The 113,783-nt window shown below is 40.4% G+C and overlaps 8 protein-coding genes across 13 annotated transcripts; 2 read left to right on the plus strand and 6 right to left on the minus strand.

Annotated features, from left to right (window-relative positions):
• Positions 1 to 3,757: 3,757 nt before the first annotated feature.
• LOC148327751 (vesicle-associated membrane protein-associated protein B/C-like) lies at positions 3,758 to 24,100 on the minus strand. Of its 2 annotated transcripts, none has more exons than XM_088309425.1 (6): positions 23,762 to 24,095; positions 17,079 to 17,231; positions 8,359 to 8,462; positions 8,128 to 8,208; positions 7,864 to 8,037; positions 3,758 to 5,893 (listed from the first exon to the last, which is right to left on the minus strand). In XM_088309425.1, the coding sequence occupies exons 1-6, from the start codon at positions 23,817 to 23,819 to the stop codon at positions 5,738 to 5,740; spliced, it is 726 nt and encodes a 241-aa protein (XP_088165551.1). In that variant the 5' UTR covers positions 23,820 to 24,095; the 3' UTR covers positions 3,758 to 5,737. The 2 variants fall into 2 exon arrangements, with proteins under 2 accessions (XP_088165551.1, XP_088165552.1); XM_088309426.1 differs by lacking the exon at positions 3,758 to 5,893 and adding an exon at positions 7,554 to 7,658 and having other exon boundaries at positions 23,762 to 24,100.
• A 6,168-nt stretch (positions 24,101 to 30,268) lies between these two features.
• On the minus strand, positions 30,269 to 41,950 carry rab22a (RAB22A, member RAS oncogene family). The gene is made up of 7 exons (XM_088308125.1): positions 41,495 to 41,950; positions 40,170 to 40,249; positions 35,907 to 35,988; positions 33,413 to 33,484; positions 32,768 to 32,874; positions 32,068 to 32,177; positions 30,269 to 31,628 (listed from the first exon to the last, which is right to left on the minus strand). The coding sequence occupies exons 1-7, from the start codon at positions 41,528 to 41,530 to the stop codon at positions 31,531 to 31,533; spliced, it is 585 nt and encodes a 194-aa protein (XP_088164251.1). The 5' UTR covers positions 41,531 to 41,950; the 3' UTR covers positions 30,269 to 31,530.
• On the plus strand, positions 40,973 to 58,654 carry ppp4r1l (protein phosphatase 4, regulatory subunit 1-like). 2 transcript variants are annotated; one of them, XM_088308123.1, is made up of 21 exons: positions 40,973 to 41,060; positions 41,833 to 42,060; positions 44,510 to 44,554; positions 45,715 to 45,844; positions 47,545 to 47,651; positions 47,769 to 47,911; positions 47,990 to 48,136; positions 48,834 to 48,941; positions 49,175 to 49,240; positions 49,894 to 50,052; positions 50,309 to 50,433; positions 51,329 to 51,825; positions 52,377 to 52,678; positions 52,779 to 52,853; positions 52,936 to 53,121; positions 54,356 to 54,517; positions 55,424 to 55,524; positions 55,610 to 55,730; positions 55,854 to 55,988; positions 56,077 to 56,218; positions 57,413 to 58,654. In XM_088308123.1, the coding sequence occupies exons 2-21, from the start codon at positions 42,054 to 42,056 to the stop codon at positions 57,559 to 57,561; spliced, it is 2,907 nt and encodes a 968-aa protein (XP_088164249.1). In that variant the 5' UTR covers positions 40,973 to 41,060; positions 41,833 to 42,053; the 3' UTR covers positions 57,562 to 58,654. The 2 variants fall into 2 exon arrangements, with proteins under 2 accessions (XP_088164249.1, XP_088164248.1); XM_088308122.1 differs by lacking the exon at positions 40,973 to 41,060 and having other exon boundaries at positions 41,522 to 42,060.
• A 595-nt stretch (positions 58,655 to 59,249) lies between these two features.
• bcdin3d (BCDIN3 domain containing) lies at positions 59,250 to 60,445 on the minus strand. The gene is made up of 2 exons (XM_088308124.1): positions 60,223 to 60,445; positions 59,250 to 59,956 (listed from the first exon to the last, which is right to left on the minus strand). Exons 1-2 carry the CDS (start codon positions 60,424 to 60,426, stop codon positions 59,411 to 59,413), a joined length of 750 nt encoding a protein of 249 aa, XP_088164250.1. The 5' UTR covers positions 60,427 to 60,445; the 3' UTR covers positions 59,250 to 59,410.
• Positions 60,446 to 60,849: 404 nt separating this feature from the next.
• On the plus strand, positions 60,850 to 62,388 carry cox14 (cytochrome c oxidase assembly factor COX14). Its single transcript, XM_088309534.1, has 2 exons — positions 60,850 to 60,985; positions 61,934 to 62,388. The coding sequence occupies exon 2, from the start codon at positions 61,945 to 61,947 to the stop codon at positions 62,119 to 62,121; it is 177 nt and encodes a 58-aa protein (XP_088165660.1). The 5' UTR covers positions 60,850 to 60,985; positions 61,934 to 61,944; the 3' UTR covers positions 62,122 to 62,388.
• Positions 62,153 to 83,158, minus strand: cers5 (ceramide synthase 5). Of its 3 annotated transcripts, XR_015845835.1 has the most exons (11): positions 82,891 to 83,158; positions 69,714 to 69,819; positions 69,507 to 69,637; positions 69,243 to 69,300; positions 69,007 to 69,057; positions 68,618 to 68,710; positions 66,830 to 66,958; positions 66,644 to 66,750; positions 64,040 to 64,196; positions 63,625 to 63,762; positions 62,965 to 63,113 (listed from the first exon to the last, which is right to left on the minus strand). XR_015845835.1 is itself a non-coding variant. In XM_088309532.1 (10 exons), exons 1-10 carry the CDS (start codon positions 83,061 to 83,063, stop codon positions 62,946 to 62,948), a joined length of 1,173 nt encoding a protein of 390 aa, XP_088165658.1. In that variant the 5' UTR covers positions 83,064 to 83,158; the 3' UTR covers positions 62,153 to 62,945. The 3 variants fall into 3 exon arrangements, 2 of the variants coding, with proteins under 2 accessions (XP_088165658.1, XP_088165659.1); XM_088309532.1 differs by lacking the exon at positions 63,625 to 63,762 and having other exon boundaries at positions 62,153 to 63,113; XM_088309533.1 differs by lacking the exons at positions 63,625 to 63,762; positions 66,830 to 66,958 and having other exon boundaries at positions 62,153 to 63,113.
• Positions 83,159 to 84,845: 1,687 nt separating this feature from the next.
• On the minus strand, positions 84,846 to 92,583 carry LOC148327757 (glycerol-3-phosphate dehydrogenase [NAD(+)], cytoplasmic-like). Its single transcript, XM_088308705.1, has 8 exons — positions 92,372 to 92,583; positions 90,143 to 90,320; positions 89,354 to 89,494; positions 89,148 to 89,286; positions 88,546 to 88,658; positions 88,096 to 88,332; positions 87,909 to 88,015; positions 84,846 to 85,320 (listed from the first exon to the last, which is right to left on the minus strand). Exons 1-8 carry the CDS (start codon positions 92,413 to 92,415, stop codon positions 85,224 to 85,226), a joined length of 1,056 nt encoding a protein of 351 aa, XP_088164831.1. The 5' UTR covers positions 92,416 to 92,583; the 3' UTR covers positions 84,846 to 85,223.
• Positions 92,584 to 94,478: 1,895 nt separating this feature from the next.
• On the minus strand, positions 94,479 to 110,842 carry smarcd1 (SWI/SNF related BAF chromatin remodeling complex subunit D1). Of its 2 annotated transcripts, none has more exons than XM_088308706.1 (13): positions 110,621 to 110,842; positions 106,761 to 106,936; positions 106,441 to 106,483; positions 105,400 to 105,522; positions 105,149 to 105,271; positions 104,878 to 104,994; positions 100,872 to 100,973; positions 100,628 to 100,789; positions 98,546 to 98,643; positions 98,334 to 98,469; positions 96,090 to 96,212; positions 94,845 to 94,946; positions 94,479 to 94,772 (listed from the first exon to the last, which is right to left on the minus strand). In XM_088308706.1, the coding sequence occupies exons 1-13, from the start codon at positions 110,804 to 110,806 to the stop codon at positions 94,719 to 94,721; spliced, it is 1,545 nt and encodes a 514-aa protein (XP_088164832.1). In that variant the 5' UTR covers positions 110,807 to 110,842; the 3' UTR covers positions 94,479 to 94,718. The 2 variants fall into 2 exon arrangements, with proteins under 2 accessions (XP_088164832.1, XP_088164833.1); XM_088308707.1 differs by lacking the exon at positions 110,621 to 110,842 and adding an exon at positions 109,053 to 109,217.
• Between the last annotated feature and the right edge of the window lie 2,941 nt (positions 110,843 to 113,783).

The raw sequence follows: 113,783 nt of genomic DNA on the forward strand, positions 1-113,783 counted from the left end.
GCTGAATCAAGTTTCCAAACCTCAAACAGTTTGGTGGTTGAAGCTAACAAATGTTCTGGCAAGCAAAAAGAAATCAAATAAAACACGAGTAGCGTGTTTGGACGGCATATATATAGCAGATGTACGCTGTTTTTGTTTTTTTTTCTTTCGCTGACATTTTACCTCCAATCTGCCACCATCCCATAAAAAGCACATAATTGACATGGCATCACTTGAGCCATGCGGTTAATGTCCAAACTCTCTTGCTCAAGTCAAATCTCAGACTCTGTTAAAAATAAAATCAAAAAATAAAATCATCACAGATATGAGCTACAGCTGCACCGTGAAAGACATCGGCCTAGAGATTAATACATGCATTTCTTTTGCATTTCTCTGCTTAATATCACATCAAAAATGTATTTCATAAACACGGCTTGATGCATTCATTTTTGCTGCCAGGGACCATCTCGGGGTAAATGAACTTTTTGAGCTTTTAGCCAAGTTAAAATACTAATTCCTCACCAAAATCATCCACAAAGTGGTGTTCCCCTCCAGCATTTTTTGACATCAAAAAGTGAGGAGCCAGCCCGTACCGCCCCTTCAGACTGAACACATGGCCACCTTCTCTGAGCAGCCAGCGGGACGCCCGATAAGCAAATCCATCAAAGAGGCGCTATGAGCAATCACCATGGGGCTGACGGACCATTCAGCAGGTATTTGTCTGATCAACATTTCTCAGAAGACTGCCTGATGAACTTTGGCCAGTACAAAGGTGGATTGCCCAGGACATTAAACCTTAAAACTGCCGCAATAACCACAATCAAAAACCTGCTGGAGAGGTAGGAGCTTCAAGTAGAGCAAACAGCGCACTAAATGACATCATATTAGCATTAATGCAACATAGCTTTGTTGTGAAGCACGATACATCAGGTGTATTTTGTGGTACGAAAAATAAACTTATTTGTTACACACGTTACTATGTGCATGGATGAATAGTATGTGACTCTGTATCAAGGACATAAGGCCGAGCAGCAGCCGCCATGAAAGCGGCACGAAAGCCACACGGGGAGATGCGGGGTTTAACAAAAAAAAAAAAATAAAATAAAAATCCAAGGATGGAAGCACTTTAAAAGGACAAAGACGGATGGCAACGGAGGGCAGTTATTTTAATGAATACGGACGAAAGTAAAGTATTAAAGGGTGCCCAAGTGGCGGACGGAAGACGGTCCAGCAAAATAGGGTAAAGTGCCCATCTATGATAATTACTTTTATTAAGTATATCCATCCATTCTCTGTACCGCTTCTCCGCACAAGGGTCATGAGGGGTGCTGGAGCCTATCCCAGATGTCTCCGGGCAGTAGGCGGGGGACACCCTGAACTGGTTGCCAGCCAATCGTAGGGTACACATAGACAAACAACCATTCGCGCTCACACTCATACCTCGGGGCAATTTAGAGTGTCCAATCAACCTGCCATGAATATTCTAAGAGAGGAAACGGGAGTACCCGGAGGAAACCCACACAGGCACGGGGAGAACATGCAAACTCCACACAGGAAGGCCAGAGCAGGAATCAAACCCACAACCTCTGCTGTGTCTCACTGTGAGGCCATCGTGCTAACCAGTTGTCCACCGGGCCGCCCTTTTATTATATATAATATAATAATAATTATAAGTCGCATTAGTTTTGCTGGGCCATCATTCGCCAGCAGCCGGGCCACCTGTCCGTCGACGTCAGTCCATCATTCTTTTCCCAGTCTATCATTGTCCGTCTGTCACTTTTAACCATGTTGCTGTCATCATTATATTACAGTTCACCACTGGTATTTTAAAACCATCAGCAAAGAAATGTTCACAATGGTAACAGCAGTGGTGGGCCTGTCCGTCATTCATCATTCACCAGAAGTCGGACCGCCACGCCGTCATTTCAGGCTGGCTGAGTCCGTCACTCGTCACACACAGGGACAGCACAAGCAGACACACAGCATTAGTAGAAATAATTCTAATTTAGAATAAAACAAGATTCCAGTTTGGTGATGTTAGACACTGTGTACCGTATAAGGCACCGGTAAAAAAAAAAAAGTTGAAATATGTAGAAATGAAAGTGATAACATCATTGGTGGTGGTCTAGCTGCTTAGTACAATATACAATGAATTAAATACCAATGACACACAGCATATCAACAAGTAATCTAACTGCAATATAAAAAAACCCAAGATGGACATTAAAAACATTTGTGATGGACAACCTCTTAAACACAATTGTTGGATTTAGGTATTAATATGACAAGTACATGGCGTCATGTTTCTCTTCTAAGGACTGGACTGACATAAATGATTGAAAAGGTTTATTGTTGCAAAAGCTTCCAGACGGCACCACTCTTTGCCAGTTTTCCGGGCTGCAAGCTTTCTTAAAGCCACGGGTCCGTTTAAAAACCATTGTTTCTGTCATTTCAACTGGAAAATGTAGAAATAACACAATCCAAAAGTGTGAGATCCATTCCTGTGATTTATGTGGACCACACCTGAAGGGTGCTCGCAAATAAATCTGCTTGTATCATGTTTGACAGTTTGACTTTCCCGTTGTTGGAAAATAAATGCTTAATACTTCTTGAAGAACTTTCATGCCAGATACAAAGTACACAATCATAGTAAACTGGAAGCCAGCTGGTGGGATACTTAGTGGCAGTGTACAACAGTAATTTATTGTTAATCAACTCTCAGCTATTTAAAACTTCTGCTATGCTAATTTTCCTGTCATCATTACACCAAAAATCGTCACCAGTAGATAAGATTTAGACTAATTAAGGCATATAGAACACGCTGCAAAGAAATTTTGGGGGGTTGACTTACGCCTTAAAGGGACACTTGAGTGGGCTGAACATTGGCACTCACGTATATAAAAGGTCTGCATGTAAAAATGTCATCACTAAAATTCACCCTCCGAAAAACCAACGAGATTTAGAGCAGTTTTTATTACTTCATTCAGCACAATCTTAATGACGCCCATTTCCTATGGGCTGTGGCCTGCTTTTTTTTTTTTTTTTTGCATCTGAGCCCAACTAAGTCAATGATGAAACGTGGCACGCATAGCAACTTTGGTTCCTAGCTTGCTTTGTCACATTCTGTTGTCACCTAGTGTCGGAAAATAATGACCAATAGTTACCAAACTTCTATTAACTATTCGTCATTCAACCTTGAGCCACTAAGAAAAAGACATTACTTCCACAAAATGAAAATATTGTGCCCATCATTTTTATATTTGAAAAGGGAAAACATTAAGACACACAAGTTTTGGTAACGATTGGTAAGATTGAAGTGCGGGAAAAAAAACTGACTGCAATTTTGGAATCAGGGTGCCAATTTTAGTATTAAGCATAAAAATTAACTCAACAGATTTCCCCCCCTCAAATTTGTTCCCCAGTGTTATTTTCTGCACTTAAATGTATAGATAAAAGTGTATATCATGAACTAAAAACATTTTGCTGTGTGAACCAACCATTCTGCCTCTCACACGCAACAACAGTTGGCGGAGGGAGCATTTTTGCGTTCCGTTTTTTGTGTGATCTTGAGTACAACAACACACACAAGATGAGCATTTAGGACAGTCTTGCCATTTTTTTTTTCCTTATGTGATCTCTTAAAAAAAAAGTTGAGATGTAAAAAGTTAAAAATAACTATGCGTGTACCCCACCTAACAGCTGATCACAGGAAATTGGCGCAAATAATTCACCCCAGTAGCTCATACACAAACACAGGAAATGACTTCACACAACCAGGCCGGGACTTTAATTTCTTTAATTCATTAAGATGCTACATAGTCCAACCAGGTGGGATTTTGCTTTTATACACCAGAGAGACTACTTGACTAGGAATATTCATCTTTTTCTTCTCAGATAGACTTATTTGTTTACATACATACAAAACAGTTGCTCGACTGCTTCAGGTGATGGTTACTGTAGTGTCTTGCCTGGATCAACAGTATTTACAAGTAAAATCGCCATTGTGTGGCTCAGCCTATTTGCAAAATGGTGGTGTGTCATGGCAGGATAGTAGTGGTACAATTTGATGATAATTATTACTATTTCGTTCTATTCACATTCTGGTTAACTTGTGGTATTTTTCTGGTGTCAGCTCTTTCCATGCTTCAGTGAAAAACACATTTGTCTGCAAATACTATATGGTGCAGGTCCAACATTTCAATTATTGAGTTGATTTCAGGTCTGCAAGTCATCCTCAAACTAACCACTAAGCACAGATACAGTTTTAGGAACGAACGCCTTTCAAATTCCTCATAGGGAAAATTATTATTTTCAATTCTTTATTTGTATGATGCAAATTTGGCAGATCATCATTTCAAATGTGATTTATTAATTTTATGAAGTCAAAGATAATGACTGATGCCAGAACAGTACGTTGTCATTATGTGGTCCCTCGAGGCCTTGGCTATATATGTATATATGAATGCATAAATATATAGCGATACAAGATCACACTCTTCAACTTAGTGCATTAAACTTCAAACGTTGACAAGCAAAACTGACAAATGTGTGAACCAACGGCCACGATGGAACTCATGTGAAGATACTGTGGTGATCCAAAAAAAAAAAAAATCTGGTGAAAGCATCTCACAACATGACACCATTTGCTAACATACATTTGCCTGGACAAAATACTAAACAAATGTACGGCTGAGTAGGAAAAGATGAGGAAAAAGCAGCACAGATTTTGTTGTCAATGTTGCCACGGAAACAAAATGACCATTGTTTCTGCATGCACCTTTCATGTGCGCGTATATTTCCAGATGTGAGTTATGTGCAAACAAATACGTTTCCTGTAGAATCGGCCTGAGGAAAAACAAAGCCGCCCAAACAGAACACAAGGCAAAGTGTTGGCCTGGTGAATACCAGCAGACACTCTTGAAAACGCGACAAAATCGGAAGATGGATTTTCCAGCCAAGGGCATTAAATCATAAATGCGCTTTTACAACAATAAGAAAGGAACAAAAAAAATCATGAAAATAAAAAGATCAGAAAACAGAATTGTGCAAACCTACAAATGATGACAAACACACAATTAACACCATTATAAAAGCAATTAAATTAGATTCCAAAAAGTCCAGATGCAACATTCGGCAGTGAAAACATGCAATGAAAATGGCCTCCACGTGGGGCTGTAGTGAAGGTGAAAATAAAAGGGACAAACATACAATTTGTAGCGCAGCGATCGAGGTTGTTCTTCAATCAATGTGGATTTTAGTGAGTCACGTCTGTCTGGATGATTATCAGCTAAATCTCTCCCATTAGGGTTTTTTTTGTGGTGGAAGGCTCCCCTTTGGATATATTGTACAGTGGCGGTGAGAGGGAGGTTACTCTTGTCATTGAGAAAAAAATAAAATAAAAATAATAAACAAACATACATTTGCAGCTATGCCCCTCATGAACTTTGCTGAAAAGGGCCAAGAATGATTTGAATGCGGTGATTAGGCAAGACCTGCAACAACTTGTTCAGAAGACGGCTAATCATTTTTAGTTTTTTGTTCCCCTCATACATTGCTGTTTTTTTGTATTTATTTATTTATTTTTTTACTATAAATGAGGCTCAATCTGAACGCCACGTTCCCAACAACATCCCTACTTCCCAACAGATATGGCATCTCTGACCTAAATCCTGCAAGACCCCTGCATTTGATTTCATCCCCCGAGGAAAAAAAAGCATGCTGCCGCCCCGCCCGCCCCAAATCCGATGACGACAGCGCTCTACAAGACCAACTTGCCCACGATGATGCCCACCAAAAAGAAGAGGATGATGAGGGCGGCTGAGCGAGCGCTTAGGCCCTCGTCCTTCTTCAGGCCAGCCGAGGAGTGCTGGGAGGACATGACGTTGCTCTTCCTCATCCGCAGACCGTCATCCTCCTGAGAACGGCAGATGAGGGAGGGAGAGTGGACGCAGTTGTAGCGTGATGAAAGGGTTGTATTCCAGAGGACATGAGATGGCAGACATGGAGAAAAGAGATGATCGTTTAGTCATCCCGGGGTTTTTCCTGCATATAAACTTTGGAGATGGCCACCTGTGCCAAATTTCAGCTACCTCCGGCTTTAAAACTTATGACATAATGGAAACTATATTAAAATTATAGTGACAGGCCAGCACTGTATCAGAAACGTTCCCAAACTGTCAAAGAAGAGCTGCGAATGAAGGAGTTTCATTCCTACTGCTAATGAGTCAGACGATTTTGCAGATTTTCAAACAGGTAAATGTGTCGTTCTGTAACCAACCATATCTGATTAGTCAGGAGAATATGAAGCCGATGTGAGTAAAAGTCACTTGAAAAAATATCTTTTCCCTTAACTTTCTAGATTTAAAAAAAAAAAACACAGAGCCAGCGGTTTTGAACCACGGTGGATAGACATTTGTATTGGCTCACACATTCTAAAGAAGGCATGCTTTGGAAAATATGCCACATGCATAGTGGCGCTCCACCAACCATCGGACCGATATCTTAATGACGGCTTTCCATAAGTTCGCAATAGAAAAAGAATAACGCTCACCTCTAAAAGTTTTAGTCTTTTTTTATATTTTAATTTTAATTTTTGCATTTTTACTTTTAAGGGAGAATACTGCACTGAACAAGAAGGTATAAAGGTCCATGATTGCATTTTACCAAAATAACAGGAGGCTTGAAAGTAGGGATGAGCTGGGAACCCCAGTACTAAACTAGCTAAACTAAACTACATTTGTTAAAAACTGCATTATCAATAAGCTTCACCCTTAAACAGCTAGGAGTAATTACTCAAATGAATTATTTTTAATTGATGTAAGATATACAAACATTATTTCACATCTTCAATCCCTCTGATGTGATTTTTAAACCACAATACAATTAATATGTTCATCTAAGATGCATGTTCACAATCACAGGAGAGCCGTCAAGCCTTCCTGTGCCAATGTGGTGCCGTGCGATCATGTTACGGCATGATTGTTATTTTTTTTTTATGTTATTTTTATATTACTTTGATGAGTGGGATCGATATTTGTGCCATAGTGTGTCAATTTTACATTAATGTTGTTGAAGTTCCAAAAGACGCACATTTATTATTTAAAAAAAAAAAAAAGGGAAGTTCTAACATTTTTGTTTTGGTGTTTCAAAAAAAGTACCGATATGAATACCGTTAAGGGACGGATCGATAATGCAGTATGGTTAAGAGTAGTGATTATGATAAACTCTTATGCATATCTATTCCGACTAATCTTTGGCTGTGAAATGAGTCAATGAAATGGGCCACATTTAACCAAGTGAAACTCGATTACTTTTGTAGTTTAGCTGTCCACACATGCATTTTTGTTTTTCTTGGATAAATATTTAAATTTTATTATTTTATTAGGAGTCAAAACTAACTAACAAAAAATCAAATACAAATAATGTACACACTTCACAAAAGTGTTTGAGTCGGCGGGGAGGTTGAGTGTGGGGGTGGGGAGATGGTTCGGTCAGCACACATGTGGCAATGATCAAATTGGTAGCAAATCTGCTTCAATTGGAGCCAGGAAAAACCCTGCATCCTGTCCATGATATAAGCCTATACGTATTTATTAGCTCAAATAAAAAGGATCTGCTTTAGTCTGGTGCTCAAAAATCTTCGCGGCAGGAAAAGCCAACAGTTGTCTTCTGGCAAGAGGCTGTGGGGCGATGGTGTCTTAGTTTAGGGGTGAAATGAGACATTCATGACGTGCAGTATGACTCATTTCAAACTCAATGGTTACCTCACTTGATAAGTCATAACAGTTAATTGAGGTTAAAGAAAAATAAGAAAAAGTTTGAATTTCATACAGTAGATACCTGTCAGACAGTGGCCCTTCATGTTTTTGCAGGCGCACCACTCACCCTGATCTGTTTGTTCTCTTCCCGTAGCCTTTGAGCCTCCATCTGGAGCCTCTTGCACTCCTCCATGATCTTCTTGACCTCGCCGTCATCCAGGGTGGAGCTCATTGACTTGGGCGGCAGTGAGGAGGACTCGGACTTCAGTAAACTGGACATCTTGTTGGACTCAATGTCGTGCTGGTTACACAAAGATAAGATAAACAGTGAGTCGACTGTTGCTGATAGATATCGGTATAAGAGGGTGAAGCAAAAAAAAAAAATGCTTACTGTCTTTTCGTTCTCCACTGGCATCTCAAAAACACACCTCAGCTTTGAGTCCATCAGCTCCTCTGGCTTTGCCTCCTTCCACTAAGAACATGGACAGGAACACGTACACACGCACGCACGTACACACACACACACACACACAGGACAGAAGACAAGGATCATTTCAAACATGACGTAAACTGTCAAATATGCCATTTATGTCACTAAGGGGAGAACAGTAAACACACTTACCACTCCTTCCATGTCAGTCATGTCTGGGGGCGCTAGCAGGGATTGAACCATGAACTTGTGTTTGCTCTTCTCATTGGGGTCGTAATCAAAAGGCTGCAGCATGACTGAAAGATGCAACAGACAGAAATTGGAACACTGTAACGGGGTAACAAACGGCCTAATCTGAAGGAAGGGAATGTTGTTTTTTTTTGTCAGAGTTTGTTCAATCTTACAAACAGCTGCAAACAGTCGCAGCAACGTTCACCAGACATTCCCAAACTGTTTTAATGGTTGTTAACAGTTTTTTGTATCGCCATCAAATTTTGAACATGTTACAAATTTCTTTGTGAGAAGTACAACAATTAATGATGAAAAAACTTTTTGGTCTGCACACACTTGCAAACCTTTGCAGCTTAGTGAGAAACGGTCGTTAAGGATTTTTACTAATGAGATTCATGCCGCCAATACATTTACCAATCAAGAGACTTGTCACATCTGACCAATGAAATGGCTGCACACGTTACAGGGATCCAACGAAACTGTATGACACAGTGAGTAGTATATAGACACAATGACACACATGTGAATGTATATAAGCCCAAAATTCTGGCGCGCAACTCACCGGACATGCACAAGGAGTGGTCAACAAACATGGCGATAGATACAGCCCACCGCAGTTTTGAGAGTGAGGAAACTGACCGTTTTACTCCTGTGGTGAGTGATATGAATATCATGAGCCCTATTTTTGTTCCTGGCGCAAAGCACAGTCAAGCTGTGCGCATGGGTGGAGTTGTCGTTCTTTTGGTATTTTGCTAGACTTAACGCCGGTAGAACTGGGTGAAATGGGGCGTTTGTATGCCATTGTGGGATGGAACGTGAGACTCTGACTCTCGTTGGCACAAGAGTCAAATTCACAGTTAAGTTAAGAAGACTCCTCCCGCAGTGGTAAACCATGTTCCAACAACAAATAGCTGATGAGTAGTTTTTTAGTTAAAGGTAATTAGAGTAGAGTTGCTTGATATAGATTGCAAACACTAGAAAAGATTCAATTGTGTCACTTTTCTAATATTGTGTCGATCATAATCGTAGCAAACTGCGTGTAATAAGAACATCAGAGGAAGCTTGATATACTGGGCAAAAGCTTTTCACTTATTAATCTTATGATATACATAGTTGATGACAAAAAATATGGGGCAAAATTAAATCTACTACTATTTTTGGAAAGAATAAACGAACAAACCCAGAAATATTAATTACTATTTACCAAAAAAAAAAGAGAAAAAACTCTTGGAGGCATGCTGGATACTGTTTCTAACCACACAAGCATTGCAGTTTGCATTCTGAGCTTCATCAAAATACAAAGAATGACAAAACTAACAATGACAGGTTTTTACGTTTTTCCAATAGCTGAATGACCGAGACCATCCCAAAAAGTTTTGCCGTCACCTGCAGCCGGGTAGCGGGCAGGTTGAGGCTGCCTGCTAAACACATTTAGTTTCACTCTTTAGGTGGCAATGACAGCCTCCATGGTGGCAAAAAAGCTTTATCTTCTTATAAGGGTAGCTCTCACGAAGGGATAAGGAGAAGTAATTAACAGGGGGAAAGGCAGAGAAGCCCCGCTAATTGCTAAGATACCCTAATATTATCGTGAATGACCAGAATCAAGTGCTTGGGTGACTGAGTACACTTGAGAGGTCTTGCTGGAACTGTGTTAAAGCGGAGCGAAGTCAACTTTGAACATCAAAATTGCAGACAATTCAAGAACTGCATTGAAAAGTATACAAAATAATGCTACACACAATTGACAAAATGTCACAACGCTCTGTACATCAGCAGGGAGGAGTGGCTTAGAATATTAATGGATGGATATAGCATATTCATATATTCCATATGTGATTTCTGTTCACAATACAGTCCTGAGTTTTGATTTTGTCTTTTGAGAGCTGCACAATAAATGGTTTAAAAATTACATTACAGCAGAGCTCATCTTTTTATTTTATTTTTAATCAATTATTCTCGGAAATATTTGTCGTGCCTCATATTTAAATTCATATCTACTTTGTGTACAAATATGTCGGCTACTTTACTTTGCATCAAATGTAAAGTGCTTATACAGCAAAGACTGAAGGTACAAGGTCACTAAAGATTTCTGATCTTTAGTGACCTTGTACCTTCCAGAGTTAATTTATATAGGACTACTGGATGTATTTCTCATTTGATACAGGGCTGATTAATGTCACTTCTAAATAAAGTGAGAAAAGTTGGTTTGTGCGTATATATGTATCCATTCATCCATCCATTATCCGCCGCTTATCGGAGGTCGGGTCGCGGAGGCAGCAGCTTCAGTAGGGAAGCCCAGGCTTCCATCTCCCCAGCCATGTCTTCTCGCTCTTCCGGGAGGATCCCCAGGCGTTCTTAGGCCAGCCGGGAAACATAGTCTCTCCAGCGTATCCCAAATCACTTTAAGTCTTAACTTGTGAAACTTTCAAACTAATTCACGTAACAACTGAAGGGTCTCTTTCCTCTCAAGGTTTGCAGGGGTGCTGGAGCCTATCCCAGCTGTCTTCGGGCAGTAAGCAGGCGGGGTACATGCTGAAATGGTTGCCAGCCAATCGCAGGACAACAGTAAATACCAGTAGTATTTAATTAAATAAAATACAGGAGGAGGGATTGCATTGTAAGTATTGTACTGTAGCAAACCTGCACTTATGTGACATTGATTTTTGCAAGACCCGACTGTCCTACCATTAAGGTGTCTCGAGTGTGGTTCGTGATTGAGTGAAAAATTGCAATTGTGTCTCCTGAGCCGTGCAGCGTTTCTTGAATGCTGTCTGCATTCTCGATTTGGTTATCCAGTATCAAAACACGACAGTCAAATGGGAGGAGATTACTTGGGCCCCCCAAATAACTGGTGCCTTTAATCTAATTCCACGTTAATGTTACCATGACGGCGAAATAGTGACAGATCTACAAATGCCCCGAGGGGTTAATCGTTCTAACAGCTTCCAAGCCCGTTCCCTCCCCTCTTTCTTAGCATTACATATCCCTCTAACAAAAAGCAGGTGCTGCACTGGTATAACACTTCCACCGATGGCCACATCAGTCGGTGGTGCGTTATTTCATGTTGTTCCAACGTCTGAGAAGGTATTTTGAAGCTGTAACAATGATTTACAATGATCACTTTCTTAAGCCAGGTCTGGCAGCGCGTGGAGGATGGCTCAAATGCTTGCTAATGGTGGGATCACTTCTCCTTTGACCATGTTTTTTTCTTTTTTAAAAAATGTGGTTGCAATTTAGAGATGCATTGTGACATTGGCGCCATCTAAGTCCAAAAATCTTGTTCCGCGGTTTTCTTTCAAATCAAATGACCGACCAATGTCACAGCTGGCGTAGACGTCAAAGTTTTCACTTGTGGCACATACCATTTCTCCCTCAATCGGAGATGTAGCGCACCGTTACAGCCATCAAGGCGGCTCAGTATCACAAAGCAGAAACAGACGGCATGAACAGATTGGGAACGTCCTGTTTCAATCAGGCCCAATTTACAAAGCAATCCAACTTGGGTCCGAGGGGACGCCACTGAAGAAGGGAGGCAGGAAAGCGTGTAAATTCTTTGGGCAACACAGTATCGCATTAAAAGGTCCTTAGCCAAAACCTCAAGGGAGGAAAACATTCCCATAGTATGGGGATTTGGAGAGGTTTTTGATGCAGAGCTTTTGAACACAGGCTAACAAAACATATTTCTGCTAAGTGCCTGATTAATCGCATGATTTGGTGCTTTTCACCCTACTATGGTCCATCATTTATAAAGCGCAGAGGTTAATTGTAGGTAACAAGGGGAAGCAAGATGGTCAATAGACTGCACGTTCATGATGAATGGAACCATTAGAAGGATAAAGAAGGGGGGATGAAAGCTTCCTTTCCTCTGACTAAAAAGGACAAAGAGTCAATAAGTCTATCTCCAATCAGGAAAGTAGAGACGGATCTGTTTTCTCTTTCAAATTCAAATATCTTCACTGACTGACGTCAACCTCATTCCACGACTATTTCAAATCTAAAGTAAACATTTGTATCAATGCACCAACAACAAAACAGATCAAGATTTACATAAATTTACAACAAGAATATGCAAACTCCACACGGTGAGGCTGGAGCCGGAATCGAATCCTGCACCACTGTACTGTGAGGCGGACGTGCTAACCAGTCGTACACCGGTGCACCCCCATTGTATTTTAGTTTTAGCAAAAAAAAGAAAAAGAAAAAAAGGCCGGGAAAATAAGTTTTGTAATCGAGTTGTTAGAGTTATCATTTCAGCTCAGTTTCAGCTGTGTTCTCGCAAGAATTTACAGGAAATACAGCAAAAATTGAAGCAGTGACCTGCAGCTAGTGTACCACATTGAGCACAGACACGCCATTAGAAGGCAATCCAGCACTCCTATTAATGTGATTTCTGTCCAGCTGCATAATAATTACTCTTAACTCATAAAAAGTTATGAATGAGCTATACATAGTTTAGTAGAAATAAATGTAGAGTTTTCGACAACTTGTCAATTGACAGCCACTAGCGTCACAACTTGAGTAAAAATTAGGGTTGCCCCAATCAGATCACGTGATGGGAAATCAGTCCTGATGTCGTGATTTTCAGGTGATCAGGGGGAAAAATACATCAGTTTTCTTGCAAAATGTTCTGTACTGCGTTTTTTTTTAATTTGGTGCCATTTGCGTCCACAGGAAATAAAATGTATAAGTGCAGTACGCAAAACATTTTTAGTCTTCTGCATATTGATATGGATTCTTCTTAATGTTAACAATGATTCTTATTTTCATTGTCATTCATGAATTTGCTAATTTTATGATAAAAAGAAGAGAAGACTTACAATAGAAAAAACAATGACCTAAAATTAAAATTGCGAGATATACCAATTTTCATTTATGAGCATCCACAAATTTAGAGCAAAATAAATAAATAAAAGTTTAACTTTTAATTTTGCGAGTGTTGCAAAAATTAACTAATTTGGCCCACTCCACATAATATAAATGAAAATATACATAACTTAACATGTACACATTTATTCAGTGTACTGTTGGATGAAGCTTTAAATCAATGTTAGAATTTAATTTTAAAGTACATACATGTCTATATGTATATTTCTATATTAATTTGAGACCATTTGTATGCACGCTATTGACTGCATCGGCAGATCCTTAAACCATAAGACTCGGATGCCAAAAAAGTGTGATCAGGGACATCCCTAGTTAATTTATTAAACTTACAAATATTGTTACGTAATAGGTGACTTTCTGTCACGGAGGGCAAAAGACCAGTCCAATGCGGAACTAAACTACAGTGAGCAAACAAAGAGATGTGAAGTGAAGCAGACTCGTTGGGCCGTAGGGAAACCCTGCCATGATACAAGCGCTAATGCATACAATATGTATTCATATTTGGGCCTTTCAGCTGTGCAGGATCTCTTTCTCCTGATTGTGCTCTCATGGGTACACCACGTCCAAATGTAAATCAAAAGTTAAAGAAAACAGTATTGCAGGGATTTAATGCAGCCCACAGCACTTAAACCCGCCTCCCTGCGGAGGGCTTGGGATACAGGTCGGTGGGTCTCGATTTGTCCCGTTTGTTGTACAAATGACAAGCTAATGAGGCTTATTCAGCAATAAAATAACTGTTATTTTATAGCGTCGCATGTTATTTCGATCTCGGCCTCCCTCGCGTCGGAATGTTATCCCGTCTCTAAATGTCAGACAAGAACGTTCCTGAAGGAAACCCAGGGTTTGCGGACAGAAACTTTTCAAACATTCATGGCACACATTTTACCACTGAATGCTACATAACAACGATTGCAGAACAGCAACATTCCTGCGGTCAAGGCTACATTTGGCATATTCACTCACAGCCGGGTCAACCGTGTTGAGAATGATTTGCTTTATTGGAATTGTGCTACAGTAAGCGAAGCACAATATTGTCCTAGAAGTAGTACACAGCAGGGGTCTCCAACCACTGGGCCGAGGATGAATTCCAACAACATTCTACTGGACAGTTAAGTTGTATTTCATTTTAATCAGTAGTTTCAATTATGTTCTATGCCGTTCCATCAAAATACATTTTGCATTCACATGAAACCTGTCCGTGAAGCAAAAAAGATTGGGGATGGTTTGTATACAGTGGTGAACTTCCACCTAGTCTTGGTTCAGGAATTCACCGGCGCCCTTAGATGCCACAACAAAGCCCAGGCTCATAGTAAAATAGTAATTGGTGCCAAGGAAGTAAGGTCAAGTGATTGATATCAACTGTTAAAATATCTTCTCGAGGAGGAGCTACGTTTAGCCTGGGTTGTTAGCACAATTTACGGAGACTCTTACTGGTGGATTTTCCAGAAACTGTAAGATATTTATTTTTAAAGGTAATTTAAGATGATTGAAATTAAATTAAACTGATTTGGGATTGGTTAGTTGTGTATTTATAGTCTTAAACATTATTAATAGCAATTGCAAGCATTTTGTTGCTGGACTTTGAAAAGCATTTCTGACCATTTTAATTTACCGTATTTTTACGGCCATAAGACGCGCTGCATCAAAGGGCGCAACACCAGTTGAGGGTGCTATTTCTGTATTTTATGCATATACTAGGCGCGCCGCACTACAAGGCGCTAGCTCAGCTGCTCGCGCTAGCTGCTCGTGCTAGCTGATGCCAGCTCACCAGAACTCAATCCCCTAAGGGATCGCTGCCAGAGGTATCACCCCATTTCAATGACAGATGTCCTGTAACTATAAGGAACCACTGTCAATAACACTGACTCTAACCAATAAAAGGTGTCGTGGCAATAGTCTACTAGACAACGTCAGGGGAGGGACTTCACTGGTCACCACACTCCTTAGAGTCACGGTTTCAAATCAAAACCAAAAAAAACCCTCAGCATACAAGCAAACAATGAAACAAAGAAATAAGATTAACACAAAACATGTATCTCTCATGCCATCTATATACCCAAAAGAAATAAAAATAACACAAAAAGATTATAGCAATGGCTTCTTGGGAGCCACTCAGACTCAGCCAATCACATGGCTGTTTAGAGAGATGTGCTGTTGTGCTTTGGGCTTTTTGCAGTCTGTTGTCTAAACCTGGGACGTTTCTTGCTTGCAATAACATAAATGATAAGACAGACTACAACATTGTGGACAGCTCCCCTTTAGTCCAGCTTTCTCCTACAAAAAAAACACCATCACCCAAACACCATAGTCACATAATGTATAAGTCACGGTCAATTTGAAGCATAGATGACTCAGACTTGGACCAGCAGGGTGTGCTAACATGCACTCCGTACAGCCCAATGAGTAAAAGGGTTGATGGTCGAGAGTGATGCTCATTCCATATAATGGGCGCGTCGCTTTACAAGGCGCTTTGTTTGTTTTGGGGAAGATTAGGGACTTTAAAGAGCGCCCTATGGCCCAGAAAATACGGTCCTTTTTTTTTTTTTTTTAAATGTTTGAGTTAATGGTGTTTCTGCGTTACAGACATTGTCTTTACATGAAATTTAAAAATACATGACAAAATTTGACAGCGGCGATTTGTAGGTGTGGCATCAATACTGTACTACCTTTGACTCCTTAGGGACAGCTTGTGTAATGCTGTTTTAGAAACTGCTCATTTTCACAATCTTTGCAAAAAGGTAATCATTTTCAATTATGTCCCCTTGGCAACCATGCTGCTCGGACAGACAGAGCTCGTTTCAACCGGGCAACACATGCTGGATGAGGGAAACCCTGCTTGAGGCTAACTGTCTGTAAAAAGATGTCTGTTACTATGGAAACCTGACCTAATTAAGGCAACTCAAAAAGGGACCTCATCTATTTCTATCTCACATGAATATTCTCAAAATAAACATACAAATCCTTCAGTTTTTTGAAAAGTAACACTATGGGTTAGAAAAGGGCTGACAAATTATAACAGCGGTACCCAAATCTCTGGCAACTGGGCAAGTACAGGAGCAGAGTGGATCATGTAATTTTGTTGCCCACTGCTGACCGATGTTTGCAATTACACTGTTTGAGGTTGAGGAAACTATTGGTTAAGTATACAAAAAACAATCATCTACAAGGGAGAGCTGATGAGCAATGTTTGCAAATATAGTTCTTGTAGGGTGTAGAATTACAAATTCTATTTTCTTTACAAACTTTTCCCCCTTGGATTTATCCGAAGTTTACCTATCGGCAGGCGAAAAGCTCAATAAATCTTGTTGGCAGGTGCCGCATAACGGCAACTCTGACGTTTGTGGAATATGAATTAAGCAGCAAAATCCAAATACTTTAATCTATGTCACTTGCTTTCAACAGAAAATGACATCACAGTTGTTATTATAAAGATAAAATTGTGGTTGACTTCCCCTTTAGATAATAAGTGCTGACAGCAGCCAGTGGAGAAATGTAGAGGTTAGCCTTATTTAATTAAATGCAGGTGAAGAGACAGCCCAAGTCAACTAAATGCTATGTAACAATTCATTTTTGTATTATTGGTTACTTCTGCGTTGTTGCTCGGCGTTGTTGCTTGTGGAGACATGCACGTTGTTTCTTGTGCTTTATGAACATAAACAGCCATTGTAGGATTTGTGTCAATTGAAACGTGCATGGAAATAGAATTGGATATAGTCATTAAGATGGAATTGGACACTAAGGCCCACAGTGTAAATCCAGCTATACACACACACACACACACAACAGGACGTAATTACCCGAGACGTTGATGGAGGTGCCTGCATCGATGATTCCGCTATTTGGCCGCACGCAGTACCTGCGTGGTGCAGTCGTCTTCACCTTGAAACACACATTCCGGTCCGTAGGGTTGGCGAGTTTAAGATTGGTGGTGACCACGTCAGAGAATGGACCTACAAGAGAGGGGAACACTTGAAGCAGCAGTTGCTAAAATTTGATTATATACTCATACTCATAACACAGGATTCAACAGTCAAGGAAATAAACGCGTTGCTTGTTCAAATATGGGCGAACTATTGTTAGTATTCTTATCCATATCACTCATTGGTGCCTTGAAAATATACAACTTAACAAAGCACACTGTAAACATTCAGAATTCCATTGCAGTTTTATAATATGCGGGTAAATATTTGAACAATACATGTACATGTTCCACCATTTTGGTGCAAGTTCTTCTCCTAGCAGTATTCCAGACGTCTTAAAGGCTTGTGACAAGACTGCGCAGTCTTTCCTAAATTGACCGAAACCATGGGATCAGGGTGCTCTCACACAACTAATTATGTTTTTAATACGTGTTTTTGACAGCCACCACAAGAACTAGAAGCGCCTTAACCAACTAATTTATCCTAAAATGATCAATTAATTTGAACTTTGATCTGAGCGTTTCTTGTCATGCTCCTGGTTAAGACATTAAGGCGTCACCATCTGTTGGAATTCAGCCCGATAGTGCTCTATCCTGCCATCATCACTGTTTCTGCCAGACCGGTTCCCCTGAACCTGAGAAAAGACTGCAGGATTTCCATAAACTGTCCGGTGAAATGTATATGCTGATGGCTAAAACTGCTGACTATGTTAGGCGATTTCCGTCAAGCGAGGGGCCATGAGGAATGAAGGTTGGGGCCGACTTCACAGACCTAACAAGCACTGCGGCAGTACGACAATTCCCATCAGTCAGGACAAAGGAAAAATAAATGAAATCTCACAAATCACAGCCAAAACCATATTGAGTACTCCTTACATTACATTTGATGTCCTTGACTGATGATTGTGTACGCACATTTTGTAAAATACAATAGATTGCTTAATTGTATCATCATTTACCTACAAGTTGTAATAACAGAGTTGCCAAGCTCAGACATGCTTTTTTTTTCGCCATACACAATTGTCGCTATAGCACGTTAATACACATGATGCCATTAAATTTGTTCAGTGTTTTCGACCGGCGCAGGAGTCACACGACAAGTTTATCATTGAATCAGACCGCGCCCGATCATCGCATGCTGCCACCAAGAATATGGCTCGAAAGCATTGGTCTCCGGGGAGGCGGGGCAAAAAGAAGAGAGTCCAGGCAGCAGGAAAACAGTTTGTGCGCATGCAGATTTGCGGGACAAAAATCCAGTCTGTGAGATTAACTGGATCTTAATCTGCAAACTGTTATGAAATCATTTCTTCACTTCCCCTCGGAACAAAACGACTATTTTCGTGAGATGACAACTTCTATAGTGTCATTATTTTTTCATTGGGACTCTAATGTTTCCTAATTTTTGTGAACTTCTGCTGACTCTGTCTTGATTTCTATATCTGCTTGTTTTGGCAGCAATTCATTTGGAGCTAAATTAATTGAATCTTATGCTGGTTGCTGTAGGGCTCCAGACTACCTTTTTTTTACTACAATGGCAGAAACTAACCTGAAATTTTATAGGGCGCACACTGTAAATCAACCTGCAAAGTCAATATTTACTCCGCTCATTTTCACTGTATTACTCATAAATGAGGTGATGTGTGGAGTAGAAGTTTTGACTTCAACAAAAGCTATTCAAGAATAGGAATTACAAAAAAAAACATCAGCAAATATACTGGTTGCACCATTACCTTCAAGACACAGCATTGCTATGTTTGATTTGACATGGTCGACCACTATAATTAATAAACATTTCATGCAACAATTTAGTTGATATTGCAATTTGGTGAAGTGCTTTCCCACGTTGTTAACCCGGCTAACCTTTTTCCCACACATTTCCTTTTTATCTCAATGTCACTACAGGGTCTTCTATGAAAGCCAATCTCTAAAACACATTTGAACGCCACATGTACAGTGTTAACACATGGCTCTACTTCTAAATTAGCATCAGCTCTCAGATAAAGTTTCATTTAGCTCAGCAAACAGAGTGACAGATATTTCCCTCTCCTGAGTGATACGCAACAGACTACTGCTGCACTAATCTGCTACTTTCTTCATGTTACATGTTGTGGAAAATGCAATGTTGCCTCCAAGGGTTTATCTTGTTAAAAATATACAGTTTAATAAGTGATCCAGGTGCAGGGCTCTACACTAACTTTTGTGCTGGTTCAACCAACATTTTCAGTTTTTCCACATGATTTGGTCATACCCTTACTTGCGGGTGGTACCGCATGAACATATTTGCTGATTTGGCATATATATTTGGCATATATATATATATATATATATATATATATATATATATATATATATATATATATATATATATATATATATATATATATATATACATACATACACACACATTCATATGTATGGAGTGTATGTGCAAAATGTTTAGCTGTGACAAGAACTTTGTTTGAATCGAGAAATTTTGTTTAAATTGTTCAATCTGCGAGAGACCGTTTCATTTTGTAATTAGCAAAATGTTTGTTGTCATTCCAATCTGTGACGCGCATAAGTGGTATGCGTGTATACCACTGTACATGACCTATGCAGAAGCAGCCGCCAACCAATCAAATGCAGCGGGTAGTTAACTCAAATGCAAAGAGTGCGTTAGGAGAGCCAGAGTGCGCTCCCCTCTGATTATTGCAGAACGCATCCTATATTATAACTAATCTACAGCTCGTGCTTGAAATACTTCCATTTATCCTGCCTAATGCACTGGGCCCCCCCTTGTAGATAGTGCTCCGGGATGCTCGGAAAACCAAACGGCAAATTTGAAAAACGTGCTGACTTCCCCAACTGTTGGCATGGAACAGAACACACTCACAGAATGTTTATGACCATATCCATAAATAAACAGACGGTGCGCTCTCATTGCAACAGGACAACGTGAAGGAGCAAGAGACTGGCTTAAGCAGTGTAAAAAGACTGTGACTTTCAACCACATCTTAAAAAGTGAGACTGCAGAAGGAACATGAAACCATGCACTCACATTGTGCGACCGGATGAAATTTTTACGCATGCGCACTGAACAACTGGATGGGTTTGCGAGCATTTTGGCTGCAATCTTTAGGCCTGATTGTTTTTATTTCACCACACTGTGTTTGTTTGCTGCTGCATGTGACATGCAGATGTACAATATTGGGATATTAAAATTGCCACGATATCGTCGTCATCATGTTACGATGGGATATTAAAATAGCCACGATATCGTCGTTATCATGTTACGATATTAAAAGCTGCTCACCTCCATCAAAAAACATTACTTAAGCGGAACACAGCATGGTGAACCACGGTACAAAGACCGTGATATTTTGAGCTGCTGAATGACTATAACAATATTGATATAATTCCAATATTTAACATGTACCAAAAGAAATTAAATTTTGATTATGTCATGAAAGAAGTAAGTATTTTTCCAGCGAAAAAATACGCAAGCTCAGTTTGTGTTCTTAGCCTATTAATTGTAATTCCCCAAGATAATGTTCAGCCATTGGGTGGTGATGCAAAATTAAGTTTGCATCTGACTGGTCAAATTCAGATAAAAGCAAACAATTCCATAAGAAACTTATTGCATACCTTTGCGATATGCATATTGCATGGGCCAATATCGCAATATCAATATTTTTTCGGTATATTGTGCAACCCTATTGCTGAGCCGATAGGAACACATGACAATAAAATGACTGGCTAAACCTATTTCTTTATCACTACTACTATGTACGAAAACGCAATATTGTTATTTGAGATTTTTTTTTTCAATATTGTGAATATTTATACAGTGATCCCTCGCTATATCGCGCTTCATCTTTCGCGGCTTCACGGATTTTTTGGCCCCTTGGATTTAGAATAAGGACGCAGAGAGTTTCAAACGGGTGTCGATAATCTTTTGTCTCTGAAAAAGCATGTTCAGCACTCTGCACCGAGAAAACTACAGAACAGAAAAACACAAATTCAATAGTAGGTTCACAAATAATTCACATATCAATCATGCATACACAACGCCCCAATCAACTCAATACAAAGGAATGATGAAATACAAATGAATCAAATGACACCATTTCTATTTGCCATCCCACTAATAATTTACATTTTTAATATAGTTAACATTTTATACACTACCGTACCTCATTCTGCTCTCCAAGGGCCTAGTTAACAGTTCCGACAGTCAGCTATCTTGCCTTAGCTAGGGAAACACATCGAGATTCTGAGCTACGGACAATGTAAGATAACGAAAAATCACAATGCCAATTTTTTCACAAAACAATCAAATTAATGCTCCATACGTAGTGTGTGTTAATATAGGTGGATTTTTTTTACCGCTCCTCTGTCAACATATGAGCACACGTCTCAAAGTGAAGCAACCCGGAAGTTGTCATGTCATGATCCACACCGCTTATCCTATACAGGGTCGCGGGATGGTGCTGGAGCCTATCCCAGCTGACTACGGGCGAAAGGCGCACTACACCCTGAACTGGTTACCAGCCAGTCACAGGGCAGATATAGACACCGTCACTGAGTGGGAACTGAACCCACGCTGCCCGCACACAACTCAGGCGAGTGTACCGCTACACCATCAGTGACCTACCCGGAAGTTGAATAACAAAAAAAAAAAGCTTGAAGAAGAAATAACACGCTTAAAACAAATGCAGCAATGCCACAAGGTGGCACTACAGGACCACAACTTCCCATCTACATGCACAAACAAACCACAACAATGCATCGTATCAAATGCATTGTAAAATAATAAATAAATAAATAAAGCTGACTACTTTGCGGATTTCACGTATCGCGGGTTATTGTTGGAACGTATCCCCTGCGATAAATGAGGGTTCACTTATGAGCATTTATATATCGCCAAAATCCTCACGGCAGTGGGATAATTATTTGGAATAATATCTAATTGTGATGTTTGGATATCATTACATCCGTATTGTAACGCAAGTACATTTTCGACTGGCGATCAGCGATGCAGCGCCAACAAAAGTTCCCATTTGAAAACCACAGCAATATGCTAAAAAAAAAAGAATTTTCACTTCAAACGCTTCATCCTGCATTGACAATATACAGTAAGTAAGCATGCCACCAGAAATGTTCAGCTCACGTTCATTCTGACTGCATTCAGAGGGGGATACTTGGACACAAACAATGTGGCAATAAATGTTGACACTGATTATAACAATACTTAAAGGCATATATTCTTTATCCTGTCCAAAAATGACTAATATTACAGCATCTTACTGAGTAAGAACTTAACTTTACATTTTCACCAGCAAACATGCACCTGGTTGTCATGTCCCTGTAATTAAACAGGGCTTACCATTGGTCCAGCACTGTATGGAGTGGCATGAGGGCTGAACCACTTGCAAGAATCACTATCAACTTACACTAACCAGCCCCCTTATTCTTTGTGGGTCGACGAGTGGAGAAAAGAGGATGGATTGTTTCAGAATATAAGAGGATTTTCATTCGAATTTCATTTCCCTATCAGCGGTGGACTTGTGTACCCGTTGGTATTTTTACTCTTGCGCTGGACACCCAACTTGCTCGACCCCAGCTGGAAGCCCTTTCACCATACACATTAATCTATCATTGACCCACCGATCAACCTAATATTGCACATTCACTTTGACATGGGCGCTTGTTGGGTGATGGGACGAATGCTGTGAACGAAAACATATATGAACAGTTCCAAATACCAGTTGGTGTTAGCAAAGAAGCTTCATGCTTCAGCTTGAAGGAAAATATATTGTCCAGCCACTTGGATGAAAATATCTTAAATATATTTGGTGTTACGCAGATGAACTTTAAACGGGGGCAGATATTTAGAGACTCCGATTTTACATTAGTTTACAATAGATGTGACTGGTTAATCTTGAACACAGCCACACCATAGTTGTAAGAGGATGTCCACACGTGTAACCTACATTCTTTAAATTTCATCTTTGCCGTTCGTGGATTTCGGCAGGTTTATAGGTTACATAAATGGTGTTATTTATTTTATTTTTTTAGGTTAGTAATCTTATATGACAAAAACCTGTAATTAGAACATGGGTGTGTAGACTTCTTACATAGACTGTAGGCGTCAACTTGTCAAGTGTCAAGCCGACTAGGACAAGCTAGCCAATCAGAGGGCGAGCGAATGTTAGCCTGCTACACCTGCTCGAAAAATCGAAATTAACAAACGCAATGCGATTTTAGACATATTTCTCTCAGTCTACATTTTGGTGGGGAATTCACAAAAAAAATGCGACTGTCTTTTGCTTCAAAAATGAAGCTTCTGCGGGTCAAATGTGCGACAGGGCCTTGTGTATATTAGCCGTCGGATGCTAATCCGGCTAGCTTCCCGGCTAGCCGCTGTCACCTGATCCGCAGGTACTCGCGAAGCAACCAGATTTTCTCCGTGGTCTCCTCAATAGCAAACAAATAATATAACGCACAGAAGAATCTTGCTCCAATGTTTGGCGTTCTAACCCTCCCTTCCGAAGCACACGGCCTTCCTCCCCGCCTCCTCACCTCGGAATTTCAGTTCGTGTTGAGGCTCCAAGAGCAGAACCTGTTCTGGCCTGGCCATGACCCAACGAGCTGGAGCTGGAGCTGGACCTGGAGCGGGGGCGATTGGGACTGGGGACGCAAGGTTCTTGGATGTCACGCACTCGGCGACAAAACTAGCCGGCCCCCCGGTCACCAGGAGCTCGCGATGGCTGTTGGGATGCAGCAACAGCGGGCAGGAAGGGAGTGAGAGGCTGGTCGGTGACGTCACTGCCTCTGCATTGCCACCCAGCGGGGAGGGCGACAGGGTGACGAAGGGTGACGGACGGGGTGCTGCTGGTTGACACCCAAGCAACGACAGGCTCTGTGGGGGCTGCTATGATGTGATGACAATGTACACATAGTCTAAAAAGTCTACGGGTCCAAATCAACAGTTTTACTGTACAGTACATATAATTTATTTTTATACACTTTTATTTCAGTTGAATTTACCTTAATTTTGGCTTGGTGTTTGGTTGGTCCACTATCAAAAACAATTAACTTTGTTTTGTTTAAATTAAGGGATAATTTATTTATGTCAAACCATGTTTTAAATATGTTCAATTCATTTCCCACAATAGTCAGAGGCTGTTTCTAATTTTCTCCTGAGCAATAGAATGTTGTGTCGTCGGCAAATAAGACACTTTTTAGTGTTTATAAGACTCAACAAATATAATTTATATACAATATAAATAATGCGGGGCCTTGCGCAGACCCCTGAGCAACCCCATGAGTATTCTTTAGTTGATTGGGTTTAGTGTTGTTGAACTGTACATACTAATATCTTTTTTCTAAATAACTTTTCATCCATACATATGCTACACCTCTTATACAATATCTCATTAATTTATTTCATAACATACTATGATCTATAGTTTCAAATCCTTTTTAGATCAATAAAAATCCCAACAGCAATCTCTTTGCTATAGTGGCTCTTTCTTCTACAAGTTTTCATTACTGCCATTGAGGTGGTCCTTTTTCCATATTGATTCTCATTTAAAAGCATGTGACTGTGTTCTGAATAAAGTTACCAAGTCTATATGACAATAGATTTTCTAAAATATTTGAGAACTGGGGTAATAGTGATATTGGTCTATAATTGGTGAATAGGTGCCCCTCTGCATTTTTTATAAATTGGAATGACTTTTGCTGTTTTCATTTTTGATGGGAAGATGCCAGATTCGAGTGACAAATTACATATATATAAGGCTGTTCAATAATAGTTTTTACTAACTCTGACCCTCAAAGACCTCTTAGTCCACTGTTGAGAGTCCACCTCCACTCCATGTATTATCCTGAATCAGAAGCACCTGTGTGAAGTCGTTTGCTGCATGTAAGACACCTGTCCACTCCAAACAATCAGTAAGACTTGAACTTGTAACATGTCCAAGACCCAATCCATGTCCAAAGACAACAGAGACAAAATTGTACAAATCCACAAGGCCCAAAAGGGCCACAGAGTAGTTTCTGAGCAGCTTGGTGAAAAAAGGTCCTCTGTTGGAGCAAGCATTAGAAAATCAAAGAAGCTATAAACGTGCCGGTCAATCTAAATCGGAGTGGATCACCATAGTTAGTGGTAGTGATTTTAGTGATTGTCCTTGTCGTAAGAAAGTACTGGTGAACATGTGGCAAACTTTTGCAACCTTGAACAAACCCTGAAGTGAACGCACAATTTTCTACCTTCGCTAACAGGCTGAAATGTTTGCCCCCTCAGTGTCATAGCGGCTTTATGTGTCTATCAGGCATTTTCAAAAGGAGAGTAGATTAACTTAAGTTTTATGACGCAGTGGTTTTCCATACATGCCCTAATAGGACAGATCCTCATCAGCGTTGCATGCGAGCCGGAGTCAATTAGTATGGTGTGCGTTTGCATCAAACGCCTTTTGTAGTTTGTACTGAGCTTTTTTTTGGAAATGACAAAGTTGGAGAGGGGACACGTGGAGAGAACAGATCACAAGGAACAAAAACAATGACAATGTCATTTGTCAACCACAAAGCCATATTTCAATGTTTTTTATATACAAGAACACAATTGATAGAACACACATTTTTATTGATACTGTAACAAAAAAAAACATCAACCAGATGTGTTAAGTAAGCAAAAGGAAAAAAAAGACCAAATAAAAAAAAAACACCAATTTGCGCAATAATTTATTTTTCTTGTTTTCCCAAAGAAGTTTAAATCTCAGGGAATATTTCTATGTAACAATGCACAGGAGTTAAAAAATCAAAACACTTTCACCTGTTGGCTTTCCGCTCCCATATTAGACTTTGTCCTGCTGAAAATAGTTTTAATAACCTAAATACTGGAACCACTTCTAATTAAATCAATTTCCAAGTTGATAAGAGTGTTGTCTCCTTACCCTCCAGTTTTACGCCTGACATTTAAAAAAAAAAAAAAAGAATTAAACAACGATGCACAATTGTCAATCTTTTATTAATAAAGAAACAAACAATTCCCTTTGTACACATTCAGAAATACACTGCAAACATGCTTTTTTACAGGCATTGAGTCGCAGTCAATATGAAACTTCATAAAAAGGCAAATATAGTTACCTAACTTACCACAGTGACAGTGCTGATATTATCCAAAGTATATATGCTTAATAACAATGCCACTAAACTGTTTCAATACAGAATTTTGTGCAATGCAATGTCATATGACGTAAAATATACCGTACTGTACATAACATTGAACAATTGAGTTCCTAGGGCCAGCCCAAGATAATTGGTTTTGTATTTAATGCAACAACGGCACACCCAGCTTCTCCACATTCCACAGAATTAAGCAGCATTTGCAATCCCAATTACACAATCAGACTTGCAACATCTGAGCACACTTATGCTATTTCACTTCAAATTATTATAGTACATCCACAATTAAGTGTTACATATACGTGGCTTGTTTAAAAAAAAAAAAAAAAACTTAAAAATGGCAATTTAACAGTTCATATCAAGTAGAAGCGGACAACGAAAACATTGACATTGTTGTTTGATTTCCAAGAGGCAGCGGCAGAACTATGAGATGGAGAAAATTTTGACACCTGTGACTTTCCTGACATTTTCACAAGAATGCAGTATTCTTAGATCCCTTGATAATGTGCAATTAATTTTTATTAAGTGTATTAAGAACACATTTTCAATTAATCTGAATGCAAACTCAACAGTGGTCATCATCCTTGGCGAGAGTAAAACCTACTAGTGAGAAGGGATATTCATTTGAAGTCTGAATTAAAATAAATTGCTGTAATTACCTTTAAAACTATCAGTACGTTATTAACTATTTTTATTCATTTTGAGACACTGATCATAGTAATGATGTCTCACAATAATTAGGGAACATATAAATCTATGCAACATTTTTTTTCATGAATCTCTGTGAGTTTCTGCATTTTTAAATGATCATTTCTACAACAGTCCTAGAAAATCACAATGTCCGATCACTGGTAAGCTATTTTTTAGAATAGCCACGTGGGCTACTCATGAGGACCATGTTGGTGACCGCTCTTTCAAAGAATTCGTCTTTAGTAAAGAACCTTTGATTTTTAGAGTCAATGTCAATCTTAACTTTCACATCATAGCAAGCAAGCAACACAACAGAGAAGTCATTGTTTATCATCCATCCGCAGTCAGTTGTGTTTTCATGAAATAAAAGACACACATATTCCAATCTTGCAGAACACATTCATAATACAACCAGCGACAAACCTAAGTAAAAAGCGACATTTAGACTGGTGAAAAATTTAGAGCTGTTTGTGTCATTGTGTTTTTTAGATAGATTTGAATCAATGTGCCATCAATGCATTTGAGTCCAGCTACCGCATTTTTTAAAAATAAATCAACGGCAGGCACACATTATACACACAAACAGCAAAATATGCAAGTTTGTTGACAAAGTAACCAATGACAGAGTGGAAATATTGGGCTGAAGTTAGCATTTAAAGGAGCATATGGTGGACCTTCAATTAGCAACAAGATTCAGTAAGCAAATGGACTCTGTACTGTTTAATAAATATATTTAGAATTTCTGCTACAATTTTACATCAATTGCTTGTTCATGATGACAGCGCGTACATGTGAAGCTTAACAACATCCGACTACACATATGATGAAAAATGCAGAGCACAAGTGTAAATATTTAGTCTGCTCCTATTCAGTATTTCAGCTTCCATTGAAGAAAGACAAAATGCTGATAGTAATGTAACTTCTTAAAGGGGCAGCTACCTCATTTTGACAGGGTGGACAACAACTTCTGGTACACATGCAAAATGTTTGATATGATCATGAAAGCAGAAAATAGATGATCAATATGACTTATTTTATAAACCAACTTATGGACAATAGAATCATAGGAAATTATTCTTATTTATTATCATTTAACTTATTACACACACTGTAGTTAGCAGGACAGTGTATGTGATATGCCAAAGTCATATACAGCCATTGAATACAATGGTATCAAATGGAAGGGAAAACACAAGAGCCATATCATTGTACTAGTTATATGTGCAAATGTTAGGTCAATCTGATTACAATGGTTTGGATGTGGACACCAAAAGGGACTTTATAGTGATATAGACTCACATATGGACAAAAAAACATTCACACCTACAGGATGGGCAATTCTGGGGCAGGGGTGTCCCGGGCCTATTTTCCATGTTTACATTTTTTAAATCAGGCGTGGACAAACTATGGCGTTAAACGTTTTAATCCGGCCCGCCTAACTTGGATGAAAATTAAATTAATAAACCTTGTTAATTAAATTAATAAACCTTGTTAATGTTTTAGTTTCTAAATACCGTGGTTTTTCAAAGACATATATTGTTGTAATACTTTTGTTCCCGTTCATTTAAAATTAAATGTATTCATTTTCTCTGATGAGGTGAGGTTACCAAAACACTCCATCCATCTGCTACTGGTCCGGCCCCTCTGTCAAATTTTAGAACCCATTGTGGCCCGCCAACAAAAAAGTTTACCCACCCCTGATTTAAATGATAAGCTCATCAGCAAGCTTTGCAGAAGCCTGATAACGATCCAAATCATTTGAATCAGGTGTGTTGGAGGAGGGAAACACGTAAAACAGGCTGCATAGGGGCTCTTGAGGAGAAACTCGAGCATTCCTAATTTAGAGTTTTCAACTGGCATTGCGTGTTTTTGGAAATAGAGTAATTTGGAAGAGGCACATGAGTTTGCAAACGAAAAACAGTACCATTTTATTGTCCCTCATGCATAATTATAGGCATCTTCAAAGGAAGAGGAGATTTACATTTTTAAGTTTTATCTTAGTTTGTGGTTAGTTTGGTTAACTTTCTATACTCTTTAGATTTTTTGGGAATGTTAAACTGTTATTCTTAAAAACTACCTGTAGAGATTAATAAAGGTTTAATAATGGCCGGCAGTTTGCGCTTGAAACAAACAATATTTCCAACCAACATCACGCAATAGACTAATTTCAATTTTGGGAGTTTCACTGTATCACATTATGAAATTAAGCAGCTAAGTTGTGTTGGGGTTACATGCCACCGATAAGTTAAAAAAAATACAAATTCTCCATTGTGTGAGATGAGACATCCCTTCAGTACAGTATCTGAAGTTACAATCAGGAAAAACAGCTAGAGAAAACTAACTAATGCATGACCGGTAAGTGAAAACAGATCGGAGGCGGCGGTTCATCCAGAGGTCAAAGCGTGTTTTGACGTAGCATCAGCTTCTTGAGCTCATTATTTTTTTTCTTTTAATGTAGGTCAGACATTACAGAGTTTTCAGTGCACCGCCTCACAAAAAAAGAAAGCTGAAACGCAAGCTGTGGATAAACAATAGTGCAAACATCAATGACATCTGATGCTCTAAAAAAAAAAAGGATCAAAATAATGACACTATGCAGCGCCATCTTGACCAGTTTTGAGCAGTTCACGTAATCACTGTGAAGGCGTGCTGTCACATGGCACTGTTAAGTTTTAACTTGTTTCTTGGTCTGTTTTGCTATAAAATGCCATATGGCGTTGAGTATTTTCATAATTTAGATAGCACTCTCAACCACTTCTGGTTTTATTCGTTTATCTTATGAGAAAGAGAAAAAAAAAAAGACATTGGCAGTGACAGTAGCCGGTGAATGCGGATGACTGCAAGTCTCCAATGAACTTACAATGAAAAGATCTACATCCGAAAAGCATGATGGATCAAAACCAAAATATATGTGCACATGTGTATGTATGATGAAGTCATACATAAAATATTAAAACGAAAGTCATAATTTTTTTTTTTTTCATAGCTTCCAGTGTTGCCTTCTTCATACGCAGCGAGTTATGACGTCTATAAAATCCAAAAGTTCAATCATTCAAACCTTTTTGAAATGTGAAGCAAGCATGTACCACCATGTGCACTTAGATTTTGGTGACAATCAAGCACGCTTTTTTTGTACATTAATCGACAATGTTTGTTCTCTAGGAGGCATTTGAAAAAGCTTAAGACATTAATAAAATAAAATGAAAACATGGTCACCTTTGTTTTAATATTTTCAGATTGAAGATTTTCATGATTTGGGCACACATATGCATGAGCACATACATTTTGGTGATGATCTATCAGACTTTTTGAAAATAGAGCTTTTCATAGAAGGATCATTGTAGGCTCGCAGGCCGGCTGCATTCCCCAGCCACTGCTGCAGTAAATGTCCTTAATTTTTATTTTTCTTGAAGAAAGAACGTATGAAACAGGAGATGGTTCGGTGTGCTATGTAAATTTTGGCAATGCTTGATGATTCCATATGGCATTGATACAGCAAAATAGACCAGGAAACTAGTCACAAATGAACAGGCGATGTTACAGTACGCATTACGCCACAGTGATTACATGAACAGTTCAAAATTACACCACAATATACACAAATCATTAAAATTTGTGATATTGAGCTTTTGAGTGAAATTTCAAGATGGGCCTAACATGCACAGTAACATTAAGATCTGAACTGAATTTGTATTTAAAAGTTGTATCTAAAGTTTTGAACTGTTCAAAGTACTTATTGCACAAGTTGCTGATTTCAAACTAAAATCCTGCTTGAAGCCTTGCCATTGCGAGTTTCTGTTTTTTCAGTGGTCAGATGGGATCTTGGTCTCATGTCAAAATGTGAACAGCATGACGACAAGGACTGCTTAAAAGAAATTGTAATTGAACCAACAAATGAATTGGTCAAACACCTTGTAAGACAACAGCAAGATGTGTAAAAAAATTGAAACATCCAATTGGCTGTGTATTTTAAAGTTAAGAGGTCAAATTCAGTTGACATGTCAAGGTAATTGCTCATTTTAGGTTTATCCGGAAATTTCAGCCAGAAGCCCAACATCCCATTTTTTTGGGTGAGTACTGACAAAAAGAACACAATATCATATGAAAAAGGCCATTGTCTGCCCCACATTTTTAATCAATTTCTATATTTGCTGTTGACATGGACCTTTTCCATCATGAGGATTTAATAATAAGAAATTACAGATTGCTCAGATGGCAGAAGTTTCTATTTCAATGATGTTGAGAAATAATTAAAAACAATAACTTAAGGACTATCAAAAATAATCACTCTCATATGCCTAAAGGGTGGGAGATAACAGACTTTCATCACTAGCCCAATTATTTGTAGTCTTTCATCCGTCACTTCCAAAATCCAGATTGCGAGCATTGTTTTTGTCGCTCCTCATGCTTGTGTTGGTCGCAGTACAATGGAAGAATTAGGAAAATGTCACAAATAGTCACCAGCATCATCAGCAGCATGTCCTGCGGGACTCTGACTCTTGTCGCCCTAGTTTGAAACCTTTTCCTGACGTCCCCCCGGAAGCGTCTGCGACTGGGATGCGCTTACCTGCGTGGAGAAACAACATGTACAGTCTATAACCGCAATCGTAGACATGGCCTACGCTGGGCTTCTTCAGCAGGGCTATACACATACCAATTTAACCTCTCAATGAGAAGGGGAAAAAAACTTGCTTTGTGCTCACTGCTATTAACGTGTGCTCCAGATTACCAACACAGAAGATCGCACCACACACATTACAATATCTTCAAACACAATTTTAAGACACTTCCCCAAAACATGGTCAGTCGTAGTGTCAAGAAGGACCTGTGAGAGGCAGCAAGATACCACACGACATCAAGACTGCAGGAAAATAAAAAATAAAATTCAAGAAAAAAGAAGCTACCAGTTCACAACCGGTATTATCGGATTACCGCTAATTGGATTATTTGAATGTGTGTAACCCGCTTCATTCTTTTTTTCTCTACAAGTCTTAAGGTACACTCACTTATCTCTATAAAGACCTCATTGATGTTAATGGCGTTCTTGGCACTGGTCTCAACGAATATGGCATGGATGGAGTCGGCGTAGTCCTTGGCGTCCTTCTCCAAGACTTCCCTGCAATGAACAAGATCTCACAAAAACTCATTCCTGCAAAAGATTGAAAAAAAATATCCCCCTGAAACCAGTTGTAATAATAAATACTTCATTGGGTGGGCATGTCAGGACACATGTACATTTTATTTTCATCCATCATCTGTACCGCTTCTCCTCACTCGGGTCGCGGGGGGTGCTGGAGCCTATCCCAGCTCGCTTTGGGCAGTAGGCGGGGGACACCCTGAACTGGTTGCCAGCCAATTGCAGGGCACACAGAGACGAACAACCATCCGCACTCACACTCATACCTAGGGGCAATTTACAGTGTTCAATCGGCCTGCCATGCATGCAAACTCCACACAGGATGGCCGGAGCTGGGATTGAACCCACGCCCGATGCTGTCTCTCACTGTGAGGCCATCGTGCTAACCAGTCGTCCACCGTGCCGCCTTTGTGAATAGTAACACACAAATCGGCATAGGTTCACTGTTCTCCAAATATAATTTATCTCAGTAGGAACGTTTTTTTTTGTTAAAATTCAAACAAATTGGAGGGAAACCAGCATTTGGATGTATACCAGCATCTAGATTGGCACATTTCTGAGAGGCTCACCTGGCATCTGTCAGATCACATTTGTTGCCAGCGACGGCCACCACGATATTGGGAGGGCCGTGTTGACGTAGCTCCTTCACCCAGTTCTTCAACGTTTGAAAGGACTCCTGATGGCACAAGAAGGCGGCATGTACTGCACATCAACAAGCTTCAACTAACTGATCATTGCTCCCAGTGTTTAAAAAAAAAAAAAAAAAAACAAGCAAAAGACTCTCACTACTCAAGTAAAAGGTTGTTTTTACACACATGTTGTGTAGTTGCCAGCAGGGTGCTATTTGGTGTCTCTAGAGAACGCTAAGCCAGCAGTTTCCCTCATGTTTCCAGACTTCTTTGCTAAGCTAGGATAATTAGCTGCTGGCTGAAACTTTATAGTTGACAGACCGAGAAAATGAGGCATTAGGATCCATGTTCCAAAATCGTTCAACCTTTCCCTCCACAGAAATATGAACTAAAGCTGCGGGAAGGATGTGCCACTCAGTGGAGACAGCTCCGACATTTAGCCAAGGAGATCTTTATAATGATCAGAACAAACAGTACACCCCCACTGCAGAATTTTGTTTTTAAATCCAGGAGTTATTCATATACAAATAAGCAAGAAGCTACATTCGGTGCACAAGTACTGGTATATTGGAATACAAACAATACCTCTTTAGTGATGTCATATACGATGATGGCCGCTGTAGAGCCTCTGTAGTACATTGGCGCCAGAGCTCGGAACTATGGGAGGACAACGAAAGCAATAGACATGAAAAAGCAATAAAAGAAAAAAAAATTGTAATTATTGAGGCAGTTAAAATCACTATCATTTATCATTACTGTCATTCATTTTTCTCTTACTACCTATGCTTTGTATGGGTTTTAACTAATTCCTTACAGACTTAACATTACAGTGTGTTTTCATTCAACTCAATAAAGCAATTATACCAAACAAAGAAATTCGGACAGAAATGCCACAACAGCCTTTTTATAAAAGCACAGATTATTCCGGCCTCATATCCAAGGGAGCCATTTTAATTCAAAAGAACCTCAAACATGTGGAAGTTATCAAGAGAAAGATGAGCAGAATGTCAGGAGAGCTGCCACAAATGTGACTTGAATGGAAAAGAGCCTGCGTTTGATCCTTAATTCATCACAACCCACCGCTCAATCCAAAAAGATCTCAGGAGAGGCAGAAACTTTTGACTTGTTCTCACGTCTAGATTATTTGAATTTCAGTGCACAGAGCCTTCAACCACTAACAACCAAACCAAAACTATATACAAGTGTGTCTTAATAAATTAGAATATGGGCACAAGGAAAAAAAGGTCCATTTGGTTCAGTAGTTCAATACAAAAAGGGAAATTAACATCCACATTTTTTATCCAGTGGTGACTTGAGAAACGAATGTCCCGACTAATGATGAATTATGTTTTTTGAGATGCATGTCATTATGGGCTGTTTTTTCTTTTTCCAACTCCCAGTTGAAGTTTACACAGAGTGAATTACAGATTATATACATAATCACGAAGCACAATATGGAGTGTGATTCTTATTAAAAACCACATTGCAAACATTTTGTTTGTTTTTTTTGGATGGCAAGCGGGAGCCAGACGATTTGAGAAATGAGAGTTATGAATTAGCAGCGTGATCGCAGAATTAATTAAATTTTTGTTTTATGAAATAGTGATAGTGAATTTGTTTTTTGTTGTAAGCCATCATCAAACTATTTCATTTACTTTTAGACTGACTATATAGAAATGTATCTGGCTGCTCACTTTGATATTAACAGTACAATTAATCCAACATCATTGCATTACTTGAAAAGCTAATGTTGGCATGTCTATTACTGTGCACCCTTTTGTCATGACTACTGATTTACAATGCACTGAAAACTGAGTATTAAGTACACAAAGTACAATAAATATACAGAAATATTCATACCATACATTTTGACTAGCATAAACTTCAAAGGAGCTCCAGAAAAGGTTTCAAAACCACTTGGAAGAGTACCAAAGATCACACAGTAATGAGGAAAGAACACGGGGAGCGAGCGCTCAGTGAAAATCGAGTGGGACCTAACTTTGGGAAACCTAACTTTGCTGCTATAAAAAGTAAACATGTATTGCACAATACAATGAGCATTAATCAAAGAGAAGGACAAGTAAGTGGCAATGACTTTGGCATGTGACAGCAAAAGAGACAGGTTGGGTTTCATCCTTCTCTCTTATCTTAACCGCGGCCGTGTTTATGTCCACTGCAGACTGCAAAAGAAACAAGTGCCTCTCGGAAGAGAAGGAAGATAAAAAGACAAGCTTCCTCTTATCTCACCTCTTTGGAGGGAACGACATGGGGTCCAAAGCTGGACAAGAAAAGGAAAGGCATGTGCAGAAATGGGAAGTATTGTACGGTGCAAAAACAAAATAGGAATGGGAAATAGGAAAGAGTCTCTTTTACACCTTACTTCTTGGTTCTCTTTGATGAGACATTTAATACACCAATATTGCATCGTGTCAATCAATTTTGTCTCCGGTATGTTGCGAGTCATATTTGTTACGTCTTTCTGGTGGGCCATTCAAGAGATCCAATTTGAATGTTTGACTCACAGAAAAGGAAATGTTGCCCCCTGTTAGAAAGAAGGCAGAGGTGCACTTTCCCAAGCCACGGCCCTTCAAACTCAGACTAAATACTAAAGCAGGGGTACACACAAACACACACCACTTTTAACACCTCAACTGACTTTAACAAACAGGAGAAGCCACAAATAAGGGAAAAGAAATCAGCAAGTGTGCCCTTTCTAATTTCATAATGCAGCACTTGAGACGGCCAACACAACAGACACAAACTCTTTGCAATTTTTTCTTCATCTAGAACTGAGGCTTTAGTCAAGTAATTATGAACAATTCCAAATGTCACTTCCGCTAGAAAGCAAAAAAACAAAAAACTAAAAAAATCAGGAAAAGCCTACTAGAACAGCCAAACTGTATTAGAGGTTAAATGTGTTCTGACTTCCAATTAGCACAAGTTCAAATGTGATTGGTAGATTGCACACCTGTGTTGATTTAACGTAATATTCTCTGTGCGGGTGCAACCTGCCTAAGCGTAAAATATGCACCAATTTAGTTAAATAAAATAGACAAGGCTGCAAGCGAAAGACACTAACCCGCTCCTGTCCAGCCGTGTCCCATATGAGGAACTTGTGCAGCTCGTTTTGGTATTGCACCGTCTTGGTCATAAAGGATGCCCTGGTGATAAATGATAAAACACAGTGAAGAAAACACACATCATAATATGTATTACAATGATTTTTTTTTAATTGCAGGAGTAATTTCATCAGGAAAGAAACAAAGACTCCTTTCACACTGATGCGCATGATGTCCAAATTGGATTTTTTTTATTAATTGCAATCTTTTTATAAACTTCTTCACAAAACAAAAACGAGTGCGTACAAAGCATTTCGTTGAGTGACATGCACCAAAAATACAATGTTACGTGGCATATTGTTTACTGAAGTAAATACGGGTGTGTGTGCTCATTTTATCACCTCATATCACCAGAGTAGCGAGGTGGGAGGTGGTAGAAATGTTTTGGGGATATGAGGCAACACGCTTTTATCTCATTTAATGGAGACGTCTACTGAAGATGCTGTGACCTCATTGTCGCACATCATAAATATTGATTTTGTGTTGACTTGTTTTTCAAATTTTGTTTTAATTAGATTTCAGGATGGATTTATTAGTTTTTATGAGTGTAATTAAAAAATTGTTTTTATTAGTTTTGTTTTTTTAAGAAATTTGGGGTTTTGCTTGTGCGCAAAATTTAAAAAACATCACAGTATGTATTGTGTAGTTAAAACTAAAATAAAATTGTTCAAAAACAGCAATCCACAAATCAAGTATAAATACTGTATAAGAGTACACTGATTTTGAACTACAATAAGTTGAGTGACCGATTTTATAGTAAGATACATCTCAACTTATTTTCCATTGCACTCTCTTATTTATCTAATTTATATATTTGTCTGTATTATTTTTGTATTGCACTGGAGAGGGGAGCTCTCTAATCTCATTGCACTCTTGAGTACAATGACAATAAAGGGATTTCTAATTCTAATTTAAGCGTCTTAATTTAAATAAAGCGAGCCACTTGCCCACTTGCTTTTACATGGCTCTAGGATGCACCCAATTTGGGCACACAGGCGCCCTAATTTTACAACGGTACATCTGAGAAAAATCTAAGGTTGCACATGCTGATGGAGAATGGAATAAAGTTTGCTCAACTCACAAGCCTCACTCAACGGACACGCATATCATGGTCTCACCCAGTCAGAGATAGCGAAGTGCGGGACCCTCCTCTGATATGTTCAAGATATTTTTGCATACATTTTTTTTTTTTTACTTTACTGAACACAACATGGCTGGCTACCACTCGCGTGGGTAAACATGTAGAGTTGCTACTCTATAGGTCATGCAGCAACCAGCACAAGCACAGACATACAGTATACAGCGTGGTGAATTAAAATGTGCCAATGTGGGAGAATATCATTTTGGTCTGACCAAGAGGTATACAACACTGCCAGATTCCAATGGCAGCCAAAAAGGAGCAGTGAAGAAGTATTTGTGTGCATGTGCTAAGTGTATTGACCATATTGACCGCTCTGAAAACCATAATCATTGCCTTTGTGGTGGAGAATAAGCAACAAGCAATGGTAATTGCTATACTAACCTGAGACTGACATGGCTAGTGTGTTTAATACCGCAATTAAGTACTTGGGTGATCTGAGTACACTTTTCAAAGACGTCTGCGTTAAATCAGAGTGCATCCAACTTTGCAGTTTATACAGTAAAATCGCAGGCAAATTAATAACTCTCTGGATTATGGAGAGAAATTTAATTCACTAAACTGAATTGGAAAACAATTACGGTACGCTTCACATATTTATTGTTTGTAATGTTCTTCATTTGTTGTCAGAATAAAATTGATTTTGACTTTTGAGGTCTGCACAATAGATGTTCTCAAAATTATATTCGTTAATGTATTTTTTTTAAACATTTTTCAAATAAATGTAGCTTTGGTCACAAAATAGTTGGTAAATAAAGAGAATCTAAGCAATGAACTGTTGACTATATCCCATTGCTCATTTCTTGTATCGTACTTTAAAAAACGTCCTTGAAAAAACCCCCCACAAAATTAGCAAGTTGCTAATTGCTGATTTGCAAAAATGCTCAGCAAAAAAAAATTAAAAAACTTGCGTCATGTTCGTGAAACAGTGTTTTCAATCATATCGCCCAGCCCTACCTGTGTCCATCACTACTTTTTCATTACTGCATTGAAAGTAGCACTTTATTCCAAGTGCAAAAAGGCTTGTCGGACCCCATCAACCATTAAACTAATTAAAAAAAGACCACAACGGAGGACATTTTCGCTATTTTGTTGTCAAAATTGTATTTTCAAATTTATTTTTCTCTAACTCTGCACCAGCTGAATACCAAGTGTCATTGTGAAGGCAATCATGGGGTATTTTGATTGGAGCTTGATTGGTTATTTTTGATCGCATTATTACTTCATGTTTGTGCACAGCGCTTTGTTACAGCTCCGCCTCCTGTGAAAGCCTGTATAAATAAAGTAGAGTTGAGTTGAACATTCTTTTTTTAAGTAGTATTTTGATTAAACAATTTTGAAAGAAATACTTTTATAAATGCTCAAAAATTACATTTTTACTTTACAATATTCATAAAAGTTCCATCATTGGAGTGGTAATCGCATCTGTGACAGAAGAGGAGATTATAAAACAGTAACTAATTTAGTTATTTATAAACAGTAAAAAAAATATTCATACTAATAACTAATTCCTCAAGAAAATGACAATCTTATCTGGCAAATACTGTGATGTTTTAGCAAAGCACAACATGGCCAATTGGATTCAGAGATTAGCGGTAGTTAAAAGCGTTTGCCTCTGAAAAGTGGCACAAAGTGGGGGGATATATTTTAGTTATTTTTGTGATGATGCGTGATCCATGTTCAATATACACGGAGTGTAGTGCATGGGTCATGCCAACATGATTTTTTTTTCAAATTTATTAAAAAAAAAAATAAAAGAAAGAAAGAAATCACATGTATATAAGTATTTAAAGCCTTTGCCACAATGCTCAAAATTCAGCTCAGGTGCATGATGTTTCCATTGATCCTCATTGATAGGTTTCTACATCTTAAATGGAGACCACCAATGGTAGATTCAACTGATTGGACACGATTTAGAAAAGCACACACCTGTCTGTCTATATAAGGTCCTTCAGTTGACAGTGCACAAATCGAGCATGAATCAAAGGAATTTATCGTAGACTTCAGCGACAACTGGCAGAGCTCCAGCGGACCTCTGTGGAGAGAGGAGAACCTTCCAGAAAGACTACCACCACTGCAGCACTCCACCAATCAGGCCTGTCCGCTAGAGTGGACAGACAGAAGCCATTCCTTACTAAAAGGCGCATGAGAGCCCACCTGGAGTTTGCCATAAGGCACTTGAATGACTGACCATGAGAATAAAAAGTCTTTGATCTGATGGGGCAAAGATTGAACTCTTTGGTGTGAATGTTTGGTGACATCCAGGTACGGCTTATCACCAGACCAATACCATCTCTATAGTAAAGCAAGAAGTGGGAGATGATTTTCAGCGGTGGGAAATGGGAGACTAGTCAGAATTGAGGAAGTAATGAATGTAGCAATATACTGAGGATGGAACATGTTCAAGAGTGCTAATGACGTCAGACTGGGGCAAAGGTTTACCTTCCAACAGGACAACAACCCTAAGCACAAAGCCAAGACAACGAAGAAGAGGCCTCAGGACATCTCTGTGAATGTCTTTGAGTGGCCCAACCAGAGTCCTGACTTGAATCTGATCAAACATCTGTGGGGAAATCTGAAACTGGCTGTGCATCAACGTTCCCCATCCAACCTGATGGTGCTTGAGACGTCCTGCAAAGAGGAATGGGCAAAACTGCCCAAAGACAGGTGTGGCAAGGTGGCATCATATTCAAAAAGGCTTGAGACTGTAATTACGGCCAAAAGGTGCATCAACAAAATATTGAGCAAAGGCTGAGAATACTTGTGTACATGTGAGTCAGTTTATTTGTAATGCATTTGCATTCAGTAAAAATCTTTTCTCATAATATCATGATGGGGTGTTATGTCTAGAATTTTGAGGGGGAACATACTTTATTCCACTTTGAGATTAAGCAGTAGCATAACAAAATGTGTACTAAGTGAAATATTTCGATACACTCCAAATGCACTGTAAATCTTGATGTTCGGGTATTGTGATAAACATGGTGGATGCAATTTCTACAGGAAAACAGTTTCTACTCTGTAGTAACTTGTCAAATCAAAACAGGCACTATAGATCTTCCTCTCCCCGTAATGTAAAACTTACCCAATAGTTGGGTTAATGTTTGGATCAAAGCTGTCCTCCACAAATCTCCACACAATACTTGACTTGCCAACACCAGTGTCCTACAGAGAAACCACACACAAAAGGTGCAACAAAGTTTACATACAATGCACGTTGCTGTTTTTAACTCTATTTTCCTGGTCTCTCTTATCTGAGGCATTTGGAGATTTTTTTCTCCTGTTAGGTCACTGCAGCCTGCTCACCTTTTAAATACTGTCACTCCCACAAGATTAGAAAAAAAGAAACAAATGGTGATACAGGCTGGCAGTCAGTTGGGTCCAAATTGTGGAATGCACTTCCATTTGAGCAAAGAGCTACCTCTTCTGTTTTTTTTTTTTTTACAAAGCAGTTAAAGGCACATTTGTTTAGGTCGGCATTCCAGTGAGTAATGCGCATAGGTGCAGAGTTAAGTACTGCCTGTACTCAAAGAGCAAGTTTCCTTGTGGAAAGAGCAAGAGCATGGGCAGAACACAAACACATTTCCTTTCAATGGAAGTAATCCAAGACGGGTTTTTGTGACTATATTTTCAGATTAGAAAATAATTAACCCAAGTGTCTTAATCAGGTATATAATACGTGTATATTCAAGATTTTGTGGGTGTTTAGAATGCATTGCGCATGTATATTACAAACATTCCGGTTTGGAAAGGGTTACTGATTGCAGGAAGCACCTGTGAGATGTATAAAGACAATTACTTCAGAGTAGTGGGAAGCAAAAACTATAAATACATTTACCATAGTTGACTATTTTTTCAGGTTTCTGTGCTATACTTGATGACTTTTCATTTTTACTCCTGCGACAGAATTTGGATAATTTTTTTCCCTCGCTTAATGCTTGCCGAGGATAACTGCTCAGGACATGCTACAAATTAGGTTACTTTGTTACTTTTGTTAGTATTTTCTTGGATATATTTTAAAATCGCTACTTTATTAAGAGTTGAATCAGAACTTCTACTCACTCAAGTACTTGTACTTTTACATAAGTACAGAGTGCGAGTACTCTGGTTGCTTACCTTTTAAAAATGCAAACAGATGTTAAGGCGAGCTAAATTGGGAAGATTATTGTAGCAAAGTTTTAATGGAAGATAAGTATCCACAAACAAATAGCATAAGAGGTAAACAGCTATCTCCTGTGCTTTGCCAATTTTTTTAAACTTTAAAATATGAACAATTAAAACAGATTCCTCCAGTTTGATCGCGCTAATAAGACTTGCATAACCCGATGAAGGCGATTTAATGATGTAACACGTACATCAACACCTGGAAATAGTGGAGAGCTGATTAAAGTCAAACAGCTGCTAACTTACCCCTAGAAGACAAACTTTTAATTCTCTTAACGCCATGGCTGCTTCCTGTTTTACATTGACTTGATCTTCATTTGCACTGTAGTTTTCTCCCCACCGCTCCTCGTTTAGCGAATATTTGTTCAAAGGTGACACCTGTTCACTTCGTCAGGGGGGTTGGGTGGTGTCAAATAATAAAGTAACTGTTAGTTAATGGTCCTAATTCGCCATGATGTAATCATAATTTTGATAAGCAGGCAAGCTGAGTAGCGAAAGTAGCACATCGCAAGAGAGTCTCCATCTTGGAACTACGGAGCGCAGTCACGTGACTCCCCCTGCTATTTTTTTTTCTTCCTTTTTAGTACGGCTGAGATCCCCAGTAACACAAAAGCCCCAGTTCCGCTGCGAGTTATGTCGACTTTGCTCCCAAGCTGATTACCCCAATCTGCGTTCAAACGACCAACATCGATCGGCCGCAGGAAGTACATTCAGGAAGTGCTTTTGCATTTTTTTGAGTGACAGCTGAGCGCCTGGTGACAGCCCACACGGGACGGCAGCCCGCAGAGCCGAGCCGATACTCAACATGGCAGGTAATGGACCTCTGTGGAACTTCATGCTTTGTGTGTTCTTGCGTTTAGCACTACAATTTGGTGTTTAAAATAGCAGAATTCTGGTTGTTCGCGGTGGGCTTCCCGGAGGGTGAAAAAAAAGTGTTGAGAGAAAGGGCTGGACCGAATGGTGTTAGCAAACTTAGCAACAATACTAGCCAGTTGGCTAACAAAAGCTCACCGGGTTTGTCGAAATGTGTCACTTTATGGAGGCGTACATCACCAAAAGTAGTTTCTACGCCCAGATATCACTTTATAACAACAATGACTTATACATTCGCTTGTCTACATTGCGTTTATCAGGCATCTGTTGCCATAATACTCGCTAGCGTGTTGACCTAGCTAACGTTAGCCTGAATGCTAAAGTCATTTTAGCCGACCAAATACACTAATTTTCCCGTACCAAGGCGACATATTTTATTTTGTTTATTTTATAGACATTCTTTGTGTGTTTAACAAACAACACACGCCGAGTGTCACGACCCCGCCGGGAACTCCGCATTTATTGTGTGTTTAATCTTGTACGAGTTGTTTTTCCATTCGAAGCACATTCCCTGCGACGACCAGCTGTAAACAGTGGCAGTAGCACGTTTCTTGACACCTACTGCACTCTTCCATCAGAAATCGTGTCTTTGTCCAATCAGGCACTACATCAACAAACATTTGTTCTTGATTAAGATATAAATTTACTTTAATTCCACCTTAAATTTGCATTTGTTGGTTGTTTTAATACAGACGTATTTTAAAATGGGGAAAAAGGAGTTTTATCGTAGACGCAAAAAAAGGTCTTAACGTCCAAGATAGTGCTGGTGGTCCTGGCCACTGTAAAATTTTGTGCAATTTGAACATTAAACTGTGCTTAAATATGGGACAAAAAAATTCAGCATAATGATTCAGTTAAAATGCATTGGACCCCAAGTTAAATAAAAACTGTGCCTATATGAATGCTTGAAAACAAATGATTAAATGTGGCTGATATTGTTCTTAAAAGTCAAATACAACTGAACTGAACTGTACAGAACAAATTTAGTGTACTGAATTAAAGAAACACCATAATATGCACAGTGTGAACATTTATTTCTGTGATTCTTTACAACCTGCCCGCTACTAGCAAGCCTATAACACACTTTGAGAATCAATATCTAATATCAATTGAATCTATCTATCAAAAGCTCATCTCAACGAGTCAAGTCCATTGCTATTGTTTTGTGGGTCTGCAAGTTTGATAGCTTACACAGCAAATGAATATTTCAGCAGGCTTCAGCGCCATGTGTCATGATGACATGAGACTCGCTGACAGTGTTATTTTAAACCGGTTAATTAGGTAGAATTAGAGGCTATCGAGTAGTGTGACTAGCATTCCTAGTCATGTACCTCACACACTCATATATTATGTTAAGACTTCTGCTCTGATAACATCAACATAAGTTCTATTTATGTACAGCACTACATGTTTTTATTTTGACGCCATGTCACGGCTCATATTGACCCAGTAATGCCATTGTTGTTACAGTGAAACGGGTGTTATACGAGGTTTAACTCACCATTTACCGTCATAGATGAATAATATGGTGAAAATACTACTTTAATATGTCAATGTAATTTTTTTCTCTCTCTTGGGCTGGATCAAATGAAAAACGTATTTCTCTCCAAATAGATTGGTTTAATTTGTGCTTTTTTATTGTGTGAATTGTAAATGTAAATTGTTGTGCCTGTATTTTATGTTTATGACTGTATTCTTTAACTATATCTGATTCCCACCACTAAATTCGTGTTTTGAAAAGAATAAAACAAGGCAGGGTCTTCTTTTAGTAAATATTCCACTTTCCGAAACTAGAGCACTTTACAGAATATCAACTATTACAAGTAATCAAGGGAACAAATCAGTGCTGTACATGTGGACAAAATCAGCTTGTGTGAGTGTTAGAGATTCCCCTGCAGGAGCGGAATTCTTGCTTGGACTCTAACCAGCAAGGCAAATACCCACAACATGATCTTGATCAGATTATTATTTTTTTACCCCCAGCTGCCAACACCTTCTTTCTGTCTGCAAGTCTTTGTGGATGTGCTGGAAGTCATGCTTCCCTTACGTCGTGTTGCTGCTGCACTTGGCAGCCGGTCTACAGTGCCTGATTTCAATTAAACGCTGCCCTAAAAATTCTAAAGCCCTTTAGTTCAATTTCGGACGTTTGGGGAAATGCAATTTTGTTTCGAAATTATTTACTCTCTGGTACGCTGACAATGTCCCTTGTATTCACAAAGCAATGCTTCTGCATGCTGATTCACCCTGGCCTTCTCTCACTGAGGGAGACTTTGTGCCTATGTTGTTCATGTGATCGACTGAGAAGTCATTTTTTGTGCGATGCATCGGGTGCTGGTGTGATGATGACTTGACCACTGATTTCCCCCTCCACATGTTTCATCTTTGCAGGTCTATCTTTATACTTTGAAGATGGCCATGACGATCTGGACGATTGTGAGTAGTTGACATTAGAAAAGAAGTTGTGATAGATGTGAAGTAAGAACAAAGTTGCTGTTTTTTATTTATTTATTTTCTTTCATTTTTTGGGGGGAAAACTATTAATTCACACTGTAAATTGATTCATTTTCATAACATGACAATTCCTTGACAAACTAGCTGTTTATTCTCGCAGTTTTAGTCAGATTTTCTTTGTGGCCTTAATACTCCTTTGTGCAGTTAGCCACGTATAGTCGTGGCTATTCTCATATTTTTTTCATACAAAATTTAAATTCTATTATTGCAATATTTCAGCTTTAATTTACATTCTGGCAATCCTTATGTTTATTCTTGTTGTATTATGTTGTTGTTTTTTAAGGGGCCCTCATATTCCCTTCTATAATTTCTTGTGATGGAGGTTATTCTTGAAATAAATGGTGACTTAATTTGTATAAAAACTGATCTTTTCCCCCCAAAATTATGATTTTATTCTCATATTAAAAATTTGTTACAATATTTTTACTTCATTTTTCTTGTATGATTTAATCTCTTAATTTTCTTATAGGCCATAATACTCCATTGTAACTACTAATTAACTTAAGGTGGGGGTTAGCTGGTTAATATAGTGTGCTTTTATTTGTTAATTCTCAACTGTTTTTCTTTTAAAAATTAAAATTGTATATTTTATTTTACCTGTAAACTTTTTAAAATACCAAAAAATAAATTTAAATATTTACATTTTAACCTGGTGCTTGCTTATCATCACGAGGGTCGCAGGCATGCTGTAGCTTGTCCCAGCTGTCTTCGGATGAAGGCGTTGTTCAGTCTCTTTTTTTGTGTGACTTCATTCTTGAAGTGTTGTTCACATTTATTCAGGGCCTCTTATTACAAATATGTGAAGTGGCAGAGAATCATCTAAAATCACATCGATATTTTCTTAAATTTTCATCTTCCTTCTCATTTTTCCGGGGGGGTATTGTTGCTGTATTCTTGAGATTTTCTCACCTGATTGTTATGGTTATACGTGGTTAACAATTTTAGTGTGTTACGAGCTGCTCTCCAGACTGTTGTCTGAAATATATCAAAACAAAATGAAATCCATTTTGACTGTAAATTGAACTTGCGATTGATTGTCATGCTCATTAGCGCTAAAGTAAAGTCTTGTGTCCATCTTGCAGTTGGATTTGATGACTATGGTTCAGAGTGTGATAGCATCCGCATCACGGCCTTTCTCGACGCAGGCCACGATAACTTGACACCACTTGGGAGGCTAGAGAAGTACGCCTTCAGTGAAAATGTCTTTAACAGGTAAGAGTTTGGAGAAGAGAAAAAACATTCCCATCATCAGCAAATACTGCAATTAAGCATTGTTGTGTAAAACATCATCATCACATCTTGAGCCCAAGTCCTGCCACGATTAGTAAAGATCCACGAGAAAGTGGCACCACCCCGAAAGGTTTATAATTAAAAATCTGTATTTGACTCACGAATCGCGAAAATGCAACGGAACACTGTCATTTCACCCTAGATGGGAGCTCCAACTAAATTATACACAATTGCTAAATGACACACTTTTAACTATTACACTATACTTGTACAAAATAAAGCATTCTATTTTTAATGGCACTATGTGAAGCGCTGTTCACACACACTACAAATCCCATAATGCAGCGCAAGAGCTGCCTTACCAAACAAAAGGTGACCTGTAATCAATCTGTACCTCTGTCTACATGCTGCTCTAACACGTGTATCTTTGTCGCGCACATCTATGTGAGCCGCTGTTCTCTGAGATGAATACTAAAGCACTCGAGGGAGTTGCAATGGACTTTCCAACACGCCTGGTGGTGTTGTTTAGATTCATGTGTTTATAGTTAACATAAGTTGTTCTGTCATCATCTCCTTGTATTAATGTTTTGAGTGAGGTTAATGTTCTGTTTACTGAGCACCTGTCCGCTTCAATTTCAATTTAGTTGTTGGCCTTGCTTGCCCAAATAAGGAGCCCTATATGGAGCAACATATTTGATTATTGTATGTTATTGTTGATTTATTTTTGGAATATTATAGTATGCTGTTGTTTTTAAGTCACATTTTATGTTCAAGAGGATTTAGTTTTGTACAAAAACGTTTATCCTGTTTGGCTCGTGACCTAATGTGTGCTTCGAGTTTTGACACCACTGGTGTAGGAAATGGCATCATCATCAGTGTGCTGATTGCCAAGTGATGCCGCATCTGGCAGGAAATATGATAAAACATTGTAGCTTTCATGCGAACTTGTCAGCTCACTCTGTACCACAGTTGTTAGCCTTTTTTTTTTTTTTTTTTTTTGGAATTGATAGTTATGGAACATATTTTGTCTATGCTTAATACGTAGAGAAAATTTTCAACCGACTGACATTTTCCCATAAGATAGTTATTTTGTCGATAGTGCAATTGAGAGGGACATAATGGTTTTTACTACTCGGCAGCAACAAGCTGTTTGCAATCAATCACTCAAAATAAATACAATTCAGCTCGCGAATATGTTCATTCTCCCAATTATTGCCCTAGTGAAGTTTCCTAGTTTTGTAACTCACGACGTGCAAGTCTGCTCTGCGTAAGTGAATTTCTGCATTCCAGAGTGAGCGCTCATCACATACCTGTACAAGCTTCACACAATAAGCAGAGTATTGACAGAAGACTCCAACTATACGCCAGTTGTAGGTTTGTTCCGGTTGAAATGTGGGTTTACTGCTACAACAATAGCCACCATTTATTATTTATTCATTCATATCCTGCAGGTCAGAAAACAAAAGTACACACAAAGAATGCTCTTTTGTTCTTTGCATAAACTTTTAGTTGTTGTAAACCAGCTTTTCAATGCTTGGCTATTTGATTTCGCAATGTGTGGGTGTGGGTGGGGGGGGGGGGTGTGTGTGTGCAATGTGCCTGCCAGTGTGAACACTGCCTGCACTCACAGGTTGTTGGCAGTTCGGTAAGCGAACTAACCTGACGCTCCTGTTGCATTTTAGGCAGATCGTGGCCCGAGGGCTGCTTGATGTACTTCGTGAGTTCAGCGATAACGAGAATGACTTCATCAGTGTCATGGAGACAGTTGCCAGAATGTCAGAAGATGGAGGTAGATACCTTTTCCCTCTAATGTAGGAGCTGGTTTCAGCATATAACAGTATTTGCCATTTGCATTTTAAAGTGAGAGTCTCCTACATGACAGTAATGCAAGTGTGCGTCTTCTTAGAGCCAACCGTGCGAGCCGAGCTAATGGAGCAGGTCCCAAACATTGCCATGTTCCTACACGAGAGTCGGCCCATCTTCCCTGCCGCTTTCTCCAGATACTTAGTACCCATCGTAGTCCGGTATCTCACCGATCCCAACAACCAGGTAAGATTTCAACCCATTGTGTTGCCTGGTGTCTCAATGAACTTTTCAAATGTTAATGTTGCGTGTTTTATCTTCCAGGTGCGAAAGACCAGCCAGGCAGCACTACTGGTGCTGCTGGAGCAGGGCCTCATCTCAAAGGCCGACATGGAGACCAAAGTTTGTCCGGTTCTGCTGGACCTGACAGAACCCAGCAGCGACGACGATTACAAGATTGAGGCGGTTGCTGTGAGTAATTTGAACACAATTGTTTCCCACTGAGGCTTTTATGCCTCACAGTGTATCACTACACGGTTGACTACAGTTGGTTTGTGGATGCTCCATGATCACATTTTTCCAACTTCAAGTGTGATTGAAGTCAGGATTCAGCCCTCCTGTAGTCCAATCAATGTGATGATGATTGGATTCATTTTATAGAAGCTGCTCTGCCTCTTTTCACCCTGCACTTTTTACATGGTGTGTTCTGTAAAAACGGGAAACTATCACCATTATCACGTTCCACACAAATAATCTATCTGTGACTTTGAGTGTGTGTGGCTTTAAAAGGTGGGACCTGACTGGTGAGTAATGTGGGAGTCAGCTAATGCGTGTATAGAGTTGGCGCTTGAGCTCAGCTCACATCAGCAGCTGGCTTTTAACTGTCTCAGACAGTCTGCTCTTTGAGTGGTTTTTCTTGCAACTGTATATAAGACTAACTTTTGATCGCAACTGTTCGTCTCGCCTACAGACACACAAAATCAAGCCTTGTTTTTCATTTGGGTTATGACCACTTTCTTCTTCTGGGTCACTCAAAACCCTGAGGTCTAATTTATTGTGCTTTTAGAGGATGCGCTCTTCGCTCATCCCCCCAAAATTTGGCAACATTTCTTGCTGACAAAGCCTCGGCTCGACTTGAGCAGTGTTGTGACTTTGCGTCTGTGTTCAGATCATGTGTAAAGTGGTGACCATGCTGAGCAAAGACACAGTGGAGCATCTCTTACTGCCACGTTTCTGCGATTTGTGTAGCGACGCCAGACTATTTCAAATACGCAAGGTAATGCATTTTGCGTTTTCCATTTCACTCTGGGGTTATATATATGCAGCTATTTACTAGGAATTATCGTCATAAATATCCAAGTCAGGCTTAATTTGGTTTTACGCATCAACCTGACACACAAATCCCTGTCTCTTCCCTGTGGAGTGTTAATTCCCTGGTTGTTGACGGGTACCAATTTTGAAAGGAGACGGATGCAAATGTGCAAATTTTTTCAACCTTTTGTATTCTAGGTTTGCGCAGCCAATTTTGGAGAGTTCTGCTCAATTGTGGGTCAGGAAGCCACAGAAAAACTACTGGTAAGGCCTTTTGAAACAACTTTTTGACCTTGATGTTACTCTTCTGATTTGGACCATTTGTCTTAGGCTATAGGATGTTGAGTGGTCTTTTCAAAAAGAGACATTTGCATTTTTTCCCCTCACAAATTCAACAATTACAAGATCTTTTAAGAACTTGTCTGTGACTTGCTTTTGTCAAAATACCATAAGTATCTCTCTTGCTGAAATTAGCAAGTCGTCTCATGTATGTGAGCATACATTGCTGTACATTCGCTACTTTGATAAACCTTTGCATTTGGTTTGGCTTAGACTCGCGAAAGCAGAATAAAAGAGAAAAAGCAAGTGCCCATATAAAAAAATAAATAAATAAAAGTATTCTCACACTGCAGTTCCCACACTTTTCTGTCCATCACATCAACAACTTTATCAAACAAAAATGATGCTGCCACTTGAAAGTGCCTCTGGATCTTCACCCACTCTGACTGGTCAAGTCAGTTTATGTAATAGTTGAGCAGAACAGCTTGGTCCCAGACTATTTTCATAAACAGGCAGATAAAATATTTACCTTGCTGTTTTTTGTTTCACACTTGCTGAATTGGCAGAAATACACGGGAGACCAAATTATTTCTATAAAAGCCCTTAAAAATCAAATTTCTCTTTACTGCATTTAACAGATTCCCAAGTTCTTCGACCTGTGCTCAGACAGCCTGTGGGGCATCAGGAAAGCCTGTGCAGAGTGCTTCATGATGGTCTCCAATTCTACCTCACCTGAGGTGCGACGTGCAAAGTTGTCCCCGCTCTTCATCAGCCTCATCAGCGACCAGTCCCGCTGGGTAAGACGCTCGCTCACACACCAACATATACTAATTTTCCCACAAGTGCTTGAAGTTAGCCTGTAGTTATTTTAAGGCACTTCACACATCGAGCTGGTCAGAAACCACACTCTAAATCTATTTATGTAAGAAAAGAAACCATTTCATGTGATAAAGTAGATTTAATTGCATTAATGTCACCCATTTTAGGTTGTAAAAAAAAATCTGCATTCAAGCAAAATAGCAAATAAAATGTTCTTCAAACATTTGTATTTAGGTGCGGCAGGCTGCTTTTCAGTCTCTGGGCCGTTTCATCTCCACCTTCGCCAACCCAACAAGCGCAGGCCTTCACTTCAGAGAGGACGGCGGGCTACTTGATGTTACCAGGTGCCCGTCAGACAGGTAAGGCGGGGAACACGCATCCCAATTTGTTACCACTTAACCTGACACATGACAAGAAGCCAGTCACCATATGCATCCCTACTGCTCTTAAAGTGGGTGGTGTAATCAAGGAGACCAACATAGCTCATCATATATTCACTGTAGTGCCAAAACTGACTTGTGAGAGGAGGCACCATGCCACAGGGTAGTCAGGCTGTTGGAAAATACAAAGGAGGAGGAAGTAGTACGTTAGCTACATTTAACGTTAACTTATTTGGTAGTTATATTGTGGTTGCCAACCCACAACTAATTTTAGTGTGGTGAAAGACTTGCGAGACATGTTAAACAACACAACACAGCCACCATTTGTATCCAGCAATGGCACAAGTTTTTGGGTTTTTGGTCACTTTCTTATTGGCCAATTATACGTTTCAGCACAGTCACGGAGCTCTGTTGTCCACAGACATTTGGATTTGTGATTGTAAATATTGAACAGGTTTATCAATTCTGATTTTCAAGCCTCACAGTTTTGCGAACAGATTGGACGAGGAAAAAATATTCCTTAACAATGCGCACATCACAGGATAATTGGTCAGGATAATCTTTTAGAGACAACTCATAACTGAGCCTTTGTTGACTTAAGAAGCAATAGAGGGTAATTGCTCAAATTTGGCCAGATTGTCAACATGCACATACCTCACACAAGACAGCGTGGTACACTTATGTCGGGTGAAAATAAAAATAAGTTAAAACATTTCATAAATTATGGAGGAAATTAGATGTGCTGGTAACAGATCCTTGAATGCATCCTTCGCTTTGGAACATTAACAATCAGATAAATAATTTCCACCCATTTCCTGCATTAGACAGGTTGATGTTGGGAAGCTTTTAGCGTGGAGTGTGTTTGTCATTCTAGCGACTGCTCCTTGAACTCCCTCAATTGCGCTGACATCGGCAGCCGCCACACGGAACGAGCGATCGCTCACACGCCTCCCAACCAAGATGGCCGTGCCACGCCGTCGCCGGAGCACGTGCCGGCGGCCGAGGAGATGAACTACGACGATAACAGCCACAGCTTCGCCCACGGAGAGGCGCTCGACAGCTTGTCGCATGCCGGCCACAACGCCAGGAATGCCAAAGACACGACGCAGGCGGATGAGAACTTTAACTCCTTCCATTTTTGGAGGCCTCCTCTACCAGACATCAGCAGTGAACTGGAGCTGCTTAGCTGTCAAATGGGGGACATGATTGATAAGAAGAAAAAGAAGGAGGAGAGAAAAGAGGAGCCGAAAGAAGCAGAAGATTTCGGAAGTCTTCCCGATTCCAAGGCCAGTCCCGGTAAGACGACCAGCGACCAGATCCAGATGGTCTTAGACTGTTTGCAACCGCACATGGATGACCCAGATGTCCAAGGTGAGTGGACTCGCCACATGCAGTGCAGTGTTTCCCACCATTTATATAACCAAGACACGTATTTGAAACGAGGAAAATGTCACAGAGTATATGTAGTGATTTTTTTTTTTTTTAAGTTAAACACAAAGCAATTATTCTGTTATATGAAAAGCAACAGGTGGGTACACTATACACAGGTTAATTCTACCTTTATAATGTGATAAAGTTCAGTGATTTCAGATTTAGTGTCTTAATACTGTTTACGACTTTTTGAAGATATTGCTTCTGAGTATTTAGCTGTTTTGCCAATAAAAAAAGCAAAAATGGTTGATTTCATCATATTATTCCTGAAATTTCTACTGCCATGGTCAGGCCAGTGTCCGTAAGGTATGTGGTGGTCTGAGCGGGCCATCATTAATGTCGGACCTTGATTAAATTTGGTAAATAAATAATTCTTGGCCTAAATTGTGGGAGTTGTCTCATCTTCCGTGGCACTCCTGATCAATGTGGGATAACTGTTGTGCGGCATCTATGTGTCACCATGTCGGCTGAGCCCTGCTATTCTCCCCTAGCTCAAGTTCAAGTTTTGTCTGCGGCTCTGAAGGCTGCTCAGCTCGACAGCCCGTCTGACGACAGTCCCACGGAAAGCCAACCGACGGACTCCCCCGCTGACAGTGATGCAGACAGCCCGCTTGTTGAAAGCAAATCGGTGGAGGTTCCATCTGAGGCCGACGAGAGTCTTGCTAAGGAGGAACAAACGACGGAATGCCACTCTGTCACCGAGACGTGTCCGGTCCAGGAGCAAGGAGACGTGGAGACGCAGACGGAACCCCCGGAGGAGCCGGAAGAGTCTCCGCCTGACTCCCCAGTTCTGGTATGAGGTCTTTTAAGATGAGCTTCTAAATGTCTTATTACTAATAAAATAAGTCTTGGTGTTATCCTTGTGGGTTTTACAACATGGTGTTGTTTTTCAGGTGTCTGAACTAATTGAAAGTGTAGAGGAAGAGGGCAAAGATGATTCAGTATGTGAAGATAAGCCTAAAATCCAGGTCAGTGCTTCCACCTATTGAAATTTCTCAGGAGTTGGGAATCACTGCTCTGATCTTGCAAACTGGTCTTGCTGGCCTGCAGAATGTTATCCCCCAGCAGCTGTTGGATCAGTACCTGTCCATGACTGACCCGGCACGGGCTCAGACGGTGGACACGGAGATAGCTAAGCACTGTGCCTTCAGCCTGCCAGGCGTGGCGCTGACTCTGGGCCGACAGAACTGGCACTGTCTCAAGGACACCTACGAAACGCTGGCCACTGATGTCCAGGTAGGTTTAGAACAAGCAAAACCTCTTTGGTGTGGAAATGCACGTCTGACAGATGAAACATGCTGATGTACTTGATTTTCTTTCTTTTTGTACAAGGCTGCTTTATGTAGCACATTTCATACACAAGCCAACGTAAAGTGTTTCACATAAGCAAAGAAACACCTGCAAGCATTTCTAAACACCAGAGTTCACAACTTTCACAAGTAACGAAGTGACGACAAAATTAGCTTAGAAAAATTACTAAAAGAACATACCGTGACCACATTTAAACACATAAACGGAAAAGAATAAAAACATTTAAAAGCAAATTACAGAAATAATAGTAGGTTTTTAAATGACTAAAAGAATAAGAGGATTTTAAGCTGTTTAGAAAACCTTAATCAAAGACATTGGGAAAAAAGAATTAACCTTAATTTAATGATGAAATGGTCATGAACCAGACTTTGACAACCATTACTTTCCATTTCAATTTCTACAGCAGTCTTTCTGGCAGCAAACTAAATGGGTAATAAAACTGCTTGCAAACAGCATGTTGAGGCAGAAAGTTTCAAGCCGGTACCCCACAGAGCCGTGAAGGTTTGCAAACATGGTCCTTGATTTTTCGTCAAGGTTCCTTCAAGTTTCCATTATTTCCTTGTGACAAGAAAAACTGTTTGCGACTATGAAAACTGAAGAATGTCTTTGTGACCACTTGCGACCTTGAATCATCCCCCTTTCGACTTGTTTAGGCAGCAAGTAAAATGGTAAATAAAAGGTCAGCCCGCTTCAGTAGCAAACTAAAAAGGTAAAGGGGGAGGCAGCAAACAAAAAAAGGCAAATGGGCAGCCAGTTAAATGATAAATAGGTAGCCAACTATCGAGTGAATGGGCTGTCTGTTTAGGCAGTAAAATAAATAGTAAATGCCTACCTCATTTAGGCAACAAGATAAATGGGCGCCCTGTTTTAACAACAAATTAATTGGGAAATGGACACCCCCGTTTGTGCAGCAAACTGACCAATCTTTTCTTCTTCCTTTAAGCTCATTTTACACTGTCGCCACATGCAGTCCTAATTTCGAAAATATGATTACATTCCAAATGTGGGCTTGAGTTTTATATTTTAACAAAATGTTGGTGGTCTTTTGGAGGAGTTTATTGCCATAAAGCCCAGATGTTTTGCTACAAGTGCTCTACCTTTCATGCTCGATGTTTTACAAGCTGCTCTTCCACTTGCGCGTCTGCCTCCTTTCTCGCAGTGGAAAGTGCGCCGCACGCTGGCGTTTTCCATCCATGAACTGGCGGTCATTCTGGGCGACCAGCTGACGGCGGCGGATCTGGTTCCCATCTTCAACGGCTTCCTCAAGGACCTGGATGAGGTCCGCATCGGCGTCCTAAAGCACCTCTACGATTTCCTCAAGGTAGGCCTGGAGCTTCTGCTCGGCCCATTGTAAACGCAATAAAGAATCATAAGGACATTTGTTAGCAAGTTGTTTGATAGCCCACACTAATACGTATTTTAAATAAGATATACCGTACTTTTTGGATTAGAAGCTGCTACTTTTTGCCCACGCTTTGACACAACTCTGTTAAAAGATCTTGTAAAGCTGACGTTAAAGAAACTCCTTTTTCCCTTATTGTCGCTGCTTAATGAAAATCTACATTTTGTCTATATTTTAACCCCAGACAAACAAACAAAAATAATTTTCGTTGAAGGTATAATATATTCAAGCGTGACAGGATTAAGTCCACTATCACTCAACAAGTACTCCTGACCTTTTTCGCTTTATCATCAAAAGTGTGTATCACCAAAATGTTGTTTCTTTATTAAAGAAAATGGGAAAAGGGCTTTTTTTTTCTTTCATTTTTAAGCGTAGAAAAAAAAAACGTCAGCTAATATGGAGATACTCGTTCCATTGAACAGTTCAAATTTGCCATTAGCCGTTACAGTATAATTTTCTTTTAGTACAAAATGGTCTTTAGTACAAACCATATGGGCAGCCTGTTTCATCCGCAACATAAATGTTTAATTGGGCAGCCCATTTAGGGTGCAAAATCACTGATCGAATTGCACCTTGTTCAGGCAGTAAGCTAAATGCCAAAACAAATTAGACCTCGTTCACGAATGTTAATTACGAAATGTAATCTATTCTAACCATCGTCAAAAGAAAGAACTCACAATTTTGGCAATAGATCCTAAATCATTGTTACTCTTTTGCCATTTCAGCTGTTCAATGTTTAGAATGCTTGTGCCACTTGTTGCTTTGGCACCAATTTGGCAGGCCGCGAATGTGTTCATGTTGATGTTCTTGATCTTGTGCTTACAGTTGCTTCATGCGGACAAGAGGAGAGAATACTTGTACCAGCTGCAGGAGTTCATGGTGACTGACAACAGTCGCAACTGGAGGTTCCGATACGAGCTGGCAGAGTGCGTTTGGCTGACATTTCCTATTTTGCTGTGACGCTTTTGGAAAATTAACTTGCTTCCTGCCACGCTGCGGCTCTCCCTTTAGGCAACTGATCCTGATCATCGAGTTGTACAGCCACTACGACGTGTACGACTACCTCAGGCAGATCGCTCTCACGCTCTGCTCCGACAAGGTCTCGGAAGTCAGGTGGATTTCCTACAAACTGGTGCGTCGCTTATTAGAGTTAAGGTTCTTTGCTTTAATGGCTTGATATGTAGATAAACCAAGTGGATCCAGACTTCCTTGTACCATAATTGGACATCATCCTATTCTGGCGTTCTGTTGTCAGGTGGTGGAGATCCTCCAGAAGTTATACTCGAGTGGTGCCGATGATTTGGGCGTGAACTTCATCAACGAGCTCACCGTCAGGTTCTGCCATTGTCCCAAGTGGGTGGGACGACAAGCTTTCGCCTTCATCTGCCAGGTGAGTGAATTGGCGTCAAAGTGTCTTGGTGTTTAGTCCTTATACAACTGCACATGCGCTTCATTTGTCGCTTTGTTGCATGGTCCAGGCGGTGGTGGAGGAGGACTGCATGCCCATGGAACAGTTTAGCCAGCACCTCCTGCCCAGCCTACTCAGTCTCTCATCCGACCCGGTGGCCAACGTGCGCGTGTTGGTAGCCAAGGCCTTGCGACAGAGCGTCATGGAAAAAGGTACGGCGCTAAATGGGAACACCGTAACCAACCAGAACTCTTTTAATTACATTTTGTTATTGTGGGTTGGATTTGTGTTTGTAGTCCATCCTAAACCATGTAGGCTGGTTGAACGCATTTCGTTAAGATAAATTATAAATAATTAGAATCGTACTATGTAAACATATGTAGAATTTTTTTAGAACATTTGAAATGTATTCAAATAAAATGGTAATAGCTCGCTCGTTCATGATTAGGTGACGTCAGGACATTAAATAGTAGCTTCCAATGTTTAGTTACCATTAACCGCCTCCAGATAGAAGCAGTAAGAATTGACAAGACTTAAGTCTTTTTTCGAAAGTTTGTAGCTTGAAAATGGTTAGAGATGAAGGAATACTGTAACGTTGGTGCAATTTATTTGCTTTGGCGCAGTTTTCAGCCATTGTGAGTGGCCACGCACATATTGTGCATGCAACAGAAATAATAGGTCATGAATAATAAAATACAAGAGGACAGCTGAGTCCTCATATCCTTGTAGTCACTAAAACAAAAATCAACATAACTTTACATGATGGAACATGTATGAGAGGGAAACGCTCGTATTTAGTGCTTGGACATAGCAAGGCATTTTTGAGTCATCTTCAACTGCACATTCCTGTCTTGGGGAAGTGACGTTGAGGAAGGAGAGAAATTTGTGTTTTCCAGCTAGAAATACAGTCACTAGTTTGAGTTGGTCAGCGAAAATATTGAGGTTTATTACACAGTGTGCTGTTTACAATTATTTCTAGTTTCAATAACGCTACATCAAATGAAAAACTAAGTGGATCGCAGCACAGTATGCTTTCAAGTGGTTATTCATCAGAGTTACTGGTAATTTAATAGTCTTAAATAAACTTTGTACTCCAACCGTAGTTGATGCGCATATATGATATATGCGCATCATCTACAGTGAGACTACTTTGAGTGAGACAGATGAAACCAAACTAAAACTGTGTTTAATCAAGTTCAAAGTGACATTCTTGTAGGCTGAAATATGGACATTTTAAGGCAGACCCAGATGCCATGGCTTGCTTTTCCAAGTCCGAATGTCAACGTAGCTTGAATGTGTTGTGTTGTGCCTATTCTGCCGTGCCTTCCTTTTGGAAGCCTGGCACTAAAGCTAAACTAACTATCTGCCAATCACCCTCCTGCACTTGTGCTGTGTTGCATGTTCAGCCTACTTCAAGGAAGCGGGCTGTGCCTCGTCAGACGAGCTGGAGGAAACCGTTATGGCGCTGCAGTCGGACAAGGACAGGGACGTGCGCTTCTTTGCCAGCCTGGACCCCAGCAAAGGCCTGACAATGGACACAGCCCCCATCATCTAGCTTCCGGGACACCCGTTGACCTACTTTGTCTTTACCAGCACACCTAAACCAGAACCCCTCAACTCACCCAGCCTCACCTCGTGACTGCTAACACAAAAACACAAGCACACACACGCTTCTGTGGTGAGTTGCTACACACAAAAGCTGTTTTCAGGAAATGAGCAGGACTCAATTTTTTTCCCTCCACACTAACAAGCTTGACTCACTAAAGCTAAGTGTGAGCTTAGCATTGAAGTCTTTTCTTTTTTTTTTTTGTTTATTTCTTGGCTCCTTTTTGAGCATCTTAACGGAGCAGGCGGCGTCTGCCTTCTCTTTTGACGCTCGCACTAACTCAGGGGGACTCAAGCTATACGCCACCATTTCGGACCCAGACTCTTCATCTTCCGCCTCCTCAGTTTACCAAAACAAAAAAATGTGACGCCGACGACGAAATACCTCCTGGACGTGGCTGGCTTCCATCTGGTGAGCTAATAAAAAGCATCCTCACAAGGGCTGGAGCACATTGTAAGCATGGCCCCCACTCCCGACAAAATCCCCTTTTTGTGTGTATAGTCTCTCCCGTGAGCTGTCAGTGGATCTGATTGAGCGCTTGTACAGTAGCATATAGGACTCGTTCCCCCTCGAGGCGGATCAACTTTTGAGGCTTCCACCTCCATTTTGTGTACAGTTTTAAAAACCTGTGGCTAAAGTATGATGTGATGGAACCAAGGCCAGTGTAGTGAGGGGTTGAGATTGGGGCGCCGTAGTCGGTCCTTGTCTTTTTTTTCCTTTTCTTAATGATTACAAACGTTGACTGAACTTGAAGAGCTAATTGTGTACATGTCGCAATAATGGCGGCAGCGAAGACTCATCTCGTATGTCACAGTTTTGTGTTGTCCATCTCATACTTTTTTTTTTACGTAGTAGAACAGTTAATATATACTGTACATTTTATTGGAAATTATTTTTCTTCTCAATTATGCACCACTGTTCAAAGATTTTATATCCTAACTTTACAAGATTTACAGACCTTTGTAATATTCAATGGTTTCTTTTAAAAAGACATTTTATGTAATGTTATTTTTAGTACTCTGTAATTAAAATGATGAAAATTCGTTTTTTTTTCTTGTTTCCACAGACCCTGTTGATGTTTTTTCACTAGAAAAGTTTTCCAACATTAACAATCTTTTGGCAACAAAATGCCATGGTAAATCGCCTGCAGCCATAAAATGTTAAAAATGACCCCAAAAAAAGCTTTTATTTTTTTCATCATACATTTTATAAAGATTGCATTTTCCTGCAGCTATAAGTTGTTAAAAATAAAAACATTATTTTTAATTTAAAATAGAATGTACAGATTTAAAACTTTACATTTCATTGTTTTAAATTCGTATGGTTCTATAATTTCCATTATATTTGAAATACAGATTTAAATGGTTGGAAATTTTATTTGTTAAAATAAGAACTCTCCAATTATTGTATTCAAATTGCCACAAAAATTAAAACGGAAGTTGGCATTTTTGTTTTTAGATTAACAAAAGGATGTGCTCTGAAAAAAAGGATACATTTAAACTATTGTGTATTAAATCAATTTGACTTAAATTATTGTTAAAATTATGCCTGTAATATCCTGGGGGGGACATGGATGGCACCCACTGATTGAGCGGCATAATGTCAATGAACATTGAAGCATGAAATTAAGATGTCCATGAAGATGCCCAAAGAGCTTTTCTTTGCATTTTATTTAAATATAATAATAATGTATTAGACGTTTGTTTTTATAAAGTACAATACTGTGAAATACTATTTTTTTCCGTCTGAAAAACACTTCTAGTGCTTTTGGCACTGTTGAATAGCATGTCTATTGAGTTCATTGAGTGAGTGACTTCCGCTTAAAAAGCAACAACTTCCTGTCCCACGCAGTGTTGCCGAAGCTACGTACCATCTCCATGCCACAGTGTTTTTCCAGGTGTTGCCTGGCGTGTTCACTCACGTCCCCGCGCACTTGAAGGCTTTTGAAGTGGTCAAAGTCCGAGCGTCCAAGCTTCCTGAGTCTGCGGGCCGCGGAGCGGTAGCACTTCCAGGGCTGAGCCTCCAGCAGCAGATGTTGGCTGAGCTCGGCCAGGCGAGAGAGCATCCGCAGCAAGCCGGCGTCGCCGTGGTTCAGGTGCACCCACATGGTGATGGCCAGACACAGGGACAGATGAAAGCTGGAGCGCCCGTGTCGGGCAAGGTGTTCCCGCAGCGGCGCGCAGTCGCCGGTGATGTCCAGATGAGTAAAGGTGACGCGGGCCTGGAGTGGGTTGTTCTCTCGGGCTCTCCGGATGAGCGCCTCGTCCAAGTCCAAGCCCAGGAGGTGAATGTTGTTTCCGTCTGGCGTCTCCACCAGATGCTTGTAGATGGCTACACTTAGTTCCTGATATAAGAGGGAAAACCAATGCAGATATTTAACCACCAGAACGTGCTCACCTTTAATCTACCTTTCGGTTTATTCGTATCCCATAACAGTTTATTAAAAAATATATTTATTTTTACCTTTACTGAATACGATTTATTAACCTCTTCCACTATATAACACGCCAAGTGTTATTGGTATTATACTTTCTAAATATAATAGTTGCCCGCGACCCCTAAAAGGAATAGCGGCTCAGATAATGGATCGATGGGTGTTAATCGACAAACCCCCGAGTTGCAGCCCACGTCCAGCAGCAGTGTTGTTTGACGGCTGTCGTTGTAACCTAAATCCCGAAGAAGTGTGTTGGGAATCATACTTAATCGGTTCTCCGGTGGGTTAAAAGTGTAATAATTGATAAAGTTTCCATACGGAGCCGCGCCGGGGTCGTTGATGTCCTCATTCGCGTCGGCTCCGTTCAAGCATGTTGCCATTGTAAAGTGTGGTGCTAGGATAAAATGCTTCCGGGTAGATATAAATAACTTGTTTTTGACCTGTCCACTATCCGTACGTATAATTTCAATGCTAATTTCAATCTATTTATAAGCATATTTTCACGACTTTTTATTGAAAGGGAAATGTGAGAAATAGCTACAAAATTTATATCAAATCAAATGTATTCAATGCGTCATCGTTTAATGAAAACATTCCATCCATGTGGGTAGAGTCGTAGGAAACACTGTTGTGATTACGAATATTCAAATATTAAAATGCAATCTGTGTCTGCAATATTCACTCCTTGTATTGTATATGTGACGTGTCTTTTATTTAAATGTCATCAATTTAAATGAAAATGAGTGTATGCAGTACAGTATAAAATACGTTAGATGGCGCTGTGTGCTTTACCTATAGATGAAGTGAAGCGTAGAAAAAGGCTACACTCTCGGCTGGCTTCCTTACCCCCTTACGAGCTGTTGTGGTAGCATTTCGGCTAACCGCGCTGACATTGAGGACCATATACGGACTATTTACCTTGTTTTGAAGGAAATCCAAGTAAGGAAATTAGGAGCATTCTAAGATCACGGATGACACAACTTGTTTGCTTGTTGTTTAATTTAATGAAAAGAACGTCACGCTTTTGCATTGACACATTGGTTTACTCGTACTTATGACAGTAACCCAAATAGTGAGCTTCCTCCCTAAAATAAGATCGGGGGCTATTAAATTACTACTTGCATTGTACGATTGAACATTTAGTGACTAGCCATAGAAACAAAATTTGTGTTAAGTTCTTTGGCTCGAATGTCGATCTAAAGCAGATCAGGGTAACAAAAATAAGTCTTAATTGATAAATGTTTTTAGAATAAAAAAATTGTAATGTATACACGCGTACATGAAATCAAATCAAGCCCTTCAACCATTAAGGATTATTTATTGAACACATAACTGCTTGAGCATGACAGTTTAAAACCAAACGTGACTATCAAATTTTTATTTTGTACAATAGTGTAAATGTAAACAATTTGTAACGTTCTGGGTACCAATCTCTATTTGAACTTAAATTTACTGCAAAAGTAAGGAATGCATTTCTATAACATTAATATTTTATTAATTTAATTTTTGTAGTAGTTTGAATTCGCTTGCCAACATTCCTAAAATCGCCTCTTGAAATTCTTTAGTAGGACTATATTCTGTTCTGAAAACTCACCTACTCGCTATTTAGTATTTCTGTAGCGTCATCTGGTGTCAACTTGGTGCAACAAACAGTTTAAAGCGAATTTAGATCATGGGTGCCCCAGTCCTGCACCCATGATTTTTAGACAAATGTAGTTCTTTGCTAATGTCATCTCTAGACAATTGCTTCCCATCTCCTGTGAGGAGCAATAATAAATACATTTGGCTGGTGCTTTGTTAAGCTGTTTTGTGCAATAAACTTTGATTTTGAGTTCATTTCAATGGAAGTTTGTGAACTGAAGATCTGCATTTTCTCCTTTAAAAAAGAGGCCATCACCATGGTTACTGGAAAGCGTTTTGCTGACGTGGGGTACCGGGCCTTTTCGGCTTCCATGATGCTGCTGACCCTCTACGGTGGCTACTTGTGCACCATGCGGGGCTACCGCTACATGCAGAGGCAAAAGGAGCTGAAAATGGCCGCCGAAAACCAGGATCTGGAGATGATGAAAGACTGATGCATCATCCCCCACCCAAAAAAAAACATAGGACATTTGTTTGATTTAATGGTTTTGAACACAGCAGTTGGTTAAAGCATCGTTCAACAAGGGATTATAACTTAACTTGTGTGAAGACTTTTTCTCTTTTATGCAGTGATCCCCAACCACCATGCTCACTTAAATGGTTGGAAAATTATTTACTAAAAATGTATTTCCGTTTATCTCGCTATGCCAGAGACGGAATAATGAAATGCTCTTCCAATAGATGGCAATGGTTAAAATTAACCTGTGGATCCACCTGGTGTCATTCATACAACAGAATACTGTCACAGCTTTGTGTACAACTAAACAGGCCCAAATTGCACAAGTACAATAGTTAGTAAATAGAGAAATCCTTATTTCTGTATATACATGACATGGGGTTATTTCCCATACCCTATATTGTAGCCACATTATAGATACTGCATGTTTGCATGGAAAAAAAATACACATTTGCAGCCTCAAATGATTTGTATTGTGCTTATACAAGATAATCATTTGTGGCCATTCAGTAGTTGGACTGCTGGGTAAGCAAATGTGCACTTTATGTAGAAACGAGTTATACGTAGAGGCCACCCAATCCTTAAACAGTTTGGGAACCACTTCTTCAGAGGCAGTGATAAATCCATTCATATTCTCATAGTAAAAAGATACACATTAAAGTCAGTACAGTGGGGGTGTTTTTGTTCCTCAACGGGTCAAAAATGCACACGTCAGGATGCGATACAGCGTGATCCATTCATGGAGTTCATCTTACTGTTAAAAGAAAAAACAATTCCGGTCGTAAGACAATTCAGACAAGGTCACGTGGGTGTAGCGTGCGGTCGACTTCTGGCGGCAGCGCAGTGTCCATTGATGCCGTTTTGCACTTTTGGCACATGCGTCGTCATCGTGGTCCTGGTTTGGTCCGATGCAGCTGCTGACTCGTCATCAGAGCTGCTCTCCACGTCACTGCGCACGTCATTGCACACCTTGGGAGAGGAAAGGGACAAATCAAAGCTGCAATTGGTGTTCTATCCCCCTTTATTAATCGTGACTTTCTTGAAATGATTAATGAACTTGGATGTCATGCTCAGCCGGTATCAGATGGCAAAGGCAAGAATAAGTCTAGCAATTTAGTGTTGATTGTCTGTGTAGGATGCCTGCTTCCAATTGGGGCCAATCCCATTGTAGGAGTTCATCTGAAATGGCTGCTTCCAAACAATTGATTGCTTGTTCAATTTTCGGCATGGGTCCTTAATACTTTTGGGTGGCCATGTTTAACAGGCAACATGAAAATTTATTTCTAACTTTCCAGGGAGTGCTACAGAACAATATTTTTTTCTCCCTAACACAATTTAGTGTCACCCATTTGTCAATTATACTTGTTTGAAATTGGGGCTCATTTGGATGAATCCCCAAAAATTAGTTTTGGTGGGTGCGTGTAATAGAAAAGAAAAAAAACGAAAACAACACAGATTTAGTAACTACAGTAAGACTTACAGCGAGAAAGAAGTGTAAAATCGTCTAAGGCATGGTGAGAGGACACAGAGAAGCGAAGAAGAAAAAGACCAGTCAAAGCACAAAAACAGAAAGAAAGATGGAGTCTATCAGCCCACAGGGAGAAGAATCAAACAGCCTCTGCGGAGATGACACAAGATGGCAGAGGAATAAATATACAGACACAAAATAGAATTTTTTGAGGAGCGTGTAGATGTCCAGCTACTTCAATGTATAGTAAGCAACGCAAAGAAAAGACTGGAAAAAGTAGAAGTACTGATTCAACTATGTAAAAAGTGGCCAGAAAATAAATACTCTGGTAAAGTACATCAATATGAGGAATCTAAGTATGCTCTCTGAATAAGGATGAGACATTACTTATGATTTTTGTGGTTGAGGACCCCTACTTTTGACCCACCTTGCCCCTCAAGACAGCTTTGATGGCGATGCGCGCAATAAGGTACGACCAGATGACATGCAGAACCTGCAGCACCAGCAACAGCACATTGAAGAGCCACCACGACGGGAACGGACCCACGATGAGCCAGCTCTCAAACATGGCGGAGTTCAGGACCCTGGGACGCATGGCATAATGAGCTTGACCATAACGAACAGGTTGTCGGCGAATGTGACATTTAGCCCAGGTTAGTAGGAAAGTAATTGGTGACAAGGAAATATGTTGTAAAGATAACTACACTGAGAGACAAGCTTAGTTTGTTGGAAAGGATCTAAATATAATCTATAGGGTACACGTACAAAGTGGGCTCATGCATTTACATACATCGGGTTCACTCTACATATATACACGTATACATATATATCTCCATACACACACACACACTCACGCCCACGCACACACACACACACGCACTCTCACACATTTACAAAAATACATGCATATATAGAGTGGTGGGCGGTCAACTTCCCTGCTGGCCTAAAATAATCAAGAAATCATGATCGTATTCTTGATATGATCACGTGTGTGTCATATATACTAGAGTTGTATTTTTAGGTGAGAGTTTTTATCCAATCAGAATTCAGCTAGCTCGTGTTGCTAGGCAGATTTCACAATATAGGCTAGCACGCACTACCTTCAGATTCAATTGTGCAGGCATCTGTTCTGTCAAAGCCAATGAGCTTTCAGAGTTGATAGACAGTTGCGATAGCCAATCAGATCACTAATTGGTTACAGTGAGCCTTCTCGCTGGCCTTGTGCTGAAGGTGATGAACACATTTTGTGATTGGATACTCACTTGTGAGGGGGCAACGCTGTGCAAAATCAACACACCCGAAAGTTGTAACTAGCAACCCTTTGAAGATCTAAAATATATTCTTGCTTTTTTAAACCACAATGGCTGAAAGAGGGAAAAGTGCGGATTTAATTGCGAGGCCATTTTCAAGACGGACATTTCAAGAGAAGCTAGGTCGTCCAACACTCAGTCAGTACAGTGTAAGTGTGTTACTGTGTATTATTTGTCCAGCCGTGGTGCCATAAATTATGGTATTATGACGGCGATTCATTTCGAGTAGGACGAAGTAGGACTTCATTGAAGGCCTACGTGTGAAATGCATGGCCGCCACTGGTGTACAGTCCAGACAGACATGCAACATCCACAATATTACAATGCAACAATATTCTCAATAAATCACAGATAACAAATCAATACACCTTTTCCACCCAAAAATGAGGGTAAATGGAAATAAAATCACATTAAAAAAATCCACAAGATATATTTTTGCGAATCCGCGGGTGCCACACTGCAAATACGCCGGGGTCGATCGTAGTTTTTATGTTGTAATATCACCATTGGCCACGAGATGGCAGAGATGGCTTGGTTGTCACTATAGTACAATGTGACTAGTCTAAATAATTTGTTGCAGATTTGCAATGATAAGCAAGACAAACATAGTACCTCAATAATATAAAATTTTTGAGAAAAAAATACATAATGAGCTCTTGCACTTAATGTTGCTTTCTTTTTCAGCAGTTTTGTGTTGTCCTTCAATGGTCATTTTTATGTAAGAGAGCCTTTTGCACTGGAAAAGTATGTGGTTATTTTATTGTCGGCTTCAAATTTTTTGTTGTTGTGTTGGCATAGTGGATATTCAATACATTAATTGAATAATGTAAAATTAATTAATAATTATTAAAATATATTAAAAGCATATATTTTGCATATATGGACAAATTCTTTCCATATTTAAAATTGCATTTTTGTCATAGGCCAACATCTTGTTAGGAAGTCTGTGGTACTATGTGGCACCCTAGGGACACTGATGAAAAATTGTGGCCGCCTCCAGCGTTTACGTTACCCATCCCGGTATTATATCGATGTTAATTCCAGCTTGGATGCTGAAAGAAACAATATGATGAGGTTATCTATTTTAGCTCAAATTGATAGACAGGAGATTGTCATCAGAGCCCGCCTCCTGCCCCTATTACAAGTATACATTTCTCCTATGAGCAAGAACACTGACACTGAATACCAACGATCATGTTACAGTGGACAGGGTCATCCATTTCCTAACGATGACCATCAGCCTCCATGTTGGGGCTATGGTACTAGACCAGACCCGTCTAGGGATGATGACATATGTGTGTGCTTGTGTTTCCCCCTGACATTTCAATGATTTAGCAGGGAAGTTGTGATGTCATCCCTCCATCCCTCCAGTCTCCAAGCATCACCACTCAAACCAAGAATAACCAAACTTGCACGTTAGTGTAACGCTTGCATTGAGTGGAAATTGGTTGGTCACGCCTAGAATGAAATCCTCAGTTGCTGCGTTTGTAGCAACAGGTCTAACCCATGTGAATGAAGCCAGCTTGCGCTGTGTGAGTGGATGTTATTTAATCTATGAATGTAGAAGAAAGCCAGAGTACCCGAAAAACCACACAAGCACAGGGAGAACATGCAAGAAGGTTGGGGGCAAACATGCAAACCAGTATTTCACCATGCTGTTAGTCTGCTGTTAGTGTTTCGGATAAAACACAAAAGTTAAAGCCAACCACTGTCAGACTCACCAGATTGGAAATATGACGAGCCGCGTGACAAAGAACGTCAAACTGAATGTGATGAAGAGGAGGTCGCACAGACGCTGATACTTGGCGTAGTTCGCCAGTTTGGCTGCCTGATGACAAAAAAAAAAGTCAACATTAAAGCTTTGTCGTCTCATTCCTTCCATCCAGCTGCCTTTATATCTCTGTAACCTCGAGTAGGAAGTCAGAAGCGTCGTGCACACACATCACCAGCGTGCCCACCCGCACCATGTTGTTGGCATACGAAAAGCTGATCAGGCCGATCGTCACCAAGTGATGAACAAACATGGCCAGAAAGTCCTGCATTAAAGTCAAAGAGGATATTAAAGAGGTTGCAAAGTGAATTCTGAGATATTTGTCTCCGAACACCGTATACATATTTGAAGGTAATTGCTGCAAACATACCAAGACTGGGAACTACTGGATGTAGCTTCCAATTCAAGCGTTTCAACTGCATTTGGTTATCCAGCAAAATTTACTAGCTAGCGATGACTACACCCCAAAAAATGCATCTTCCATCCAGATAATCCGCCAGCGTGGCCGCTTTAGAGTGGCTTGTCGTTCGCCGTGAGTGTTTGCACGTCTCAAAGAGTGGAAGAGCGAGGTAAAAAGAAAATCATTTACATTTGGCAGGGTTGTTAACAGCACTCTTCTTTGTTAGTGTGTTCCTTTTTTTCATTTTCACTTTACAGGGACTTTAATTTTCTAAACAGCATTTGTGTGGGGTTTGCTTCTACTTTTCTTAATATTACCTCTGAATATCCAGATGGAAGGAACCGGTCATAAATCAAGTCAAATAAGACAAACAAAGGATGAATGTCATATTTTGATTGTGTAGGCCAATTTACTATTTTTATATTGTGCAAAACAGTGAAGGAAAACAAAACATTTTGGATAAAGTTTAAATTTAAACTCAATAAATAAATGTTTATTTTAGTTTTCACTAGCAAAATGTATTTCAAATATTTTTGCATTTAGAGATAGTTTCATAGTATTAGTGCAACTCAGGATATTGTATAATTTTCGGTGACATTTTATAATACTAAATATTCACGGCAAAAAATAATTCAAGGCTACAGTATCGACTGCAATTGCAGTTGTTCCCACATATATAAAAATGTCAGGAATGTTAGTAAAATCTGTAAAGTTTAATCAAACTTGAATGTACTACCATCTTAATTGTGTTTTATTATCAATTTGCATGGACCTTTGAGAATTCAAGTTGCAAGCTAATGATGGTTGGAGAGGAGCAGCGACTTACTGATGCAAAATGCCGCGATTTACACTTGATCGCTTAGTCGGATAACTAATCGCGACAACTGCTGGTGATTAGTCTATTTGCAAAATAGTCGTTTGTGGAAGGCATAATTGAGGTCACAGAAACAGTATTAGCATCAGTCACTGTTGTGCTTGACATATTTTAACTAAAAGCTATTTTTCATTGCATTATGATCAGAAATTTGTCTTTTTGGTTTAAAGCAACCCAAGTTCTGTTGCTGATTACCAAAAATTGGAAGGGTACAAAATATTTTTTTTCCCTTGGTGAGAGGAAGTGAGGCTTACATTTTCTCATTCAGAATTGGTATTGACCAGCATTTTGTGAGCAAATGACTGCGGTTGTTGTCTCATCTCTTGTTGAAAACGTTTGCCCATGTGTTTGTGTCACTGTGCCAAGCCGCTCTGAGACTGCTGCTGCCTTGTGGAATTTGATTCATTTAGTCATTAATGCCTGCACAGTCACATGAGTGGGCGCCCTTGTGCTACACAAATGCCAACACACACACACAAACACACCCCCACACACACGCATGTGAGTGGTTATGAGTGACTGGCACAACCTGCACCCTGCTGTCCTACTTGTCAAAAACAAAAACATGTGACATTCAAGGATGAACTCAACTGAGATTCTTAGTGTGTTTCAAGTTGTTTCAAAACACGCACACACGCATAACGTCTCACCTTTCTTCTTATGTCAGTGAATTGGGAGAACATGAGTGACCAGTAGAAGGCCAGCTCGATCACGTAGTAGTGGTAAAGAGCAGGCGTCAACACCTTTGGTGACAAAAAAGGAAATTTCATTTATTAATATCGCTTATTAACATTAATACAGTACACACTTAGAGAGACTGAATATTAATATCATGGTAATCTTTTGCTATGTGACTACTTATAAAAATGTGTCTATGAGCAAGCTGTTCGTCACATCTACACTTTTATGTAACAGAGGGACTCCCACACAATTCTTCCGCCCATACGGTGATCATCTAGGCCGGGTGAAGATTCTGAGCCACTTTTAAGTAACCCAGTTTAATGTTGAATTATGTAGGCATATATGTTTTATGATATACCTGATAAGGGTAACCATACCAGCAGTGGCGTGTATCCCACATCCAAGGGGTCTAAATAATGAAAAAGAGAGCATTGAAAAATTCAGCTAGCATCTTCTCATGTTAAATGATACAATGCAGACTAAAAATATAGAACATATCAAAAGCAAAACTATGACCCCTTGCTACTATATAAATCTAATGCAGTAATATTTTAATTACACGTTTCCTGCGCTAGATCCATGTGATGTGCTCACCTGCCAGAGAAACTGGAAGCCATAGGTAAATATGCAAAAATAAAATGTTAACCTCCACCTGAAATGGACAATCCAGAAAATGATTCTGATTACAGCGGTTCCAATCACATTTAAACAAACACGGCTCACAAAAATCAGAATTTATTTTCCATTTACTCCAAGCCTAGAGATAAACAGCCGCCCGCCCAAGATTATCGCTTTCTTAACCAAGATGGAGGCAAACACACATCAACATGGCAGTTTGAGCATACTCCGTAGCCTTACATGCTCTCGCAGAACTTGACGTGTGTGCTGGGTTTGTCTTGGTTCCTGCGTTGTCTGAACCAGCGCTGCACCTTGCGCACTTCCCAGTCCAGCTGCTTGGATAAGCCGTCCAGATGGCGCGAGTCTGGATTCTGACAAGGAAAACACAGGCACATGAAGTACATCAAGTATGACCAACATCATTTGGAAAAGTGATAATAAAGAGACCTTTGTAATGGACAAAAATACTTTCTCCAGCACTGCATTGGGCTGAGCTCTTCGTTCAACATCAGGTTGAATGTGGAGACTCCTCGCACACACACTGGCAACAAATCTGTGGTAAGGGTCAGAGGTGTTAAAAAAAACATGAATCTTCACCTTTGAGGATTCCTTTATTTGTTTTATCTGAAAACAAAAACTTGGGTAGCGAGAACATACATGCATCCATTTTCTAAAACGCTTGTCTTCATTAGTGTCATATATGCGTTCCAGTTTCTAATGTGGCCACTTTGGAAAATGAATAGCCCACCTCTGGTCTACATTCCAGCTAAGGAAAACTGACTGATATCATTATAAGACATATTTTGAATATCACAGTTGAATAGAGCAAAAAGACCCCAGTCAATTATTAGCGACACAATAGAGGAAGTGGAAGAAAAGGCATTCCTGCGGTTTCTACCTTGTGACATCCAAAGAACCTGTCATTCTTTTCAGTGTAAAGATGCCCATTCATACAAAAAGAGGTTGGCTGAGAAGCTCAGCATCCGCTGATTAAGAACTTGAATTCCATGCAAAGCACGGTTAAATAAACATAGGCCAGCTATACTAGTCATGCTGGCACCTGTTTGAAGCCTTTTGCTTTCAAATTTGCACCAGTTCACCCGTATCACCTCCGTATTTTAACTCCAAGTAGAAAAAAATACACTTGTACTGGACAAGCCTCAATACGACAACAAAAAAAGCAAATATTTTAAAAAGGGTAACATAAACCAGATTTACACCAAACGGTACAATTCAGGTCGGTTCAGTTCATGCAAATTATCAGGGTTGTGTTCCCACCAAGAGGTGTTAAGACTAATCAGTGTGACATTTGACAAGGACGGCTTTCAATCCTTTCATAATCCAATGTATTCTACCGTATGTGAACACAACGTAGAATGTTTTGTTCTCATTCTATTTATAAAGTTCCATCGGGACACGGAAGTGATACTTTTCTATGAGTGCGTACTACTATGACCGACCTCCTAACCGGGGTGTACAGAAAAGGTGGATGTTCAGAATTTCATATATCCTTTTGATGGAAGTGTCTAAATTATGTGCACATCTGTTTATGACAGAATTCTGGTCCTAAAGCCGCGACACAGAAACACAACTTGTTGCATCCATTGCACAACAATAGGATTCTCGGGCGCATTTCACAGTACGGTAAATGTGAGCAACTAGGACTGAGTTTACCCTTGAGCAAAATTCCTCTGTTAAACATCTATGCAGGTTCTTCACCATGCTGAAGAAAAAATTCAGATGCCTTTTAATCAGGGCATGTGCTCACTAGCTCACATCATGGGGCTGACAAATGTCTGCTATTCTCAGACAACAGTTTTTCTTTTGGTTAGATGTACATGTGTTGCGCAACAACGGAGGTGGGGGAGAGAGGGTAGGGGAAAATAAAGGCTGGAAGAACAACCATGCCCTTCATCTGACGTAATCGCATTCACACTTCTCGTCTTCCCCGCTCTTTATTGTCTCCGGCAGCCAGATTAACAACCTCTCGGTTTTCCACGTTTAGAATAGAGTAGCGAAAGGTAAGCTAAGATACATGGACCCACACATAACTGTTACGGAGTACCTGGAGCATGTACAGTATCTTACAAACACTAGTAAAGCCCTCATGTGTATATTTGATTACCATATATCTTTTCATGGGAAAATACTTTAAAACTGACACTGTAGGTAATGTAAAGAAGTGTAATGGTAAATTTATTGCGTCCTCAAAATGACTGAACACACAGTTCTTAATGACTAAACCAAAAATGTTAACACTTGAATAAATTTTTTAACATTTTTACTTAAGGTGTCTTTACTTTTGTTGGTAGGAGCTTAGACATAAAAGGCAATAGTTTTAGCCTAGAGTTCATCAACCGCACTGCACTGACATTCATTTAAGCTTTTGGGGGAGTGGAGCGAGGACCGAAGCACTCTAATGAGTGCAGGACTTTTTTGCCTGCAACGTCAAACGAGTATCGTACACATTTTCATCTAAACATGGCCGTTCCTTGTCATGAGCAAATGTACTCAAAGCCAATCAAGTGGTCAGTATTACAGACTAGTTGTATTCAATCTGGGGTTTGACACAAAAAGCCATACGTCTCCAACAGGGATAAATCACAGCTTTTGGAACAAAAAAAAAGGACACAGTGTCTTATGCAGTGTTGAGCGCAACTGAATCTGGTTGCCATCCAACAGGCTCCTGAAAATGATTCCACTAAAATGACCATCTTGGTAATTCTTGTATACATTGAACTAGGGCTGGGCGATAGACCGAAAATTTACCGTTACCGAAATTTATTATAATGACCGAAATCATTTTGCCCATGTCGGTAAATTCGGTGTTTAAAAAAAACAAGAGAAGCCTTTTTTGTCTGCGGCAATGTTCATTATCCTTTAAGACCGCAACAGCGCCTCTAGTCACGTGACTCCATCAGTCTGCTCGAGAAAGAAAACAGAGTCGCTGTCGTAGCTGGCAATTCAAATCCAGAAGCTTTTTCACCACCCACAACACAACCATGCTGTGCTGAAAGTTCAAAGTGAGAAGCAAGGTTTTTTTATCAAGGCAAGGCATTTATCGTGCATTTATCGTTATCGAGGTAAAATTCCTCAATTTCTCGCCATATTGATTTGAGGTCATATCGCCCAGCCCTACATTGAACTGGTGCCTTTTTTAGAGCGTCTGCTTGAATTACTTTGCATGGCATCAAAATAGCTTCCCAAAGCTATTTTTCAGATCTAAACTGCCTCCCGCCGTCACAGAGCTTTTGCTTAAGGATGAATCTCCAGAACCAATCATTTTTTGCTGCAAATAAACAAAACACCACCAAGCTTGAGTCACCTAACACCAAATCATTCAAGTTGGTATTGTATCTTATATCACTAGTGGAGATATTCGATACCACTTTTTATTCAGACCGATACCAGTACAGGCAGTCAACTTTGAGGTCACACGATACCAAGTAACCGATACAATGGCACTTTTGAACAAACAAATTGCTATTAAAGCATCCATCCATTATCCAAACTACTCATCCTCACGGGGGTCACGATAGCATATTATTTTAAAGACTTTGTGGCCGTTGAATATGCATTGTTCAAAACATGGTTAGTCACCTTGCGAGTTAACGATAACATCAACGACAACTGTGGTTGACATCACTGTTTAGTTCCAATATTCCTCTTTTTTTTTTAGTTTCGGTTTTGTGAAAAATGGATAGCCAAATGATCCTGAGCACTTATAGGAAAAAAAGAAACAGGAATTTCTCAGCTGACGAGGAAATTTTATTTTAGTCAGTTTGAAGCCAGGGTGCGCGCTCCTCGTTCAGCAATGTCAAGTTGGAATGGTGAATGGAGTTCCCCACTCTGGCGAAGAGTCAAATATATTTTTGTCAAAACTGCCCTGGGGGAGCCCTCCTCAGAAGCTCGCTGTACAGAAAGAGCAAGAGAGCGAAAGAGAGACCGTACATCACAAGAATTCATTCTGCTTCAAGTGCAGATATTTTAATTCTATGCACGCGGTACTTAATCAGGCGGGCGAAAACCCACTTCTGACCTTGATTAATCCATCCGTTTTAAAAAACTTCTTGTCCTCCGTCCACCACCCCCAAAATGGGCATCAGTATGGGAAGGACAGACAAACTGAGCCGTCCTACTCACTAAGACTATCACCGGTAATCCACAATGCGCAATGATTGACGTCATATAAAAAATGTCAGCGTTGGCCACAAACGCCATCAAGAGTTAATATATATTAACTGCCAAGCACACTGCTAAAAAGTTAGCGTCAGTCTTTAGGTGTGCAACGAGGAACTCTAGTTAAGGTAAACAGTTTTAAGACAAACTTTAAAACACATTTGAACATTTTATATGCTGATTTTTTGTCGTGCTGAGCGAGCTGTGTTGTCGGCAGTGTTGTTTTCGACAACGATGACGATGATGAAACGTTTGTTAACGCCCCTTTCTTTCATGACAACGAGACGATGAGCTAAGCGTGGCTCTTTGATGACAAAAACATGACGTGACGAACATGAATTATCGTTGACGAGACGAGACAGGACGAAATTGTTAGCGTGTGGTCTGTCAGACGCGTTCAAAATTTCTGACATCAGTTCCTATTGTACATGTAATCTGTCTTTCAAAAAAAATTGCAATGCAACCTATCCACCACCTCTTCAACACGCAGGACGCATGCACCGCACACATCGTTGCACACACCGGGACAACAAAACACGAACATGCCTACGGTCATTCAGAAAAAAAACGTTAGCGGTCATTCGTCTTTGCTTGCACACACTGACACGCTTTTCTTTGACGGACCACAGCGACAGTCACACTCGGTAGGCTACTTTGTTGCGATAACAGCAAGCTGTTTCAAGTAAAGAAGACATATGTTTGATAGAGTTTGTACTTGTGCTACTGTATTAGAACAAGTCTACTACACGTCTGTGTGGTGTCCCTCAAGAGTCAGTCATTGGACCACTTTTATTCAGCCTGTTTATGCTACCCTAGCGTCAAATACTTCAGAATGCTTGCCATATTGGCTATGCAGATGATACGTAGCAATATGTATCGATGTCTCCAACCGACAACAGTTAAATGATTCTGCTGTGTCACTGTCCAAAACAAATTAATAACTAAATGAAAAACATTTCCTTCAACTAAACCAAAACAGAACTAAGGTGCTGTATTTTCCGGACGTTAAGCCACTTCTTCCCCACACTTTGAGCCCTGCAGCATTAAATGCGACGTGGTTTCTTTATCAATTTTTACTGCTGACCTTCAAGCTATTTAAAAATTATCTGAGGCCGCCCTCATGCTGAATATGCATAACCCATTTGCGGTTGGAATATGGAAATCACGCTGTGAGAGGAACTAGGGAAATGAGTGCGTGTAGCGGTACGCGGCTGTGTAAGCGCAAATATAGAGGATATAATATATAGTACAGCAGAAATAAGCATCTTGACTTGAGTTTAATGAGCAAAAGGAAGAAGTGACTACATGCACACATATATGGACTAAATATAGCCATCGCTACAGTGCGAACCTCGTCTCTGTTATATGTTTGAAGAAAAACTCCCACCATCGCTGGCAACGAATGATGGTGCTAGTAGCTAGATCCGGTGGGCGTCATTTCTGGCCATGGAGCGAAACCCCCTGTGTTTCCTAAACACGTAATAAAAGGCTGCACTGCCACCAATTTATGCGCAATGCTGGCTGATGAAGTTCGTCTGCAAATTGACTTCATGTTGCACTGTATGTTCCATTAGTATTTTTGTAAACTATTTTCTTCTCTACTTTTTATCAATTCTTCAGTTATTTTAAATGTCTTAAAATTCCTTTACCTTTAAAAATGATATTTTGCCTTCAAGCGTTACCTTTAAATAGTTTAACAACCTTGTGTATGATATGCGCTACATAAAGTTTCCTTTCCTTGCCAAGTATTAATTTGTGAAAAAATATTAAAGTTACCATATTTGGACATAAGAGGTACTGCCTGCCAAAAATAATATAAAGTATTGACTAAATAAGTCAAGTCAAGTCAATTTTATTTGTATAGCCCTTTAACCACAGACAGTCTCAAAGGGCTTTACGTAACAACAATCGACATTCCCTGATCTTAACCACCAGAGGCAAGGAAAAATTCAAAACACCATTTGGAGAAAAGTTAGAAACCTTGAGAAGGGACCACAGATGGGGGAATCCCCCTTCCAGGACGATCAGGCTACAATGGATGCCAAGTGGACAACATTTGACACATAAAATGATGCTATATAATGTTAGTTGAGAGTCAATAATAAAACCACCCCTGGCATTTTTAACGTGCACTTGGTCCTTGGGAAAAAGTCTCTCATGTAAAGGTCTGTAGACACCAACATTTTGAGAACCCCTTCTATCAAGGAGGAGTTTCCAGTCTACGGTCTTCAGCAGACAGGAATCATGATAAGTCTAGACTTAAGACAAGAGGTCACAATTTTTGGGGGGGATCCAGAAACTGAAATTAGTTATGATTTTATCATTTCCTTTTTATCTATTAGTTTTGGAAAAATTAGGATATAAGTGATGACTTGAAAAATGCCTACTTTTAATGAGGAATATGGCCACACCCCCCTCCTCTCTCTCCATATTTCTGCAGAGTCATTGAAGGGACCGATTACAAACTCGCCATTGGAAATCATTGCACTTTCATTGCTTATAACGTCCAAAAACGGTGATCAATTGGCACCAAAATTCAGGCAGACATCCCATACCGTTGAGCACATTAACATATCAAAAGGATCAACCTGATTATTCCTGATTTAAATGAAAATGAGGAACTGTGGGAGCGAGGAGAGGTAAATAGATTATACTGAGAGGACATGGCACACTGGTTCTTTGCTGATTACATTGAGGCCGCACGGCATGAAAGCACCGGTCGGGATATTTACAAAGACTGAAGTGGGAATGAGTAGACATGCACATTTATCTGGATGAGGATTGGCACCAGTTTTTCGACTGGTACGCAAATACAACACGTCGTTTTATTCTTTGGAATCCAACAGCTCTGGGCTACACATACAACTCTCTATGTAGCATTCCAATGCGGCCACACTTGGCTGTGGAGTCAGCTTCCTCGCTGGAACTTTTTGTTCGAAGAACATTGAATCCTCCCAAAGCAGCACCGACTAAAAGCACATGGTGCTCCGCGATGAGGTCTTTATCTGAAAAGCTGGTGGCTGCAAGCGTGTCGGACAACACACGCGACTGCTTGGGAGGCAATCACGTGACATGAAGACGCAAGATGGATAGTAAGGTATTAATTTTGTTGTGATGACGCCTTTTGTTTTAATGGCCTGAAGCTAATTGTTGCTATTGGCTGTGCCGTTATCCTACTGTTAGCAGGGGCGGGAAGGTGGGTTAATATCCATGCCCACCTGCTGCCCTCTGCCAGTCGCTTCCAGTCCCTTCTGCCTCCTGAGAGTTGACGCGACTTAAGCGCAACAAAATGTCCGAAATATAACCAGTCGTGGTTTGTGTGCGCATTCATGCTCTAGTCCGGTTCAGCCTGTGTAAGTGAAGAAGAGATCGGCACGGTATTTTTGATTTTGTGAGCTCACGTTTGATGTCAATTAATCCAAACTATAGTGCAGAACGCTTTTATACTTTCACAGGTTGACGTGGACAAGAGTAGTAAAGTGCATTTGCATTTTAGTGGCGATCGTTGACCGTTTTAGGCAACACATCTGACAAATCAAGAAGTATTACCTTGCTTGCCTCCCTGCTGTGACGTAGACCGTTGAACCTGGAAAAATATAACAGGCTGAGCTCCAAAAGGGGGTGTGCCAATTTGTTATAAATCTGATAATAAAAAACCCCATAAATCATCACAGAGTCTTTAGGGCGGGTGTGCATTTTAGTTCTGATGTCATTTTAACATACAAACCAATTATATAAGTGTTAATCGCATCCAAGTGTCCCTCTGTAAAAAAAAAAATTTTTAAAAAGGAGGTCAGGGAAGGAAGGACGCAACTGACAATTTTGCACAGGCCAGCAAAGAGGATGTTTAACATATGGCGTCAATATTATTCACAGTGGCATCCAGTTTCACTTGCAGACAATGGACCACTACATACTTTTGAGTCTGGCCCACTCATGCACACCTCGCAGCTTCAAAACCACCCATCAGGTGACTCGGCTTAGAGGGAGCGCCTCGGCCTACCCACGCTCAACAGCCTGGCTACTCCTGTGTCAAGTTGTTGCCAGAAGCAAAGCGATGATTGGGAGAGGGGGGTTAAGGAAATACATCAACCGGCGTTATTCGGGATATAAAAAAAAACTGTAACTATATTCCATTACTGTTGCAGAAAAAAAGGGAATCAGATTACTGGTACATTAATAAAAATGTGGATTATTTTTAATGTGGGGGAGAGAGATCACACAGTCAAGTCCTCGCTGCTCCCAAAACTTGCTGGCTGAACAAGGATCACATTCACAACAGGATTCACACATACATACATCTGTATATACCAGTGTTTGACGATTTGTGCAATTTGCGCCTCCACCCCACCACCCACTCTCCGCCGCAACTATAAATAATAGCATTTCCGTTGCAAAACAAACCTACACCGTCGAGTTAATAATCGCTGCGCACAATGAACAAAGAAATGTGCTACTGACAACTACTGGAGTGGATGTGCAATTTCACATTCTTATAGTACGACAGGGAAAAACATTTCCCAGGGTCACACGCATCCCCCCCCCCCAAGGTAGGGTCACCCCACTATTTGAGAAACACTGGTATATTCATACATACAAAGATACAGGTGTAAACAGACAGAAAGACAGACAGATAAGACAGGTAGAAAGATAGACAGACAGACAGACCTAAAATGAAGTTGTTGCGTTGTGACTAGTTGTTCCTTGAAGTATCAGTTACAACACAGTTGCTTTGGTCCTTTTATGCTTTTGTCCTTTGATTATGTCACCTTTATTCTGTCATATAGACCTGATGTCTTACAGTGTTACTCAAGACACATCAGTACATACCCAGCTTTCTACTAGTCAGAATGTCAATTTTTTTTCCATGTCTTTTGCGTCTAGCCCTGCTCACTGTTGCTACTATTTTTGGAAAGATTCACATGTCTGCTTCGAGGTCCTAATTCTGCTCCTCAGCGGACAGTAGATTTGCAAAATTGCTCCGCAAAGAAAAAAAGTATATATTTCAGTCATTTTTTATATTAATAAGGCTCAAAATATTTTGTTGTGGTTATACTGTTGGCAGTGTTAGTCGGGCAACAACACATAGTTTGACCGTTTCATGAGCAATTGATCTGTGACTGTAGGCAGTGTAAGTGATAGCTCTGTAGTATTTTTATCGTTAATGGCATTATTATACTTTAATGATTAACTATATATATATATATATAAAATAATTTTTGTTGTGTGTTTAGGTTTACAGTAAACTCCAACTAGGTTGTCATCAAACATCTTAAAGCACGCTCAGGGACGACAAAATCACATGCGCTTACTGGACAAGCAAAATGGTGCATTCAGGCTACTTTCACAATGCCGGGAACCTCATCGTTCTGCACATTGTTTTTCTTCAACTATAACGTTTTAAAGATCGAGAGAAGGCAAACTGAATGCTCATGTTCGCAGTACGGTGGTGGTCGTCATCGTGGTAGTGGAAGTGAAGCAGACTAAAAGAAGAAGAAAAAGGAGGAGGGTGCCAGAGTACTGCTTTGCAAGTGTTTTGTGTTTTGTTTTTTTGTTTGTCTTCCAGGTATTTTGGGGATTTTCTGTTTTGTTTTGTATAGGTAGCTCTTTGTTCTCGTCCATTGGTACTTTCTTCCCTTGTGGCTCAGTCCAACACTTGTATTATGTGTAGTCTTGTGTTTAGTTTTTTTTTTGTTGTCATGCTGACATTTTGTCATCATTGTTTTGAGTTCGCCTTTATTGTTTACTTGCGCCAACTTTCTGAAATAAATACTGAACGACTGCTCTCAAACCTTTACAACTGCATTGTGGTCCATTGTCTGGCCATTGCTGTGACAATTCTACGATGAATGAAATTGTTGTTAGCACTTAGCACACAATTTTTGTTTGAGCATTATTGCACAATTTTTTCTGCTAACGTTAGCTTCCACAGGCATAAATGATCAGTGAGTATTATGTCATCGTAGGCGTTGACAGTCAAACATCACAAATATCTACAAACAATTTTGTCCAACCTGTTTGATGACTTATGATTATTATCTTTTTTTTGGCATAGCATGGTAGCGTTCAGTGATTTCCGTAAGAAACACAGTTGGCAGCTCTGTCAATTCTATGATGTTTAGATTTCGGAGTGAAATGCAGCGAAAGGCACGGTTGATAGTTAAAAGGAGATAAGTAAAGGAACACACAGAGAAAAAGAGTGTCCGCCTTTGTTGAAAGTCAGAAAGGAGAAAAATAATACAAGAATTAAAGCGTTAACTCTGGAGATTTTTTTTTTTTAATTATTGCAGTCAAATATTTTAACTCAGTTGACTCAGTTTTATTTATTTCAACAATAATTTGCATACTTTGCAAAGCCAATTAAAATATAATACCATATTAGGTGTACATCTTTAGCACATCATCTCAGAACAAAACGCCCTGCTGAAGTTATCAGTGAGCCTTGCAAACCATCACTGCGAGAATTTGGTGCTTGTGGGCAGAACAAAATGCACTAAGTTTTGAGAATTGTAGAAACAAAAATGCCTGTAAAAATTACTGCGTTTAGATTATATTCAAGGATCAAAGAGAATATTATTAAGTAAATATCTGTTCCAACCGGCACAAAAAATGGGAGTTCAAAAATGAATTAATTATTCGAAATTTATTGCATAATTTTTTTGCGATTACTTAAAATATGTAATCACTTGACGGCAATAATTTAGAGACATTTCCCCCCACCCATCTACAAATGGCCTACCAGTCCATTTTCAAAATCAAATGTGGCTCATGAGCACAAGGTTTCTGACCACTGCTACAGAAAATGGATAAATGTGAGATTTGAGCATGAATTTAAAAATAGCCTAAAGTGAAACATGAGTGCAGCCAACTAAAACAAGGACAATTCCTCTCAAACCAAATGACGCCAGTACAGTACAAACATCAAATGCTGCCTCTGTCGTTAAAGGTTGTTCACCTATACGCCATCCCGTAAAACAATCTGCATGAATAGCTCTCCTCCTTTATGTCCCCTTGAATCTGTGCTCTACAGTAAATCAGATTAAGGCCTTATCGTCATTGTGAAATGAGAAGGTCAGGCCAGACCACACGGCAATAAAATCACTACACATAATTACTACAAGAAGCAATAAGTCACATGAATGAACCAGAGAAAGCCCAGGAACTTCATTTCCACATTAGTTTAAAACTAAAATAAATGCCTCCAGGGCACGTCTACTGTGCTGGCAAACGTGGTGGCGGTGACGTTGTTGTTGGTTGAATGCCATTTCATCACATAATGGCATCGCCACCTTTAACACACAACTGCTCCAGGAAACAAAAACTACCCTTAAAATACAAACAAAGAAAAATGGATACAAAACAAATAACTTTTGTATAGTTACGTTTGGCAATCAGAATTTTTTTTGTATTTTGTGAACAACAAACATAAAATCGTGAAATGGAATGAAATTCATTTAAACATATTTAGAAAAAAAACTGAAAAGTGGGGCATGCAAAATTATTCACACTTAGCAGAAGCACTGTTTGCTTAGACCGGTAAGTCTTTTGAGGCCATTCTCTGTCAGTTTTGCACATAGGTTTAGGTCTGGACTTTGACGTGGCCATTTTAATACCTGGATATGTTAAGTTTTGAAACATTCCATTGTAGATTTTGCTGTATGTTTAGGATCATTGGCCTTTTGGAAGCTAAACCTCTGTCCCAGTTTTTGTTTATTTTTTATTTATTTTTTGCACACTCAAAAGGTTTCCTTTGAAAATGGCCCTGCATGTGGATCCATCCATCTTCCCATCAATGTTAACCATCTCACTGTCCCTGCTAAAGAAAAGCAGCTTCAGACCATGATGCTGGCAGAGCCATGTTTGCCAGTAGCAAAGGTGTTTTCAGGGTGATGGGCATTGTGACTTTTACACCCTGAACTGGTTGACAGCTCATCAAGGAAAGTGTTATATAATTATTTTAAGAATTTTGTAATTGGTTTATTCTTTGAAGCATTAATAATTGTTAAATTATGAATATAATCTCACAGTATAAAGATACTAAACATGAAATATTATTTTTAACGTATTTAGTCCCACTGTGGTTGCCATACTTAAAGATCTTTTGCACATGCGCCACAAATCCTGCGGGGGCTTTAAATAGTAGTGCTTCGCAAATCTAGGCGTGGAGGCATTGTTGCCATCAATTGGGAGCCTGGGCCCGAGTTTTTACTTTACGGCAGTTTTAATACAATATTAAGCAGCAAAATTGCCAAAACAACTACCAGTGCCTCCATGTTTGATGACGCATCTCTCTCCACCACAGTAGCGCATATCAATGATGGAACACACACTGTCCCAATTCTACAAATTTCAAAACTTCGGCCCAATGCCCACACTACACCCGATTGTCCTCGTTGAAGTGTACACGTAGTAGAAGGGCTTCTAGTGTTCGAAAGTGTAGGTTACAGGATTACGAAAATTGCAGAAATGGGATTGTGTGTATTGCGTCATTGGTTTACGCTACAACGTCATCAAACATGGCAGCACCGGTTGTTGTTTTGGCAATTTTGCTGCTTAAAATGATATTAAAACAAGAAGTAAAGTAGTAGTAAAGTAAAAACTGGGGCTTGGGCTTCCAGTTGATGGCAGCTATGGCTCCACCATTTATGGTCCCTGCACGATCTCTGGCGCATGCGCAGAAAGTTGCTGAGTACGGCAAACACACTAGAACAATATGCGCAAGTGAATAAAACTATGTACATTGCTTTAAGACATTGATGAAATTCTACAAACACAAATTATGTATGTATTTATGTCATCATTTCAGATTCTTGAAAAGATTTTTTTTGGCACAGACAAAGGAATTCCACTGAACATCGTCAGTTTCCTGCAGTTTTGGTCAACTCCGCAATATGTTATGGCTGAGGGGTCGTGGCTGTTGATAGGGGCTCAGCTGAAGTGTGGAACCAGGGCGAGAAATGGGGGGTTGGCGATAGAGCCCTTTGGAGAATCGGAACACCCTAAAAGCACAATTGAGGGGTACAAGGATGCAAATCCGGATATTGGGATTAAAGGGGCGGGGCGACAATTAACCCCTCCCTCTCTCTCGTGCGCGCGCGCGCGCACACACACAGTCGGAAAAAAACACCTGTAGAGGGTGGTTTTGCCTCATATTTGGGCTTACTTTCATTAAAGCGGGCATGGTCCAAAAGCAGGGCCATGAAATGGATAACCTTTGCTGTCATTTGGGGTTGTATAGCTAAAATGTCATGAAATAGTTCTGCTTCATGTGAGAGATATTAGTCTCGTGGGGCACGTGGCAACAAATGGCATATAAAGGACTACATTATAAGAAGTTTTGTGACAGTTCGGAGTTTAACTAACTAACAACAGCACCTTCAACTGGATAACTGTTATCCAATTGACGAGACCGCCATTTCATGCCCAGTTACCGTCCAGTACGAACCTCTCGAAGAGCATCCTGACGGCGAACATCCCCACAGCCAGCGGGAGGGCGGCCAACAAGTGTCCGGCTTTAGGATACTCCACCCCGGGAGCCCGGTCGGCGAGGTCAGCCCAAGTTACGTTGTGCGGCAGCCAGAACCTCTCATTCCAGAACCAGGCTGAAAGGGCAGCCATTGTCCCCCCGCGTCGCTGCAAACCAAGACGAAAGAGAGAAATGTAAATTTGTTGAAAGAGGAAAAAAAGCTTCAAAACATGTGTTCAAGGCGCCGATATCTACCTCAGCACCTCCTCCGACAGTGCGTGAGGATGACAAGTTCGCCTACCTGACGGAGGGGGTGCTTTTTCCGGATAGGTTTTATAAAATAAAACTGGAATGGCCCATTTGTCGGTGTGGAATTTAAGATTCTGCATTTCGATAAATACATTGTTTCTCCATCACTGTAGACACATCAATATTTGCTCATAAAATTACTACAAGACTCGAGTCACATCACGTGTCTGACGCGAGTAGAGATAATTCTGACATTAAAGCGACGCTGCTAAACATAGATGATTTATTTTGAAGGTGAAGAAAACGCCATTTTCGGTGTGTTCACAGAACTTAACAGATCGCTACCCGAAAGATGAGAAACAGAATTGAGGAAGTGCAATTCGAATCCCTCAAAACCTCCTCCTGGGATTTATTATTGTTATTTATTTCAACACACATCGTCAAAACAACATGTTGTACATGATAGACGCATATAAAATGATATGTATGAAAGTCTCAAATTGCAAACCTGGTTTTAAATGACGAGAAGGATGCGCTCCTATTTGTGGCACGACATCACAGCCAAGTGGCCACTGGTTGTCTTGCAGCTAAAAGAAAATAAAACTGCAGAAATGACAAACCTTGACAAGTCAAGACTCGCTTTTGCATTTTTCACCTGAAACGTCCTAAAAGCCTTACCTCAATGTTGTCAGTTTTGTTTTTTGTTTTTTCAAACATGAAAATGACAGTTCACGAGCAACACGGTGGAGTCATATCTCGATCCAATCTGTATAGGAAAGATGATGCAGCTGCAGATCCGTCTAAGTTTAGTTGGTCATTTAGCCGTCTGCATGCAGAGATTATAATTAGATATCTTGCTAGGCAGTTGACTCAAAAACTATGCAAAGGATTCTTAAGGAGCGAATTCAGTTCTAAACTAAAGTGGTTATGTAACACTGCTTCTTCTGAGACTTGGGGATACTCAGGAAGGCGTCCAGGCCACCCCATCCCGCCTTTAGTTACACATGCGCTTCAGACTCAAACTTTTCTAAAACGCTTGTCCTCATTAAGGTCAGAGGTGGATATGCTGCTCAACCAAAAAATAACACCTGGACAATTTTGAGTTTTAATGAAGCTAACATGCATTCATGGAGTATATTCTTATGAACATCAAATGAGAGAAGTGGGGGGTACTCCTGGACTGGTTTCCTGCCAATCACAGGGCACATATAGACAAACAACCATCCACACTCACATTCACTGTTATATTCTTCAATAAAGCTAACACGCATGTGTGGAATCAATCCCAAGCTGACCTTTGGTGAGAGAAACCGGGTACACCCTTTTGTATTGGACTGGTCACCAGTCAATTACAAGAAACAGAAAAACAGCCGTTCACTCTCACTTTCATGTAATTTAGAGTCTTTAATCAAACTAACATGCATGTTTTTGGGCATGTGAGAGGAAGCCATGCAAACATATGTCGAATGTGCTATTTCTACAAAGGATCCAAACCATAGAGATGTGAGGCAGATAGGCTCAGCACTTCAATCGCTGTGCAGCCTGTCTGGAAAATGGTAAAGGTGAACCGTTTATAGGGTGGCAGACCAAAGCCTCGACTGATCCCAGGTCTGGTTACAGCAAGGTTGCAAGCAAGTGGTGGCTCCGTAACAACACACACAAATTAAAAGGCATTAAAAAGGACGCCGGAGTTCATGTGGTTTATTCCCCAATAAATAATGAGATCAAGGACAGAGAAAAGACCAAGGCACTCTTTGTTTTTCCACAGAAAAGTACGGAAATGCCTTGAATCAACCTTCCATTTTGTGCAACTGTGCATTGCTTTTGTGCGCTGGTGGTCATTCTTTTGCCGATTTATGCAACGCCGTGCTGCCTTTTCTACACAGTGAAAGGCCACAACATTACGTAATGTCATAAGAGCAGTTTAACACGGACGCTCAGATAGAAGAAGGGGAGCTGGCAAGAAACTCCAAAACAGTCACCTTGCTCGGCTTTATCCCTCTGGCTTAAATAATGTACAATGGCATCTCCACAATCAAAGTCTTAAATGGCCACCTTGTCCATCACATGTGCTCCGGGTGGTTCTGCAGGCAGCTGATGAACTCTGCAACTGGATGGCTATTAAAGCAGATCTGGTGGACGGCGGTGAAAAGAGGGAACCTGCGCAAAGTTACAAACAGTGATATCCATGACAATCAAGTATCCTTGGTTACATTAGTTAACTGTACTTTGTTAACAGTCCCACAAGTAGTATCATATACAACTGTACTGTACCTCACAAGGTTGATGTAGCGGTAATACAACACAGGAATATATCGAAAACCTTTCCAATACCTACGAGTGTCTATGGCACTATCCCATGCAGTGACAAGCCTTCAAGATACCAAGTTAAAACCCTAAGTAGCCAATGGTTACACACTGACACTTGCGGAATGCAGATTTTTTTTTTCCCGTGGGCGCCCATGGGGAGCCACTGATATCTCTGCGGGTCTGCACGACAAAAAAAATAAATCTTTTACAAACCTAAAAAATTATAACTTAAAATGCTGACTAAAATTCATTACACCCAAAATGTAAATGATCTGGTCTGTCACCGGGGGAGACCAAGCCTACCTCGGGGGAAGGGGTGAGGGAGGCCCCCCCCAAGGTCTGCCAGTGCGCCCTGACCCCATCGTAATAACAACCCCGGTGATTAAGGTTTTTTATCATACCCTTTCCATCAAGAAATATACTGGAATTAGTGTCCCATGTTTATTGTTCAAAAGAAAGCTCATATCTTTATTGACAGTAAACAGGGCCAACTTAAAAAAACAGGCAAGCATTTTTCCAGCAGGCCGTGGAATTTATTAAGGTGGCAGAGAGAAGTCTATCACAGCAGCTATATAGGGTAAGAAGCTGGGTTCATCTTGGACTGATAGCCTGTTAATCATAAGGCTGACACTGAAAGACACAACGAGAATCCTTGCTATCCATCTGTGTCACCACTTCAGACATAGGGTCAGAAGGTAGGTACACCCAAGAAAGTTGGCCTGTCAATCACAGGACCGACACAGACAGACAGATCTGCCGCTTTGCTATCTATTCCATGTATCCTGTCCAGGCCCTCAAAAGGCGCGGGAGTCTTTCTCGGCTGCCCCAGTGTAAGAGGATGGGCAGACAGACAGAGTTTCAGAGCCACCCGTCTGTTTTCTATTCAACACATCCTGTTCAGGGTAACCACATGGGCTAGAGCACAGGTGTCAAACTCAAGGCCCGGGGGCCAGATCTGGCCCGCAACCTCACTTTATGTGGCCCGCAAAGGGCAAATCATCTGCATCAACTTCCTGTTTCTAGCATATTTTCTTCACTTTTAACAAGATTGAGAAATGGGATATTGCCATTTATTTGTTACCAATCCTCCCCTTTTAAAATAAATTGAAAAATTGTTGAACAATTACTTACTAGCTTCTGATTTCAAAACTGTCTTTCCAATCAATTTATATCGGTTCACAGTCATACCGGCCCTCTGAGGGAAACCAAAACTACGATGTGGCCCGTCCACAAAAATGAGTTTGACACCCCTGGGCTCGAGCCAATCTCAGCTCAAATAGGGTATGAGGCTGGGAACAGCTTGAACAGGCGACCTCTGAATCACTTTTTAGAGAGACAGAAGTTGGAGGACACGGAGATATTTGTGCTTTCCATCCAGGGTGACTGCAGCTATTTGAGCAGGGGTGCCCAAGTCTGGTCCTCGAGAGCCCCTATCCAACCCGTTTTAGATATCTCCATCCAACACACAACATCCAACGCACCTGATTTAAATGATCAGCGCATCAGCACAGGTTTCAGAATGCGATCTAGCTTTGCCTGATAATAATCCTGATCATTTGAATCAGGTGTGTTGGAAGAGGGATATATCTAAAAAAGGCTGTATCGGGGTTCTCAAGGACCAGACTTGGACTCCAATGGTCTGGAGCACAGGTGTCAAATTCAAGGCCTGGGGACCAGATCTGGCCCACAACGTAATTTTATGTGACCCGCGAAGGGGAAATCATATGCGTCAAATTCCTATTTCAAGCACATTTTCTTTACTTTTAACAATATAGAGATATGACACATTGCCATTTACTTGTAACCAATCCTCCCCCATTAAAAGAAATTTGAAAAATTGTTGAACAAACAATTACTTACTGCCTACTGATTTGGAAACTGGCTTTACATCCATTTGTTGTGTATAAGTGATAATGTCAGGTGATCATACATTGGTTTGGCCCTCTGAGGGAATACATAACTACCATGTGGCACATCCACAAGGAGGAGTTTGACGCGCTGGTCTTGAGTCTATTCCTACTAATCACCTCACACACCTATGGAGAAGTGTGGAGGTTTCAGAGAACATAGTGAATGTTTGTTGTACTGTTGGTGGAAGCTGGAGAACGCAGAGAGAATCCTCGCTATCTATCCACCGCAAGGTCCATTGTCTGATCCAGCTGCTACAGGGTAAAAAGATGGGTACCCCCTGAACTGATGGTGCGTTAATCACAGCGCTGACACAGACAAACAGATCCACCAAACCATTTTTGATGTCCAGGGTCACAGCTGAGGTTGGATTTCATCAGAGGTGAATTAGGAAAGATACCAAGGACTGATCACCTGTCAGTCCCAGGTGAACGGAGCGTTGAGAGATCCTACTTTAGAACCACCGCACTACCGATGAGGATCCTTGGCCTAACATTCAATTCAAAAGTCAGAAAGACAAAGGGACTCACTTCACCACCATGTTTTTCTGCTTCAAGATTTGGTGGACCTCAGTTGCAGTGGCCGGACCTTGAAGCTTCTGACCATTCAGCAGCTCCTTCTCCAACTGCTCGATGGTCTGCACAGGAAGATGATTCACATTCAGGCCAACGACAGACTCAGAGGAAACAACGAGGAGAAACCAATTTCTACCCTTACTTTTCCAGTTTTGGCAAACTCTTCTCCGATCTTGCGGTTGCGGCCGCCGTAGCAGGTGGTGATGAGGTCTGCGACCCCGCAGCTCTCCAAGAACGTGCTGGCCGAGACGGGTCCGTCCGAGCAAAAAATCTTGGCAAAGGCGATCATCTCCATCAGGCCCAGACGGATTACAGCCGCCTTAGTGTTATCACCAAAACCCAGACCGTCGCAGAAGCCCGCTCCCACTGCCACAATGTTCTGCAGAAACATGCGTTGATCTTGTCAATGCATCCTACGCTCATCTAGTTCAAGGTCATGAAGATGGACTACACTAGCGTGGGGAATGTGAGGTTTTAGCAATTCCATGTTCAAAAAACCTGAAGTATTTGTTTCAATAATTTAGCTGCTAAACATCAGTTCCTTTCGCCAACGTCTTCAAACTTTACAGGATCAGTAACTGTTTAGACAAACCTTGAGCGCCCCGCAGATCTCCACGACGTCGGACTCTTGGACCACAGTCACGCGGAAGTTGGCAGTCTGCATCAGCTCCTTCAAGATGGGCCCGTGTGCTATGTCCTTGCACCCTATGTCATCCAAAAATGTCATGATTATGCGTAAACACAACCTGAAATTTGAGGAATCAAGCAGAGGTGGCAAAAGTACTCACATTCTTTACCTAAATGGAAATAAAGATCCTTGAGTAAAAATGATTTCTAATGTTGATTTTTTTTCAAGCTGAGATGTCACAAAATTCACACTGGATATGTACCTTCCACCTGAGTTGGAAACCGATTGTAGCTGTTGAATTGTTGACACTGACGTTTTTTGTAGTAAAAGTTCAGAAAATGTATAAATATTTATGTGTTTTAGAAATTCGAATTCAGACATACGTTTTGTTGTCATCCAAAGTATAGAATATGAAGAATATTTTGACAAAATAGAGGGATCAAAAAGTAAAGTAAAACAGAAATATAAATACCGTACTTATGTCCAAAAAAAAATCTACTTAAGACCAGTAAAAGGTATTTGTACATTCCATCACTGGAATCAAGTGTCAAAATTTGGTGCCGTACCTATGGTGGTCTCGCAAAACTTGTCCTCCGCCACCTCGCTGGCGATATTTGCTCCCATCAGAACCGACATACCGATGCCCAGCTTCCCTCGGATTACCTCGGAGATCAGTTTCAGACCCTCCGGACCGGCATCTACGCCCTTGCGACATGCACAGTCAGCACTATGACGTCAATGTAGAAGGTGGATTGATAACGGATGAGGGTACCTTGATGAGCGACACGCCGTGAGCGTCCTTCTTGATGTGGCCTTTGATTGTGTCGCACACACGGATGATGAACTGGTGCGGGACCACAAACATCAGGATGTCGGCTCCCTTTACCGATTCCACCAGGTCCGGAACGGCCACCTGCCCACAATGACGTGATGCCATCCTGTTGTTCCACCATCATTATATATGCATCTATAGCTGTATATATCATTGGAAAATAATTATTTGATCCTCTGCTGAATTTGTTAGCTGAGCAAGCTTGCAAAAAAACAGCAGTACCCAATCGCAGTTACCTATTAAATATTGCCATAGACGGAATATCAGCCCCCGCAAAATGCACAATATGAATTTGATTAACTAAAAAAAAAGTTTTACAGTTCATTTTATTCATATTATTCACTGGGGAGGCAAATGGCACCAATTCGGTGGAATGGCCCAGTATAACACAAACTATGATCCCAAAACACTTTAATATCATTTTAAACCCACCTCAGAGCAGCAACTTAACATTGCAGATGATTTGATTCTCTGTCAGTAACACGAACAACCCAGGCTAAACCCTTACATACAAAGTGTCAACATTGTTCTTCAATGACTACTTTCTTATTAGCCAGGTCGTTGGCGCCATCTTGTGGCATTCAGAAAGAGCAAAAAAAAAAAAACAACTGCAAGTTGGCGCGAATAGGTGAGTGTAGATTCCACAGAAAGAAATGCTAAAAGTTGAATTCATGAATAATGATAATAATGATGATTTCCTCCTCTATGTTGATGATGTTTGTTGCTTACCACATTGGGAGGAAGTTTGTGCCCACGCAGGTACTTGACATTTTCGTGGTCCGTGTTGATGATTTCAGTTAGCTTGCGTCCGTCCACCATTTCCTCGAACACCCACATGTTGACCACGCTGTCAAACTTGTCATTGGCGGCCGCGTTGGCGCCCACGATCTTGGCAATGGCCGAGCCCCTACGGACACATGATGGTAGTGGCAAAAGAAGTGAGGTACACCCTGAAATGTGCATTATGTAAAGTACAGCACAAATGCAGCACAAAATCAATGATCAATATAACATTTCATCCATTTCAAAATAATTCTTTTTTGATTGCTAACACGCAATTCAGATTCACACATATTCTTGAAGCACTTTTTGATATTATGAAAGTTGATTTTTTTTTTTTAATATTTTTGTATAATTGAATAATAATAGTCAGAGATGGCCAACCCCTCCCAAAAGCAGAATGGTCCGGCCCACCGGACGCACATTTTTGGGGCGGGGACGTGGGGTGACAAATTTTAAAAGAGGGTTTGATTTACAAAGACCGCAATTCCTATAACACTAACCATGCGTACTTACGTGCATTGGACACATTCATAGAGAAGAAGAAAGAAGATGAATGAGACAAACAAGAAGTAAATGAATAAGACCATAAAAAGCCCGAAATAAGATAAGGGCATTTGAATAGGAAATAAGACAGCTAATGATGTTTAAATAAACCTCTGTCATACGGACGCTTTCAATTATTATGAATAAGACCGCAGGGTCGAGGGCGGAACAGCACCAAAATAACGTCCGGAGGGCGGGGGACTGACCGGCAAAATTGGATCAATTGCCCAGTTCTGCAAATAGTTGGGTGCCTGGATCGAGTGCCTTTGCAATCAGCAGTTGTGAAAGGAAACAACCAAGTGCATCATTTGTCTTACGAGTAAAATTGTGTCTTTAGTGATAAAGTTAAGTTATTTTGTGGCGGCTTTGAGAAAGCGCCATTCATTTGCAGTCTGAACCCAGAAGAGTGAACATCTCCAGAGTTCTGGAATAACCCCCAAATGTTTCTGGTTTTGTTTCTTGCTGCTTAACAAAACAACCCAAAAAACAAATCGAGGTTGGAAAAGTAGCTAAACATAGAAAGAAAGTCAGTAAATAGGCAACACTAAAGTAGCCGCTTGGGTTGTTGCAATGCCCTCGTCTTCCCACCGTTGTCATGGTAATGTAAATTGTACTCTGTTTTGCATGAGAGAATGGCCCCCACAAAAGTGAGCGATTTCAAACAAAGACTTGCAGTTTCAGACATTTTAAGCGTGAACAGGATTGCATAAGAGTTCTCCTTTAAATACTATACTACATTACAATGTCATCCAGCGTCGGCATGTCAAAACGTGAGTGGAAAGGTCGCTGCGTGTTTTATGTGGGTCCTTGTAAAGGACTCCTTTGTTATTATGGCGGCAGTATGTTTACATAAGAAAAGCACGGACATATTTTCAGTATTAGTGTAGGCTTGGTAGTGGTTCATGTTAAATTAGTGAAGACCAATCCATAGTCACACTGGAACGTTAAAGAAAAAAAAACACACTTTCACTCACATTCGCAAATTTGGAAGCACTGTGCTGCAAATACTCAAATCTAACCAAGACAAAACATTTCAAATTAAGACAAAATACAGTTGTTGGTTGTCTGCCAAGGCTGCTTCGGACCAGGTGGTTTTTGGGTAAGAGCATTTCATTTGCATTTTTTTCTTAAAAATCCTAATCAGATTTAGTTATTGAGAGTCTATTGGTGTTCATGAGTTTAAAATAAAACAGCATAATTATATGTGCATATCCTAAACACGATAGTTGCGTTTGAAGAAAACCTGCCTCTGAACATTTTCGGTGACTATAAGTTATGTACTGTACTACATCCATAAATTCATGATTACTTTCCCTTTTTCTTTTTTTTAAGACCTCCCCGCCTCGCCGACGTCACCAAGCTTGCCAGGTGACAAAAGGGCAATACAGCATGCTGTTGTAACTTAAGACGTGCAGCAGAGAGCACAGAGTGGCTGCACTTCAAATGTCAGAGGCCCAAAGATCATCTGCATAACAAAAATATCCCCATCAGACAAGCGTTAGTTATTTTTATTTCAAATAGGACAAATGTGGGGGATATCCATAATTGTCATTTTAGCAACTTTAGCGTGAAGCAAAAAATCCAACAGCACAGAAGCAAACTTTGAATGATAGAAATTGTGAACCAAGTTACCAGTTTCCGGAGCCCACTACGCACACTTTCTTGGGAGCTGCCATCGTTGGACTTCCACAAGAGACCAACGAATGAGCCGCTGGTATTTATAGTGGGCACGCCCCCCGCCCGCAGCCACCTTCATTATGGTGACGTCATCAGTAACTGCAGGGTAATCCGGATTTTTACTCGGGTGCTCTGCCAAAATGTCCAACCTGTAGCATCGTCCTACCGGTGGCTGATTTGACAGCCTGATCTGTCAAAATGTCCTACCCATGCGAAATTTGCGAGGCTAATTTGTCAGCAAAGTACTACCGTGTGCTTTCAGATTGTTTTGTTTTCATGTATATAGATAGAATTTAAAAAATATTTTAGTAAAATACACGTAGACGCAAGCAGGTAGGACGTCCTGACAGTTTAATTTATATACGCATGTGCATAGATATGTTGACAAACAACTATTACTGGCGAAATCAAACGAGTGTGGCAATTTTAGCATGAGTAATGTGCTCAACAGAAACACGCGTCAGTGTGTTTTGAGGCAATGAAAAATTGAAATAAAACTCAATGAAAATAAAAAGATTAAATACTTCCCACTTTTAAGAACAAACGACAGGTAGGACAAAGAGCTCCAAACTTCCCACGAAATCACCATCGGCGTTGTGCGCATGCGCCTGCATGGGCGCGAATGATTGGTAGGACGTCTCGAAGGAATTTCAGAACACCTGTTAGCATACATTTATGACGTCGGCCTCCCTTTGAATGCCGATGACGCCCCAGCACTGCACTGTACCTTCATTAGGTATTCAGTTTTTTGAAAACAGTATGCTTCAGTAAAGGGTGCCACAGTACGAAACCTTGAACCCATCAACTTTTCATACTAATTCCCCACTTTTTTTCAACACTTGCATTTTACTCAAAAAAAGCCCAATAAAAGGGATAGTACATTGCCAAAATTGCAAGACTAAAATGGAAATTACATTTTGAAGTAAACTTCATTTTTGTGACATATTTTAGGATCATAGCCAACATGAGGGGTTGCATACATTGTTGATACCATAAAGCACACATTCACCGTACATAGTAAAACAATAATTCTTTAAAAAAAAAAGTTAAAATAGCATTAAAAATGAATAGCCACTGCTTTGCTTTCATTGAATTGTGGATGACTATTACACATAGAAAACTATTTCTAAATTGCAAAATGCTGAATAAAATCAACTCCCGCAAAGCTATAAAACATTTCATATTTCATCCATAAAATGGCTTTTTTTTTCTCAAGGTAAGAAAATACAGAAATTTATTACCAAGAACAAGAAAAAAATGTACCATAGATCTTTTTTGACATTCAGAGAATATCTATATGAGGAGAATAAAGTGAAAAAAAATCTATGCAATGAACAGTCAAAAAATGGAATTTTCAATTATAATTACATAGAAAAACAGCTATTAATACTTCTTTCCATTTTGCCAGAAGATCAAAATCCATTTGAAATTGCTCTGGCGTGCCATGTTGTATATTGTTGATTTAAAATTGTTTTCCACAGCTTAAAGGCAGCCCCCCCCCCAAAAAAATGCCCATATGAAGAAAGCATTATAATAAAAGGACATAGTGAAGCTATTGTCAGCTACAAATTGAATGTCAAGAAGTGAAACTAAGATTTACATATGCTTTATTATGACATAAGAACATACAGAAAAATAGTTTTGGTCCATCAAAAAGCTTCAAATAATTACTTCAGTGTTAATGCCACACATTCCCAATCAGATCATTTTCATCACCTCAATCAACCTTTTCAATATTTGTGGCTTTGCTGCACTATAATAACCACAGCTGACTGTTCTTGTCATTTTTCTTATAAATACAGCATCTACTAAGCATAAACAAAGAAGAAAAAACATCTGATGGCATAAAGAGGTACAACTTGACTTCACATCCGTCTTCTGATCAGTATGTACAAAACCTATTTGGGCTAGAGGTACTGCTAACTAGCTACTTCCTTGGTCATCATTTGTACTAGCTAACAAGACAAGTACTGATATTACACATAATTCATAAAAAATTATTAATCATACAAGTAAAAAAAAAAAAAAAGAAAAAAAAAAAAAAAAAAAAAGAATAACTACGATGGCTGCTGGACAAATCAAGAGCATGGGACGTCCTGGTTGGTTACAATGTAGAAGCCAATGGTGCGAGTGTTTTTTGTTGTGTGTTCACTTTGGCGCTTCGTGTATTGAGGGCAGGAATGTTCGGAGGTTAAGACATGGAAAAAAAGTTAAACAGAGAATTGGTGCTCGTGAAGAAGAAAATAAAAGTGGTAGTTTAACAAAGTCAACATCCTACATGACCATCTTACAATCAATTACTTTAGGTGTTCCTGATTCCGAGCGCCTGCTCCAGTTCCTGTCGCCTCTGCTGAACCTGCGGCACAAACAAAACGCGCTTTCATATGTTGTAGTGTAAGTAAGTGAGAGAGAGGGTGCCGGGGCTCACCTTGGAGTAGAAGTAGCGGCACACGGCCTCCTGAGCCCATGGCTGGTAGTAGAACTCAGCCCGTCTTTCTTCCTCTGGGTTGCTCACCACGTCCGTCATGGTCTGCGGATAGACGAGAACCTCCATTAAGACACTTTTGTATTCTGGAAGCATGCGACTCATTTTTACAAGACATGTCCTCATTGGAGTGAGTCGGCTGACTGAGCACAAGAAGCTGGGGTCTACCTGTAGAGCCGTCACCATCTTATTGCAGAGCACAATATAGACAACTAGGGGGCCGAATGATATGGATTTTATTTTTTTAGGCTGATGCAGATTCCATATTTGGCATAAGTAAATAACAATTACCAATTAGTTGAGTTGATTTTAAAAATACATAATGAATATAATAACTGTTTTGGCATTTACAACAACTAAGATATGACTAACAGGCTGAACGTTTGACAGTTTAAACTACTTTGTCGTTCAGTATTTGTTAACTTTACAACAGAGAAAAATCCGTGAAAAAAAGGGTTGGCTTTCCAAACACACATTCACTGCCATCCACACCTATGGACAATTTAGACCTCTGTGAACTTCGAAAAGCGTATTTTTTTTTTCGTGGTTGGGGGAAAGCTGGAGTACTGTCACAGAATCAAACCCAAACCTGTTAGACTGAAGATGTTACTAACCACGCTACCGAAATTAAATACTGCTTGCAGCAAAACATCACTGAGTGCCAGTATCACAAACACAACAAAAGGTTACTAGTTAAGCTTCGTTTCCTTTTTTAGAGAATGGCTAAACTTCTCTTTGCTTATTACAGCTATAAATGTAACAATGTAACTTTTTCTACACAGTACAAGCACGGTTCAAGGTTTTTTTTTTATGACAGTACAATTTGTCAGTTTCCCCGAGGCAAAGCCATCAGGTGCCTGGCGGGTGGTTAATGCTCGATGACCACCGGGATGAATGTTTTTGAACGCGTCACGCTTGATTGCTCCCGTGACAGGCGATATCATTCTAGCGTGACGCGCGCCTTCTTAATGTAATCAAGTGCTCATACGGCACAAATATTGTCAAATCCTCTCAATTGCAGGAGCACTAGAGTGTGATTTAACCATTATAAATTGATTTAACACCCGTATCAGCAATGCTACACTTCATTCTGATGCAATCTGGTCATCATTTTGATGCTGGTTGGCAGCCTGAAGAGCCATTTTGTCAGTCTTCTCAAAAGTAACGATTATCCATGTGTTCACTCACCTTGAGGTCCCTGCACTGTGACTGCAGCCAGTCATTGATGAAGCCCTGAGGGTCTCTGGCGAAGCTGAGCATGAACTCTCTCTGGGTCTTCAGGTGGTTGATGGTCTCGATGGTTTCGTGTATCTGAGAGAGGATTTTTTTTTTTGGGTGGAAACAAAGGATTGGTTTATGATTCACTGGGCACTTAATCACACGCCTGATTAGGTGAGGCAGCGAGAGGAGCCAGCTGTGGTCTGACAGGCGAGATGACGAACCATGTAAACCTGTCAATACGTTGCTTTACATTCAACACGACAACGCTGTCATGGGAGTGTGGTGGAACCCCGCACTAAGCAGCAGCAGTCGCGAGTCTCAAAATAAACTACTCCACTCCACTCTAATGACTGCTAGCGGGAGGCAGAGCAGACCTGACCTGACTCACATCAGAAGCACATTTGTGTGGAATTGGCCTCAGTGTGCTGGACACATCTGTAGACGTAACAAGTGTGTGTTTAATGGAGCCGCACTTTCATGACACATTTAAAACGGTGGCGCAATCTACATTGTGCCACCAGCGCCGCATTATCGTCACCATTTTTGTAATGCACTCACTGGACACTTCATTAGGTACTTGAAGTTCAAGCGCTGGAGTAGAGTTAGGGATGAAATTGGTGAATGATAAACTGTGATATATTTCAAAACACTTAGTTTGACCATTTCGATTGCAATTCTCGTTTCGACTGAATTTAGCGTTATGTGTCTCACTCACTGGGCGCTGTCCATTTAAGGTTGAGCAATGGCTTCTTGGCGAACTACTATATTTGGACGCGCAACATGTTTCACGCACATATGATGGGTTAATGGAGCAGAACACAAGAAGACGCCTCCTCACTCTTTCCTGCACTAATAGGTTAACAGGGAATTACCCCAAAAGTGACGCTATCTCTGACTTCAACACTTGAATAGCAGACGGAGCTTCATGCGCTCCTGTGTGATGCGACAAAAATGCTTTGTGCATTTCATCAGCTAAAGTCAAATGAGCTCCAAATAATCTGTCAATCCATTAATTTTCAGTCGCTTATTCCCCCTCACTCGGGTCACGGGCATACTGGAGCCTATCCCAGCTGTCCTCGTATAATATTAATACATAGTAGCCTGATGGAAAATAAACATCTTTGAGACTTGCTGTTTATGCTCACGAAAATGTAGTTTCACAGACAGCCATGAGAGGGCACTCAAAACTTATGCAACAATATCTCCTACGCCTTTAAAACGACAGTGAACATAAACGTCCCTCAAGAGAATCATATTCTGCAGACTACACAGCTGCAAGTAGTGAAATTCGCTGCTGAAAACCATAACCGAGAAGCAGAGTTAGGGACTGGGGAGAAGCAGAGGCTGGTCTTATTGTGTTGAAGAAAACAAAACAAATCAAAAAAACTGAAAAACAGAAGAACAAGTTCACCAGTGGCTGCTTGCCAAGGCAATGAATATAAAGGACTTTGGGGGAGGACCTCCATGGCGCTTTTGCCTCATGCAACGTAACTGCCGTTATCAGAGCACAGACAGCGGCGTCCCAAAAACATTAACAGTGGACATCGTTTCTGTTTGTTTTGGAGGTTTTTTGTGTAGCTAAATAACTGTCATTGTGTTAGCGTATCTTAGAAGTACTCAGCCTGTTCTGTATTCGTCTGTATTCTCTCTATTTGCTTTCCAAGATGAATGTCTGTGTTTGATTTAGTATTTTGTATAATAATTACTGGCAAAAAATGTGACATACTCAAGTGTACTCATACTCAAACGTTGCATCATCTCATCGATTTGTACATACATGAAGAATCAAGCTATAAACTAATTATGGTTGTATAAGAGCAGCTGCTTGCTGGTGCGACATGCCACAATTTTCGTATGATCCAATTAGTCGACTACCAAAATAATCGTTTGTGGCAGTGCTGGTGAGAAAATTGTCTAATACTTCTCAATGAAGTACAAACAAACTCAATTTTGCTCCCACCGCCTTTTTAAAATCATATGCTAACATGCATGCTAGCTTATGTTTTAGCGTGCATGCATGCTCAGCTGAGGTATGTTTTAACATGCTCGCGCCCAATACTGCGGCACGCTCTATGGTCATTAAAATATGGTACTTGATTAATTTTTTTTCCTTTGAGCAAAGGCAATAAATTGATAGCCTTGATATGAAATGTCCATACCATGCATCTCAACTGAGAGGTGCAGCTACAAAACCATGAGTGAATTAATGACCTTGTTGTCCAAGCCTGCTATTTCCTGCTGACTGGCGGTGGACAGCAGGAAGGAGTTCATCTGTGTTTTCAGCGTGTCGTCCACCTCCACGTCAATGTCGTAACATGCCGTCTTCTTTTGGTCATTGGGGTCCACGCTGGTGCAACGCAGAGGGAGCATATTGAGTACAAACAATTTTCCCAGAGTGGTTTCATGAGCTGAGGCAACACTACCTGATCACATGGTTGATGATGATGGGCTCGGGAGGCATCAGCAGCGCATGCAAGCGCTGCGGGATCTCAGAGAACTTCATCCTCTGGGTCTCAAAGATCTACAGATTGAAGGAAAGTCAATTCAGCGGACATTCGGGGACTATAAAAAGATCGTATGAATGTGTCTGACAGCCTGGTGAATTACGCTCATTCCTCAAATAGCGGCCTACGAGTAGAAACTATCAGGAGCTTAGCTCACGAATGCAATTGTTTAAAAGTCGACATTAAAAAGTTAATGGTTTCAACTAAGCAAGTCTTGGAGGACCTTGTTAGGGATGCTTTGAAAGCCATTCACTTTAACCACAATACAAGCATATAGCTGACATTGAGCCGAAACCCAACACAATTTGGTCAATTTTATATTTTTTCATACTTCCATACAATTTATCAGCCCATGTGGGGGTAACTTTTTTTTTTTAACAAATTAGTGAACAATCTCAAGTATTGGAAAGGGCCTACTCTTCTTTGATAATATACAATGAGCATGGTTGAACAAACATGCCATTTAGGAGTCTCCTGAAAAGCGATGATTTTGGAGCTGCAAGGATTCCGTCCAATGCCGGTGATATACAACAATTGCTGAGTTTTCTGGTACCTTGACAGCCCCAAAAAGACAATTAATATTTTCAAGAACAATAATCACAGCTATTTCAAGTGGGCTTTCGGGGCTCTAAGGTGCTTACCCCCCCAAAAAAAATCCATGCAGCCTCAAAGTGCTAATTTTACTTTATTTAGCACGTCCCTAAAATTCATGGCAACACTGTCAATAAATTCTGTAAACTTGTATATGAAAAAAATCTTTGGCGAACGCAGCAAATCAGCTCAGCAGTCGAGCTGCAGCACCTACATTTCATTTTCAGCAGCACTTGTTTTTTTATCTACGTAACAAGTCAATTACTAAATGTAGTCAGGTAACTACCTCAAAAGGTAAGAAGCACATTTCTGACCGCCAAAGTCATCACAAATTAAAGCACTTGGGCATTTCAAGCATGCATGCGGACCTAGTCATTTACGAGAGCAAGAATGCAATGACAGTATGTGATGGAAATCCACAAATCCTCAATTTCTTTTTACCTGGAATAATACAAATCAGGTACGCTTTGGAACATTTCTTTTTTTTTTTTTACTGCAATGGCATTGAAGCGGCAGTCATGTTTAGACTCTGGATTTTGGCCTTTGGTGGGACTCCCATCCATACAAGGCCAGAAGAAGGCAAACAAGAGTGCTGCACAACATCAAATGTTATGACTGTTGTAAATGCCAGCTCTTTTGGAGCAGATTGTAAGCCTCGGAGGATGAAAGTTCAGTCGTACCGATAATCATAGAGATTTTGACCCTGATTCCCCCGCTTCCAATTAAAGCTTGCAAAAGCTAGCTTGTCGGCTATCTTTGAAATAATTACCCTGTGGTGCAGGATGTGTGATGTGTATTTTTCCCCCACTCCAATTTGCTGCGAAAATGGTAGGGACAGATGATCGAGAATGTTAAACTTGTTCAAATGCAGGCTCCAAGTCTGAGTCACCTGATTTTAAAGAGCGTCCGATACCAAGTCCCGATCCGATACCTCAGCATTGCTTATAGTTTAAGTAAAAAAAAATTAAAAAACGTTCTGTACAATATGTTCTCTCAGGCCCCATTAGTCCAAACATTGTTTTGGGATTAATATTACGTTTATGGAATATTAATTAAGCAGCAAAAATTACCCAAATTTAAATCCAATATTATCATTGTTACATGCCGCTAGCTTCTCAGTTTCCTGTGAAAATGACCCCAACGCTCCCCCACTGGCTATTTACTTCTGCTGTCTCTGCCGGCTGTGTTGCAATGCTGCGTATTATGAAATGTACATGTATTTTTCTCTTTTATCTTTGTACCTCTGGATTATTTTGTTGCTTTGTATCCCTTAAAAATAATTTTAAAAAGAAAATGCAACTAAAATGAAATCAATATATTTAAAAAAAAATAAATTGGGGTCTCATCCATTTTATAAATTGGTGCATAGACGAGTACGCTTAAAACAGAAAGGAACGGAAAGGTGCCCACCTGCTGCAGGTACTTGTCGCAGTTGATGAACTCTCTCTCATGGGGGTCCTGGAGCTTGTGAGTCTTGACGTACTGCCACAGGGCCTGGATGATGACGGGCCGCGTCTGGGTGTGGATGCCCAGCATACGAGCCAAGCGAGGGTCTAGCTTGAACTGTGGGGGCTATTTTTCATTTTTTTTAGGGTTCGCAGTTAGAATGGATGTGATCTAGTTTGAAGTAACACAAGTGTGAGCTTTGTAGTACCTGGTAGTCTAGCATGAGCAAGACAGTGCAACGAACACCCACATCGCCAGGTCTCTTTACCTGGAAGCCATCAGTCTCCTGGGTGGTTGCGGTCCTGTGCCACTAAAACGGTGTAAAGACAAACTTTACAAAATGGAAAACCTTTGTGCCCTGGTTATTTCTAAAGGCAGTAAAAGTGTTTCACAGATGGAAGATAACTGTCTCCCGGCGGATAGATATACAGTGGATATAAAAAGTCCACAACTCTGTTCAAATGCCTGTTTTTTTGTGATAAAAATGGGACCATGACAAATCATTTCAAAACTTTTTCCACAATTACTGTGGCCGTTAACCTCAACTCAACTAAAACATTTTTATCTTCGTAATGGGAAGTAAAAAACAACTCGAATGTGGTTGCACAAGTGTGCACACCCACTTATACTATAAGTGAGGTTGTGGCTGCAGTCAGTGATGAATTATGTTGTTTGTGACCAACATACCTTTTAGAATGATGGCAGGATCATAACAAAATCTCTCAAACAAGTGGGAATGTGTTATGCTGTGTCTCACTTTTCACATCCACTGCATAAACATGGCCACACACTCACACACCGTTCTATAGAATAACCATGTGTTCTAATAAACTGTAGTTTTACTTTCCTTTTTTTATATAATCAACAGTGCATAGCAGCAAACTACATTATTCTCAATTAACATTTTCAGTGGGCCAATTTCTAACAAAAATACAAACAAATTTATCATTTGTTGTATCAAAAAACATTGGGCATTAAATACAAAAGTGCTGAAACCTCATTTGAGCAGCTAGTAATTTATGCAACACAATAATACAGTCGGTTCATGGCTGTACATTTATGATTTAATGGCTGTCCCAAACTACAATTTTTTTTTCCGTTGTCACGCTTTTTGACTACCAAATAAATATTGTTCTGTGTTATGGAGCAGGCGAAACATCATGCAACAAGTCCATCAGCGACCGCGCTTCTGTCAAGGTTCAGTCCATCGGCGCAACTCCGTCGGGGAGGCAGGACAAGCAGCTGTCAGTTACATTGATGGAGACATTATGGGAATGTGAGTTTTTTTTGCTGCTTGCAAAAGGCAAAAAAAAAAAAAAAAAAAAAAACAACCCACAGAGACCATGCATGGTCCGGTCTCTGGATGGTGGGGAGGGGCCAGTAAAGACTCTATTCGCCCAAAAGAACATGATCTTAAAGGGACGCTTGACTGATGTTAACATTGGCACTAATATAATAGGTTTGGATGTAAAATTGCATCAGTACTAAAAGGCCCTCCTAAAAGAATGGATTGACTTAATTTTTTTTTTTCAGATGAGATTCACGACAAATTAGCACCGCCCCTTTTGGAGCTCGGCTCATTATTTTTCCCGGTTACAGCAGGGATTCAAGCGAGGTAATATTGCTCGCTTTGTCAGTGCTGTTGTCTAAAAGACAGTGGATGGGGGCATGGCCATATTTCCCGTTAAAAGTATTTGCTAATTTCTTCAAAATGAATGGATAAAAAAAGAAAATGATAACCAATTTCATTTTACTGATAAAAAAAAAAAGATATAAATTTTGCTTGTCAGTGAAAAATGGGACATCTTGCCTGGACCAATACTTTAAGAGTGGGGGAGGCAGCAATGTTAGTTGTGTTCACCTGGGGACCCATATCACTAGCGACAACACTGTGCTGAGCCAATGACAATGCAATCCGGCTGTGATTAGGGGCTCGCATGTCTTGATGTCAAAGGCAGTTAGTAGCCGCAGTGACTAATGTGAATTGCACAGGTCACAGCCAATTCAATAGTAAGTTGTGGAAATATGCTTCAGTTTGGCCCAAAGTCAGGCTCACACACGGAACCCGATTGGTTCGCTTTCCGGGGTTGCTGTGCTCGCCACTTTAGAGTTCCGTACAGAAGGAGCAGAGGGAAAAAAGTAGTCTGTAGTGGTGGTCACTGATTGTTTTTTTTTTTTAAATACTCGGAACAACCATGACGTGCAATGCAGGCATCAACAAATGGCGGACCGCGGTCCGGATGATTCGGACCGGACCCATGGCCAATCTATGATGATTTTTTTTCAGGGCGCATTCGCAAACGTTGGCGCTGCAATTCTAGTAAATACGGAAATGGCGTCACTGATTTGAGTCAATCAAATCTTTTGTTTACGATCCACTGCCAATTGCGCAGCAGACCGGAAGAGAGTGCTGCTGACAGTATGCAAAAAAACGTTCAAGTGATGGGGAAGTTGTGAAGGAGTGCTTAAATGCGGTTGCACAAACATTATTTAAAGGAAAACACAAAGCCCAGATGTGTGAAATAATCTACCAAATCCCAATGGCCCTGACTCCGTTCCAACCCAGATTTAAGTCACTGGCAGGGCAGTCACAAACTCATTTTTCTCATTAAGAGAAGTTAAAAAAATATTTAAAAGAAAAGGTGGTGTCAGAGCTCATTTCGAATTAGTTTTTCATGAGGACAGCCATTTTTATTGATTGTGTACTGAACATGTTGACCTAGTTTACTTGGATAAATAGGCTTTCCGTTTTTTTAGGCTGATAACTCTTTGATTTAAAAAAGAAAAAAAGGTAAAAGCTGTTAACTCAATGCTTAGCACTTGATATATTTCTGCAGGAGATATTTTACAGTTTTTTTTCTGGAAGTGGGACCCTTAAATTCCTGGAGCCACATTTTCTTGAATGTGAAATAAACGCCTTATATTTGTTTGACTGGCAAAGGTGTTTAATGGAAACATTGCTAAATATTTCGTATACCGTATTTTCGCAGTCATAAGGCGCACTTAAAAGTCCCAAATCTTCCCCTAAACTAACACAGCGCCTTGTAAGGCGACTGCGCTCATTATATGGACAAAGTATCACTCGCGACTATCAACCCTTTTACTCATTGGGCTGTTCGGAGTGCATGTTAGCACACCCTGCTGGACAAAGTGTGAGTCATCTATGCTTCAAAGTGACCATGACTATACATTATGTGACTATGGTGTTTGGGTGATGGTGTGGGAGAAAGCTGGACAAAAGGGCAGCTGTCCACAATGTTGTAGTCTGTCTTATCATTTATGTTATTGCAAGCAAGAAACGTCCCAGGTTTAGACAACAGACAAAAAGCCCAAAGCATAACAGCACATCTCTCTAAACAGCCATGTGATTTGGCTGAGTCTGAGTGGCTCCCAGAAGGCATTGCTATAATCTTTTTGTGTTATTTTTATTTCTTTTTGGTATATTGATGGCATGAGAGATACATGTTTTGTGTTAATCTTATTTCATTGTTTGCTTGTATGCTGAGTTTTATTTTTTTGAAACCGTGACTCTAAGGAGTGTGGTGACCAGTGAAGTCCCTCCCCTGACGTAGTCTTGTAGACTATTGCCATGATATTATTGGTTAGAGTCATTGTTAATGATAGCGATTGTCAATGGTATCATGGCAACTGTCTTTGAAATGTGGCGATTGCTTATGGTATTGAGGCAAAGTGAATTGCCATGGGCTGAGTCAGCGCAAGCAGCCGAGCTATTGCTATGCTAAAAGCAGCTGAGCTAGCGCCTTGTAAGGCGGCGCGCCCAGTGTGTGCTTCAAAGACACAAATAGCACCCTCAACAGGTGTTGCGCCCTTTGAGGCAGCGCGTCCTATGACTGCGAAAATACGGTATAAGTGCGCTCTGTTGAAAATTACTAAATATTGAAACTATATAAAAATGTGAACATAGGCCAGACATTTCGGGAAGTTGGACTTTGGTTCGGACATTTTAATTGGAAGAAATTTTCGTCGTGGACCTCTGTGACTTTTAATTGAATACCTCTGGTGTAATGGATGTAACAAGTTTGCGTTCAATGACTTCTGTTACATTTGTCAGCTCTGCGTTTTGCTATATGCACCGTCAATTCCTAGTTTTGCATTTCAATCGGTTTGAATGGCAAAAAAAAATCATATTGACTTCCAAACTGCGACGCAAAATCACTTATTTTAAGTACTGATATCTAAAGAAATGTTCTTACTTCCACAAGGTGATTATCGGGACCGTAAAGGTCCTTGTCCAACTCAATCACCAGAGACTTGAAGAAGGAAGAGAACTTCCTCTTCTGCTTGGTGGCTTCGTACTTGGACACGGCTGTCTGTAAAGCAAATATGTCATGTTACTGAAAGAAAGATTTGTACAACACAGGAAGGTGTTAACTCGTTACAAAATTGTTTTTCAATGGAAAAAGGTCACATTGAATCAAAAGGTGCTGCTTAATGAACACAGTGCTATTGTAAGCAGACTCTTACATCTTCCAGTAGACGCCCCTCCACACGGAGCTCCCAAGATGCAACAGTCCCCTCACCATCCTCAGCGTCGGGCTTGGCTGGATTGAAGGTGTTTGATATGAAGATACGAAGCTTTCTCTTTTGCTGGAAGGAAAAAAAAAACAGTGACAAGAAACTTTAATTAAAGTTATGAACATGAGCATTACATTAGAAACAACGTTGTTTGGCTTGACAAAGATTGGTTACAATAGTTGGGAAGCTAAAAATCATACCTTAATGGGCCTCTTGAGGGCCTCCTGGATATCCAGCCTCTTACGCATGATGGTCTGGTCCAGCTTCCTCTCAAAGGCCAGTAGATCCATGTAAGCCTGAGACTCCGGGACCAGTTCCCTGATCTGAGAGAAGGCACGGGGACAAGGTGAGTGCTGGCATTATAAAAACAGGCAGATTTTTCAAAAGGAGGCGCAGGTATTATTTCCACTATGCCCACTTGGGGCCCCCATTCTCACTCTCTACATTGTACTATCTGACTTTGAATGTATGCGTCTTAAACAGGTGAGTGATGTGTGTCAGTTAATGAGAGTGTAAACATCTGTTGTGTGCTGCTGGTCTTTAACTGGCCAATCATTAGCCAATCTGCTGTTAAATGTCAGGCTGTCAGTTGTGGCTCCATGAATGTGGTTATAACAATAGGTTCTAACTAGCCATGCTTACATTGACTTGTGCCGGATTGTAGATGAGTTGTTGTGTAAGCCACTGATTTGCTGTAGAAGCACTTCACTTTGTTATCTGAAGTGTGAAACGATCTCAAACTTAGGACATGATTCTGTCTTTTACGCATTCCTGCCTCCTGGCCACCACCATCAGGCCAACTTATTTCCACTCTGACTGGTGCGTGCACCTGCAGTCACAATAAATTGTGGGGATAAATGATAACTGTGAAGCTTTGCGGCAGAGATTTTCGTTCAATTTGTTTTTGTAGTTGAATTACTCAATTTATTTGACTACTTGTTACAGCCCTAGTTTGTCTGTAAAAAATTAAGATCGATTATCCTGTGGTGTAAAATAAAAATGACGAGAATGTTGCAACTCCAACCAGATCGCTAACACTTCTATACCTTCTTTCTATTCCTATATGAATTTTCCATCCATCGGCAGGCTCCGTTGAATTGTCCTACTACTACGTCATCAGATCTGGTTTGGGAAAATTGCGTGTAGCATGTTGGTCATCTTGAGTACACCACACATTATGGGCGAAGGACAGATGCACTACAATTGTTTTTGTTACAATGTTACTTTATGCTACTACTCACCCTCTGAGGTAGAATTTTATCAGCCATCTTCTTCTTCTTTGTACTATACAAAACACATGCAAGTAAGCACATCAGGAAGTTGTGCTGTATCATTAGTTCTCAGTTCATCTTGACAAACAAAGACAAATGTCATCCCATTAACACTAAACAAGAGCAGCTAGTCCCAATTTGAAGTTTTCCAAGCTAAGCACTGCAATTTGTGCAAGAGTATTGATCAGCGCTGCCTGAAGTTGATGCAGACGTCATTGAATCCCACCATCAAACGCCAACATTTTAATTAAACCATGCATCTGCCTCAAAAGGTATCGATCGCCTCTTACTGCTGGTTGCGGCTCTGCTGCTGAACCTGTTGGATCTGCTGCGGGGCGGGTCTCTTGCGAGACGGGTCCATCACGCCGGGCATCCCTGGGCGGGACACGGGGCTGCCACCGTAGCCCGGGGGGCCCATGGCGGGTCCCTGCGGGGTCATACGACTGGAGGGAGGCATGCCTGGTCTCTGCATTGGGCGACAAGAACTATAAATAAATAAAATAAAAAGAATAATAAAAAAAGTAGTTGCAGTTGCTGAATCGGCAACTTCAAACAAATGCTGGCACATTGCCCTCAATGATCCAGTGTGATTACATCTTCAACTGGCAGCATTTCAGCAGGTCATAAAACCTGACACTAAAGTCGCAATTTATGAGCTATTGATCAGGAAAAGTATTAAGAAAAATTCCTATTGAGGCTGGAGGTTTGTGATGGTCTAGAACTACTGTGACGAGTTCCTACTTTAGCTCTAAGTCCAAAACATTAGAAGCAGCACTCAGTAAGCCGATTTATGATGATGTTTGGTTCCTTCAGCGGCGACATAACCCAAATAGATATGTAAATTGAAATGCTCCACAGTCTATCACTCATTACACTAAGGCTGAAATAGACCATGGTGTAAAAAAATGGTTGATGACTCAACCCAGCACTGCACATCGATTAAAGTGGTACAATGATTAAAAACTAGCATATGTATAGATTTTTTTATTGAACTCAAAAAACATAGCAGAGAAGAGAGTAAAAGGTTGTTGATTATGATTGTGCGCCTCATCCACTTATTGCTCTTGTACATTTCAGTAACAACCCTAAACCTTTTTTGTCGGACTACCAACACACATTTCCACATGATGTGGCATGAAATACAATCCCAAATTAGCTCAGTAAATCCCAAGACTTTTGAAAATAACATGAGATAAAATACGTTATATATCATAAAGAAATAAAATGACTGCTTCTTTACGGCTTCACTGTGTGCAAAGATGCAAGGCAATAAGGTGTTGATTACAAGGTCATTTTGTACTTGATAAAAAGAATACAGTGCCCAATAAAGTGTTTAACATGCAGGCATGTTTATGACCTTGAATGACACTGATGAAGTTGTGAGTCGGTGAGTTTTCGTTGTTGAATAAAGACTAAGTTTTGAAATCAATTAATCTTTTTTAAAAATCTTGATTTATATGTCAATCAAAATAAAGTTGATATTTTCCATAATTGTCCAGCCCTAGTCTGCCGTTGTTATGAGTAAATAATGCACGAGCAGCCTTTGAGCTGAAAATGGTCCATAGCTATGGCCTGGACGTGCTGCAGCAGCCGGCCGGCCGAGTCTTGTTCAGTGTACGGTCAGACCGAACGCAAGCTGAGTGTATCTGGTGGAGCGCTTCCATATATAGTCAATGCAGTTCGCACCGTCATGCGCAAATGCTTGCCAGGTGATGTGTCTCAAGTGTTGGAATTAAAAACGTTGCTTCTTCACCGATTTTGCAAATGTGAATTTTTCATGGCGTTGCCAAATGCCATTCGGTGTCAAGCATGTACAGCAGCACAAGCACAGACAGACACACACATTGTGGTGAAATAAAAATGTTGGACTATATTAATGCAATCTCCGCTAACAAAACGTCTACAACACAGCAAGCTTCAAATAGTGGATGGTAGCAAGCCAAAAAGGAGCAGGCGTGGCGAGTGGGGAGCGAGAAAGATAGTATATCTGGTGTGGTGAGTGAAATGACTTGTTTACAGCTGTTGAACTGTGAACCAAGACAACATTTTGCAGGCAAAGCCATAACACAACTACCGGTGACCAGACTGACTAGCGATGTTCAAACTTTTTTTTTTTTTTGTCAGGGTAAGAAGCCCTCTCAAAGCAACCCCTAAGTAGTTCAACTGCAAACAAAAGCAATCCAGGCACACTGGGCGACATAATATTTCATGTTTGGTCTATACCTAGCGTTACGCTAGCTACCCAAAAATATATTTTTTCTTTAAGTGAAAGCTTGTGTTATGTGCGCACTGCAACTTTGTTTGCCGGTGATTTAAACTCAGAATTGCAGCAAAACTATTGTGCCATTCATGAAAACTAGTTGCCAAACCCTGCACATTGTGCAACAGAGACTTGATTTTGAGTTTAGTTGGGTTCGGCCTTGTCGCTTGGTGTATGGCGTATGGTAAGATGCATTTCTCTTTAATCCACCTCTTAAATTACGCAGGTGTAATGCAGCATTTTATGCATCGATTGTAGTGTACTAGCCTAAAGATCTCAAACAGTCAGGTAAGTACGAACGTTGTCAATTACCATTACTCACCAAGCCATGTGCCAAGAACTCAAAGAGCCGACTTCTGGTATCGGACAGCATAGTGTAGCGGTCAAATGCGGTGGCCGATGACGTGACAAATCACAAAAACGGCGGTTTTCCTCAAGCGAGAAGCTGGCGTGAGATGACAACTTCACGTCAACAATAACTGCTTATCGAGGTGCGCTGCCTTTTTCCCCACACAGAGAGAGACCGCCTACGCCGCACCGCAAGCACGCACATCTGCGCGGCCTTGAAGTACCCGAGAATAAGTGAGTTTGGCACTATTCAGCGTGCCATTGGTTTGCCGGGATGAATGAAAGCAGTCAAGGATGCATGGGGAAGGTAAAAAGACATCTTTCTAGCGCAGTCGCTAGGCAACCCACACACTTGACAATTGTAGGCCGCTGATAAAATATTTCCATTAAAGTTGTAAATCCAGGAGATACATTGGTAGATGTTTGCCAAGCAGGGTCTTTGGTGCCTGCATGTATAGAGAGTAGGGATGTCCTGATCACAGTAATTTTTGCACCCAGTACTGAGCACAAGTCATTTGATTTTGAGTATCTGCCGTTATTCATACCTCTACAATGCACTGAAGAAGAAAAGGAAGACCACATTAGGGCTGAACGATTTTAGGAAAAAAAATTCTATTGCGATTTCTATTAAATTTGCAATTTTTGTCGAAATGTACAAGTCATTTATAAACATGATAGAAAATGCCATTATAGCATGAGAAGAGGCTTTGGGGGGGTGCAGAAATTCAGTTGTGGTAAGTAAGCAAGTGACTTTAAATGTGCGGTACACTCCTCAAATGAATTCCAATTGCAAATATTTTTAAAAACCTTATTTTTCCTAAGCAAAAATCTTATAAACGGATATCAGCGCTGTGGTGTAATTGAATAGCACTAAAAACTGGAACTTTTTAACGAATACCCTTTTGACGGTGTCATCAATCTAATTTTTAATTGCTCAAAATGAGAGACCATGTGCGGGTAAACAAATGTGTTCAAGCCCAAAGAGACATCCTTGTGGAGGGAGATTTGAAAACTACACTAAAGGCTATCCAAGACTAGCCAGTACTGCAGCAACGTCCACTTTCGGACAGTTAAGTTAGCGGCATGTTTCAGCGCCATTCATTCGTTAACTCGTAAAATCGGACTCTGGCATGGTTCACCGTGTACCATTCACGAAGCTAGAATTACGCTAAGAAAATATCCGTTTGACGGTTTCGCTGCGTGGAAAGAAGAACAAAAATCGGCGACAATTTGTGAGTGAATTTCTGCCAAGGCGACTAGCTAACCACGTTAGCAAGCTAAGCTATGTGCCTGGTAGGCAAGATGACGCGGAGTGATACACAATTCAAGGAAATTTGACAAGTGACTCGTTTAAAAGTTAACCAGATTGAAGCATCTCGGAGCACTAATTCTTTTCATCTGTGGTTATTTGGTGGTTTATACCCGTGGCTGGCGCCCAAGACGCGGCTAATAGTTAGCTGGCCGTGACAAAGCGCTGGTGTGGGGGCTTTGTTCTAGCGGACGAGCTCCGCGTCACCAAGCAAAGATGGAACGATATCTCACCGGGTACCCAGGCCCAGGCATCGGGGAGCGGTACATGTGGTTCTGTGCGGCGGGCGACGCCCCCATCCTTCCAGAGGGAGTACCGGGACCCACGCCTGGCCCCGGGCCCGGTACCGGAGGTCCGGGACCCATTACGCTGCCTCCGCCACCAGTGGGTGCCGATTGAAAGCCCCCTCTGGCCGCCATCTCTTCAACGACTGTGTGGCCGCCGGTGGAGCTAGCCACTGAGTTCTCGCGAGAGCGAGCGAGAACAGGGGGTTTCTGATGGTTACAGCGCTAACCGTGGATGTTTACGGAACTACAGCGACTCCAATGTTGAACCTTCATTAATTTTAACAGTTTACTGAACCTTTCTACCTTCTTTCCTTTGTACGTACTTCCCTGGTTCCTCTTTTGGGACGTAATTTCTACCTTATTCAACCCAGATTGCTGGAGCCTGGCCCAGCTATCTTAACTGGTTGCCAGCCAATCACAGAGCACACATAGACAAACAACCATCCACGCTCACGCTCATACCTAGGGGCAATTTATAGTGTCCAATCAACCTGCCATGCATGTTTTTGGAATGTGGGAGGAAACCCGCTGGACACCCACGCTGACACGGGGAGAACATACAAATTCCACACAGGAAGGCCGGAGCCGGAATCGATTCCACGACCTCTGCACTAGGGCTGGGCGATAAACCGAAAATTTACCGTTACCGAAATTTATTACAATGACCGAGATCATTTTACCCATGTCGGTAAATTCGGTGTTTAAAAAAAAAAAAAAGCCTTTTCTGTCTGCGGCAATGTTCATGCCCCTTTAAGACAGCGCCTCTAGTCACGTGACTCCACCCGTCTGATCGAGAAAGAAAACACGTCGCTGTCATAGCTGGCGGTTCAAATCCAGAAGCTTTTTCACCACCCACAACACAACCATGCTGTGTTGAAAGTTCAAAGTGAGAAGCAAGGTTCGACAAGTGACAACAGCCCATTAACGGAGGCGATTTCTCGATATGGACTACATCGGGCCGGGAGCTTAGACATGTCAAACATTTTGTATCTACATCCGACTTGTGGTCGGGTCGCAACATCAATCCCTGATTGAGCCTGACTGCATTTCATAGATGACAAGTGGCGACTGCGCACCAGAGTACTCGAGACGGCACATTTTCCCCGATGATGCACACTTGTTTATTTGGCTTGCATTGGCCTTTTCTTTCATTTTATTTAGCATTTTTTTTATTTGGCATTATTTACATCATGACAGCATCTTGGTGCAATCTAATTGCAGAAAAAGATTTAGCAAGAGGTACCCTTTTTCTTTGTGACATTGTTCAAGTCATGCAAAGCAAGCTATTTGGAACATTTATACAAATGATTTTTGTACTTTTATTTTTCATTGAAAGTAATGTGTACCAGTTGGTCAATTAAAAAAAACAGTCAATATGCATTTCCTGCATTTATTTTGATTTTAGTCCACGGGGGGAATTTATCGTGCATTTATCGTTATCGAGGTAAAATTGCTCAATTTCTCGCGATATTGATTTGAGGTCATATCGCCCAGCCCTACTCTGCACTGTGAGGCCAGCGTGCTAACCAGTCGTCCACCGTGCCACCTCTTCCGGCCTTCCTTCACTTTTTCTTCATGCCATCCTTACATTTTCTTATATTACAAGTTTTTCCTTTAAACATACTCTTGTGCCTTCTTTCCTGTCTTTAAACACATTTTTTGCCTTCCTTCCTCCCTTTCTTTTTGCTCTTTTCTTCTGTCCTTCCTTATCTTCTTCCTTCCTTCATCAACCCTTCTTTCCTTCCTTCTCTCAGACTCAGCTTTTTATTTTGCATTCTTCACTCCTTCAGTATTTGTCATGCAAAACAGCTTCAGAATCCTCCTTTGCTCTTGACAGTCTCTCTAAAATCATTTACCTTTTCGCAGTACCTGTAAAAAACTTAATTTAAAAATTATACTCCCACTTTTGTCTTGTCCCTCATTGAATTGTGTACTTGTTGTAGTGAATCTGAGTCTACAGTATTTACACAGCCCCATCCATTGAGTTGCTGCAGTTGCATACAATAAAAACACAGCAGATGCCTGCACTGATGAATGCATTTCTACGTCTGCAACAATCACTTTGAGTAATGAGCTGAATCTAAACTGTCACATTGGTCATTGTCCAGTCTCCTTTTACGGCAAGCTCGACTCCATTACAGATATGTCAGTCATACCGGGGCCGTGTTATGTTAATGCTAAATCTTGTAGTGGAACATTTCTAATTTAAAAATGTAAACTTAATGCAGAGAATAAAACATAAACCTTAAAATCCGCAGTGCAATACATTGCGGGTTTGTTTTTTTCCTCACTTGTTTAAAAAAAAATGGAAGAAAAACAAAGTGTGTGCATAAAAGCTTTTCAAACATTGTCTTCTGTTGTATTCCACCTCCACTCACTCTCAGTCTCGTCTGTACCTCGAGGCTATAAATTGCATTAAAACTCTGCATGTGTCTGCACAAAAAGATGAAAATTGTCTGACAATGGACTGTGAATACAAAACCATGACAAGATGAACAGATGGCAATGTCTGTATTTGACGTGTACTGTATTATGCTTTTTATTGTTAGCTTTCGGGCTTTTTTTGCAATGCAGTGCCTCTTCCACGACTGGTTTTCAAGTGACACATGCACATGACCTCATTTGAGTGTGTCATTACTACACGAGGCTCCATCTGCACAGAGATGATTATTGTGTTTCTTGGGTGAACAAACAACAGACAGAAGCGGATCAGCGGGATTCTTCTAGGCGAGTTGTTCCCAACGTTTATGGAGCCAAGGCATATATTTGACATAAGAAAAATGTCACGGCACAACACCCCAAAAAAAAAAAAAACAATCACCAAAAAAGTGGACGTGAAAGAATGAGCTCATTGCTATTTACACGCAAATGTTCTTAGAGGGAAACTTGGGCCTATTTAGTTAAACACAAAGCTATTTTTCTGTTTTATGAATGGCACCAGTTGGATTCACAGGTTAGTTAGGGCAGTTAAAATATCAGCGAATCTAATGTGATTTCCACTCAACGAGCATCAAAAGCAGGGATGGGAACCTGGTGGCCACACGCTGAATGGCCAGTTGAGCAATTTGAAAAAAAAAAAAAAAAAAAAAATTTAAGAAAATGATTTTGT

The sequence above is a fragment of the Idiotropiscis lumnitzeri genome, chromosome 11 (assembly GCF_059441095.1).
Source record: "Idiotropiscis lumnitzeri isolate Australia: NSW breed Sydney's pygmy pipehorse chromosome 11, RoL_Ilum_1.0, whole genome shotgun sequence".
NCBI lineage: Eukaryota > Metazoa > Chordata > Actinopteri > Syngnathiformes > Syngnathidae > Idiotropiscis > Idiotropiscis lumnitzeri.

Excerpts from the sequence above, each read along its gene's own strand:
- LOC148327751 (XM_088309425.1), bottom strand. The coding sequence starts at position 23,819 with ATGGCCAGGCCAGAACAGGTTCTGCTCTTGGAGCCTCAACACGAACTG. Across the intron at positions 8,209-8,358 it reads TGACTGACATGGAAGGAGTG|TGGAAGGAGGCAAAGCCAGA; the intron begins GTAAGTGTGTTT and ends CCATGTTCTTAG. Across the intron at positions 5,894-7,863 it reads AAGAGAACAAACAGATCAGG|GAGGATGACGGTCTGCGGAT; the intron begins GTGAGTGGTGCG and ends TGCCGTTCTCAG.
- rab22a (XM_088308125.1), bottom strand. The coding sequence starts at position 41,530 with ATGGCGTTAAGAGAATTAAAAGTTTGTCTTCTAGGG. Across the intron at positions 40,250-41,494 it reads TAAAAGTTTGTCTTCTAGGG|GACACTGGTGTTGGCAAGTC; the intron begins GTAAGTTAGCAG and ends GTTTCTCTGTAG. Across the intron at positions 33,485-35,906 it reads ACACGGCTGGACAGGAGCGG|TTCCGAGCTCTGGCGCCAAT; the intron begins GTTAGTGTCTTT and ends GTCCTCCCATAG.
- ppp4r1l (XM_088308123.1), top strand. Across the intron at positions 47,912-47,989 it reads TCACCGATCCCAACAACCAG|GTGCGAAAGACCAGCCAGGC; the intron begins GTAAGATTTCAA and ends TTTATCTTCCAG. Across the intron at positions 52,854-52,935 it reads AAGATAAGCCTAAAATCCAG|AATGTTATCCCCCAGCAGCT; the intron begins GTCAGTGCTTCC and ends GCTGGCCTGCAG.
- bcdin3d (XM_088308124.1), bottom strand. The coding sequence starts at position 60,426 with ATGGCAACATGCTTGAACGGAGCCGACGCGAATGAGGACATCAACGAC. Across the intron at positions 59,957-60,222 it reads ACGTGGGCTGCAACTCGGGG|GAACTAAGTGTAGCCATCTA; the intron begins GTTTGTCGATTA and ends CTCTTATATCAG.
- cox14 (XM_088309534.1), top strand. The coding sequence starts at position 61,945 with ATGGTTACTGGAAAGCGTTTTGCTGACGTGGGGTACCGGGCCTTTTCG.
- cers5 (XM_088309532.1), bottom strand. The coding sequence starts at position 83,063 with ATGGCTGCCCTTTCAGCCTGGTTCTGGAATGAGAGGTTCTGGCTGCCG. Across the intron at positions 69,058-69,242 it reads GCTTCCAGTTTCTCTGGCAG|ACCCCTTGGATGTGGGATAC; the intron begins GTGAGCACATCA and ends TTCATTATTTAG. Across the intron at positions 66,751-66,829 it reads CTTCTGACTTCCTACTCGAG|GCAGCCAAACTGGCGAACTA; the intron begins GTTACAGAGATA and ends TTTTGTCATCAG.
- LOC148327757 (XM_088308705.1), bottom strand. The coding sequence starts at position 92,415 with ATGGCAGCTCCCAAGAAAGTGTGCGTAGTGGGCTCCGGAAACTG. Across the intron at positions 90,321-92,371 it reads GTAGTGGGCTCCGGAAACTG|GGGCTCGGCCATTGCCAAGA; the intron begins GTAACTTGGTTC and ends ATGTGTCCGTAG. Across the intron at positions 85,321-87,908 it reads CAGAAAAACATGGTGGTGAA|GTTCCCTCTTTTCACCGCCG; the intron begins GTGAGTCCCTTT and ends AACTTTGCGCAG.
- smarcd1 (XM_088308706.1), bottom strand. The coding sequence starts at position 110,806 with ATGGCGGCCAGAGGGGGCTTTCAATCGGCACCCACTGGTGGCGGAGGC. Across the intron at positions 105,523-106,440 it reads ATAAAATTCTACCTCAGAGG|ATCAGGGAACTGGTCCCGGA; the intron begins GTGAGTAGTAGC and ends GCCTTCTCTCAG. Across the intron at positions 94,773-94,844 it reads GCCGCTACTTCTACTCCAAG|GTTCAGCAGAGGCGACAGGA; the intron begins GTGAGCCCCGGC and ends TTTGTGCCGCAG.